The 144,179-nt window shown below is 41.9% G+C and overlaps 2 protein-coding genes across 2 annotated transcripts; one reads left to right on the forward strand and one right to left on the reverse strand.

Moving 5' to 3' along the window:
- Positions 1 to 17,963: 17,963 nt before the first annotated feature.
- chmp2ba (charged multivesicular body protein 2Ba) lies at positions 17,964 to 25,885 on the forward strand. Its single transcript, XM_079531064.1, has 4 exons — positions 17,964 to 18,153; positions 22,550 to 22,652; positions 22,884 to 22,990; positions 25,606 to 25,885. Exons 1-4 carry the CDS (start codon positions 17,977 to 17,979, stop codon positions 25,726 to 25,728), a joined length of 510 nt encoding a protein of 169 aa, XP_079387190.1. The 5' UTR covers positions 17,964 to 17,976; the 3' UTR covers positions 25,729 to 25,885.
- A 9,386-nt stretch (positions 25,886 to 35,271) lies between these two features.
- Positions 35,272 to 60,992, reverse strand: pou1f1 (POU class 1 homeobox 1; the record flags this gene model as incomplete). The annotated part of the gene is made up of 7 exons (XM_079531066.1): positions 35,272 to 35,479; positions 35,874 to 35,934; positions 45,203 to 45,367; positions 45,459 to 45,746; positions 50,034 to 50,132; positions 54,904 to 55,050; positions 60,851 to 60,992. The coding sequence occupies 7 exons, from the start codon at positions 60,990 to 60,992 to the stop codon at positions 35,272 to 35,274; spliced, it is 1,110 nt and encodes a 369-aa protein (XP_079387192.1).
- Positions 60,993 to 144,179: the final 83,187 nt, after the last annotated feature.

Here is a 144,179-nt window from a genome sequence, read left to right on the forward strand (position 1 = left end):
AATGTAATGTGATGTGATGTATTCTCCCTCCCCCCTCCCTCTCTGTCAACACCCCCACCCCAACTCTGCCCCCCCCAGTAGTATTAGAGGGAAGAAGTATCATATTCTTTTGTTCTATATATCTTTTGTTCTATTGTGTGTAATTATTAGACATAATGGACATAATTTCTATAGATTTCTATACATGCTTTGTGTGCTGTTGTCTATAGTATGTACAAAAGAAATCTATTCAGACTCATGTATAAACAAGACTCTTTAGAAATCTTTAGAGAACAGGGGCTTTCTTTTGTGTGTATTTGTGTGGTTTTGTTCACTGTTTGTGCATGTGTTTATGGTGTACACTTTCTGTTAATGTGTGACCCTCTCCTGCAGAGAGTGGGATGCTAGAACCGTCTCATGCCTTTTTGTCTCTATTGACAAAAGGCACTAATTAGGACATAATTGAATGGTAATGTCTGTCTGGCTGAGTGAGTGTGTGCGTTAGTGAGTGATCCTATGGAAAGAGGGTCTTTTCTTTTGTGTTATTATTGTGTACACTTTCTGTTAAAGTGTAACCATGTCATGCCTTTTTTTGTCTCTATTGACAAAAGCCACTCATTTGGACTCATTGGACTTGTGACGACTCAAAGCCATTGAATTGTAATGTCTGTCTGGCTGAGTGAGTGAGTGTGCGTGCGTGCATTAATTGCATGGACTGTTCCCCATGGATTCAGTCTGTCTGCCCGTGTGTGAGAGATGTAAAGGAGCCATAAGCCTTTGGAAGTAGGGTCTTTCTTTTGTGTTATTAGCAATAATAGCCAAGTACAGGTTTTTGTGTTCACTTTCTGTTAATGTGTGACCCTCTCCTGCAGAGAGTGGGATGCTAGAACAGTCTCGTGCCTTTTTGTCTCTATTGACAAAAAAGCCACTCATCTGGACTTGTGACAACTCAAAGCCATTTAATTGTAATGGATAGGTCTGGCTGAGTGTGCGTGCTTGCGTGCGTGCATTGTAAGGACAGTTCCCCACTTTAGGGGCTCAGTCTGTCTGCCTGTGTCTCACTCGTAAAAACTTTGGGTACAGTGAGTGTGTGTGTGTGTGTGTGTGGGTGTGTGGGTGTGTGGGTGTGTGGGTGTGTGGGTGTGTGTGTGTGTGTGTGTGTGTGTGTGTGTGTGTGTGTGAGAGATGTAAAGGCCAATCTATAGAAAAAGGGGGGCTTTCATTGTAATTCATGAACAAAAGCCTTTTGTTATGGATAGGTGACTGCTAGAACTAATGGACTAATTACTTAATTAGATCTCTCACTGTGAGCATGTGTTGCGTGCGTGCATGCATGTTTTAGGGTGGTTGGTTTATCCAATAACTTTAGAAATATAATATATATAATATAATATTATATAGTGAATCCATGATTGGGCAACAGTGTTAAAACGGTGTTCACCCCATAACTGAGACATCCTGTGACATAACAGCTGTAACTAGTACTAAAAGTAAAACATTTCGTAAAATACATGCCGGTATAGGGCATGCATGTTTAAAAGTATAATTGACATGATTATGGGCATGTCTTTTAGACCACTAGATTTTAGTTAAACAGAACTGTCAAACATTCATGTTTTGACAGACTGCAAATAATTACAGTAACTGATGGTCTGCTAACATTTACACATTTTAACCAAATACATGCGTACATGCGTACATACATTTACACATTTTAACCAAATACATGCGTACATGCGTACATACATTTACACATTTTAACCAAATACATGCGTACATGCGTACGTACATACATACGTGCATACGTACATACATACATGCATACATACACGTGTATGCTATTATTATGCTATTTGCTTGATTTTATATGACTGGACATGACTATATTCTATACCAAGCACCAACATGATGTTTGTTACATTTATTCAGTACATAAGTCTAACCATTAATCACTGATACCATTTTTTCTTGTGTTTTAAAGTTACTAACGTATGTAGAAGTATGAAGAAAATGTGTTAGACACACTTTTAAAAATTATACGAAAGTATCAGATCTACAATCTCCCAATGCATCACAATTCACTGCCATTGTTTTATAGAATGCAATGGCAAATTATATTGAATACACACAAATTATATTGAATATATTGAATACGCTGTATTCTACAGCAATAAGCATGAGCAGAGACCTCTAGTTCTCTAGTTTCTCAGCGACTTGCAAGAGTCACCGAGTCAAGTTTTTAAAACTGTAGTGTTTATGATAAGTTTATGATATAAATATATATATTGTTAATCATTCATGGGTTTTGCTACAGAGGATCTGAGCATTTCATCGGTGTAATACCGGTTAACACCACTACATCCCCATGCACTGGGGTTACACCCCCCTATGGGTTGTAAGGATCTTGGATCATTTAATTTTTGGGTCTAGAGTATGGGTTATGTGGTTCACAGTCCGCTAAAATCATGGAGAGCAGGCAAACAAATGGAATCTTAATGAAGCTAGGTTTTATGATTATAGGGGGATAATGATCAGGCATGTTGGGGGTAGCCAGTATGGGGATCATGAGTTATGTTTTGCTAGTAAATGTAGCATGTTTATAATTGTATCGACTATTCTCTAGACTAGTATTTTAGACTTTTTAGACTAATTCAGGTTTTCATTGCTCAATGCTATTGGTGATATGGTAACCAAATGCCCCACTGTATAGGGACCTGACTGTATAGAAGTATATAGTATAGTCTGGCTATTTATATGGCTTTCTATGGGGATGGTTTACTGTCTAACTGATTTTCTATCACTATGTCTACAACCTAGGTCTATTATCGACAGGTGGTGGACAAATGGAACCCATTAGATCTCTAACTCTTCTATCTATTTGGCTGCCTTGTGCGTGTGCGGAACCACAAAGGGTGTAATACCATTTTTTTACTGCACATAGGCAGTGAATTTAAGTATTGTATGGAGCAATTCCGCTTATCACCAGTGTTTCACCACTACAAATCTGATGTGATTCTAGCCCCTAATGCATTTTTTTTTAAACCCCCGGAGGCCACCAGAGGGTGTTGAGTGGGTAAGGTGGCCTAGTGTCAGTATAGTGGTTAACCAAAACCCTTATTATAACCTTTATTATATCTCTAACTCTTGAGAGTTTGTAAAATGCCAAGCCAAATACAAATGCAACAATTACACAGCATACAGAATAGTATGAGAACCATAGGTGTTTACGATTTTTTGTAAGTAGTAGCGGTCAGAATCTATGATATTACAAGGAGTCTAATATTTTTTCTGCTATTATTTGGTATCCTTCAGACATGATGAGGCTCTTACATGTAACATATCTGTCCTCTCTAATTATATTACAATATGGTTATGTTATGCTCATAGGGAACAGTGGTTCAAGCAGTAATTATTGTCTTCAGACATTGTATGATCAGGTTATTAACCAAAACATTACAGGTAGTACATCATAACCCCATATGGTCTAGTGGTTCGACTCTCGGTGTGGGAAATATGTTTTAAATTATGGTGAAAGTTAATGATATCCACCTAGTGGGCAATTTCTAAAGATGTTGATCAACCAGTCATGCAAACGATTTCAGTACCATAGATAGCAATATGTCCAATATTGTTAGGACTGTAGGACATCTTATGTAGACACAGAACTCTATAGTGCATATGTATTGGTTAATCATACAGATATTCCACTGATGGATTGATGGTAGGTTACTAGTTAGCATATGTTTCATGTTGATAATCTTTTTATGATTGTGATTTTACGGGAATTCATATGGTAAAATGCCTAAAATTGTATTCTATTCTATCTATCTTCAGCAGCACATACACAAAAAATTATACAAAAGCAAACAACAACCATACAACAGCAGAAAAACCTGACAAAAATGTACACAAACGTAAACAAAACACACCAGACAAAACAATACATGACAAACAAAAACATGAACCATAAAAGACATTGACAATACATGACAAACAAAAACATGAACCATAAAAGACATTGACAAGATACAACAAACAAAAAATACGAAACAAAATAAATAAACTACACAGCAGACAAAGCACAACACCACAAAAAAAAACTGGACAAAACACAACAAAACAAAAACAAAACACACATTAAACAAACATCATGACACAAAAACAAAACAACAATTATACAACAGCAGAAAAACAAGACAAAAATGACACAAAAGCAAACAACAACCATACAACAGCAGAAAAAACAAGACAAAAATTACACAAAAGTAAACAAAACAAGTAAAATGACAACAACAATACGATACAAAATAAAAAAAAGCTACACACCAGACAAAACAATACATGACAAACAAAAACGCGAACCATAAAAGACATTGACAAGACACAACAAACAAAAAAAAATACTTGACAAAACACAACACGACAACAAAAAATAACTTGACATTGAAGTATATGACTAAACGTGTAGCTAGATGGAATAGGTGGATGTACACAGACGTGACCCCGCTACTCATACATTTCCAGATCATGCGGTCATAGTGTCACCAACAGGTGGTTTTTGCTAAAACCCATTTTATTTTGGGACCAAAATAGTTCAAATCATCAGCTGCCCTCCACGACTGAGAAGAAAGGGTCTATAATGTAGCACATTATAGTGCTATCACGAGACCCACAACATGGCATGGTTTTGTTTTTTATCTAGTATCTAGTCTAGTTTCCATCTATATAGTTGTATCCAGTAGACAAGATCTTGCTCAATATTACAAATTATTTACAATTTTTATTTTTATTTGTAATGATAAGACGTTTTTAGGGGGAAAACGTGTATTTCCTACACATGCAGCCCATACTTCACCAGTTCCCCACCTGGTGGGTAGATAATTATAGAACCAACAACATCCCAACAGTATTCTAACAGTATCCTACAGCTGATATCAGACAATGGTCTATAGTCTGTATCAGAGATACAGGACCCTGATCATGGTATAGTGTTACCATGAGACCCACAACCTGACAGGGCCTATTTTTATGACAGGGGTCTAGTTCCATCTATACAGTTGTATCTAGTAAACAAATTAACCTTTGGGGCATATCCATCACTTTACAGACCATTACATTTATTACTAAATCACTTTATTTGATCTTTTGCTGATAAACATACACCCTTGAAAAAACATGAGAAACCATGGTTTACCTATCCCCTATCATCTCACTAAATTTGGGGACTAGGGACATTGTATGGAAAAAGCATACATCTATGGCATGAAATCTGATGTGGAACATCGTATCTTAACATCTTAGCCAAAATAATAGGCTTACTATGATTAGGAAGACCAAATCGTCATAATAGTTCTCAATCATGGCTGAGGGTAGTAGGTAAAACAGGGGTCGCTAGATCATTTGTTCACCCAAAGTTGCTGTGAAACTTACAATATGCAATAAATATATATATATATATGTCAGGGCCTCAGTAAAATATAGTGTAAGGGAAAGGGATGCGATGGGCTAAATAAATAGGCATTTTCGGTAGATATTCGGTAAGATATTGTATTCATTGTTAAAAAACATGTATAATATAGATAGAAGTGGTAACTACTACAGTGGTAACTACCACTATTTGTGACTTTTTGACAGCATGATATTTGACTTGGGTACTCTCTGTCACAACTGGGAGGGCAATACAATTCAATTATCAATTCAATTATTTACAGATTTTTGGTGTCTCTGCATCTTTACACAAAAATATTATGGAATATGGTGTTAGGCGTGATGAATTCTATCATATATCATGATCATATTCTAATTCTATTTCAAAAGAGTCAACAAGTTGGCACATTCAACTTGAAAATACTATATTCAAGTTGTTTATGTTTGGGCAAGGGTCAGATTTTCAAACAAAATTAAAAACCATCACTGGGGATACAGTCATGTGGACACAGTCACTGTATATATGTTTACATACATAAACTATGTTGTTCATGGTGTACATACAAATATTATACATTGAGTCACTAATATGACTCAATATGATACCCCTTCTGACTAGACCCAATCATGCACTAACAAAATGACAACAAAATATACACATTTTTATGATTACATATTTTTATTATGATGGCATATTTAGGAAATATTCACCGTAGTCACTGTAGATGGTACACAATATCAGACCAATATATGTCTCAATACAGTACATACAATATACAATGTGTTACAATGTAATAATATGAGGGCAGAAAAACTGTATGCAATTGATATATCTTAGATTTTTGCGTGTATATAGGGTAAATCCTTCAACTCATTTAGGTGTGATTCACAGATTTTATGGATTTTTGACACTGGTACTACAACTCCGTGAGTTTCCAGTACCCGCACGAGTCCAGGTAGAAATTCATCATTCCATAGCTTGTTCGTTAAATCTTTAAAATGATTGTAGAAGTAATATCTAGGTGTAACACCCAAGCACGTGTGTTCGGTTTGGCTAGAATGGTTTATTTGGCAGCCGTTGCAACCTTCTCTCATCTGTTCAGTTATAGCATTTTGGAGTAGTTTAACAACACGTATTCTGATAATGTCTAAAAGTTTTGTACTGATCAACCCATCAGTATGGTCAAGGGGTAAATTCACTATGGATGGTGGTGGTGAAGGTATTGCAGTTGAAGTGTCATCATTGACATCAATGTTATGGGATTCAGGTGAATGTATGGGTGATGGCCATACAGAGTGTGAGTCGCGTGTATCATAGGAAAACATAGGTGATGATGGAGGTGAGCTACAGGGTGACATCTCATCATATCCATCATCGACAGGGTCAGCCATGAACCGGGGTGGATTGATGTACAACCAGGGATCCTCATCCATGGCCATCATGCTCTCATGGGTCCTCCAACAGGGGTTGTCTCCTTCACTTGAGCTGTCTTCCCCCATAGAAAAAGTAGAGTACTCCATAATTCTTACAGGGTAGTACTATGCTTTGTAACTATTGCAACTAGTGGTCCTTCGGATGTTTCTAGCTGCGAGGTGTATCTGCTGCCTCTAGTGGTCCTTTGGGGTTTCTAGATGAGGGGGTGGGTTGTAATAGCTCCCTCTAGTGGTCCTGCGGGCTCTCTAGCTAGTTAGAAAGCATAGCCTCATGGGGCCACGGTCTTGAATACAGGGTGGGTATGCTGTAAGTAGGAAAAGTAAGTCTAGAAAAACTCATCACACCATTGGGTTATTTTTTAAATATTGAAATATAGAGACAATTTTCAGACATTTCTGAATTGTAGCATTCTATTTCACTACTGATCAATGTTTTGAGAAATGGTATTGTTGCTGTTACTTCATCAGATTTAAGGATATTCACGAAGGCATGAGAACACTGTTCACTATTTTTATGGATTAAAATGTCCAGTAGGGTGATTGTAGGATCATCCAAGAATAAAAGGCTATATTCATCACGTTTTGTAAATAATCTTGCATTACAAACAATCTCAATTAGAAAATCAATATGTTTTCTTATGATTTCATAAAGATTCATCTTATTTCTCCGTATCATATTAGTAACAGTTGGTTTTGAGGTCACAAACATGATTATAACACAACCTATGTAGTGCAGACAATCTGGTATTCGTAGAAATATCCACAGAAATGTCTGAATATAACCCATATATTTCAGAAAACGTTTGAATATCTCCCACTTTCAATATTTCAAAAATCCAAATGCACATTTTGCAATTAATTTCACATTACACACAATCTCAAATAGAAAAATCTATATTTTTCTTAGGATTTCATAAAGATTCATCTTATTTTAGCATAGCATATATTAGTAACAGTTGGTTTTGAGATCACAAACATGATTATATTACCCTCTATATAGTACAGAAAATCCGGTATTCGTAGAAATATCCACAGAAATGTCTGAAAATTGTCTCTATATTTCAATATTTAAAAAATAACCCAATGGTGTGATGAGTTTTTCTAGACTTACTTTTCCTACTTACAGCATACCCACCCTGTATTCAAGACCGTGGCCCCATGAGGCTATGCTTTCTAACTAGCTAGAGAGCCCGCAGGACCACTAGAGGGAGCTATTACAACCCACCCCCTCATCTAGAAACCCCAAAGGACCACTAGAGGCAGCAGATACACCTCGCAGCTAGAAACATCCGAAGGACCACTAGTTGCAATAGTTACAAAGCATAGTACTACCCTGTAAGAATTATGGAGTACTCTACTTTTTCTATGGGGGAAGACAGCTCAAGTGAAGGAGACAACCCCTGTTGGAGGACCCATGAGAGCATGATGGCCATGGATGAGGATCCCTGGTTGTACATCAATCCACCCCGGTTCATGGCTGACCCTGTCGATGATGGATATGATGAGATGTCACCCTGTAGCTCACCTCCATCATCACCTATGTTTTCCTATGATACACGCGACTCACACTCTGTATGGCCATCACCCATACATTCACCTGAATCCCATAACATTGATGTCAATGATGACACTTCAACTGCAATACCTTCACCACCACCATCCATAGTGAATTTACCCCTTGACCATACTGATGGGTTGATCAGTACAAAACTTTTAGACATTATCAGAATACGTGTTGTTAAACTACTCCAAAATGCTATAACTGAACAGATGAGAGAAGGTTGCAACGGCTGCCAAATAAACCATTCTAGCCAAACCGAACACACGTGCTTGGGTGTTACACCTAGATATTACTTCTACAATCATTTTAAAGATTTAACGAACAAGCTATGGAATGATGAATTTCTACCTGGACTCGTGCGGGTACTGGAAACTCACGGAGTTGTAGTACCAGTGTCAAAAATCCATAAAATCTGTGAATCACACCTAAATGAGTTGAAGGATTTACCCTATATACACGCAAAAATCTAAGATATATCAATTGCATACAGTTTTTCTGCCCTCATATTATTACATTGTAACACATTGTATATTGTATGTACTGTATTGAGACATATATTGGTCTGATATTGTGTACCATCTACAGTGACTACGGTGAATATTTCCTAAATATGCCATCATAATAAAAATATGTAATCATAAAAATGTGTATATTTTGTTGTCATTTTGTTAGTGCATGATTGGGTCTAGTCAGAAGGGGTATCATATTGAGTCATATTAGTGACTCAATGTATAATATTTGTATGTACACCATGAACAACATAGTTTATGTATGTAAACATATATACAGTGACTGTGTCCACATGACTGTATCCCCAGTGATGGTTTTTAATTTTGTTTGAAAATCTGACCCTTGCCCAAACATAAACAACTTGAATATAGTATTTTCAAGTTGAATGTGCCAACTTGTTGACTCTTTTGAAATAGAATTAGAATATGATCATGATATATGATAGAATTCATCACGCCTAACACCATATTCCATAATATTTTTGTGTAAAGATGCAGAGACACCAAAAATCTGTAAATAATTGAATTGATAATTGAATTGTATTGCCCTCCCAGTTGTGACAGAGAGTACCCAAGTCAAATATCATGCTGTCAAAAAGTCACAAATAGTGGTAGTTACCACTGTAGTAGTTACCACTTCTATCTATATTATACATGTTTTTTAACAATGAATACAATATCTTACCGAATATCTACCGAAAATGCCTATTTATTTAGCCCATCGCATCCCTTTCCCTTACACTATATTTTACTGAGGCCCTGACATATATATATATATATTTATTGCATATTGTAAGTTTCACAGCAACTTTGGGTGAACAAATGATCTAGCGACCCCTGTTTTACCTACTACCCTCAGCCATGATTGAGAACTATTATGACGATTTGGTCTTCCTAATCATAGTAAGCCTATTATTTTGGCTAAGATGTTAAGATACGATGTTCCACATCAGATTTCATGCCATAGATGTATGCTTTTTCCATACAATGTCCCTAGTCCCCAAATTTAGTGAGATGATAGGGGATAGGTAAACCATGGTTTCTCATGTTTTTTCAAGGGTGTATGTTTATCAGCAAAAGATCAAATAAAGTGATTTAGTAATAAATGTAATGGTCTGTAAAGTGATGGATATGCCCCAAAGGTTAATTTGTTTACTAGATACAACTGTATAGATGGAACTAGACCCCTGTCATAAAAATAGGCCCTGTCAGGTTGTGGGTCTCATGGTAACACTATACCATGATCAGGGTCCTGTATCTCTGATACAGACTATAGACCATTGTCTGATATCAGCTGTAGGATACTGTTAGAATACTGTTGGGATGTTGTTGGTTCTATAATTATCTACCCACCAGGTGGGGAACTGGTGAAGTATGGGCTGCATGTGTAGGAAATACACGTTTTCCCCCTAAAAACGTCTTATCATTACAAATAAAAATAAAAATTGTAAATAATTTGTAATATTGAGCAAGATCTTGTCTACTGGATACAACTATATAGATGGAAACTAGACTAGATACTAGATAAAAAACAAAACCATGCCATGTTGTGGGTCTCGTGATAGCACTATAATGTGCTACATTATAGACCCTTTCTTCTCAGTCGTGGAGGGCAGCTGATGATTTGAACTATTTTGGTCCCAAAATAAAATGGGTTTTAGCAAAAACCACCTGTTGGTGACACTATGACCGCATGATCTGGAAATGTATGAGTAGCGGGGTCACGTCTGTGTACATCCACCTATTCCATCTAGCTACACGTTTAGTCATATACTTCAATGTCAAGTTATTTTTTGTTGTCGTGTTGTGTTTTGTCAAGTATTTTTTTTTGTTTGTTGTGTCTTGTCAATGTCTTTTATGGTTCGCGTTTTTGTTTGTCATGTATTGTTTTGTCTGGTGTGTAGCTTTTTTTGATTTTGTATCGTATTGTTGTTGTCATTTTACTTGTTTTGTTTACTTTTGTGTAATTTTTGTCTTGTTTTTTCTGCTGTTGTATGGTTGTTGTTTGCTTTTGTGTCATTTTTGTCTTGTTTTTCTGCTGTTGTATAATTGTTGTTTTGTTTTTGTGTCATGATGTTTGTTTAATGTGTGTTTTGTTTTTGTTTTGTTGTGTTTTGTCCAGTTTTTTTTTGTGGTGTTGTGCTTTGTCTGCTGTGTAGTTTATTTATTTTGTTTCGTATTTTTTGTTTGTTGTATCTTGTCAATGTCTTTTATGGTTCATGTTTTTGTTTGTCATGTATTGTCAATGTCTTTTATGGTTCATGTTTTTGTTTGTCATGTATTGTTTTGTCTGGTGTGTTTTGTTTACGTTTGTGTACATTTTTGTCAGGTTTTTCTGCTGTTGTATGGTTGTTGTTTGCTTTTGTATCATTTTTTGTGTATGTGCTGCTGAAGATAGATAGAATAGAATACAATTTTAGGCATTTTACCATATGAATTCCCGTAAAATCACAATCATAAAAAGATTATCAACATGAAACATATGCTAACTAGTAACCTACCATCAATCCATCAGTGGAATATCTGTATGATTAACCAATACATATGCACTATAGAGTTCTGTGTCTACATAAGATGTCCTACAGTCCTAACAATATGGGACATATTGCTATCTATGGTACTGAAATCGTTTGCATGACTGGTTGATCAACATCTTTAGAAATTGCCCACTAGGTGGATATCATTAACTTTCACCATAATTTAAAACATATTTCCCACACCGAGAGTCGAACCACTAGACCATATGGGGTTATGATGTACTACCTGTAATGTTTTGGTTAATAACCTGATCATACAATGTCTGAAGACAATAATTACTGCTTGAACCACTGTTCCCTATGAGCATAACATAACCATATTGTAATATAATTAGAGAGGACAGATATGTTACATGTAAGAGCCTCATCATGTCTGAAGGATACCAAATAATAGCAGAAAAAATATTAGACTCCTTGTAATATCATAGATTCTGACCGCTACTACTTACAAAAAATCGTAAACACCTATGGTTCTCATACTATTCTGTATGCTGTGTAATTGTTGCATTTGTATTTGGCTTGGCATTTTACAAACTCTCAAGAGTTAGATATATAATAAAGGTTATAATAAGGGTTTTGGTTAACCACTATACTGACACTAGGCCACCTTACCCACTCAACACCCTCTGGTGGCCTCCGGGGGTTTAAAAAAAAATGCATTAGGGGCTAGAATCACATCAGATTTGTAGTGGTGAAACACTGGTGATAAGCGGAATTGCTCCATACAATACTTAAATTCACTGCCTATGTGCAGTAAAAAAATGGTATTACACCCTTTGTGGTTCCGCACACGCACAAGGCAGCCAAATAGATAGAAGAGTTAGAGATCTAATGGGTTCCATTTGTCCACCACCTGTCGATAATAGACCTAGGTTGTAGACATAGTGATAGAAAATCAGTTAGACAGTAAACCATCCCCATAGAAAGCCATATAAATAGCCAGACTATACTATATACTTCTATACAGTCAGGTCCCTATACAGTGGGGCATTTGGTTACCATATCACCAATAGCATTGAGCAATGAAAACCTGAATTAGTCTAAAAAGTCTAAAATACTAGTCTAGAGAATAGTCGATACAATTATAAACATGCTACATTTACTAGCAAAACATAACTCATGATCCCCATACTGGCTACCCCCAACATGCCTGATCATTATCCCCCTATAATCATAAAACCTAGCTTCATTAAGATTCCATTTGTTTGCCTGCTCTCCATGATTTTAGCGGACTGTGAACCACATAACCCATACTCTAGACCCAAAAATTAAATGATCCAAGATCCTTACAACCCATAGGGGGGTGTAACCCCAGTGCATGGGGATGTAGTGGTGTTAACCGGTATTACACCGATGAAATGCTCAGATCCTCTGTAGCAAAACCCTTGTAGGACCCATGAATGATTAACAATATATATATTTATATCATAAACTTATCATAAACACTACAGTTTTAAAAACTTGACTCGGTGACTCTTGCAAGTCGCTGAGAAACTAGAGAACTAGAGGTCTCTGCTCATGCTTATTGCTGTAGAATACAGCGTATTCAATATATTCAATATAATTTGTGTGTATTCAATATAATTTGCCATTGCATTCTATAAAACAATGGCAGTGAATTGTGATGCATTGGGAGATTGTAGATCTGATACTTTCGTATAATTTTTAAAAGTGTGTCTAACACATTTTCTTCATACTTCTACATACGTTAGTAACTTTAAAACACAAGAAAAAATGGTATCAGTGATTAATGGTTAGACTTATGTACTGAATAAATGTAACAAACATCATGTTGGTGCTTGGTATAGAATATAGTCATGTCCAGTCATATAAAATCAAGCAAAAAGCATAATAATAGCATACACGTGTATGTATGCATGTATGTATGTACGTATGCACGTATGTATGTACGTACGCATGTACGCATGTATTTGGTTAAAATGTGTAAATGTATGTACGCATGTACGCATGTATTTGGTTAAAATGTGTAAATGTATGTACGCATGTATTTGGTTAAAATGTGTAAATGTTAGCAGACCATCAGTTACTGTAATTATTTGCAGTCTGTCAAAACATGAATGTTTGACAGTTCTGTTTAACTAAAATCTAGTGGTCTAAAAGACATGCCCATAATCATTTTTCATAATCATAATCACAATTATACTTTTAAACATGCATGCCCTATACCGGCATGTATTTTACGAAATGTTTTACTTTTAGTACTAGTTACAGCTCTTATGTCACAGGATGTCTCAGAGTTATGGGTGAACACCGTTTTAACACTGTTGCCCAATCATGGATTCAATATATAATATTATATTATATATATTATATTTCTAAAGTTATTGGATAAACCAACCACCCTAAAACATGCATGCACGCATGCAACACATGCTCACAGAGAGAGATCTAATTAAGTAATTAGTCCATTAGTTCTAGCAGTCACCTATCCATAACAAAAGGCTTTTGTTCATGAATTACAATGAAAGCCCCCTTTTTCTATAGATTGGCCTTTACATCACACACACACACACACACACACACACACACACACACACACACACACACCCACACCCACACCCACACACACACACACACACACACACTCACTGTACCCAAAGTTTTTACGAGTGAGACACAGGCAGACAGACTGAGCCCCTAAAGTGGGGAACTGTCCTTACAATAATGCACGCACGCAAGCACGCACACTCAGCCAGACCTATCCATTACAACCACTCCAATGGCTTTGAGTTGTCACAAGTCCAAATGAGTGGCTTTTTTGTCAATAGAGACAAAAAGGCACGGGACTGTTAAAGTGTAACAGAAAGTGATCACAAAAACCTGTACTTGGCTATTATTGCTAATAACACAAAAGAAAGACCCTACTTCCAAAGGCTTATGGCTCCTTTACATCTCTCACACACAGACAGACAGACTGAATCCATGGGGAACAGTCCATGCAATTAATGCACGCACGCACGCACACTCACTCACTCACTCAGCCAGACAGACATTACAATTCAATGGCTTTGAGTCGTCACAAGTCCAATGAGTCCAAATGAGTGGCTTTTGTCAATAGAGACAAAAAGGCATGACATGGTTACACTTTAACAGAAAGTGTACACAATAATAACACAAAAGAAATCCCTCTTTCCAAAGGATCACTCACTAACGCACACACTCACTCAGCCAGACAGACATTACAATTCAATTATGTCCTAATGAGTGACTTTTGTCAATAGAGACAAAAAGGCATGAGACGGTTCTAGCATCCCACTCTCTGCAGGAGAGGGTCACACATTAACAGAAAGCACAAGTCCAAATGAGTGGCTTTTGTCAATAGAGCCAAAAAAGGCATGCCATGGTTACACTTTAACAGAAAGTGTACACAATAATAACACAAAAGAAATCCCTCTTTCCAAAGGATCACTCACTAACGCACACACTCACTCAGCCAGACAGACATTACAATTCAATTATGTCCTAATGAGTGACTTTTGTCAATAGAGACAAAAAGGCATGAGACGGTTCTAGCATCCCACTCTCTGCAGGAGAGGGTCACACATTAACAGAAAGTGTACACCATAAACACATGCACAAACAGTGCACAAAAAACACACAAATACACACAAAAGGAACCCCCTGTTCTCTAAAGATTTCTAAAGAGTCTTGTTTATACATGAGTCTGAATAGATTTCTTTTGTACATACTATAGACAACAGCACACAAAGCATGTATAGAAATCTATAGAAATTATGTCCATTATGTCTAATAATTACACACAATAGAACAAAAGATATATAGAACAAAAGAATATGTTCCAACATCCCTATCTAACTACTGACAGCATGCCATAGGGTCAGTTATAGGTGACAGCATGCCATAGGGTCAGTTATAGGTGACAGCATGCCATAGGGTCAGTTATCCTGTGTCTCCAATGTACAGACAGTGGACTTGTGGTTAGAGTGTCCGCCCTGTAACTGGGAGGTCGGGGGTTCGATCCCCGGCCGGGTCATACCAAAGACTGTAAAAATGGGACCCAATGCCTCCCTGCTTGGCACTCAGCATCAAAGGGTTGGATTGGGGGGTCAAATCTACTAATCAAATGATTCCCGAGCGCGGCGCACGCTGCAGCTCACCGCTCCTTGGCTGCGGCTCACCGCTCCAAGAGATGGGTCAAATGCAGAGAATAAATTTCACTGCGATAACGTGTGTGACAAATCGTATGACTTTGACTTTGACTACAGTGAGTACAGTATAGTGATGCACCGAATATTCGGCCGCAGAAAATATTCGGCAGAAAATGGCTAAAAATGCATTTTCGGCCTATTCGGTTTCGGCCCGAATAGGCAGAAAATATATCACCGGTGAATAGTGTATGCAATTAATGCATTCAAAAGAGCTGAATAAATGTTTTATGGACCCATAGTAGTGATTATTATTTAAGGTAAGTTTTGCCATAGCCATTTCTTTTGCCATAAATCAGGTAGCTTTAAAGTACGGCCATGACAGCAATGATAGGAAAAAAGATATATAATATTAATCATATTCGGATATTCGGTATTCGGTTTCGGCCAAGAATGTCCCTTTTTGGTGCATCCCTAGTACAGTATCTATGCTTCTCTTGCACAAGTTTGAAATTTAGTAATTTACAGATGCCCCGCCCCCTGTTCTGCTTAGCGGGCAAACTCACCGTTGACCTGATGCACTGTGTGTGTGTGTGTGTGTGTGTGTGTGTGTGTGTGTGTGTGTGTGTGTGTGTGTGTGTGTGTGTGTGTGTGTGTGTGTGTGTGTGTGTGTGTACGCGCGTACGCGCGTCACATGCATTTTAATGAGCCTGCTCAGCTCTTAAAGTGTGTGAGTACGTGCATGTATGTTGTGTGTGTGTGTGTGCTCAAGATGCAAACAGCAAGAGCACTTCTGCTGAGTGGAACATCAATGAGACGCTAATGACGGTGTTAGCCTTTCCCAGCACACATGTCACACACACACACACACACACACACACACACACACACACACACACACACACACACACACACACACACACACACACACACACACAGAGCACAGTGGGGGAAGGGGACTACAATTGTATGTTGTGCAGATTACAGAACATTAATACATTATTGCTTGTGTGCTGCGTCTCAGGCAAAGCACACACACACACACACACACACACACACACACACACACATACCTCCTCCTGTAAGTGTTGGAGCTTAGAGACACGCACGCACGCACGCGCACACCAGGTTTTTACAGCAGTGCTCAAAGGCCTGGTTCGCTTGTAGTAACCGGGAGCAGTCTAGTCTCAGGAGACACACACACACACACACACACACACACATAAACAGCGCGAGCATTACATACAGCGTGTGCATTACGTACGGCCCCCATGGGCAAGCAGCGCATTTTATATGTTTACCAAAGTTAAAAGGGTATATTTGCTTGCAGGTGTCTAAAGACCAAACCCAACGACTATTAACTCTCCAAGTGCATAAACCCACCCCTCTGGGGAGCACGGTGCATATGGGGAGCACGGTGCATATTTGTTTGTTTATCAATCTGTCGACAGAGCATGTTGCGTACCGGTGTTGTTTGTGTGTTTTCTAATGACCACTTTGTAGATCAATTTGTAACTCTTGAGACTGAGTATAGAAATGGAACATCCATTAGGTTCCATTTGTATTAGAGTTAACTTAACACTGCTGAGGACTTATTGTGTCCTTCAGGGATTCAGAAAGCCAGGAACTCACAGCACATCTTTACATCCCTGTCTCCTCTCTCTCTCTCTCTCTCTCTATCTCTATCTCTATCTCTATCTCTTTTTCTCTCTCTCTCTCTCTCTCTCTCTCTCTCTCTCTATCTCTATCTCTATCTCTATCTCTTTTTCTCTCTCTCTCTCTCTATCTCTATCTCTATCTCTATCTCTATCTCTATCTCTATCTCTATCTCTATCTCTCTCTCTCTCTCTCTCTCTCTCTCTCTCTCTCTCTCTCTCTCTCTCTCTCTCCATAACTATAGTCTCTCTCTCTCTCTCTCTCTCTCTCTCTCTCTCTCTCTCTCTCTCTCTCTCTCTCTCTCTACCATCTCCTCCTCCCGCCTCCTCTGTCGCTCCTCGTCTCCTCCTCGCAGAGATTAAAATAGGGTGCATTTTGCATCCCAAAACGCAGTTTATAGTTAAGGGACGCAATAAAACAACGACCTCTGCATCCACGGGATGTAGGCCTACTACTGTACTGTTTTTATTATTTTAGTTTATTTTGCTAGCTTTCGTTATAATAATTTCTTCTGTTTTCTACATGAATATAACCACATTATAACCATATAAAATGAAAAGAGAGTTAAATGCTGCAATTTGTAAAAATGGCAAAAATAATGACTCCTTGAAAGTGGGACTCATAAAATGTCCCTGGGACTCATTTCTAAAAGACCATCCCTGCATCCTGGGACTCATTACATTGAAAACCTATTTATTTACATCACTGTCCTCGTCTCTCTCCTCCAGGAGGCGGAGATCAAGAAGATGGCTAAGAGTGGCAACCGGGAGGCGTGTAAGATCCTGGCCAAGCAGCTGGTCCAGCTCCGGAAGCAGAAGAACCGCACGTACGCCGTCAGCTCCAAGGTCACCTCCATGTCCACGCAGGCCAAGGTCATGAACTCCCAGATGAAGATGGCCGGAGCCATGTCCACCACCGCCAAGGTGAGCCATGTCCACCACCGCCAAGGTGAGCCATGTCCACCACCGCCAAGGTGAGCCATGTCCACCACCGCCAAGGTGAGCCATGTCCACCACCGCCAAGGTGAGCCATGTCCACCACCGCCAAGGTGAGCCATGTCCACCACCGCCAAGGTGAGTGGGGAGTGGGTCCAGTCCTTAGAGTATATATTAATAGAGACGTCACCTAGAGGAAACCCTGAGGCGAAATGGACATAGAGGCCGAATTTGACAATGACACGTGAACGCTATGTTTCATATGTGAACGCTATGTTTCATATGTGAACGCGCGCAAATGGCGCAATGATAGTCAACGGCCAGCGCGTTCATGTGTTTGGGCCCAATCCATCCCAGAATGCACTCTGTTCCTACCCGGAAGGAGGAGTGAAATCGCCTCATGCGCTTTAGAGCAACTTAATGTAAGTGGATGAGAGGAGGAATCCGGTGCCGTCTCTATTAATATATACTCTTAAGGCAGAGGTTCCCAACCACCGGTCCGCGGACAAGATAGGTCGACGACGACCCATCTTGTCTGCCCAAAATGTAATTCCTAGAAACTGGGAAACTGTTTGGAAAATCAGCGTGAAAAGTTGCCTCTTCTCCTCCTTTGATCTTCACCCGTTCATATGTGTGCTCAGCCGCGGAACAACAGCTGCAGCCTATTTTATCACGATCGCGCTAATGAAACAAAACGCTACACGGTGACGGTACAGGATTATCATTTCATGTCAAGTATGTACCAGAAGTTGATGTTATAAAGTAGGCTAATGCGTCACTCACGCATGTTTAACGTTTTCCAGATGTCCAAAAGTAATTCATGTAAAAGACATGAGCCTAACCTTTTTTTCATTGTTGATATAACACCATTTAGGTCAATGATATTTGATATAGGCTAACATTATGTTGTGATATAATAATATAGCAGCGGGTATTTAAGGGCCTGTCAACGGTCATACGTGAGAACGTGTTTTGGTACGATGATGCGCACTCCTTTGGTCGAGCGAGCCTTTCCTTTTGAAGTGAGTTGTCCGAGGAATTAACCCATTTTGGGCGGGAACCCCTTTTGGTGTTCATAGCATTATGTTATACTTTAGCTATTGAAAAATAGCAGATCTACAAGCTCATAGCGCGGCACCGAGTGCCGCGCTATGAACTTGTAGGTCTGCAATCTTTGAAAAATCGTGAAAATGTGGCCCAAATCTTTGAACGTTTTTAACTCAAATCTTTGCGTAACTGGAACAACATATTTTCAGATGGGGTGTCAGCGGCCAAATTCAGATAATTCTGGGGGTCTTTGACATGCAAAAGGCTGAGAACCACTAACATAGAAACATGAGTTTTTGAAGAAAACTGTCAGGATTTAGAAGAGATTTGTAGAATCGTCCTCAGGTCAAAATGGGTTAACACATTTTGTCATTTGACTTCTGGGCGAGAGTCTATCGGTGACGTGCAAGAGGGCATTAATGACTACTGTACGTAACCTTATAGAGTCCCAATTAGTCAGACCTCCTCCAGGGTTAGTCCAGATGATCTGTAATGGATCTGTTTACCCCCCTGTTACCCCCCTGTTACCCCCCTGTTACCCCCCTGTTACCCCCCTCTTACCCCCCTGTTACCCCCCTCTTACCCCCCTGTTACCCCCCTGTTACCCCCCTGTTACCCCCCTCTTACCCCCCTGTTACCCCCCTCTTACCCCCCTGTTACCCCCCTGTTACCCCCCTGTTACCCCCCTGTTACCCCCCTCTTACCCCCCTGTTACCCCCCTGTTACCCCCCTGTTACCCCCCTCTTACCCCCCTGTTACCCCCCTCTTACCCCCCTGTTACCCCCCTCTTACCCCCCTGTTACCCCCCTGTTACCCCCCTGTTACCCCCCTGTTACCCCCCTCTTACCCCCCTGTTACCCCCCTGTTACCCCCCTGTTACCCCCCTCTTACCCCCCTGTTACCCCCCTCTTACCCCCCTGTTACCCCCCTGTTACCCCCCTGTTACCCCCCTCTTACCCCCCTGTTACCCCCCTGTTACCCCCCTGTTACCCCCCTGTTACCCCTGCGTGCCTCACTGGAGGAATCCTAAAACGAACCCTTAATAAGGCTGTGTTTGTCTCACATCAAAGTGTCACTGAACCCCTTCCTTCCCTCAGCAACACATCCTCAGCCTGACAACCCACAGTAACTGAGGGCAGAGCAGACCTACTAACCTAGTTTAAGAAATAACATCCTACCAAACAGCAGTCTCAAACTCCCCCACAAAAACACCCATCTCTAGAATGACTTTAATGTCTCTGGTGTCCACACACACACACACACACACACACACACACACACACACACACACACACACACACACACACACACACCGTGATAACCACTTACGACTAATGGGCAAAATAGACCTCCAATAGATATCCAAGCCCACAACAAAGCACTTGTAGATCTGCTATTTTCCCTTTTTCAAAATAAAGATGTATTTGACGTGACGTGAGGAAGGTGTTTATTCATCAAAACGTGTCACCTATTCCACTCTGTCCAATGGAAACCCCGTATGTCTTAAAACGTATTCAAAACGTGAATTAAACAATGAAAACATAACTTGTGTAATTCGTTATTGGGAGGGAAGCTGTTCTACGGTCAATTAAGTCGTGTTGGGGAGGGAGAGTGTTAACCCATTTTGGGCGGGAACCCCTTTTGGTGTTTCATTATGTTATACTTTAGCTGTTGAAAAATAGCAGATCTACAAGCTCATAGCGCGCTATTTTTGAAAAATCGTGAAAATGTAGTGCAAATCTTTGAATCAAAGCGATCGTTTTTAACTCAAATCTTTTGAAGAATCGTTCCCAGGTCAAAATGGGTTAAACAGTGAGAGTTGGGTGAACTAGTTTAGTTTCTGTGTTTTACCCACATATCACTATTTCAGTGTCACTGATGAATGTATTCACGTGGGATTGGTTGCCGGTTAAATCATGACTCGTGGCGTCGTCACCGGTTAATGAAGTGTGATCAGGACGGGATGGAAATGAGAAAGCTTAACATCCACAGGTCATAATGTAATTAGGCTTCCAGTTAATGAGCTATGAAGAGATTTAAAAACAAATGTTGTTTGTGTGCATTCAACCCATATTTAGACATACTAGCATCCCTACTCTGGGGCCGAACATTAAGAGGAAAGAGCAGATCTACCAGCGTGCGACGTGTTGTAAGTGTGGGTGGGGGGGGGGGATGCACACCCAGATCCCACACACCAAAGGTCCGGCATTCGGAAACAACGGTCGAACATGCGCTGCTCCCGTGCTTGCGGTTAGGTTTCTGGTTTAAGGACTTCAGTGTTTTGTACCATACTATTGTAGGAGTATCGAACAAAGAATGTTTGCTTTCGCCATCCTTGTTGAAGAAGAGTCTGGGCAATTAAGGTTTGAATCTAAATGGCTTTGTGTTTCTGCTATTGTCCTGGCTCTGCTCTGTTAGGTTAGGGTTTGAGGTAGGTCGTCGGACCAATAGTATGTCGGAACTAAAGCCATGTACCCGTAAGTGTGTAGATGACAGTGGTGGAAACTAAAGTAACTACTCAGTACATTTACCTAAGTATTGTACTTGAGTACAATTTTGAGGTTACTTTACTTGAGTTGAGTATGTCAAATTTTCAGTACTTTTACTTCTACTCCACTACATTTCGGAGGCGAATATTGTGGTTAATGCAAAATAGAGAAGTCACCGTGCACACAACACTCCAGAATGAAGATGCTTCAATTACATTTCCAGAAGATGAACCCGGCTCACAATAATGTCCACTAACTTTCTCAATTTATTTTCCTCAACTGGGTAACACAAAACGTACACGTTTCAGCTTTCGTCAGCGTTTATTGTGATGTAAAATAGCACAGCGTGTTTTCAGACACACAAAGGACGCTTCAAAGCTCGCATTCACGTTCGTCTGTTGGTTAGATTTAGGTTTTTTTTCTCTTACTGATGTATAGAGTTGTTGTCTAGACAGTTGTGGAACAGTTTTCTGACAGTCGATTTGTTGGAGCGGAATAGAGCTGACATGCTGCCTTACACTCAACTGAGGGAAAAGTAGGCCACGCTGGTGTCAGTGAGAGCCTCACACTGTGGGAGTCTCACACTGTGAGAGCCTCACTGAGCACCGGAAGGAAGCATAATGCATAATTTGTGTGTGTGTGTGCGCACACAAAAACAGGCTTCCTGTTTTTTTTTCCCAACACAAAGTAAATTGATATTGTGCACTACTAATCTATAACGAGGGGAATTCAGTTGGTCTAAGATGCTTGTGTGTGTGTGTGTGTGTGTGTGTGTGTGTGTGTGTGTGTGTGTGTGTGTGTGTGTGTGTGTGTGTGTGTGTGTGGTGTGTGTGTGTGTGTGTGTGTAGACAATGCAGGCTGTAAATAAGAAGATGGATCCACAGAAGACCCTGAAGACCATGCAGGACTTCCAGAAGGAGAACATGAAGATGGGCATGACTGAGGAGATGAGTAAGGCTGGACACACACACACACACACACATACACACACGCACGCACACACACACACACACACGCACACACCGATTCGAATGATGCTCTACTACTGCATTTTTCAAATGTTGCCAACCGCTACATCGCTCCAAAGTACACTGTTGTTGTAACAGAAAAATCAATGTATTTGGTTCACTGTAATCTTTGACCTCCCTCTCCGTGTGCTGCCCCCCCTCTCCCCCCCTTCAGTCAATGACACTCTGGATGACATCTTTGACGAGTCTGGTGACGAGGAGGAATCTCAGGACATCGTCAACCAGGTGCTGGACGAGATCGGCATCGAGGTCTCGGGAAAGGTGAGAGAGAGAGAGAGAGACGAGAGAGAGAGAGAGACGCCTCTTGGCTGCCTGGTCACTTAAAACACATACTGTACAGCACACCTAACTTGCTTTGTACAGTACCTTTAGTACAGACACAAGCCTGTCCACCTCATCCCAATCCTATGTTCATAGAACACACATTAACTCCATGGCCCAGTAATGGTGACATTTACAAAAAACATGCACAGGCTTGTGTCTCTCACGCAGGAGACTGGGGTTGGAATCCCAGGTAAGATTATGGATTGCACTTTAAATTAATAAGTAGGATTTTACTATCCATACACGTAAGGGCAGAATTCCCTGTAGCTGGATTCCAATTCAAAAATAGCAAAAAAAAATAGCTGATCTGAGCTTGTAGATCGTCTATTTTTGCTACGACAGTAATATGCAATGTGGCCCGTCTTAGTGATTGTGAAACTACAGTGGCCACTCTCCATCGTCAAAGTTTGCACCACCCCAGCTTTAGTTTCAAGTTCCGTTTAAAAAGAGCCAGAATCAGTGCCAGGAGGAGCCAGGATGCCACCACATGGTGGTAGGGACCAGGAGGAGCCAGGATGCCACCACATGGTGGTAGGGACCAGGAGGAGCCAGGATGCCACCACATGGTGGTAGGGACCGATTCGCCTTCAGCTCATTCTCCACATTTACTATCACCATTATGTATGTGTGGAACCAGCCACTAGCTTGTCCCATCTGCTGAGCGTCTGGCGCCCCCTGGCGGTCTTCATGGGTTATTACCCCTTCTTCATGACTTCATGATTTTTTCCCTATAAACCAGAACAGCAGGAGGAGAGCAAATAAAAGTAGAAAGACAGACGGTTCCACAGAACAATCCCAACGTCTGTTAACGGGACGTTTCACCCGTAATAAAACGTTTAGAACTTTGGATAATAATTTGCACCAGCCTTGCCTTCGCTTCAAGCCAGAGAGATGTTCACTATAGTCGACCATATGTTAGATATTTGTTCTGAGTTTAATACTTTCCCGCCCATTCTGGGCAGGGAACCCCTTTTGGTGTTTTAAGCATTATGTTATGCTTTAGCTATTGAAAAATAGCAGATGGTGCCACGCTACGAGGTTGTAGGTCAGCTATTTTTGAAAAACCCTGAAAATGTGGTGCAAATCTTTGAATATTTATCATTTTCTTTATTTTTTTTTAACCTTTATTCAATGACAGCATCAATATGACATCAGAGATTCACTGCAGAAGTTATTTCTATCTTTTCACAGCTGCCTTTAGCACTACGTGATAAAAGTGTGGGCGCTACATAAAGTCCAGGTATCAACTCTCCCCTCAAATGTAGGAGGAACAAAGCACAACAGAATACGCTCCCTTCATGTTAACTTACTGTTCTCAAAACACATTATAAAACCCTATTTGACCAACTCTTGCAGCTGAACCCCCTTCTACCACCAGCAGGGAGAGTGGTTTCACCAGCAGATCGTTTTTTTTTTAGAAACTATTAAAAAGAATCCACTTAAATATCCGCTAAGGGATTCAAGATTTTGGTCCAACTGGGGCTGAAAGTCTTCCAACACACACACCACGACTTTAACCTGTTTAGACCTGAGATTTATTCTACAAATATAGTATTTGGTCGCCGACCCCCATCTGATAATGTTGTTCCAGGGAGACCCCCCCCCCCCCAGAAGCAAAGATTTGAGTTAAAAACGTTCACTCTGAAAGAATGTTTTCAAATATTTCGGCCACAATTTCACGATTTTTCAAAAACGGCAGACCTACAAGCTCGTAGCGCGGCACCAAAGTGCCGCACTACGAGCTTGTAGGTCTAACATAATGATTAAAACACCAAAAGGGGGTTCCCGCCCAGAACGGGTTAATGTGTTGTGTGTGGTGTTATTGTTGGGTTCTGATGGTTGTACTGAGTGTTAATTAGTCCAGTAATAATGTAATTTGACCTCTAACTAATTGCAAAAAAACCAAACTCAACTGATTTTGCATCTTCAATATATCCTGAATAACAGAAAGAAAGTTGCCTGGAATTGTCTGAGGGGAAAGTGTTGAAAATGGCCTGTACAGTCTGGCCACCATTGACATCCTATTATAAGGCAATATTTTCTAAATTTCCTTATGCTTTAAGTAGCATGTGACATATCAAACTAGGTTGTTGTCATGATGCTGAAGCCATTCCAAGCATTAGTTTTGCATAAAACACTCATTGGGCTAAATTTGGCCATAGCAACTTGCCAAAATGTAATGAGGTCAGCACATTTGGGCAAGTTGCTATGGCCAAATTTAGCCCAATGAGTGTTTTTATGCAAAACTAATGCTTGGAATGGCTTCAGCATCATGACAACAACCTAGTTTGATATGTCACATGCTACTTAAAGCATAAGGAAATTTAGAAAATATTGCCTTATAATAGGATGTCAATGGTGGCCAGACTGTACAGGCTATTTTCAACACTTTCCCCTCAGACAATTCCAGGCAACTTTTTTTCTGTTATTCAGGATATATTGAAGATGCAAAATCAGCTGAGTTCGGTTTTTTTGCAATTAGTTAGAGGTTGATCCTGTATTTTCCATAGATTTCCTGTACTAAATGGGGGGTTGTTCCATGTGTGTTCCAGATGGTGAGAGCCCCGGCCGCAGGAAGGAGTCTCCCCGGAGCTGCTGCTGCGTCCTCCTCCAAACAGGCAACCATCTCAGACGACGAGATCGAGAGACAGCTCAGAGCGTTGGGGGTGGACTAACACACACGCACTCGCGCTGTCCACTCCACACACACACACACACACACACACACACACACACACACACACACACACACACACACACACACACACACACACACACACACACACACACACACACACACACACACACACACACACACACACACACACACACACACACACACTCAGTCTGACAGACAGACGCATTCATACAGTACACGCACTTGCACACGAACGTCTCAGACACAAAGTACAGTTTATAGAAGATGAATATCTGATCTATTCTTGAGAATTAAAAAAAGCAATCGGCACCTCTGTCTCTGAAAGGGCTACACTTTTGTTGTGAGCTTTCGATTTTCTACTTCATAGCACGATGACGTTAACAACCGAATGTCGTACGATGAAGTATAAATTAGGCTTGAAGGTTCCACCTGGCGTTTGTGAGGTCCTTTTAGGTACACGTGGCTGAGGCTTTGGTTTCTGACCGTTTCAGTGGGTCAAACATGTTCTAACAGAACATGTTCTGTAGTTCTGAATGGTTCAGGGGTTGAATTCCTAACGTAACCTTTTATCGCTGCCAATCTATACGGTAGGCCGCCAGACGCCAGGACTAAACCAGGGTCTATACGGTAGGCCGCCAGACGCCAGGACTAAACCAGGGTCTATACGGTAGGCCGCCAGACGCCAGGACTAAACCAGGGTCTATACGGTAGGCCGCCAGACGCCAAAAGACCAGGGTCTTTTCAATGTAAAAATCCATCTGGTTCATTCCGTCTGAACTAAACGGACGGTTTACATCCTCTGCATGTTTTTTTCCATCACTCAAACATCTGCAAGCCTTTTATTCGATGCCTTTTTCCGTCATCCTGGGGGAATAGTTACTAATCATTACTATGTTGTCATATCCTTTAGGTACATCGGCATCCCCATGGTTATTGGTCATGATCGGACACATACTGTACTCTCAATGTTAACCAGTGTAGTGTCTAGCTGACTCTTAACCCCCCGGGCCGCAGGGTAAGTCCTTGTCCTCCAGGGCAAGTCCTTGTCCCTCAGGGCAAGTCCTTGTCCCTCAGGGTAAGTCCTTGTCCCTCAGGGCAAGTCCTTGTCCCTCAGGGCAAGTCCTTGTCCCTCAGGGCAAGTCCTTGTCCCTCAGGGCAAGTCCTTGTCCCTCAGGGTAAGTCCTTGTCCCTCAGGGCAAGTCCTTGTCCCTCAGGGTAAGTCCTTGTCCCTCAGGGTAAGTCCTTGTCCCTCAGGGTAAGTCCTTGTCCCTCAGGGTAAGTCCTTGTCCCTCAGGGTAAGTCCTTGTCCCTCAGGGTAAGTCCTTGTCCCTCCAGGGTAAGTCCTTGTCCCTCAGGGTAAGTCCTTGTCCCTCAGGGTAAGTCCTTGTCCCTCCAGGGTAAGTCCTTGTCCCTCAGCGTAAGTCCTTGTCCCTCAGGGTAAGTCCTTGTCCCTCAGCGTAAGTCCTTGTCCTCCAGGGTAAGTCCTTGTCCCTTCTAGTTCTACTTCACGTAAAGATGCATGAGAATCCACGCTGTGATCGATCGTACGCGAGCAAGCATGAGCTGGACAGCAACTAATTGGCATCACCGGCCCGCTGCTGTTGTGATACTGTGTCCAGTTTGTGCGATGAAGCACTAATTAATACTAATTAAAACGTTTTGACTGGCATATCAAATACATTTTGAATGGACGTTTTAATGCTACTGAATATGTAAGATGTAGGTAATCCTCTTTTTTTTTTTAAAGGTTTTTTGTCTTGGTTGAGCTTTGCATTCTATTTAGCTCCTACGAGACGTGGCTCTGACCTTAGCTGCTGTGCAGTTACCCTTGTTGTTTTATGGCTGGCACACACGCACACACACACACACACACACACACAACGGTTAATGTTCTGATGGAAGTGTGCATACTGACACTGTGATCCAGGCGGTGCTGAGACTTCTGTAGCATCATCGCTCAATGTCAATCTGGCAGCGGATTCGACCGTTATCTCTGTATTGAATAGGCGAAATCATCCGTTATCAGCACCTTCGAATAGGGCCAATATGGCGATACTGGCATAGGTACTCACCCTTGGCTGAACATAGCCTGGTCAAGGTTTCCCCCTGGTGGACGTGTCATTTCCAACTATTTTCGGCGCATGGAAACTAGGGGCTACTAATATATACAATTCTCTGCCTATCGGGACGTAACTCGGACGGCGCTGAGTCGTGTCTGGTGGCCGTCGCAACGCTCGGCACTGCGACTTGCTCGGCTAGCGCCTCGCTCGGCGGTGCCTCACGTGGCTCAAGGCCACCAGACACGGCGCGCCTCCGTCAGGACATCAGTGATAATGACATACTGAAACAGTGAGTATGCCAGTATGGCCATCTTGGGCCTATTCGAAGGTGCTGATAACGGATGATTTCGCCTATTCAATAGAGAGATAACGGTCGAATGGGGTGATTCTGGAGGCGCTACCAACAAACGCACGCCTCCTCATATTGGATGCAATCCTTAGTCTTCCTCCAGCTCTGGGATTTATTTCCTTATTTATTGTCATTTGCCAAAACAAAAAAGAGAAAAGTATGAGACTGTCCTTTCTCTGATATATGTATGTAATGTATACAATGCATAATACTGCTATATGTATGTATGTATATGTATGTATACAATGCATAATACTGAATGTGTTTATGCATCACAACAAAACAACTTCCTTGTCTATCTTCTTTTTATGGTCATGGCTGGAAATGCTGGGTTATGCAATTTGGGTCTTGGTTTTAGTGCAATTGTCCAGTTGGGAAATGAAGATGGTTTCCATACTTAAAGGACCACTTCACCACTTATCAACTTCTCTTCCTATAATTGGTCCTAACTAATGTTCATGATAAAATACCACCATTTTTTCCTACTCAGTTTGTGTCTCATAGGAAGGCTGTGGGCAGTTCAGAAACCCGTCCACCAGTGACATCATCGATGGTGAATCCAAGCTAATACAAACGGCAGGCTTTCTTTTCCTGAAAAGTTGCAATGCAAAAGTTGAAGCCATCGTTCTCACGACAATAAAAAATCTGCCTAATGATGTCACTGGTGGACGGGTGTCCGAACTGCCCAAAGCCCTCCTATGAGACACAGAATGGTGGTGTTTTATCATGAACATTAGTGAGGACCAATTATATGAAGAGATGTTGAAAAGTGGTGAAGTGGTCCTTTAAACATGTAATGTATGTATGCTTCTGTACGTACGTATGTATATCCTTTCATCATTGTACAGTGACCCATTTTGGGGTGGGTGGCTTTTATAATGAATAAAAACTCCTTCTGGTACAATTAGTTTATTGTTCTCTGCTTTTGTCTTTTAGCCTCTGAGCCAATTTTACGTAACAAAGTCTGTCAATAATTTGTGTCAGACGATCACATTACAGCAGGATTCTTGGCAAGTGAAAGGTGTTGAGGAAATAAATTAGTAACACACGCCTGAGCAACACAAACATCTGCTGAGCGTTTGTGTATTCTGTGCAAAACGATGACTGTTTATTTTAACTGGTCTAAAGAGCCAAGGGTTTATGAAATCAATTAAACACCATTTCCAGAATTCAAGTAAAAGAAAAACCTCTCAAAATTATACTGACTAAAGGGTCTTGCAAACGTGAAGCTATAAAACTCATTTTTAATGAGACCTGCGTTTTTGCTCGGAGAAGTATTTACGTGAGCGAGGTCCCGTGAATGTGTTGCGCACGTGCTCGGTACGTACACACGCCCTGCGACTCACCAGACCTGGATTCTGTTTCGGGTTTTTTTTACGCTTGCGTTGTTGCGCCCCTCTTCAACAGACCTGGAGGAGACCTGTGTTGATCCAGACCTGGAGCAGACCTGTGTTGATCCAGACCTGGAGGAGACCTGTGTTGATCCAGACCTGGAGCAGACCTGTGTTGATCCAGACCCTCTTCAACAGACCTGGAGCAGACCTGTAGTTGATCCAGACCTGGAGGAGACCTGTGTTGATCCAGACCCTCTTCAACAGACCTGGAGGAGACCTGTGTTGATCCAGACCCTCTTCAACAGACCTGGAGGAGACCTGTGTTGATCCAGACCCTCTTCAACAGACCTGGAGGAGACCTGTGTTGATCCAGACCCTCTTCAACAGACCTGGAGGAGACCTGTGTTGATCCAGGCAACAACGCCTGCGTTCCTCGCTTCACGTTTGCAAGGCCCTTAACTCAAATTACTGTTTGCTGCACTGCTTTGAACTGCTGTGTGCTTTTGCACACCATTTCTACCATGCCGGTTTCTACCTAGCAACCTCATGAACTTACCTCGGAGCCTAGTATAGGTGCTGCAGTAGATACTGATGTGTTTATTTCCCCAAATATCCCCTCGACAGCACTGTAGACAGTGGATTGAGTGGAGCCTGTCTGCCGTACAAGCCACTAGACAGTGGATTGAGTGGAGCCTGTCTGCCGTACAATCCACTGTAGACACAGTGGATTGAGTGGAGCCTGTCTGCCGTACAAGCCACTAGACAGTGGATTGAGTGGAGCCTGTCTGCCGTACAAGCCACTCGCTCTGATGGGACACATTCCATGGTCTTTATTTATGATGCCTCAGTGACACGCCTCTGATGACGGGTATAAATTGCAAGGGAAACTGGGCTGGCTGCCTGTTGTCATGTATTATTTATTAGTGGAACAACATGGAGAGACATGTGTAATCATGAAAGATGGTGCAGGATGCAACAGGGATTTATATAGTCATAAATAAATTCGAATTAAGACATACATGAACAAAGCTGTGGCATTTCACATCGCAGAGCTTGTTTGATACAAGAGACCTCTTAATTCACCAGAGTAAAAGTAATAGTGCAATTGGGTATTAAGGCTAAAGCCAGACAGACTGATATGTTGACCATTAATTCATTCTCATTTTTAAAAACTTTTAAAAAATATCAGTAATCTGTGGTCTATAGCAGGGGTTCTCAACGTTTTTGGCCGGGGACCCCCGGAAATGCTTTGGCAATGTCTCGGGACCCCCGCCCCGCCCCCTCCCGACCCCCAATATAAATTGACTGCTACAATAACCTTAACCCATTTTGGGCGGGAACCCCTTTTGGTGTTTTAAGCATTGTTATAATTTAGCTATTGAAAAATAGCAGATCTACAAGCTCATAGCGCGCCACCGAGTGGCGCGCTACGAGCTTGTAGGTCTGCTATTTTTGAAAAATCGTGAAAATAAAATATATATATATATATATATATATATATATATTTTTTTTTTAAATAATTTGGGAACCCCCCAAAATAATTTGGCGACCCCCCGAGGGGTCGCGACCCACGGGTTGAGAACCCCTGGTCTATAGGATTCCAAAATCAGAATCTGGCATCAGTCGGGCTCTAAGGCGTCATAAGTTTGGCATAGTTTGGTATTCTGTCGAGTCTCTGAAGAAATTGTACATTCATCTATCCCTCTGTGTATTGTCACGGTACTAATCTGGCCTGAATCTGTTTTTACAAGATTCTGTTGAACATCATCAGACTGATGGTGAAGGCCCAGATTTTGGGTCAGATAATGTGTTTGTTCACATGTATGTAGAGAGCATCAGTCATCTTATGTGAAACAGGTCAGGGTGCTGGTGGAGGACTGACTGACTGACTGACTGACTGCTGTTCTAGTTACACAGCCCCCCCCCCCCCCCCCGCACACTGCTGTGCATCACAGCATCAACAACCATGACAAATGAAATGTCCAATAGCACAGGGGTTCTCAACGTTTTTGGCCGGGGACCCCCGAAAATGCTTTGGCAACGTCTCGGGACCCCCGCCCTGCCCCCTCCCGACCCCCAATATAAATTGACTGCTACAATAACCTTAAACCATTTTGGGCGGGAACCCCTTTTGGTGTTTTAAGCATTGTTATAATTTAGCTATTTAAAAATAGCAGATCTACAAGTTCATAGTGCGCCACCGAGTGGCGCACTATGAACTTGTAGGTCTGCTATTTTTTTTTTAATCGTGAAAATAACATTTATTTATTTTTTTATTTATTTTTTGAAAATATTTTGGGGACCCCCTAAAATAATTTGGCGACCCCCCGAGGGGTCGCGACCCACGGGTTGAGAACCCCTGCAATAGCAGACGGTATACGTTCTGTCCAATAGCAGACGGTATTATACGTTCTGATCCATTCATTGAGAAAATCTGTCTGAAGTTTCGACTTCAAACACGCAATCAATAAATAAAAGGTAGGTGTGTGTGTGTGTGTGTGTGTGTGTGTGTGTGTGTGTGTGTGTGTGTGTGTGTGTGTGTGTGTGTGTGTGTGTGTGTGTGTGTGTGTGTGTGTGTGTGTGAATAATTAATAAACAATTTCAATATAATACCATAATATTTTTCAAACTAATTTTGAATTGCAGCATGTGGACAAGAAATGTAACAGCCCATTCAATTGCAGTTAATATATTATAATCTTATAATATCAAGATTTCTCCCGTGTGTGCATTATTAGGAACATTAGGCACAATAAGATCCGGTATTCTTATTGTCGGGATTGCAGTCTCTCCATCTCTGCCTCAGACTGGAAGCTGACCTCTGACCTCATCCCTTCATCAACCCGTTGGTTGACAGACCGTTGGTTCATATGGTGCTGTGGTCTTGGAGATCTCCCCTCTTTGTGTCACTGTGGCATCTGGGTTCATGGTGCTGTGGTCTTGGAGATCTCCCCTCTTTGCGTCACTGTGGCATCTGGGTTCATGGTGCTGTGGTCTTGGAGATCTCCCCTCTTTGCGTCACTGTGGCATCTGCTAAATACCTAAATTGAATTTTCTGTGTAGAGAGACAAGAAGCCAAGGGCAGAGTGGAGAGACGTGAGCTATTCACTGCAGTAACTAACAGGCTCGAGCCACTATACTACAGCTCCATCTATAGCCACTATACTACAGCTCCATCTATACTACAGCTCCATCTATACTACAGCTCCATCTCAACCACTATACTACAGCTCCATCTATACTACAGCTCCATCTCAACCACTATACTACAGCTCCATCTATACTACAGCTCCATCTCAACCACTATACTACAGCTCCATCTATAGCCACTATACTACAGCTCCATCTCAACCACTATACTACAGCTCCATCTATACTACAGCTCCATCTATAGCCACTATACTACAGCTCCATCTATACTACAGCTCCATCTCAACCACTATACTACAGCTCCATCTATACTACAGCTCCATCTATAGCCACTATACTACAGCTCCATCTATACTACAGCTCCATCTATACTACAGCTCCATCTCAACCAATTAGAATATTGTGTAAAAGTTCCATTTTCTTCTGTAATATAATTCAAAGAGTGAAACTTGCATATATTCTCAATTCATTGTGCATAAAGTGAAGTATTTAAAACCTTGTTTTGTACATGGTACCATGTACCATGGTTGGTATTACTGTGCTTAACTGACCAGCCAACTGGCCTGACCTGAACCCCACAGAGAATCCAGGTTGTATTGTCAAGAGGAAGGTGTGAGACTGAACAATACAAATTAATTTACGGCTGTTATCAAAGAAAACCTGGGCTTCCATAACACCTAAAAAATGCCACAGGCTGATCACCTCCATGCCACGCCCCATTGATGACATAATTTGTTCAAAAGTAGCCCAGACCAAGTATTAACTGCATACATTACTTTTCAGATGGTCGACATTTCGTCCTCACATTTCTCAATTCATTGAGATAGGATTTTTTGATTTTCATGAGCTGTATGCCATAATCATCAAGATTAAAACAAAAAAATATGTTTTAAATAGCCTACTTCACTTGATGCACAATGAATTGCGAATATATGAAAGTTTCTCTTTTTGAATTATATTACAGAAGAAAATTAACTTTTACAAAATATTCTAATTCATTGAGATGGAGCCGTATATTAGGCTGTTCTTTTATCTTTCACCCACAGAAAACCAATTTGATGTAGCATTATGCACCGCTTCACTCTAGGACACTACAGCATGCAAATTCTGGTATAAATTGTGTCAGATTAGCATAATGTTAAGGAAAGTAAGCATTAGCAAATACATCACTGGTGTATACTGTTTAACCCATTCGACCTGAAAACGATTTAAAAAATGTCTTCCAATGTCTTCAGTTTTTATGTTTCTATGTCAGTGGAACTCAACTTTTTTCACGTCAGGGACTCCCAGAATTATCTGTATTTGGCCGCCGACCCCCATCTGAAAATGTGTTGTTCCAGGGACCCCCCAGTAGCAAAGAAAGAATATATGTTCAAAGATTTGCGCTATATTTTCAAGATTTTTCGAAAATAGCAGACCTACAGGCTTTTCAATAGCTAAAGTATAACGTAATGCTTAAAACACCAAAAGGGGTTCCTGCCCAGATGCTGCTATGGGTGCTTGTCTGAAATAGACCTTTTTTCACAGCATCTAAAGGTAATTATAATTACCGTGGGTAACGGTCATGGCTTTATCTAAATAATACAAATGCCGTATAATGTGCAGTTATGGTTCAGTACTTAACTAAGGCACTACTTGGGAACCAAAGCTAAATCTTTGTATTAAATAGAAACTAAATAGAAACCTAAAGCAAATATGGTAACTGTGCTATTTTAAGTAGAGTGCCAGGTTTTTACATGATGACAAAAACGGTCTAATACGTCTGTAGTCGACGAAAGATGTTCGTCGACTACCTTTTTTCACTGACGAAAACTAAATGGAAACTAAATGAAAACTAAGCTATGATGAGTAAAACTAAGACTAAATATATTGACAATTTCGTCAACAAATAAAAAACTAGACTAAAATGTTAGGAAGGGACTAGTGGACAAGAGATCCAGAATAAGTCATTTTACACTTGGTTGCATACTGAAAATAGTACAAATACCTAAACAAATTACTTAAAGGACAACTTTAGTTTTTTTCAACCAAGGTTCATGTTTTAGGTTGTTATTAGAGAAAGTAAAAGATGAGTGTTATTTTTTTTTCATTTTCTGCTTTCTTTCGTTTTAGGGATTTTAGCTGTTTTTTACAGGGGGGCGGGGGCATTCGAGCATGGTGCTTAATATGTATTTTTTTACAAAATATTATGGAGATTTCTTTTTTTTATTATTTACTATAGTCCTAATAAACCCCAGGAAATGACATCTGGCCACAAATAAATCACAGGATCTACTGAATGTGAAGGTAGCCTACTGGGGGGAAGCCACACTGTGTCATAGGCTCAATGTCAGTTTGACACATTCAGTAGATCTCGTGATGTTTTGTGGCCAGATGAAATTTCCTGGGGTTTATTAGGACTATAGTAAACAATTAAAAAATAAATCTCTATAAAATGTTGTAAAAAAATACATATTTAGCCCCATGCTCGAATGCCCCTGCCCCCTGTCAAAAACAGCTAAAATCCCTAAAACGAAAGAAAGCAGCAAATGAAAAAAAAATAACACTCATCTTTTAGTTTCTTTAATAACAACCTAAAACATGAACCTTGGTTAAAAAAAACTAAAGTTGTCCTTTAAGTAAAAGTACTTAGTTACTTTCCACCACTGGTCACTCTGGGGGCGGGGCTACCTGCAGCTGGTGATCTCCTTGGACATGTAGGAGCTGAGATGGAGGCTGGTCTTGACCCGTTTCTCCCGTTGCCGGCGGTTGCAGAACCAGACCCGGACCACCTCCTTCTCCAGGTGGAGGCCCTCTGCCATCCGCACGATCTCCTGGGAGGACGGCTTGCTCTTCTCCATGAAGCTCCGCTCCAGGGCCTCCTTGGCACCCAGACTGCAGGAGACGGAATTAAACCGGGAGGAGAGGAGAGGACAGGGGAGGGGAGAGGAGAGGAGAGGGTATTTAAGACGATTCTACAAATGCGTTTTGGCCTTCTTAACCCCCCCCAAGAAGCAAAGATTTGAGTTAAAAACGTTCGCTCTGAAAGAATATATATTCAAAGATTTGCGCCACATTTTAGCAGACCTACAAGTTGATAGCGCGGCACTCGCTGCCGCGCTATGAGCTTGTAGATCTGCTATTTTTCAACAGCTAAAGCATAACATAATGCTTAAAACACCAAAAGGGGTTCCCGCCCAAAATGGGTTAAGCGGTTAAACATTATAACATTATATTAGACAGTATACTGTATCATATACACTACTGCATTCTTCATTTTCATCGTTACCTGATGGTGGTTCTTCGTTTCCTCTTGCGTTCATTCATGCCCATTTTCTCGTTGTACAAAGCTGAGACAAAGGATATATTGTTACTTTACCGTATATGCACCGTAATGAATGGGATATTATACAAAACGACACAATATTAAAGAAATAAGGCTGATGCATATTGATCATTGAGTCTTTAGACTTTAGACTTAGATAGCATTTGATACAGACTTATAGCATGTTATGTAGACAGCACAATAAATGCATTGTATGTAGTCATAGCACTTCATAGTATATATGTACAGCATAGTATAGTATATATGTATAGTTTATATGTACAGTGTCATTATATAGATATATGTTCTAGCTACGTTCTTAGCTTACGCATGTTTCTTGATAAATGCTTTTTATATATGTGATGTATTCCCATGCTTTTGTTCTTGCTAAATGTAAGTCGCTCTGGATTAAGAGCGTCTGCTAAATGCCTAAATTGTAAATTGTAAATTGAGTCAAAATTGAACCATCCAAGCCTGCCTGACTGACTGACTGCCTGCCTGCCTGCCTGCCTGCCTGCCTGACTGACTGACTGACTGACTGCCTTGCTGCCTCATTGTCTAAGCACTTGAACCCATGGTGTCCCTATTCTGGTGCAAAATATCTGCAAAATTAGCAGATCTACAAGTTAACGTGTTGCAGCATCAGCGTGACATGTGAGCTTTAAATGCCACCATTATAATGCCACGGAAGAATGCCTGGGTCAACCTCAACAGAACGCCTGGGTCAACCTCAACAGAATGCCTGGGTCAACCTCAACAGAATGCCTGGGTCAACCTCAACAGAACGCCTGGGTCAACCTCAACAGAATGCCTGGGTCAACCTCAACAGAATGCCTGGGTCAACCTCAACAGAATGCCTGGGTCAACCTCAACAGAATGCCTGGGTCAACCTCAACAGAATGCCTGGGTCAACCTCAACAGAATGCCTGGGTCAACCTCAACAGAATGCCTGGGTCAACCTCAACAGAATGCCTGGGTCAACCTCAACATAACGCCTGGGTCAACCTCAACAGAATGCCTGGGTCAACCTCAACAGAATGCCTGGGTCAACCTCAACAGAATGCCTGGGTCAGCCTCAACAGAACGCCTGGGTCAGCCTCAACAGAACGCCTGGGTCAGCCTCAACAGAACGCCTGGGTCAGCCTCAACAGAATGCCTGGGTCAACCTCAACAGAATGCCTGGGTCAGCCTCAACAGAACGCCTGGGTCAGCCTCAACAGAACGCCTGGGTCAACCTCAACAGAACGCCTGGGTCAACCTCAACAGGATGCCTGGGTCAACCTCAACAGAATGCCTGGGTCAACCTCAACAGAATGCCTGGGTCAACCTCAACAGAATGCCTGGGTCAACCTCAACAGAATGCCTGGGTCAACCTCAACATAACGCCTGGGTCAACCTCAACAGAATGCCTGGGTCAACCTCAACAGAATGCCTGGGTCAACCTCAACAGAACGCCTGGGTCAACCTCAACAGAACGCCTGGGTCAACCTCAACAGGACCCCTGGGTCAACCTCAACAGAATGCCTGGGTCAACCTCTACAGAACGCCTGGGTCAACCTCTACAGAACACCTGGGTCAACCTCAACAGAATGCCTGGGTCAACCTCAACAGACTTCTCTGGAGTAGCTAAGACCGAACTCTACCTGCACATGATTGGAGTGTCTGCCACTGATCTCTGTGAATGCGGAAAACCTGTTGCGAATGCGAAAAGACTGTTGAACACATCATGGATGAATCTTCAAGTCACCACATGGAGTCAGCGGCCTAATTGAACTGGACGATGATACCACTTGTTGGCTGATGTCCAGATTGCCTGTGTAGCCCTACAGTGTAGGGCTACACAGGCAAATAAGAACATTATGGTAGTTCATTTGTTCCTTCGTGTAGGGCCTACACGAAGGAACAAATGAACTACCATAATGTTCTTATTTGTACCATGATGTTTTACACCATTATAATGTTCTTATGTTTATGCTTTACTGAACTGTCTCCAGGTCGGCGGCGGTTAACATTAGTGTTTTCTCGCCGTCAGTCGATTCTTCATAGAATTCAGAACGGGGTAAAAAAAAAAAAAAAAAAAAACATACAAAGTCCATAGACTTAGCCAGTATAGCCACACACATGACGTCACAGGCCGAACACACAAAGCCAGCATAGGAGAGGCCGGCACCCCTCACCCCAAAAAAATGCAATTCAGGTAGGATGTGTAAATTACGTCAAAGTTCAGCGCTCTATTTACAATCTTTTGCAATCTTTTCTCGGTCCAAATTAAACCGTATATTTTATTGATCATAATTCAGATGAAAGAACGTGACTGGAGGATGAAAGACGCAGATGGAGATGACTGGCGTCATAGTGGTGATGTCATACTGCACATGAGTGACGTCATCGACTGGTCACATGGGGTCTGGTTTAGTTGACTCAATGTTTTCTGTGTTTCCTTCTTTTAGTGACCTTGTTGGCAGTGAGCACACTGTTGGTTGTCATGGCTACCAGTTCACACCTGATGTCGTGTGGGAGTTCGGTCTGGTCCAGATCGTACTGGATAACTGCTAGCTTACATAACGTCTTAAGAGTAGGACTCAAGTCTAAGATGAACAGCTCATCAAGTTTGGAGTAACCTCCAAAGAGGATGATACGATCTCCCACCATGCAACAGCACATACCATACATTGGACTCGGGCGTTTCCCTTTGGGCCCAACCTTCTTCCAGGAGAAGGTCTCTGGGTTGAATTTCCATAGATTATTTAAGGTCCGATTCTGGTTACGGCCGCCAAATATGTACAGCTCTCCATTGTAGGTAAAGGCTGAATGACCACAGCGTCCTTCTGGAAGAAGCTGTGCAGAAGGTGTGCTCATCCAGAGGTTGGTCTCTGTGTCAAACACTCTGATAATGTTGAAAGGCACCACCTGGTCCCGTTCGCCCCCAAATACAAACATCTTTGTCCCAATGATGGTAGCAGAGTGACACCATGAAGCAGGAGGTGGAGTTCCTCTGGTGTTAATTAAAGACCAGACCATTGTGCTGGTGTCCAACTTGTACATGTCATTAGTGAATCCAGTCAGCTGGGTGTCTCCTCCATAGATATACATGACCTTCCCCAAGACACAGGCTGAGTGGCACCACCTCGCCTCTGGAACAGCTCCAAAAACCCTGCGGGGTTTCAACCACATGTGGGCGTCCACATCAAATGCATGAAGCTCATTGTAGTACTCCACTCCCCAGTAGGCTCACCAGATGTAGACTGTATCTTCTACCAGCACAGCTGTGTGGCCGTAGCGCCTGGATGGAACCTCAAGGTGACCGTCTCCTCTTCCAGGACTCACTGGAGGTAACTTCTTCCAGCATAAAGACATTGTGTTGAAGACATGGACATCCATCTGTTCCATGTTGTTGTAGGTCAATGCTTTATAGTCCCCTCCAAAGGAATAAAGTTTGTTCCTCACTGCTACAGACGCATAGGATCGCTTTGGTCCTCCTGCTTTGGAAACGGTCCAACACAACATCTGTCTGTCTGTCTGTCTGTCTGTCTGTCTGTCTGTCTGTCTGTCTGTATCAACACAACACATCATCTTATATATCCTGGTGTGAAATCACATTGCACAGCAGTTCTCATCTGCACCCTTTTTTATTCTGGCCATAAAATGGTTTTAAGATCCAATAATGAGTCCATGAGATCCAAAAAATCCCTAAAAGGGCACTTTTGACCAAGCATATCGAAAAATAGCTGATCTACAAGGACTCAACGCATCGCGTTAGAACGGGGTAAAAAATAATCACACTCGTGTGAAGTGAGAGGCGCTTTTTATCATGATGAGCATGCATGCATGTCCTACAGAGGTCAGGGGTCACCAACATGTCCTACAGAGGTCAGGGGTCACCAGCATGTCCTACAGAGGTCAGGGGTCACCAGCATGTCCTACAGAGGTCAGGGGTCACCAACATGTCCTACAGAGGTCAGGGGTCACCAGCATGTCCTACAGAGGTCAGGGGTCACCAGCATGTCCTACAGAGGTCAGGGGTCACCAGCATGTCCGTACACGCACAAAATGTGTCCGTGGCAAGTTTTAGATTGTTTTACACCATTATACTGACATGATACTAGCCATGCCACTGACAGGATACTGACCACGCTACTGACATGATACTGACATGATACTGACCATGAAACTGACCATGATACTGACATGATACTGACCATGCTACTGACATGATACTGACCATGATACTGACATGATACTGACCATGCTACTGACATGATACTGACCATGATACTGACATGATACTGACCATGCTACTGACATGATACTGACCATGCTACTGACAGAATACTGACCATAATACTGACATGATACTGACCATGCTACTGACATGATACTGACATGATACTGACCATGATACTGACCATGATACTGACATGATACTGACATGATACTGACATGATACTGACCATGCTACTGACATGATACTGACCATGATACTGACATGATACTGACATGATACTGACCATGACACTCACCATGCTACTGACCATGCTACTGACATGATACTGACCATGATACTGACATGATACTGACCATGATACTGGCCATGATACTGACTATGCTACTGACCATGCTACTGACCATGATACTGACCATGATACTGACCATGATACTGGCCACGATACTGGCCATGCTACTGACCATGCTACTGACCATGCTACTGGCCATGATACTGACCATGCTACTGACCATGCTACTGACCATGATACTGACCATGATACTGACCATGCTACTGACCATGATACTGACCATGATACTGACCATGACACTCCCACAGCACCACCTAGTGTCCACAACATCTACACCACACGCTGTAAGAGACCACAGCACCACCTAGTGTCCACAACATCTACACCACACGCTGTAAGAGACCACAGCACCACCTAGTGTCCACAACATCTACACCACACGCTGTAAGAGACCACAGCACCACCTAGTGTCCACAACATCTACACCACACGCTGTAAGAGACCACAGCACCACCTAGTGTCCACAACATCTACACCACACGCTGTAAGAGACCACAGCACCACCTAGTGTCCACAACATCTACACCACACGCTGTAAGAGACCACAGCACCACCTAGTGTCCACAACATCTACACCACACGCTGTAAGAGACCACAGCACCACCTAGTGTCCACAACATCTACACCACACGCTGTAAGAGACCACAGCACCACCTAGTGTCCACAACATCTACACCACACGCTGTAAGAGACCACAGCACCACCTAGTGTCCACAACATCTACACCACACGCTGTAAGAGACCACAGCACCACCTAGTGTCCACAACATCTACACCACACGCTGTAAGAGACCACAGCACCACCTAGTGTCCACAACATCTACACCACACGCTGTAAGAGACCACAGCACCACCTAGTGCCCACAACATCTACACCACACGCTGTAAGAGACCACAGCACCACCTAGTGTCCACAACATCTACACCACACGCTGTAAGAGACCACAGCACCACCTAGTGTCCACAACATCTACACCACACGCTGTAAGAGACCACAGCACCACCTAGTGTCCACAACATCTACACCACACGCTGTAAGAGACCACAGCGCCACGCTCCACCTAGTGTCCACAACATCTACACCACACGCTGTAAGAGACCACAGCACCACCTAGTGTCCACACCATCTACACCACACGCTGTAAGAGACCACAGCACCACCTAGTGTCCACAACATCTACACCACACGCTGTAAGAGACCACAGCACCACCTAGTGTCCACAACATCTACACCACACGCTGTAAGAGACCACAGCACCACCTAGTGCCCACAACATCTACACCACACGCTGTAAGAGACCACAGCGCCACCTAGTGTCCACAACATCTACACCACACGCTGTAAGAGACCACAGCGCCACCTAGTGTCCACAACATCTACACCACACGCTGTAAGAGACCACAGCGCCACCTAGTGTCCACAACATCTACACCACACGCTGTAAGAGACCACAGCGCCACCTAGTGTCCACAACATCTACACCACACGCTGTAAGAGACCACAGCGCCACCTAGTGTCCACAACATCTACACCACACGCTGTAAGAGACCACAGCACCACCTAGTGTCCACAACATCTACACCACACGCTGTAAGAGACCACAGCACCACCTAGTGTCCACAACATCTACACCACACGCTGTAAGAGACCACAGCACCACCTAGTGTCCACAACATCTACACCACACGCTGTAAGAGACCACAGCACCACCTAGTGTCCACAACATCTACACCACACGCTGTAAGAGACCACAGCACCACCTAGTGTCCACAACATCTACACCACACGCTGTAAGAGACCACAGCACCACCTAGTGTCCACAACATCTACACCACACGCTGTAAGAGACCACAGCACCACCTAGTGTCCACAACATCTACACCACACGCTGTAAGAGACCACAGCACCACCTAGTGTCCACTACATCTACACCACACGCTGTAAGAGACCACAGCACCACCTAGTGTCCACTACATCTACACCACACGCTGTAAGAGACCACAGCACCACCTAGTGTCCACAACATCTACACCACACGCTGTAAGAGACCACAGCACCACCTAGTGTCCACAACATCTACACCACACGCTGTGAGAGACCACAGCACCACCTAGTGTCCACAACATCTACACCACACGCTGTGAGAGACCACAGCACCACCTAGTGTCCACAACATCTACACCACACGCTGTAAGAGACCACAGCACCACCTAGTGTCCACAACATCTACACCACACGCTGTGAGAGACCACAGCACCACCTAGTGTCCACAACATCTACACCACACGCTGTGAGAGACCACAGCACCACCTAGTGTCCACAACATCTACACCACACGCTGTAAGAGACCACAGCTCCGCCTAGTGTCCACAACATCTACACCACACACTGTAAGAGACCACAGCACCACCTAGTGTCCACAACATCTACACCACACGCTGTGAGAGACCACAGCACCACCTAGTGTCCACAACATCTACACCACACGCTGTGAGAGACCACAGCACCACCTAGTGTCCACAACATCTACACCACACGCTGTAAGAGACCACAGCACCACCTAGTGTCCACAACATCTACACCACACACTGTAAGAGACCACAGCACCACCTAGTGTCCACAACATCTACACCACACGCTGTGAGAGACCACAGCACCACCTAGTGTCCACAACATCTACACCACACGCTGTGAGAGACCACAGCACCACCTAGTGTCCACAACATCTACACCACACGCTGTAAGAGACCACAGCACCACCTAGTGTCCACATTATCTACACCACACGCTGTAAGAGAAAAGCCCACAACATCATTAAAGACACCAGCCACCCCACGGCCCACACCCTGCTCCAACTACTCTGTTCCAACTACTCTGTTCCAACTAACTACTCCCTTCAAAAAACACCCTACCAGAGCATCAAATCTCCTCCACCCGTCTCAGTAACAGTTTCTTCCCCCAGGCAGTCAGTCTCAGTAACAGTTTCTTCCCCCAGGCAGTCAGGCTCCCCCAGGCAGTCAGTCTCAGTAACAGTTCCTTCCCCCAGGGGGCAGTCAGGCTCAGTAACACTTTCTTCCCCCAGGGGGCAGTCAGTCTCAGTAACACTTTCTTCCCCCAGGGGGCAGTCAGTCTCAGTAACAGTTCCTTCCCCCAGGCAGTCAGTCTCAGTAACAGGTTCTTCCCCCAGGCAGTCAGTCTCAGTAACAGGTTCTTCCCCCAGGCTCCCCCAGGCTCCCCCAGGCTTCCCCCAGGCAGTCAGTCTCAGTAACAGTTCCTTCCCCCAGGCAGTCAGTCTCAGTAACAGGTTCTTCCCCCAGGCAGTCAGTCTCAGTAACAGGTTCTTCCCCCAGGCTCCCCCAGGCTCCCCCAGGCTTCCCCCAGGCAGTCAGTCTCAGTAACAGTTTCTTCCCCCAGGCAGTCAGGCTCAGTAACAGTTTCTTCCCCCAGGCAGTCAGGCTCCCCCAGGCTCCCCCAGGCTTCCCCCAGGCAGTCAGGCTCCCCCAGGCTCCCCCAGGCTTCCCCCAGGCAGTCAGGCTCCCCCAGGCTCCCCCAGGCTTCCCCCAGGCAGTCAGGCTCAGTAACAGGTTCTTCCCCCAGGCAGTCAGTAACAGTTTCTTCCCCCAGGCAGTCAGTACCAGTTTCTTCCCCCAGGCAGTCAGTAACAGTTTCTTCCCCCAGGGGGCAGTCAGTCTCTGCTGAAAAGCTTTAGTTTACTTTACACTTTTGTTTTTGTGTTCTTTCTTTTGCCCTATAGTTTTTTTTTGTCCTGTTGTAACACTGGTGTGTTTCTGTCTGTAAGACTGTTGAGAGACCACAGCGCCACCTAGTGTCCACAACATCTACACCACATGCTGTAAGACTGATGAGAGGCTCGGAGCACCACAGCGCCACCTAGTGTCCACAACATCTAGACTGATGAGAGGCTCGGAGCAAAAATAATTTAATTGTGTTGCTGTCGGGAGGAAACCTCATAACTCCATTTTTGATTTTCTTTTGGCTTAAATCAGTGCTACTGAACACCCTTTACGTCTGTGTATTGAACCAATGGAAAGTAGTGAAAAGTGCTTTGGACAAAACCTCTTAACTCCATTGGACCCTCAAAATGTCTGCTAAAGCAACTAACTCCAACACCTCTCCCCCTCTCATGGAAGTAATTGCCAATATATAAAGTTACAACACCAACTTTGATGAGGCTGTATTGCTTTGTTTTAAACATATATGGTTGTCTTAATTTCCTGAAAAATGTATATTTTTCATTTCCTGAAAAATGATGGTTTCCTCCCGACTGTGTGTGTGTGTGTGTGTGTGTGGGGGTGTGTGTGTGTGTGTGTGTGTGTGTGTGTGTGTGTGTGTGTGTGTGTGTGTGTGTGTGTGTGTGTGTGTGTTTTGACCCAACGACGTGCTACCAGTGCCGGCCCTGAGCAATGTGGTGCCCTAGGCAGGATTTTTCGTGATGCCCCCTTGAAAAATGACCATGGCCCCCTTGTGTTCTAAAGCACTGTGGGTTTTTTTTTTGCTTGGTGGATGCCCCCCTCCCCTCATGAAGTCATGATGCCCTAGGCAACTGCCTGTTCTGCCTGATGGGAGGGCCGGCCCTGCGTGCTGCAGTGTGTGTGTGTGTGAGACCCACCTCCAGCCTGCAGTGTGTGTGTGTGTGTGTGTGTGTGTGTGAGACCCACCTCCAGCCTGCAGTGTGTGTGTGTGTGTGTGAGACCCACCTCCAGCCTGCTCGGCCTCTTCCAGCCACTTGGCCAGGATGGCTTTGAGTTTGCAGGCGTTCTTGAAGCTCAGCTGCAGGTTCTCGAAGCGACAGATGGTGGTCTGACTGAACTCTGAGCCGTGCACGGCGGCCAGCGCCTCGCCCACATTGGTCTGGGTGTACCCTGCAGGTACACATACATACACACCTACAGTATTAGCACAGACAGGTGCACACACCGACGAAACTAACACTGCATGGCTTGTATAACTTACCGAGTTTGATCCTGCGTAGCTTGAAGTCATTAGCAAACCTCTCCAGTTCTCGTATCTGGGGGGAGTCCATGGCGGGGGTCTCGTCCAGGGGCCTGCTGCCGCCGCCGCTGCCCCTCCTGTGGGGGTCTGCCTTGACCAGCTCCCCCAGCCCGGGGAGGAGGACCCCCCCCGGGACCTCGTCAGACTGCAGGAGGGCCGGCGGCAGCGAGGAGAAACCGTGGCTTAGACTGCAAGAGCCTCCGCCGAGGCCGTGGTCTGGAAACTTATACAGGCAGGGAGGTAGAGAACCTGGGAGGGAGGGAGGGAAGGAAGGATAGAGGGAGGGAGGGAGGGATGGAGGGAGGGAGGGAGGGAGGGAGGGAGGGAGAGAGGGAGGGATGGAGGGAGGGAGGGATGGAGGGAGAGAGGGAGGGAGGGAGGGAGAGAGGGATGGATGGATGGATGGATCGATGGATGGATGGATGGATGGATGGAGGGAGGGAGGGAGGGTGAGAGGGAGGGAGGGATGGATGGATGGGTGGATGGAGGGAGGGAGGGAGGGAGGGAGGGAGGGAGGGAGGGAAGGATAGAGGGAGGGAGGGAGGGAGGGAAGGATAGAGGGAGGGATGGAGGGAGAGAGAAGCTTAGGCATATAAAACATGTAACAAGGAGACAGGTGGGATACATCATCATTACATCATCATTATCATTATGGGGTTAGAGTCTATAGGGTGTCTATAGGGTGTCTATAGGGTGTTAGAGTCTATAGGGTGTATATAGGGTGTCTATAGGGTGTCTATAGGGTGTTAGAGTCTATAGGGTGTCTATAGGGTGTCTATAGGGTGTCTATAGGGTGTTAGAGTCTATAGGGTGTATATAGGGTGTCTATATGGTGTCTATAGGGTGTTAGAGTCTATAGGGTGTCTATAGGGTGTCTATAGGGTGTTAGAGTCTATAGGGTGTATATAGGGTGTCTATAGGGTGTCTATAGGGTGTCTATAGGGTGTTAGAGTCTATGGGGTGTCTATAGGGTGTCTATAGGGTGTTAGAGTCTATAGGGTGTCTAGGGTGTCTATAGGGTGTTAGAGTCTATAGGGTGTCTATAGGGTGTCTATAGGGTGTCTATAGGGTGTTAGAGTCTATGGGGTGTCTATAGGGTGTCTATAGGGTGTTAGAGTCTATAGGGTGTCTATAGGGTGTCTATAGGGTGTTAGAGTCTATAGGGTGTCTATAGGGTGTCTATAGGGTGTCTATAGGGTGTTAGAGTCTACAGGGTGTCTATAGGGTGTCTATAGGGTGTCTATAGGGTGTTAGAGTCTATAGGGTGTCTATAGGGTGTCTATAGGGTGTCTATAGGGTGTTAGAGTCTATAGGGTGTCTATAGGGTCTCTATAGGGTGTCTATAGGGTGTTAGAGTCTATAGGGTGTCTATAGGGTGTCTATAGGGTGTTAGAGTCTATAGGGTGTCTATAGGGTCTCTATAGGGTGTCTATAGGGTGCCTATAGGGTGTTAGAGTCCATGGGGTGTTAGAGTCTATGGGGTAGGGTGTCTATAGGGTGTCTATAGGGTGTCTATAGGGTGTCTATAGGGTGTTAGAGTCTATAGGGTGTCTATAGGGTGTCTATAGGGTGTCTATAGGGTGTTAGAGTCTATAGGGTGTCTATAGGGTGTCTATAGGGTGTCTATAGGGTGTTAGAGTCTATATGCAGAGACTTCATTCCATGGCACAAGAACACCTGCCATGCCAATTAAAACATGCAGAAACGGTTGAAACTCTGATAATCCTGTCACTAATAACTATCGTGCTGTTAATTACCTTCATTGGCGCACGCACGCACGCACGCACGCACGCACGCACGCACGCACGCACGCACGCACGCACGCACACACACGCGCTCACACTCACACACACACACACACACACACACACACACACACACACACACACACACACACACACACACACAGAGCATTGGCATATTTGTTTGTGGGTGATGTTATACTCCCCTCTTGTGGTGGATAGAATGCAGTACATTTACATATTTTTTATTTATTTGTCTCTCCAGTGTGCGCACACACTCCCTGGATGCCAACGATGAACCTCTGCCCCAAAGGCCTGTTACTAGGCTGAGGAAGCAATGCCACTTGACTTATTTTCAAATCAGCCTCATGGTGGCGCTATAACAGGCCAAGTCATGTCTTTTCATGCACCGATCTGCATACAACTTTGTATGCACAAAACATTGTGTGCACAAAACATTGTGTGCAGTCTGCACACTCCCTAAAGACCAAGGCCTGCACTTTTCAATTCTGCCTTTTCGAGCTATTATTTTTTTAGAATTATTTCGGCAGGTTTTATACTTCATTTACATGTGGATAATGAGAGTGTTGAGACCCGAGGACTTCAGTCAGAAGTCAGATTTGAACTCGGAGCATTTGGCATTGATCGGGGAGCATTCATTCAATGACTGTGTAAGAGCCATAGTGGGGGTTAACGAGTCCTATCCAATGCACCTGTGTGATATTAGGAGGTTAACATGACCTGTAGAATGCAGCTCTGTGGGTTCTGAGTTAATTGTATTAATGAGCCTTAGCCAATGGGATGCTCCTTGCCATGTTGATTAGCAACTCATATTGTCTGGGGGGTTTGCTGGCATTGTGAAGTGAAGCAGCTTTGGAGCAACACAGTTTTTGACCACACACACACACACACACAGAAAGGAAATACGTTTTGTATTGTTTTTTGATCAAAGTAAAGAACCTTTTTTTTTGTACAATACTGTGAACTCCTTTTGTGCGTCAAGCTTTTGCCCTAGCCATAGACTGCTACATTTAAGTGTGCAAACTTAAAGAAGAGGAAGTTTGCCACTACAGACGGTATGTGAATGATAGCCACTACAGACGGTATGTGAATGATAGCCCACTACAGACAGTATGTGAATGATAGCCCATCATATGCTAGTGGTCTCTGCTGTCGTTAGTAAAATAAACATACAGTCTAAAGATGCTACACCTGGCCGGCTTACTATACAGTATCAGACCCTTTCAATACGAGACAGGCAAATAATTTACATCTCCCAAAGTTCCGAACTGGTCTGTGTCAGTTCTCCATCAGATACAAGGGGGCCCAGCTATGGAACACCTATACAGCAATCTCATCGAATTCTACTTCATTGAAAAACTTCAAACATAAATTTAGGACCCACTTAATTGACCAGATTACTTAATTACTTAATTATATCTCTTTGTATCATCTCTTCTTTTCTCTAATCATGTAGATAACCTATAATTCTAATCATGTTCTTGTTGTTTTTTTGTTTTGTATTGTTCTTGTTTTATATACTGCAACTATGTCTTCTGGATGTTCTATATTTCTTGTACAATGTTTCATTTACATAGGTAGAGGCCTCGTATAAGCCCCTTGGGTTTTTTTGCCTCAGCCTAGCACTTTACCACTCTTATATTTATATGCTCACTGTGTTGTTTTTTATATTGTGCTGAATAAATAAATACAAAATACAAAAATACCCACAGGGCAGTGGTTTTCAACCCGTTTCATATCCAGGCCTATTATTTATTGTGTATTTGAGCCATGGACCACCATTTGAGGAGATTTAGCCCCTCAGACCCAAAACTTAAAATATTGTGTTGTCGATGGAAAAGATTTTGTTCACAATTCCATGCTGTATTGATGTTGGTACCACATAGGAGAGATAACAGGCTGTATTGATGTTGGTACCACATAGGAGAGATAACAGGCTGTATTGATGTTGGTACCACATAGGAGAGATAACAGGCTGTATTGATGTTGGTACCACATATAGGAGAGATAACAGGCTGTATTGATGTTGGTACCACATAGGAGAGATAACAGGCTGTATTGATGTTGGTACCACATATAGGAGAGATAACAGGCTGTATTGATGTTGGTACCACATAGGAGAGATAACGGGCTGTATTGATGTTGGTACCACATATAGGAGAGATAACAGGCTGTATTGATGTTGGTACCACATAGGAGAGATAACAGGCTGTATTGATGTTGGTACCAGTAGGAGAGATAACAGGCTGTATTGATGTTGGTACCAGTAGGAGAGATAACAGGCTGTATTGATGTTGGTACCAGTAGGAGAGATAACAGGCTGTATTGATGTTGGTACCAGTAGGAGAGATAACAGGCTGTATTGATGTTGGTACCACATAGGAGAGATAACAGGCTGTATTGATGTTGGTACCACATAGGAGAGATAACAGGCTGTATTGATGTTGGTACCACATAGGAGAGATAACAGGCTGTATTGATGTTGGTACCACATAGGAGAGATAACAGGCTGTATTGATGTTGGTACCACATAGGAGAGATAACAGGCTGTATTGATGTTGGTACCACATAGGAGAGATAACAGGCTGTATTGATGTTGGTACCACATAGGAGAGATAACAGGCTGTATTGATGTTGGTACCACATAGGAGAGATAACAGGCTGTATTGATGTTGGTACCACATAGGAGAGATAACAGGCTGTATTGATGTTGGTACCACATAGGAGAGATAACAGGCTGTATTGATGTGTGTGTGTGTGTTTTTCAGGCTACCTTGCAGGGTGTTGGCTCCGCCCACCATGTTAGGGTGTGGCACGCTGCAGGTCTGCAGGATGCGAGTCTGTGAGATGCTGGCAGACAGCATCTCTTGAGCTGGAGAGAAGCACAAAACACACGTCAACACTGTCACAAATCATCAATCTATTTACACAATGACACACACACTGTGCGTGCGGTGCAGATTTAAGACTGGGTGACATGACATGTTCGTTGTATCTTGACTGAGGACATATGCCTTGATTTTGTGGATGCAAACTTTGCTGCACCTGAGTGTTTTTTTGTGCAAAACTAATGCTTGGAATGGATGCGGAATCATGAAAACCCCCAGTTTGACATGTCACAATTGTCACATGCTACTTGGAGCATAATGAAATTTAGAACATTTTGCCTAATATTGGTTGTTGATGGAACCTTTCAGCAGCTGTCAAACATTCCCGTAGGGTGGTTGAATAGAAACCATTGTGGGATATGTTAGTAGACACCTTTACAAACACATTGGTGACTATAGATATGTTAGTAGACACCTTTACAAACACATTGGTGACTATAGATATGTTAGTAGACACCTTTACAAACACATTGGTGACTATAGATATGTTAGTAGACACCTTTACAAACACATTGGTGACTATAGATATGTTAGTAGACACCTTTACAAACACATTGGTGACTATAGATATGTTAGCAGACACCTTTACAAACACATTGGTGACTATAGATATGTTAGTAGACACCTTTACAAACACATTGGTGACTATAGATATGTTAGTAGACACCTTTACAAACACATTGGTGACTATAGATATGTTAGTAGACACCTTTACAAACACATTGGTGACTATAGATATGTTAGTAGACACCTTTACAAACACATTGGTGACTATAGATATGTTAGTAGACACCTTTACAAACACATTGGTGACTATAGATATGTTAGTAGACACCTTTACAAACACATTGGTGACTATAGATATGTTAGTAGACACCTTTACAAACACATTGGTGACTATAGATATGTTAGTAGACACCTTTACAAACACATTGGTGACTATAGATATGTTAGTAGACACCTTTACAAACACATTGGTGACTATAGATATGTTAGTAGACACCTTTACAAACACATTGGTGACTATAGATATGTTAGTAGACACCTTTACAAACACATTGGTGAAGACAATTCTTGGTATAAGAAATGTATTCCCAGATTTGACATTATACTCATAATATTCCCTGACTAACAAGACATGATCATAAGAATTTGTACTTTGCACTGGACAGCGAGATTATTTGAACACATGAATTTCAGTTCAATACTACACTATCCTGTGCTGGTGGAGGACAGCCAAGAAAACAGAAAGGGGTGTGAGTGTTCTCTGTGCCAAGGGCAATTCTCCTGATACACAGACTCATCAAGTTGTATTTTAAACACAAGATATTTTAGGATAACCATCTACATTCTGTTTAGTTTCCCAGGCTGAGGTGAGCGTCCTTTCCCCTTTTTGACCCCAGAGAATGCCGTAGTCTTCCATCAGTTGTTGTGTTGTTGACAAGTTGGTGCAATGTGGGCAAACAATCTCTGCCTTCACATTCTGTTCCAGGTCTGTGAGGTAGCTGCATATTCACTTCTGCAACTGCTCCTTGCTACTGACAAGTACACATACAGTACTGTAGGTGTTTTGAATGCCTTGGCAGAGGAGAAGGGGTCATTCAATGTCATGTACGTGTTGGGTACATGTGCCTTTACACTGCAGTTTGAGTTGAAATACAAATTTATAAATAATTATAATAAAATAATGGATCCCTATTTTGGGCATGTCATTGCATTGTAAATGTTTATTTAACTCTGAAAGTGTACTGTATAGTATCGTGTACACATCATGATGGGTGCATTTGGTTCCATTTGAATTAAATTGACTAAGATTTTTCTTTTTTTTTTTACTGTTCATTCATAAATTACAGACTAAATGGAAACCAATCAAATCAATGTGATAATGAAACACAATCTTTGAACAGAGTCTCACACCCAGTTGGTTTTCCGCTAGAGAGGCTCCGATAATCGATCGGTGATCGGCCATATCGGCCGATATTCACTCTGATCGGTAATCGGCCATATCGGCCGATATTCACTCTGATCGGTAATCGGCCATATCGGCCGATATTCACTCTGATCGGTAATCGGCATTTACCCTATCTGGAGAAACTGATAATGTACACCATTTAAGTGGTATAAATGTCAATCAGATATAGAGTATAATATCATTTATCATCTTCGTGACAGGCCTAAACCTTCCCTCCCCTTCCTCCCCCCCAACACACAGGAACAGTTTTGACGTTATCATTTTGGAAATATTAAAATTTGCAACATTTCACAAGATCGTATCGGACCTATCGTTATCGGCTGCAATTACGTCATTAGAAACCCTTCTGCATCCGATACTTCACACGTACAGACATGTGCGCTCCGTATCCGCTCTAGAGTCTAGATCTAGAGCGGATCAGCAGCCTGCATCGTATCCGTATCCGCTCTAGAGTCTAGAGCAGATCAGCAGCCTGCATCGTATCCGTATCCGCTCTAGAGTCTAGATCTAGAGCGGATCAGCAGCCTGCATCGTATCCGTATCCGCTCTAGAGTCTAGATCTGGAGCAGATCAGCAGCCTGCATCGTATCCGTATCCGCTCTAGAGTCTAGATCTAGAGCGGATCTTGCAAGGTAGACGAAATGAAAGCCTGGGTATCGAGGCTACCTGCAAGGCAACTCCCAACCCGGTCTACCATTACAAACACTCAACTCCCAACCCGGTCTACCATTACAAACACTCAACTCCCAACCCGGTCTACCATTACAAACACTCAACTCCCAACCCGGTCTACCATTACAAACACTCAACTCCCAACCCGGTCTACCATTACAAACACTCAACTCCCAACCCGGTCTACCATTACAAACACTCAACTCCCAACCCGGTCTACCATTACAAACACTCAACTCCCAACCCGGTCTACCATTACAAACACTCAACTCCCAACCCGGTCTACCATTACAAACACTCAACTCCCAACCCGGTCTACCATTACAAACACTCAACTCCCAACCCGGTCTACCATTACAAACACTCAACTCCCAACCCGGTCTACCATTACAAACACTCAACTCCCAACCCGGTCTACCATTACAAACACTCAACTCCCAACCCGGTCTACCATTACAAACACTCAACTCCCAACCCGGTCTACCATTACAAACACTCAACTCCCAACCCGGTCTACCATTACAAACACTCAACTCCCAACCCGGTCTACCATTACAAAGACTCAACTCCCAACCCGGTCTACCATTACAAACACTCAACTCCCAACCCGGTCTACCATTACAAACACTCAACTCCCAACGCGGTCTACCATTACAAACACTCAAGCCCACAGTACCACCAAGTAGAGATGCTCCGATCACGTTTTTTGGGGGCCGATACCGATAAGCAATTTTTATTTCTTCTTGATCGGCCGATATGTTAGTTTTTGTTTTCAACTGCGGTCGGTCATTTTCATGTAGACAGTTGCAGTGACGTAGACTCCGTGGGGGCGGCGGGGCTCGAGCCCCCATGAGGAATTAGACCGGACAGCGTGGGCGGGCCCCCATGACGATTATAAAAACATTTCGTCTCTGGACAGTTGCTAGGCAACCTGCATTGCTCTGCATTCCACACGACAGCCTTGCTGCTGGTAGAGTTTGGAACAGTGTTTTTAGTTCTGGAAAAGGTTATCGGTCAAATATTTACTCGCAACATAATCGGAGGTCGAAGGCATGCAGGCATGCATCCCCCAGTAGGCCTGCTTGGGGACCAGACCACCACCACCACCACCACCCAAGACCCCAGTAGGCCTTCTTGGGGCCCAGACCACCACCACCCACCCTAGACCCCAGTAGGCCTGCTTGGGGACCAGACCACCACCACCACCACCACCCTAGACCCCAGTAGGCCTTCTTGGGGCCCAGACCACCACCACCACCCTAGACCCCAGTAGGCCTGCTTGGGGACCAGACCACCACCACCACCACCACCCTAGACCCCAGTAGGCCTGCTTGGGGACCAGACCACCACCACCACCACCACCCTAGACCCCAGTAGGCCTGCTTGGGGACCAGACCACCACCACCACCACCACCCTAGACCCCAGTAGGCCTGCTTGGGGACCAGACCACCACCACCACCACCCTAGACCCCAGTAGGCCTGCTTGGGGACCAGACCACCACCACCCTAGACCCCAGTAGGCCTGCTTGGGGACCAGACCACCACCACCACCCTAGACCCCAGTAGGCCTGCTTGGGGACCAGACCACCACCACTACCACCACCCTAGACCCCAGTAGGCCTGCTTGGGGACCAGACCACCACCACCACCACCACCCTAGACCCCAGTAGGCCTGCTTGGGGACCAGACCACCACCACCACCACCACCCTAGACCCCAGTAGGCCTGCTTGGGGACCAGACCACCACCACCACCACCACCCTAGACCCCAGTAGGCCTGCTTGGGGACCAGACCACCACCACCACCACCCTAGACCCCAGTAGGCCTGCTTGGGGACCAGACCACCACCACCACCCTAGACCCCAGTAGGCCTGCTTGGGGACCAGACCACCACCACTACCACCACCCTAGACCCCAGTAGGCCTGCTTGGGGACCAGACCACCACCACTACCACCACCCTAGACCCCAGTAGGCCTGCTTGGGGACCAGACCACCACCACTACCACCACCCTAGACCCCAGTAGGCCTGCTTGGGGACCAGACCACCACCACCACCACTACCACCACCACCCTAGACCCCAGTATCAGTACCCCAGTACCACCACCCACCTGCCATCATGCCGTAGGTGGCCTGCTGGTTGCTGTAGTGACAGGGGGTGACGGGGTAGTGCAGACCGGGGCCGTTGCCCAGGGAGGAGGAGGTCAGGTGCATGTGGGAGCGCTTGGACGACTGCATGAGAGACAGGCCCGAGGGCACTGGGGGGGGAGGGGGAGAGACACAGAGAGAGAGAGAGAGAGATGAACAGTTAGTTAATCAGTTAGACAGACAGACAGCCAACTCCACAAGTTTAAAAAGCAGTGGTTTTGAAAGTAGTTCAATATAACTCAATTCATAATTAATAAACCTGCGAAAGTGATTCTTCTAACATATTTCAATATATTTTTTTATCACCACAATGAATGTATTTAAATTAATTCAAAGTTCCAACTACGACATTTGACACCCCAAAATGTATGAATTTGATCCAGAGTTTCAGGTATACGGGTTGCAAACATTCAGTTTGTTGGCTTTGAAATATTCTATCTATTCTATTGATTAATTGACCGTTTAAGCCCTTTTATTGTCATACAATGGTACAATGGAGTCTATTAGAGTCTATTAGTAGAATTGCCATTCTCATGCTGGTTTTTAATTGGTCTATTGAATAGACCAATTAAAAACCAGCATGAGAATGGCCCAATGTCATTTTGACAAAAATGCCTACCACAAGCAAGCATGACGATCGATGACCCCTGTGTCGAAGTGTCCTTGAGCAAGACACAGCTCCTGATGGAGACTAAATGAAAACTAATGATATGATGACTAAGACTATATAGTGACAATTTCGTTGTCAAATAAAAACTAGACTAAAATGTTACGAAAGGGACTAGTGGACAAGAGACCCACTATAAGTAAAAGACACATGTCATTTTACACTTGGTTGCATGCTGAAAACAGCAGATCTCCAAGCTACGAGCTTGGAGATCTGCTGTTTTCAGCAAGTGTAAAATCAGTAATTTCGACGGCATCAAGGCCCGCCAAAATACATTTTAGTCGACTAAATCGCCTGTAGATTTAGTCGGCTAAAATCGTATGATATTTAGTCGACTAAAACTAGACCCTCACATTCCCGGTGACTCACTAAAACTAAATGAAAACTATTCAAGAGACTATAATTATGACTACAACTAAATGAAAACTATTCAAGAGACTATAATTATGACTAAAACTAAATGAACTATTCAAGAGACTATAATTATGACTAAAACTAAATGAAAACTATTCAAGAGACTATAATTATGACTAAAACTAAATGAAAACTATTCAAGAGACTATAATTATGACTAAAACTAAATGAACTATTCAAGAGACTATAATTATGACTAAAACTAAATGAAAACTATTCAAGAGACTATAATTATGACTAAAACTAAATGAAAACTATTCAAGAGACTATAATTATGACTAAAACTAAATGAAAACTATTCAAGAGACTATAATTATGACTAAAACTAAATGAACTATTCAAGAGACTATAATTATGACTAAAACTAAATAAACTATTCAAGAGACTATAATTATGACTAAAACTAAATAAACTATTCAAGAGACTATAATTATGACTAAAACTAAATAAACTATTCAAGAGACTATAATTATGACTAAAACTAAATGAAAACTATTCAATAGACTATAATTATGACTAAAACTAAATGAACTATTCAAGAGACTATAATTATGACTAAAACTAAATGAACTATTCAAGAGACTATAATTATGACTAAAACTAAAATAGAAATTTGCTGCCAAAAACAACACTGGTGTGAATGCCCATATTGCAATAAGGCATCATATATAAATGCACCATTTAATTAATTTAGGTACAGTATACTGTATACCCCATGAGCAGGCATAAAATTAAATGACTATAGAAATCTGATAACACATTTGACAGCAGCGATGCATTTTGAGGCACCGTCTCCGTATCTTCTAGATAGGACAGCCTAATGTGCTGCCTCATATAATTCTGCCTTTATCCCATTCTGTACGGAAACCCCTTTCGGTGTTTTAAGTATTATGTTATACTTTTAGCTATTGAAAAATAGCAGATCTACAAGAAAAATCGTGAAAATTAAACATTCTTTCAGAGTGAACGTTTTTAACTCAAATCTTTGCTTCTGGGGGAGTCCCTGGAACAACATATTTTAAGATGGGGGTCGGCGGCCAAATACAGATAATTGTGCGGGTCCTGGGCAGAACGAAACATGAGGTTACAAGACATTAGTCCTCAGATCTAATTGGGTTATTCTGAGCTGTGGCCAATCAGGGGGATCGTTTGATTTGATTTGAAACAGAAACTAACCGTACTGCATCCTGAAAGACACATTTTGTGTCACCCTGCTAGAAACATCTACAGCAATTATCCCACATGCGTCGATCAGGAGACACAGCTGGGCCAAATTAACTCATTAGAAACATTTACATATAGTTTAGATTGGAATTGAACAAAGTATTAACGGTATTATTGAGTACTGTTGTCCTTACTTAAGTAATATTTTGGCACTATTGAAGTTTTTTTTTTTAATGCCAGGAGTGTCTTTGTCTCACTTTGTCCATCAACTGTTTCTGTTTATGGTAACATAACCACACAGTAAAACATTACTTTGTTAATTGTGAACTGCTATTTCAATTCTAACTGTGATGCTGTTGTAATTGATAATTGATAATTGATGATTGTTAAGTAAGGACCTCCCCCCCCCTACACAGGTGGGGATGATCAAATGTTGGCTTTAACCATAGACTATTAAAAGGATAGAGACTGATCTGGCGCGAAGCTCCGCCCCCTCCGCTATTCATGTCAGTGGAAGTTGCTCAGTGGCGTTTTGAAGCACCCGGAAGACTGCCGGAAGTCCCGTCTCAGAACGTCTACTTCCGCATTTGACCATCGAATTTTGGTGGTCAAATGCGGAAGTGCAACCGAGCGCTCAATGTTAAAGCCCAGCTGCACGGGGTTTCCCGGTCATTAATCCACGGGTCCGCCTGTAGTCCCTCCTCCTACCACTAGGGCCCAGTGCTTCAACGTTGAATAGCCTCACTGGCCCCTTGGCTTTAACCCATTTAGACCTGAGGACGATTATACAAATGCCTACAAGGGACCTCCCCCCTACACCTAAGGAGGAAGGGACCTCCCCCCTACACCTAAGGAGGAAGGGACCTCCCCCCCTACACCTAAGGAGGAAGGGACCTCCCCCCCTACACCTAACACCAGGGCTCCACCGGACGCGTTGCGTCTCCGTCGCGTCGCGTCAAAAAACGCACCGGTTCAATTTTAATGCACGCGTCGCGTCTCCGTCAACGCGGGCAGTGGAGCCACCCTTCATTGATTAAAAAGGGAACATTCCCTGACGGTGACGGAGACGCGACGCTGACGCGCCCGGTGGAGCCCGGCCGTAAGGAGGAAGGGACCTCCCCAGAAACCCTAAGGAGAAAGGGACCCCCCCAGAAACACAGATTTGAGTTAAAAACTTTCACTCTGAAAGAGTATATTCAAAGATTTGCAGCACATTTTCACGATCTTTCAAAAATAGCAGACCTACAAGGTCGTAGCGCGGCACTCTGTGAGCGCTATGAGCTTGTAGATCTGCTATTTTTCAATAGCTAAAGTAGAACATAATGCTTAAAACACCAAAAGGGTTTTCCGCCCAGAATTAAGAGGGACCTACATCCCCAGTATCATGTTTTAGTCTGCACTCTGCTCTGGAGAAGGCTACTGCCGAAACACGTCAGCGTTCTCAAATAAACATGAGAAATTGCATCTGAGCCAGACTTGCATCTTTTATTTTGGAGTGCTGCTTTTTCATCTTTTATTTTGGAGTGCCGCTTTTTTCCATTTAGTTGGTTTTTGAGTTAAAATGAGTGTGTAAAGAGCAGTCATGGTTCTCAAAACACATAAATCCAGTGTTATAAATCCAGTCATCCCAGAAGGATCACCTTAATCCAGTCATCCCAGAAGGATCACCTAAATCCAGTCATCCCAGAAGGATCACCTTAATCCACAGCAATACAAAGTGCTGTCAAGATGTCTTTTTTATGGTTACACAAGGTTAGAGTGGAAGGAGAGGCATGTCTCTCTGCAATGTGTATTTATCCATCATGACAGCTTATGGTCAATATTATTGAGTCACTGTACGACAAGGGGCAGATACATCTTCGTTTCATTCTTTAGCCCCACAGTCAGTCAGTGAAACCCTAACCCTAACAGTCAGTCAGTCAGTGAAAGCATCTCCAGTGGATCACACTGCACCTGTAGCAGAGAGGAGAGAGGAGAGGAGAGGATGCACCTGTAGCAGAGAGGAGAGGAGAGGAGAGGAGAGGAGAGGAGAGGAGAGGAGAGGAGAGGAGAGGAGAGGAGAGGATGCACCTGTAGCAGAGAGGAGAGGAGAGGATGCACCTGTAGCAGAGAGGAGAGAGGAGAGGAGAGGAGAGGATGCACCTGTAGCAGAGAGGAGAGGAGAGGAGAGGATGCACCTGTAGCAGAGAGGAGAGAGGAGAGGAGAGGAGAGGATGCACCTGTAGCAGAGAGGAGAGGAGAGGAGAGGATGCACCTGTAGCAGAGAGGAGAGAGGAGAGGAGAGGATGCACCTGTAGCAGAGAGGAGAGAGGAGAGGAGAGAGGAGAGGATGCAGGGAAAGGAAAGGAAAGGAAAGGAAATCCATGAACCATTCCAGCCAAACGGTTAATTTACTGTAACTGCTCATTAACCCATTTTGGACTGAGGTCGATAAAAAAAAAGGCTTCAAAATCCTAACATTTTTCTGAAAAACCCATGTTTCTATGTCAGTGGTGCTCAACCTTTTTCATGTCAAGGACTCCCAGAATTATCTCTATTGGGCCACGGACCCCCATCTCAAAATATGTAGTTCCTGGGACCCCCCCAGAAGCAAATATTTTAGTTAAAAATGTTCGCTCTAAAATATATATTCAAAGATTTACGCCACAATTTCACGACTTTTCAAAAATAGCAGATCTACAAGCTCATAGCGCGCCACCGAGTGGCGCGCTACGAGCTTGTAGATCTGCTATTTTTCAATAGCTAGAGCATACAATAATGCTTAAAACACCAACAGGGGTTCCTGCCCAGAATGGGTTAAAACACCTGCAGAGATAAAAGGGTGTAAAGGTACCACCTTTAGAAAAGGTACCTGAAAGGTACCACCTTTAGAAAAGGTACCTGAAAGGTACCACCTTTCCACCCTTTGATCTCTGCAGATAGAAGCTGCGGCTGCAGAAAGCAGCACAGTAAAAAAACATCCTCATGGATAATAATAATAATCATGTGTCCATGTGTTACTACGGGGGTGTACAGTACATACAAGTGTAACCAAAAGGACTATCGGCGGTGGAGCGGTGTGTGTGTACCTGCAGACACCATGCTGTGAGCGGTGGAGCGGTGTGTGTGTACCTGCAGACACCATGCTGTGAGCGGTGGAGCGGTGTGTGTGTACCTGCAGACACCATGCTGTGAGCGTGGAGCGGTGTGTGTGTACCTGCAGACACCATGCTGTGAGCGTGTGGAGCGGTGTGTGTGTACCTGCAGACACCATGCTGTGAGTGTGGAGCGGTGTGTGTGTACCTGCAGACACCATGCTGTGAGTGTGGAGCGGTGTGTGTGTACCTGCAGACACCATGCTGTGAGCGTGGAGCGGTGTGTGTGTACCTGCAGACACCATGCTGTGAGCGTGGAGCGGTGTGTGTGTACCTGCAGACACCATGCTGTGAGCGGTGTGTGTGTACCTGCAGACACCATGCTGTGAGCGGTGTGTGTGTACCTGCAGACACCATGCTGTGAGCGGTGTGTGTGTACCTGCAGACACCATGCTGTGAGCGTGTGAGGTGTGTGTGTACCTGCAGACACCATGCTGTGAGCGTGTGAGGTGTGTGTGTACCTGCAGACACCATGCTGTGAGCGGTGTGTGTGTACCTGCAGACACCATGCTGTGAGCGGTGTGTGTGTACCTGCAGACACCATGCTGTGAGCGTGCGAGGCGACCAACGGCAGGCAGTCGCCGGCGGAGGCCGCGTGGTGCATGAGGATCGGCAGGGCAGAGTCTCCTGCCAGGGTGAAGGAGTCTGTGCTGAAGGCCTGGTGGCACGCCATTCTCCCCCCCGACAGCCCCCAGCCCCCACTCCTCCCCACGGGTTGTTCTCCTTGGGATGGTCGGTCACCTCCTTTGTTGTGGTGTCTGTCTGTCTGTCTGTCTGTCTGTCTGTCTGTCTGTCTGTCTGTCTGTCTGTCTGTCTGTCTGTCTGTCTGTCTGTCTGTCTGTCTGTCTGTCTGTCTGTCTGTCGACCCTCTTATGGCGTCTCCTCTGGTGTGGCTAGTGCTGCTGTATATATTAATTGTAACGCTTCTCTCCCCCGGTCAACGTCCTTTTCCTGTCTACGTATAGTTCCGTCTATAAGGCTAATAAACGGTATTGTCAAGCTGTGGTTGTCCTGAGTCCTGGCAAACATCTGTAGAACAATAGCATGTCCTGGTTTTCGGGCATCACAAAGGTGCTGTCACGTGTGGTTAAAACCTAAAATAAATATAGCCTATGCTGCTTAAAAAAAATAGTATGCAGAAATGTAAGAAACAAATCTTTTTTTCTCTTTTATGTATATATATATAGCTCTCACACTTTGAAACCCAAAGTTGTTCCACTTATCAGAAGGTTGAATGTCTCTTTTCGCCTAACGGTCAGTGGCATCCGGCCACATGTTTTTCTCTCTGCTGGCCAGTCGTCTCCCTCCCCACAGTGCAATAAGTCCCTCTGTATTATCTCTGTCTGTCTCTTAAGATGGTGTACCAGCAACCCGGCAGCACCAGTCAGTCAGTCAGTCATCCCTTCTGCTGTCCTGCCCCCTCCCGTCTCCTAGCCTACAGGTATTTATACCCCACCCACCTTCGTCTGACCACCCCTACCTCGTCGATGCCCCCCACCCCACCCCACCCCACCCCACCCCACCCTCTAGGTAACCCCTGTGTCCGCACCGCCTCCAGCCCCCCGTGACCCTGCAGCCCGCTCAGGGCCTGTCCCTTCCTGCTGTTCATCCCATTGCTTTTCCGAAGCCTACAGGATTAGGGTACAGAGAGATGGAGAAACACGATATCCCCCCAGCCCTCCTGAACGGTACGCCTCACCCCACCCCACCCCACCTCGCGCCACCCCTCCGCCGCGTCGACCCTGCAGGTCTCTCTCTCTCTCTCTCTCTCTCTCTCTCTCTCGTCTGTCTCTCCGGCTCCTGTCTGTATCTATTTGTTTCCATGCGCCTCTGGTCTCCCTCTCCCTCTCCCTCTCACTCTCTCTCTCTCTCTCCCTCTTTTGTCAATTTCCCGATTACAGGGTTGAATTCTTCCAACAATGTTTAAGCAAAAAAAACGAAACGGCTCCTCATTAAAATGACAAAGATTCATTATGTGATTTGCACGTGTACCCCGAGCCAATGCAGCGAGACAATAAGAGCTGGTATAGCCTGGGCTCTGCAGAACTCATTAACACTCTCAGCACTAGGCTACTGGGCCGAGGCTTTGAGGTATGAAACAGCTAGTTATTTTCAACAAAACTCGACCTGATTTGACCGCTTTCAACTTCATGGTGAATGGCCATTTTATTTTATTTTTTAAAACTAGCTGAGATTGTACATTAGATGGTCTATTTTCACTATCCATCGTCGTACAACAAACTGTATTCTTTGAGACACACATGAGTGCGTGGGGGTTTCTTGGGGGTGCAATCAACACGAGTATCTCCTGCGTAATGCCAGGATAATCTTTTTTTCCGTCCTATGGCACAAAACAATGTAGTTACGCTTCGTAGCGTTGCTGTAGAGTGGCAATTTTCTGCGAAGGGCATAGGCGGCTAAAAGAGCAGTGATGGATGAAGCCCATGACGCTATAAATCTACAGTATGAAATCTTATCTATGGAAAAGTTTAATCTGCCACACATTTTTCCCTGCTTCATCCCTATAAGGGGTCCTTATTGGCATGAAAAATGTGGAAGACCCCCTGGTTTAAGTGGCTGAACATGGAGGATGTTAGTAAGACCCTTCACCACTGGCACTGCACAGCACCTGCCTACACGTCCGTGAGAGAGAGAGAGAGAGAGAGAGAGAGAGAGAGGATGAAGAGGCTGTTATTGTTTCAGTGTTAGCAGCACATTGTGTCAGAGTCCAAGGGGCTCTCCTTTAAGACAGCAGACCTGATGGTGGGGGAGGTAAAGGTTAATCTGATGAGTATGGCCACGGCCAGGCTGCCTCTCTTTTGTTTCTGAACGTGTTTGTGTTTATTCTGGGCTCTGCGCTCCAGTGTTGTTGTTGTTGGTGGTGATGATGTGGTACTAAGCAGCCTGCAGGTGGCAGCGTGTGTGTTGTTGGTGGTGATGATGTGGTACTAAGCAGCCTGCAGGTGGCAGCGTGTGTGTGGGCAGCACTGCAGGCACGATCAGACTTGTTTATGCACGTCATTTGCATACTGCTTTATGCAAAGCCTCAACCTTTGTAACTTAGATACCACTTTAATGCACTTTAATGCACTTTAATGCAGACTTAGCTAGCATTTTATACAGAATTCTAGCGTTTTATGTAAACGGCACTAGAATAGCATTTTATTATATTAAATTGTAACTTGCTTGCTTGCAAACCAGCACTTTGACAGTGTCATTCATTTGAATGTTTTAATTTTTTTCAAGTTACTGAATATTAACATTATATATATATTGACATCAATAGCTACATTTCGGCATTACTTAAAGGTGGTTTTAAATTTAAAGTGTTTCCATTTTTTTCACGTTTTGTTAAAATATTGTGTTGATATATATTCGGCAGTGACAGGTCTCTCGAACTCTATTTTATAAACCTAAAACACTTTTTTCAAGTTGTGTGATTTTCCAAATTTTTCCCCTGTTCAGGAGAGAGAACTCATACAGTGAAATTGAAAGGGATGAAACTAAATAATGAGCAGAAAAAATTGTAAGTGAGACCTTTTATTTTTATTATTGATTGAAGCTAATTGATCGTTGTGGGTTTGGAGTACGATGTATTATATTAGTATCCTGACCTGAACAGATATGTTCTGGTTACTAAAGAGCTGCTGGGGAGACGGAGAGATCCCCCTTACTGAACAAACACTCTCCCAGTGTCTCCCTTTAAAACACATTCTGACCTGAGATCAGATTCTAAAAATGTCTCCTACATCCTGACAGTTTTCTGAAAAAGCTATGTTTCTATGTCAGTCGATTTTTCAAAAATAGCAGACCTACAAGCTCATAGCGCGCCACTCGGTGGCGCGCTATGAGCTTGTAGATCTGCTATTTTTCAATAGCTAAAGCATAACATAATGCTAACACCAAAAGGGGTTCCCGCCCAAAATGGGTTAAACCCCATTTTGGACTGTGGTCCATTAAGGAAATGTCTTCTAAATCCAGACAGTTTTCTGAAAAAACAATGTTTCTATGTGGTGCTCAGTGGTGCTCATCCTTTCTCACGTCAAGGACTCCCAGAATTATCTGCATTTGGCCGCGGACCCCCCCCCCCCCCCCCCCCATCTGAACATGTTGTTCCAGGGACCCCCCTAGAAGCAAAGATTTGAGTTTAAAACGTTCGCTGTGAAAGAGCGCCACTTGGGCTTCGCTTTCAACCAATCAGATTGCTTCCTCGAAACGACCCGTTGTAGCCTATAATTAAGCAATATTTCACGAGAGGAGGTGGTTTAATGGCAGTAATGCACGCCTGAAGAGAGGGGGTGGTTTAATGGCAGTAATGCACGCCTGTATAGAGGGGGTGGTTTAATGGCAGTAATGCACGCCTGAAGAGAGGGGGTGGTTTAATGGCAGTAATGCACGCCTGAAGAGGGGGTGGTTTAATGGCAGTAATGCACGCCTGAAGAGAGGGGGTGGTTTAATGGCAGTAATGCACACCTGAAGAGAGGGGGTGGTTTAATGGCAGTAATGCACGCCTGAAGAGAGGGGGTGGTTTAATGGCAGTAATGCACGCCTGAAGAGAGGGGGTGGTTTAATGGCAGTAATGCACGCCTGAAGAGAGGGGGTGGTTTAATGGCAGTAATGCACGCCTGAAGAGAGGGGGTGGTTTAATGGCAGTAATGCACGCCTGAAGAGAGGGGGTGGTTTAATGGCAGTAATGCACGCCTGAAGAGAGGGGGTGGTTTAATGGCAGTAATGCACGCCTGAAGAGAGGGGGTGGTTTAATGGCAGTAATGCACGCCTGAAGAGAGGGGGTGGTTTAATGGCAGTAATGCACGCCTGAAGAGAGGGGGTGGTTTAATGGCAGTAATGCACGCCTGAAGAGAGGGGGTGGTTTAATGGCAGTAATGCACACCTGAAGAGAGGGGGTGGTTTAATGGCAGTAATGCACGCCTGAAGAGAGGGGGTGGTTTAATGGCAGTAATGCACGCCTGAAGAGAGGGGGTGGTTTAATGGCAGTAATGCACGCCTGAAGAGGGGGTGGTTTAATGGCAGTAATGCACGCCTGAAGAGAGGGGGTGGTTTAATGGCAGTAATGCACGCCTGAAGAGGGGGTGGTTTAATGGCAGTAATGCACGCCTGAAGAGAGGGGGTGGTTTAATGGCAGTAATGCACACCTGAAGAGAGGGGGTGGTTTAATGGCAGTAATGCACGCCTGAAGAGAGGGGGTGGTTTAATGGCAGTAATGCACGCCTGAAGAGAGGGGGTGGTTTAATGGCAGTAATGCACGCCTGAAGAGGGGGTGGTTTAATGGCAGTAATGCACACCTGCGATGCTGCAGGAACTCGCCCGCAGAAAGCAACGCAGAAGTGCATTAAAGGACCACTTCACCACTTTTCAACCTATCTTCATATAATAGGTCCTCACTAATAATCATGAAAATATTGTGCAATTTTTTTCTACTAGGTCTGTGTCTCATATGAGGGCTGTGGGCAGTTCAGAAACCGTCTTCCAGTGACATCATCGATGGGGAATACAAGCTAATAGAAACTGCAGGCTTTCTAGTCCTGAAAAGTTGCAATGCGAAAATGGAAGCCATCGTTCTCACGATAATGCAAATCTAAATATCTTTGTAAAAAAAATCTGGTTTAAAAAAAAATCTGCCTAATGATGATGTTTTCTAAACTGTCCCCACAGCCCTCCTATGAGACACAGACTGAGTAGAAAAAAATCGTGCCATTTGATTTGATTTGACATCGTGACAATGACGTTAAACCACCTCGGGTGTAATATTGCAATTATACAGTTACCCTTAAAACGAAGAAAATTGCTGAAAAAACTCCTCTCCAAATTTTTTTTTAATGACAGCCACTTTAATGTAGCCACTACGACCACAAATGTCTCAAGAAACTAGCTAGCGTATAGCCAAGCCACCGAATATGCTGCGCTCTGGGAGAACAGAGAGCAGCTGAATTATTTGTTTTGATTAGCCGTTCCATGATGCTGGTTTGAAGCACGGCTAGAAGGCTGTTTCAACCGGATTGCTTCCTCGAAACGACCCGTTGTATAATGGCAATTTTCAGACGGACGATGAAGTACATCACTCCCAATCTTCCGCCCGAAGTCTGAAAACCCACCTTTTCAGACTCCATCATGGCCCATAGCACTTACCCTACCCCCTTAGATAGCATTTCTGTAGACTTAGATATCATTTGATACAGACTTATAGCATGTTATGTAGACAGCACTATAATTGCATTGTATGTAGTCATAGCACATCATAGTACATATGTATAGCATAGTATAGTATATATGTATAGTTTATATGTATAGTTTCATTATATAGATATTCCACTGTTACGTTCTTAGCTTACGGTACGCATGTTTCATGATAAATGCTTTTTATGTGATGTATTCCCATGCTTTTTTTGTTCTTGCTTAATGTAAATCGCTCTGGATTAAGAGCGTCTGCTAAATGCCTAAATTGTAAATTGTACAGTATATTAGGCGGCCCACCCACATACAGTATAATATTAATATCCATTTTATTCATATAGTGCAGAGGTGACAAAACAAGCAGAAACAACAACCGCACAGAAGGAAGAAGAATCGTGAACATCGTGTTGGAGGTGATAACAGAAACTCTTGCCAGCAGTGACATCATGAGAGTTTAAAACACTTCTCCAGCCCTCTTTGTTTTGAGCCAAGAACTCCCACTCAGGCCACGGCACAGTCCATCTTAATTCCCAGCGGCTGGTTTATTTTTGAACATATATATATATATATACTATGTACACATCTGACGGGCAGTGGCGTGCACAGACATTTAGAGGGGCAGGTGCTCAAGTTAAAAAAGGGCACCTTGTGCAGCGCGTGGAACCGGCCGGTTGCCTTAATCTATTTTGGGCGGGAACCCCTTTTGGTGTTAGCATTATGTTATGCTTTAGCTATTGAAAAATAGCAGATCTACAAGTTCATAGCGCGCCACCGAGTGGCGCGCTATGAACTTGTAGGTCTGCTATTTTTGAAAAATCAAAAAAAAGAAAGAAAAAAAAATGTTTTTTTCTTTTTTTTTTTTTTTTTCAAAAGGGCACATTGCCAAAAGGGCAGGGGGTGCTCTAGCACCCCCTAGTGTCTATCTGTGCACGCCACTGCTGACGGGCAAAGAACAGCCACTGGCCATTAGCAACCCTGCATGCTGTTGTACGAAGCAGTGGTTCCCAAAGGTGCGGTCCGGGGCCTCCCAGTGTGTCACATTCCGTGACTTGTTATGCATGTGTTCCTTCATGGTTTTTCGTTAATTTTCCTGTGATTTTGTAGTATTGTGTTTCCCCATGTTTTAGTTGCTGTTAAGAGTTTTACTTTTCACTTCATGTACCTTTTATTGTGTAGTATTGTTTTGTGCCTTCCTGTCTGCCCCTGTAGTTCTGTCTCACCAGTACTCCTTTTAGTCTTAGCCTATCCCTGTGTTGATTGTCAGTTAGTTTCACCTGTGTCGCTGTGTCCTGTTAGTATAGAGGGTAAACGCTGTGTCCTGTTAGTATAGAGGGTAAACGCTGTGTCCTGTTAGTATAGAGGGTCCTGTGTCCTGTTAGTATAGAGGGTAAACGCTGTGTCCTGTTAGTATAGAGGGTAAACGCTGTGTCCTGTTAGTATAGAGGGTCCTGTGTCCTGTTAGTATAGAGGGTCCTGTGTCCTGTTAGTATAGAGGGTAAACGCTGTGTCCTGTTAGTATAGAGGGTCCTGTGTCCTGTTAGTATAGAGGGTCCTGTGTCCTGTTAGTATAGAGGGTAAACGCTGTGTCCTGTTAGTATAGAGGGTCCTGTGTCCTGTTAGTATAGAGGGTAAACGCTGTGTCCTGTTAGTATAGAGGGTCCTGTGTCCTGTTAGTATAGAGGGTAAACGCTGTGTCCTGTTAGTATAGAGGGTCCTGTGTCCTGTTAGTATAGAGGGGAAACGCTGTGTCCTGTTAGTATAGAGGGTAAACGCTGTGTCCTGTTAGTATAGAGGGTCCTGTGTCCTGTTAGTATAGAGGGTCCTGTGTCCTGTTAGTATAGAGGGTAAACGCTGTGTCCTGTTAGTATAGAGGGTAAACGCTGTGTCCTGTTAGTATAGAGGGTAAACGCTGTGTCCTGTTAGTATAGAGGGTAAACGCTGTGTCCTGTTAGTATAGAGGGTAAACGCTGTGTCCTGTTAGTATAGAGGGTAAACGCTGTGTCCTGTTAGTATAGAGGGTAAACGCTGTGTCCTGTTAGTATAGAGGGTAAACGCTGTGTCCTGTTAGTATAGAGGGTCCTGTGTCCTGTTAGTATAGAGGGTAAACGCTGTGTCCTGTTAGTATAGAGGGTCCTGTGTCCTGTTAGTATAGAGGGTAAACGCTGTGTCCTGTTAGTATAGAGGGTCCTGTGTCCTGTTAGTATAGAGGGTAAACGCTGTGTCCTGTTAGTATAGAGGGTCCTGTGTCCTGTTAGTATAGAGGGTAAACGCTGTGTCCTGTTAGTATAGAGGGTCCTGTGTCCTGTTAGTATAGAGGGTCCTGTGTCCTGTTAGTATAGAGGGTCCTGTGTCCTGTTAGTATAGAGGGTAAACGCTGTGTCCTGTTAGTATAGAGGGTAAACGCTGTGTCCTGTTAGTATAGAGGGTAAACGCTGTGTCCTGTTAGTATAGAGGGTCCTGTGTCCTGTTAGTATAGAGGGTCCTGTGTCCTGTTAGTATAGAGGGTCCTGTGTCCTGTTAGTATAGAGGGTAAACGCTGTGTCCTGTTAGTATAGAGGGTCCTGTGTCCTGTTAGTATAGAGGGTAAACGCTGTGTCCTGTTAGTATAGAGGGTCCTGTGTCCTGTTAGTATAGAGGGTAAACGCTGTGTCCTGTTAGTATAGAGGGTCCTGTGTCCTGTTAGTATAGAGGGTCCTGTGTCCTGTTAGTATAGAGGGTCCTGTGTCCTGTTAGTATAGAGGGTAAACGCTGTGTCCTGTTAGTATAGAGGGTAAACGCTGTGTCCTGTTAGTATAGAGGGTAAACGCTGTGTCCTGTTAGTATAGAGGGTCCTGTGTCCTGTTAGTATAGAGGGTCCTGTGTCCTGTTAGTATAGAGGGTCCTGTGTCCTGTTAGTATAGAGGGTAAACGCTGTGTCCTGTTAGTATAGAGGGTCCTGTGTCCTGTTAGTATAGAGGGTAAACGCTGTGTCCTGTTAGTATAGAGGGTCCTGTGTCCTGTTAGTATAGAGGGGAAACGCTGTGTCCTGTTAGTATAGAGGGTAAACGCTGTGTCCTGTTAGTATAGAGGGTCCTGTGTCCTGTTAGTATAGAGGGTCCTGTGTCCTGTTAGTATAGAGGGTAAACGCTGTGTCCTGTTAGTATAGAGGGTAAACGCTGTGTCCTGTTAGTATAGAGGGTAAACGCTGTGTCCTGTTAGTATAGAGGGTAAACGCTGTGTCCTGTTAGTATAGAGGGTAAACGCTGTGTCCTGTTAGTATAGAGGGTAAACGCTGTGTCCTGTTAGTATAGAGGGTAAACGCTGTGTCCTGTTAGTATAGAGGGTAAACGCTGTGTCCTGTTAGTATAGAGGGTCCTGTGTCCTGTTAGTATAGAGGGTCCTGTGTCCTGTTAGTATAGAGGGTCCTGTGTCCTGTTAGTATAGAGGGTCCTGTGTCCTGTTAGTATAGAGGGTAAACGCTGTGTCCTGTTAGTATAGAGGGTCCTGTGTCCTGTTAGTATAGAGGGTAAACGCTGTGTCCTGTTAGTATAGAGGGTCCTGTGTCCTGTTAGTATAGAGGGTAAACGCTGTGTCCTGTTAGTATAGAGGGTCCTGTGTCCTGTTAGTATAGAGGGTCCTGTGTCCTGTTAGTATAGAGGGTCCTGTGTCCTGTTAGTATAGAGGGTAAACGCTGTGTCCTGTTAGTATAGAGGGTAAACGCTGTGTCCTGTTAGTATAGAGGGTAAACGCTGTGTCCTGTTAGTATAGAGGGTCCTGTGTCCTGTTAGTATAGAGGGTCCTGTGTCCTGTTAGTATAGAGGGTCCTGTGTCCTGTTAGTATAGAGGGTAAACGCTGTGTCCTGTTAGTATAGAGGGTCCTGTGTCCTGTTAGTATAGAGGGGAAACGCTGTGTCCTGTTAGTATAGAGGGGAAACGCTGTGTCCTGTTAGTATAGAGGGTCCTGTGTCCTGTTAGTATAGAGGGTCCTGTGTCCTGTTAGTATAGAGGGTCCTGTGTCCTGTTAGTATAGAGGGTAAACGCTGTGTCCTGTTAGTATAGAGGGTCCTGTGTCCTGTTAGTATAGAGGGGAAACGCTGTGTCCTGTTAGTATAGAGGGTCCTGTGTCCTGTTAGTATAGAGGGGAAACGCTGTGTCCTGTTAGTATAGAGGGTAAACGCTGTGTCCTGTTAGTATAGAGGGTAAACGCTGTGTCCTGTTAGTATAGAGGGTCCTGTGTCCTGTTAGTATAGAGGGGAAACGCTGTGTCCTGTTAGTATAGAGGGGAAACGCTGTGTCCTGTTAGTATAGAGGGGAAACGCTGTGTCCTGTTAGTATAGAGGGTAAATGCTGTGTCCTGTTAGTATAGAGGGTCCTGTGTCCTGTTAGTATAGAGGGGAAACGCTGTGTCCTGTTAGTATAGAGGGTAAACGCTGTGTCCTGTTAGTATAGAGGGTAAACGCTGTGTCCTGTTAGTATAGAGGGTCCTGTGTCCTGTTAGTATAGAGGGGAAACGCTGTGTCCTGTTAGTATAGAGGGGAAACGCTGTGTCCTGTTAGTATAGAGGGGAAACGCTGTGTCCTGTTAGTATAGAGGGTAAACGCTGTGTCCTGTTAGTATAGAGGGGAAACGCTGTGTCCTGTTAGTATAGAGGGGAAACGCTGTGTCCTGTTAGTATAGAGGGTAAACGCTGTGTCCTGTTAGTATAGAGGGGAAACGCTGTGTCCTGTTAGTATAGAGGGTCCTGTGTCCTGTTAGTATAGAGGGTAAACGCTGTGTCCTGTTAGTATAGAGGGTAAACGCTGTGTCCTGTTAGTATAGAGGGTCCTGTGTCCTGTTAGTATAGAGGGTCCTGTGTCCTGTTAGTATAGAGGGGAAACGCTGTGTCCTGTTAGTATAGAGGGTAAACGCTGTGTCCTGTTAGTATAGAGGGGAAACGCTGTGTCCTGTTAGTATAGAGGGTAAACGCTGTGTCCTGTTAGTATAGAGGGTAAACGCTGTGTCCTGTTAGTATAGAGGGTAAACGCTGTGTCCTGTTAGTATAGAGGGTAAACGCTGTGTCCTGTTAGTATAGAGGGTCCTGTGTCCTGTTAGTATAGAGGGTAAACGCTGTGTCCTGTTAGTATAGAGGGTAAACGCTGTGTCCTGTTAGTATAGAGGGTAAACGCTGTGCCCTGTTAGTATAGAGGGTCCTGTGTCCTGTTAGTATAGAGGGTAAACGCTGTGTCCTGTTAGTATAGAGGGTAAACGCTGTGTCCTGTTAGTATAGAGGGGAAACGCTGTGTCCTGTTAGTATAGAGGGTAAACGCTGTGTCCTGTTAGTATAGAGGGTAAACGCTGTGTCCTGTTAGTATAGAGGGTAAACGCTGTGTCCTGTTAGTATAGAGGGTAAACGCTGTGTCCTGTTAGTATAGAGGGTAAACGCTGTGTCCTGTTAGTATAGAGGGTAAACGCTGTGTCCTGTTAGTATAGAGGGTAAACGCTGTGTCCTGTTAGTATAGAGGGTCCTGTGTCCTGTTAGTATAGAGGGTAAACGCTGTGTCCTGTTAGTATAGAGGGTAAACGCTGTGTCCTGTTAGTATAGAGGGGAAACGCTGTGTCCTGTTAGTATAGAGGGGAAACGCTGTGTCCTGTTAGTATAGAGGGGAAACGCTGTGTCCTGTTAGTATAGAGGGTCCTGTGTCCTGTTAGTATAGAGGGTAAACGCTGTGTCCTGTTAGTATAGAGGGGAAACGCTGTGTCCTGTTAGTATAGAGGGTAAACGCTGTGTCCTGTTAGTATAGAGGGTAAACGCTGTGTCCTGTTAGTATAGAGGGTAAACGCTGTGTCCTGTTAGTATAGAGGGTCCTGTGTCCTGTTAGTATAGAGGGTAAACGCTGTGTCCTGTTAGTATAGAGGGTCCTGTGTCCTGTTAGTATAGAGGGTAAACCCTGTGTCCTGTTAGTATAGAGGGTCCTGTGTCCTGTTAGTATAGAGGGTCCTGTGTCCTGTTAGTATAGAGGGTCCTGTGTCCTGTTAGTATAGAGGGTAAACGCTGTGTCCTGTTAGTATAGAGGGTCCTGTGTCCTGTTAGTATAGAGGGTAAACGCTGTGTCCTGTTAGTATAGAGGGTCCTGTGTCCTGTTAGTATAGAGGGGAAACGCTGTGTCCTGTTAGTATAGAGGGTCCTGTGTCCTGTTAGTATAGAGGGTCCTGTGTCCTGTTAGTATAGAGGGTAAACGCTGTGTCCTGTTAGTATAGAGGGTCCTGTGTCCTGTTAGTATAGAGGGTAAACGCTGTGTCCTGTTAGTATAGAGGGTAAACGCTGTGTCCTGTTAGTATAGAGGGTCCTGTGTCCTGTTAGTATAGAGGGTCCTGTGTCCTGTTAGTATAGAGGGTCCTGTGTCCTGTTAGTATAGAGGGTCCTGTGTCCTGTTAGTATAGAGGGTCCTGTGTCCTGTTAGTATAGAGGGTAAACGCTGTGTCCTGTTAGTATAGAGGGTCCTGTGTCCTGTTAGTATAGAGGGTAAACGCTGTGTCCTGTTAGTATAGAGGGTAAACGCTGTGTCCTGTTAGTATAGAGGGGAAACGCTGTGTCCTGTTAGTATAGAGGGTCCTGTGTCCTGTTAGTATAGAGGGTAAACGCTGTGTCCTGTTAGTATAGAGGGTAAACGCTGTGTCCTGTTAGTATAGAGGGGAAACGCTGTGTCCTGTTAGTATAGAGGGTAAACGCTGTGTCCTGTTAGTATAGAGGGTCCTGTGTCCTGTTAGTATAGAGGGTAAACGCTGTGTCCTGTTAGTATAGAGGGTAAACGCTGTGTCCTGTTAGTATAGAGGGGAAACGCTGTGTCCTGTTAGTATAGAGGGGAAACGCTGTGTCCTGTTAGTATAGAGGGTAAACGCTGTGTCCTGTTAGTATAGAGGGTAAACGCTGTGTCCTGTTAGTATAGAGGGTCCTGTGTCCTGTTAGTATAGAGGGTAAACGCTGTGTCCTGTTAGTATAGAGGGTCCTGTGTCCTGTTAGTATAGAGGGTAAACGCTGTGTCCTGTTAGTATAGAGGGTAAACGCTGTGTCCTGTTAGTATAGAGGGGAAACGCTGTGTCCTGTTAGTATAGAGGGGAAACGCTGTGTCCTGTTAGTATAGAGGGTCCTGTGTCCTGTTAGTATAGAGGGTAAACGCTGTGTCCTGTTAGTATAGAGGGTAAACGCTGTGTCCTGTTAGTATAGAGGGTAAACGCTGTGTCCTGTTAGTATAGAGGGTAAACGCTGTGTCCTGTTAGTATAGAGGGTAAACGCTGTGTCCTGTTAGTATAGAGGGTAAACGCTGTGTCCTGTTAGTATAGAGGGGAAACGCTGTGTCCTGTTAGTATAGAGGGTAAACGCTGTGTCCTGTTAGTATAGAGGGTAAACGCTGTGTCCTGTTAGTATAGAGGGTAAATGCTGTGTCCTGTTAGTATAGAGGGTCCTGTGTCCTGTTAGTATAGAGGGTCCTGTGTCCTGTTAGTATAGAGGGTAAACGCTGTGTCCTGTTAGTATAGAGGGTAAACGCTGTGTCCTGTTAGTATAGAGGGGAAACGCTGTGTCCTGTTAGTATAGAGGGGAAACGCTGTGTCCTGTTAGTATAGAGGGTCCTGTGTCCTGTTAGTATAGAGGGTCCTGTGTCCTGTTAGTATAGAGGGTAAACGCTGTGTCCTGTTAGTATAGAGGGTAAACGCTGTGTCCTGTTAGTATAGAGGGTAAACGCTGTGTCCTGTTAGTATAGAGGGTAAACGCTGTGTCCTGTTAGTATAGAGGGTCCTGTGTCCTGTTAGTATAGAGGGTAAACGCTGTGTCCTGTTAGTATAGAGGGTAAACGCTGTGTCCTGTTAGTATAGAGGGTAAACGCTGTGTCCTGTTAGTATAGAGGGTCCTGTGTCCTGTTAGTATAGAGGGTCCTGTGTCCTGTTAGTATAGAGGGTCCTGTGTCCTGTTAGTATAGAGGGTAAACGCTGTGTCCTGTTAGTATAGAGGGTCCTGTGTCCTGTTAGTATAGAGGGTCCTGTGTCCTGTTAGTATAGAGGGTCCTGTGTCCTGTTAGTATAGAGGGTAAACGCTGTGTCCTGTTAGTATAGAGGGTCCTGTGTCCTGTTAGTATAGAGGGTCCTGTGTCCTGTTAGTATAGAGGGTCCTGTGTCCTGTTAGTATAGAGGGTAAACGCTGTGTCCTGTTAGTATAGAGGGTAAACGCTGTGTCCTGTTAGTATAGAGGGTAAACGCTGTGTCCTGTTAGTATAGAGGGTAAACGCTGTGTCCTGTTAGTATAGAGGGTAAACGCTGTGTCCTGTTAGTATAGAGGGTCCTGTGTCCTGTTAGTATAGAGGGTCCTGTGTCCTGTTAGTATAGAGGGTAAACGCTGTGTCCTGTTAGTATAGAGGGGAAACGCTGTGTCCTGTTAGTATAGAGGGTCCTGTGTCCTGTTAGTATAGAGGGGAAACGCTGTGTCCTGTTAGTATAGAGGGTCCTGTGTCCTGTTAGTATAGAGGGTCCTGTGTCCTGTTAGTATAGAGGGTAAACGCTGTGTCCTGTTAGTATAGAGGGGAAACGCTGTGTCCTGTTAGTATAGAGGGTCCTGTGTCCTGTTAGTATAGAGGGTAAACGCTGTGTCCTGTTAGTATAGAGGGTAAACGCTGTGTCCTGTTAGTATAGAGGGGAAACGCTGTGTCCTGTTAGTATAGAGGGTCCTGTGTCCTGTTAGTATAGAGGGTCCTGTGTCCTGTTAGTATAGAGGGTAAACGCTGTGTCCTGTTAGTATAGAGGGGAAACGCTGTGTCCTGTTAGTATAGAGGGTCCTGTGTCCTGTTAGTATAGAGGGTCCTGTGTCCTGTTAGTATAGAGGGTAAACGCTGTGTCCTGTTAGTATAGAGGGGAAACGCTGTGTCCTGTTAGTATAGAGGGTCCTGTGTCCTGTTAGTATAGAGGGTAAACGCTGTGTCCTGTTAGTATAGAGGGTAAACGCTGTGTCCTGTTAGTATAGAGGGTAAACGCTGTGTCCTGTTAGTATAGAGGGTCCTGTGTCCTGTTAGTATAGAGGGTAAACGCTGTGTCCTGTTAGTATAGAGGGGAAACGCTGTGTCCTGTTAGTATAGAGGGTAAACGCTGTGTCCTGTTAGTATAGAGGGTCCTGTGTCCTGTTAGTATAGAGGGTAAACGCTGTGTCCTGTTAGTATAGAGGGTAAACGCTGTGTCCTGTTAGTATAGAGGGGAAACGCTGTGTCCTGTTAGTATAGAGGGTAAACGCTGTGTCCTGTTAGTATAGAGGGTAAACGCTGTGTCCTGTTAGTATAGAGGGGAAACGCTGTGTCCTGTTAGTATAGAGGGTAAACGCTGTGTCCTGTTAGTATAGAGGGTAAACGCTGTGTCCTGTTAGTATAGAGGGTCCTGTGTCCTGTTAGTATAGAGGGTCCTGTGTCCTGTTAGTATAGAGGGTCCTGTGTCCTGTTAGTATAGAGGGTCCTGTGTCCTGTTAGTATAGAGGGGAAACGCTGTGTCCTGTTAGTATAGAGGGGAAACGCTGTGTCCTGTTAGTATAGAGGGTAAACGCTGTGTCCTGTTAGTATAGAGGGTCCTGTGTCCTGTTAGTATAGAGGGGAAACGCTGTGTCCTGTTAGTATAGAGGGTCCTGTGTCCTGTTAGTATAGAGGGTCCTGTGTCCTGTTAGTATAGAGGGTCCTGTGTCCTGTTAGTATAGAGGGTCCTGTGTCCTGTTAGTATAGAGGGTCCTGTGTCCTGTTAGTATAGAGGGTCCTGTGTCCTGTTAGTATAGAGGGTCCTGTGTCCTGTTAGTATAGAGGGTAAACGCTGTGTCCTGTTAGTATAGAGGGTCCTGTGTCCTGTTAGTATAGAGGGTAAACGCTGTGTCCTGTTAGTATAGAGGATAAACGCTGTGTCCTGTTAGTATAGAGGGTAAACGCTGTGTCCTGTTAGTATAGAGGGTCCTGTGTCCTGTTAGTATAGAGGGTCCTGTGTCCTGTTAGTATAGAGGGTAAACGCTGTGTCCTGTTAGTATAGAGGGTAAACGCTGTGTCCTGTTAGTATAGAGGGTCCTGTGTCCTGTTAGTATAGAGGGTAAACGCTGTGTCCTGTTAGTATAGAGGGTAAACGCTGTGTCCTGTTAGTATAGAGGGTCCTGTGTCCTGTTAGTATAGAGGGTAAACGCTGTGTCCTGTTAGTATAGAGGGTAAACGCTGTGTCCTGTTAGTATAGAGGGTAAACGCTGTGTCCTGTTAGTATAGAGGGTAAACGCTGTGTCCTGTTAGTATAGAGGGGAAACGCTGTGTCCTGTTAGTATAGAGGGTCCTGTGTCCTGTTAGTATAGAGGGTAAACGCTGTGTCCTGTTAGTATAGAGGGTCCTGTGTCCTGTTAGTATAGAGGGTAAACGCTGTGTCCTGTTAGTATAGAGGGTAAACGCTGTGTCCTGTTAGTATAGAGGGTCCTGTGTCCTGTTAGTATAGAGGGTAAACGCTGTGTCCTGTTAGTATAGAGGGTAAACGCTGTGTCCTGTTAGTATAGAGGGTCCTGTGTCCTGTTAGTATAGAGGGTAAACGCTGTGTCCTGTTAGTATAGAGGGTCCTGTGTCCTGTTAGTATAGAGGGTAAACGCTGTGTCCTGTTAGTATAGAGGGTAAACGCTGTGTCCTGTTAGTATAGAGGGTAAACGCTGTGTCCTGTTAGTATAGAGGGTAAACGCTGTGTCCTGTTAGTATAGAGGGTAAACGCTGTGTCCTGTTAGTATAGAGGGTCCTGTGTCCTGTTAGTATAGAGGGTCCTGTGTCCTGTTAGTATAGAGGGTCCTGTGTCCTGTTAGTATAGAGGGTCCTGTGTCCTGTTAGTATAGAGGGTCCTGTGTCCTGTTAGTATAGAGCAGGGGTTCTCAACCCGTGGGTCGCGACCCCTCGGGGGGGTCGCCAAATTGTTGCGTCGTCGTTGTTGTCACACGTCTAATTAATTAGACGTGCGACAACAACAACAACGGAACAATAGACTCTAACGACCATATAGAGGGTCTTGTGTCCTGTTAGTATAGAGGGTCCTGTGTCCTGTTAGTATAGAGGGTCCTGTGCCCTGTTAATATAGAGGGTAAACGCCATGATTCGCGTTTTTCATCGCTAGAAAGGTCAAAACGCCACGATGCACGTTTTTCATCGCTAGAAAGGTCAAAACGCCACGATGCGCTTTTTTCATCGCTAGAAAGGTCAAAACGCCACGATGCGCTTTTTTCATCGCTAGAAAGGTCAAAACGCGACGATGCGCTTTTTTAATCGCTAGAAAGGTGAAAGGTCAAAGGTCAAAACGCTAGAAAGGTCAAAGGTCAAAAGGTCAAAGGTCAAAAGGTCAAATCGCTAGAAAGGTCAAAATGCCACGATGCGTTTTTTCAAAACGCCACGATGCGCTTTTTTCATCGCTAGAAAGGTCAAAGGTCAAAACGCTAGAAAGTTCAAAGGTCAAAAGGTCAAAGGTCAAAGGTCAAAAGGTCAAAAGGTCAAATCGCTAGAAAGGTCAAAACGCGACGATGCGCTTTTTTCGTCGCTAGAAATGTCAAAGGTCAAAAGGTCAGGTCAAAGGGTCAAAAGGTCAAAAGGTCAAATCGCTAGAAAGGTCAAAATGCCACGATGCGTTTTTTTCAAAACGCCACGATGCGCTTTTTTCATCGCTAGAAAGGTCAAAACGCGACGATGCGCCTTTTTCGTCGCTAGAAATGTCAAAGGTCAAAGGTCAAATCGCTAGAAAGGTCAAAATGCCACGATGCGTTTTTTTCAAAACGCCACGATGCGCTTTTTTCATCGCTAGAAAGGTCAAAACGCGACGATGCGCTTTTTTCATCGCTAGAAATGTCAAAGGTCAAAATGTCAAAAGGTCAAATCACTAGAAAGGTCAAAATGCCACGATGCGCTTTTTTCAAAACGCCACGATGTGCTTTTTTCATCGCTAGAAAGGTCAAAACGCGACGATGCGCTTTTTTCATCGCTAGAAATGTCAAAGATCAAAAGGTCAAAGGTCAAAAGGTCAAAAGGTCAAATCGCTAGAAAGGTCAAAATGCCACGATGCGTTTTTTTCAAAACGCCACGATGCGCTTTTTTCATCGGTAGAAAGGTCAAAACGCGACGATGCGCTTTTTTCATCGCTAGAAATGTCAAAGGTCAAAAGGTCAAATCGCTAGAAAGGTCAAAATGCCACGATGCGTTTTTTTCAAAACGCCACGATGCGCTTTTTTCATCGCTAGAAAGGTCAAAACGCGACGATGCGCTTTTTTCATCGCTAGAAATGTCAAAGGTCAAAAGGTCAAAGGTCAAAAGGTCAAATCGCTGAAAAAGCGCATCGTGGCATTTTGACCTTTCTAGCGATTTGACCTTTGACCTTTTGACCTTTGACCTTTGACCTTTCTAGCGTTTTGACCTTTGACGTTTTGATTTTTGACCTTTCTAGCGATTTGACCTTTGACCTTTTGACCTTTGACCTTTTGACCTTTGACCTTTTGCCCTTTGACCTTTCTAGCGTTTTGGCCAAAAAAAAGCAGTTTTCTATGCATTTCAGGGGTACTGTGGGGTTTTTTGAACCCCCAATTTTTTTATTGGCTGTGCCAAAAAAAAGCAGTTTTCTATGCATTTCAGGGGTACTGTGGGGTTTTTTGAACCCCCAATTTTTGTATTGGCTGTGCCAAAAAAAAGCAGTTTTCTATGCATTTCAGGGGTACTGTGGGGTTTTTTGAACCCCCAATTTTTGTATTGGCTGTGCCAAAAAAAAGCAGTTTTCTATGCATTTCAGGGGTACTGTGGGGTTTTTTGAACACCCAATTTTTTTATTGGCTGTGCCAAAAAAAAGCAGTTTTCTATGCATTTCAGGGGTACTGTGGGGTTTTTTGAACCCCCAATTTTTTTATTGGCTGTGCCAAAAAAAGCAGTTTTCTATGCATTTCAGGGGTTTTGACCTTTGACCTTTCTAGTGTTTTGACCTTTGACCTTTCTAGCGATGAAAAAAGCGCATCGTGACATTTTGACCTTTCTAGCGATTTGACCTTTGACCTTTTGACCTTTTGACCTTTGACCTTTCTAGCGTTTTGACCTTTGGCGTTTTGATTTTTGACCTTTCTAGCGATTTGACCTTTGACCTTTTGACCTTTGACCTTTTGACCTATGACCTTTCTAGCGTTTTGACCTTTGACCTTTCTAGCGATGAAAAAGCGCATCGTGACGTTTTGAAAAAACCGCATCGTGGCCTTTCTATCGATTTGACCTTTTGACCTTTGACCTTTTGACCTTTGACCTTTCTAGCGTTTTGGCCAAAGAAAAGCAGTTTTCTATGCATTTCAGGGGTACTGTGGGGTTTTTTGAACCCCCAATTTTTTTATTGGCTGTGCCAAAAAAAAGCAGTTTTCTATGCATTTCAGGGGTACTGTGGGGTTTTTTGAACCCCCAATTTTTTTATTGGCTGTGCCAAAAAAAAAGCAGTTTTCTATGCATTTCAGGGGTACTGTGGGGTTTTTTGAACCCCCAATTTTTTTATTGGCTGTGCCAAAAAAAAGCAGTTTTCTATGCATTTCAGGGGTACTGTGGGGTTTTTTGAACCCCCAATTTTTTTATTGGCTGTGCCAAAAAAAAGCAGTTTTCTATGCATTTCAGGGGTACTGTGGGGTTTTTTGAACCCCCAATTTTTGTATTGGCTGTGCCAAAAAAAGCAGTTTTCTATGCATTTCAGGGGTACTGTGGGGTTTTTTGAACCCCCAATTTTTGTATTGGCTGTGCCAAAAAAAAGCAGTTTTCTATGCATTTCAGGGGTACTGTGGGGTTTTTTGAACCCCCAATTTTTGTATTGGCTGTGCCAAAAAAAGCAGTTTTCTATGCATTTCAGGGGTACTGTGGGGTTTTTTGAACCCCCAATTTTTTTATTGGCTGTGCCAAAAAAAAGCAGTTTTCTATGCATTTCAGGGGTACTGTGGGGTTTTTTGAACCCCCAATTTTTTTATTGGCTGTGCCAAAAAAAGCAGTTTTCTATGCATTTCAGGGGTTTTGACCTTTGACCTTTCTAGTGTTTTGACCTTTCTAGCGATGAAAAAAGCGCATCGTGGCATCTAGCGATTTTACCTTTGACCTTTTGACCTTTGACCTTTTGACCTTTGACCTTTGACCTTTCTAGCGATGAAAAAGCGCATCGTGACGTTTTGAAAAAAACGCATCGTGGCATTTTGACCTTTCTATCGATTTGACCTTTTGACCTTTGACCTTTTGACCTTTGACCTTTCTAGCGTTTTGGCCAAAAAAAAGCAGTTTTCTATGCATTTCAGGGGTACTGTGGGTTTTTTTTAACCCCCAATTTTTTTATTGGCTGTGCCAAAAAAAAGCAGTTTTCTATGCATTTCAGGGGTACTGTGGGGTTTTTTGAACCCCCAATTTTTGTATTGGCTGTGCCAAAAAAAAGCAGTTTTCTATGCATTTCAGGGGTACTGTGGGGTTTTTTGAACCCCCAATTTTTTTATTGGCTGTGCCAAAAAAAGCAGTTTTCTATGCATTTCAGGGGTTTTGACCTTTGACCTTTCTAATGTTTTGACCTTTGACCTTTCTAGCGATGAAAAAAGCGCATCGTGGCATTTTGACCTTTCTAGCGATTTGACCTTTGACCTTTTGACCTTTGACCTTTTGACCTTTGACCTTTCTAGCGTTTTGACCTTTGACGTTTTGATTTTTGACCTTTCTAGCGATTTGACCTTTGACCTTTTGACCTTTGACCTTTTGACCTTTGACCTTTCTAGCGTTTTGACCTTTGACCTTTCTAGCGATGAAAAAGCGCATCGTGACGTTTTGAAAAAAACGCATCGTGGCATTTTGACCTTTCTATCGATTTGACCTTTTGACCTTTGACCTTTTGACCTTTGACCTTTCTAGCGTTTTGGCCAAAAAAAAGCAGTTTTCTATGCATTTCAGGGGTACTGTGGGGTTTTTTGAACCCCCAATTTTTGTATTGGCTGTGCCAAAAAAAAGCAGTTTTCTATGCATTTCAGGGGTACTGTGGGGTTTTTTGAACCCCCAATTTTTTTATTGGCTGTGCCAAAAAAAAGCAGTTTTCTATGCATTTCAGGGGTACTGTGGGGTTTTTTGAACCCCCAATTTTTTTATTGGCTGTGCCAAAAAAAAGCAGTTTTCTATGCATTTCAGGGGTACTGTGGGGTTTTTTGAACCCCCAATTTTTTTATTGGCTGTGCCAAAAAAAAGCAGTTTTCTATGCATTTCAGGGGTACTGTGGGGTTTTTTGAACCCCCAATTTTTTTATTGGCTGTGCCAAAAAAAGCAGTTTTCTATGCATTTCAGGGGTATTGTGGGGTTTTTTGAACCCCCAATTTTTTTATTGGCTGTGCCAAAAAAAAGCAGTTTTCTATGCATTTCAGGGGTACTGTGGGGTTTTTTGAACCCCCAATTTTTTTATTGGCTGTGCCAAAAAAAAGCAGTTTTCTATGCATTTCAGGGGTACTGTGGGGTTTTTTGAACCCCCAATTTTTTTATTGGCTGTGCCAAAAAAAGCAGTTTTCTATGCATTTCAGGGGTATTGTGGGGTTTTTTGAACCCCCAATTTTTTTATTGGCTGTGCCAAAAAAAAGCAGTTTTCTATGCATTTCAGGGGTACTGTGGGGTTTTTTGAACCCCCAATTTTTTTATTGGCTGTGCCAAAAAAAAGCAGTTTTCTATGCATTTCAGGGGTACTGTGGGGTTTTTTGAACCCCCAATTTTTTTATTGGCTGTGCCAAAAAAAAGCAGTTTTCTATGCATTTCAGGGGTACTGTGGGGTTTTTTGAACCCCCAATTTTTTTATTGGCTGTGCCAAAAAAAAAGCAGTTTTCTATGCATTTCAGGGGTACTGTGGGGTTTTTTGAACCCCCAATTTTTTTATTGGCTGTGCCAAAAAAAGCAGTTTTCTATGCATTTCAGGGGTTTTGACCTTTGACCTTTCTAGTGTTTTGACCTTTGACCTTTCTAGCGATGAAAAAAGCGCATCGTGGCATCTAGCGATTTGACCTTTGACCTTTTGACCTTTGACCTTTTGACCTTTGACCTTTCTAGCGTTTTGACCTTTGACCTTTCTAGCGATGAAAAAGCGCATCGTGACGTTTTGAAAAAACCGCATCGTGGCATTTTGACCTTTCTATCGATTTGACCTTTTGACCTTTGACCTTTTGACCTTTGACCTTTCTAGCGTTTTGGCCAAAAAAAAGCAGTTTTCTATGCATTTCAGGGGTACTGTGGGGTTTTTTGAACCCCCAATTTTTTTATTGGCTGTGCCAAAAAAAGCAGTTTTCTATGCATTTCAGGGGTTTTGACCTTTGACCTTTCTAGTGTTTTGACCTTTGACCTTTCTAGCGATGAAAAAAGCGCATCGTGGCATCTAGCGATTTGACCTTTGACCTTTTGACCTTTGACCTTTTGACCTTTGACCTTTCTAGCGTTTTGACCTTTGACCTTTCTAGCGATGAAAAAGCGCATCGTGACGTTTTGAAAAAACCGCATCGTGGCATTTTGACCTTTCTATCGATTTGACCTTTTGACCTTTGACCTTTTGACCTTTGACCTTTCTAGCGTTTTGGCCAAAAAAAAGCAGTTTTCTATGCATTTCAGGGGTACTGTGGGGTTTTTTGAACCCCCAATTTTTGTATTGGCTGTGCCAAAGAAAAGCAGTTTTCTATGCATTTCAGGGGTACTGTGGGGTTTTTTGAACCCCCAATTTTTTTATTGGCTGTGCCAAAAAAAAGCAGTTTTCTATGCATTTCAGGGGTACTGTGGGGTTTTTTGAACCCCCAATTTATTTATTGGCTGTGCCAAAAAAAAACAGTTTTCTATGCATTTCAGGGGTACTGTGGGGTTTTTTGAACCCCCAATTTTTTTATTGGCTGTGCCAAAAAAAAGCAGTTTTCTATGCATTTCAGGGGTACTGTGGGGTTTTTTGAACCCCCAATTTTTTTATTGGCTGTGCCAAAAAAAAGCAGTTTTCTATGCATTTCAGGGGTACTGTGGGGTTTTTTGAACCCCCAATTTTTGTATTGGCTGTGCCAAAAAAAAGCAGTTTTCTATGCATTTCAGGGGTACTGTGGGGTTTTTTGAACCCCCAATTGTTTTGACCTTTCCAGCGATTTGACCTTTGACCTTTTGACCTTTGACCTTTTGACCTTTGACCTTTTGACCTTTGACCTTTCTAGCGTTTTGGCCAAAAAAAGCAGTTTTCTATGCATTTCAGGGGTACTGTGGGGTTTTTTGAACCCCCAATTTTTTTATTGGCTGTGCCAAAAAAAAGCAGTTTTCTATGCATTTCAGGGGTACTGTGGGGTTTTTTGAACCCCCAATTTTTTTTATTGGCTGTGCCAAAAAAAGCAGTTTTCTATGCATTTCAGGGGTACTGTGGGGTTTTTTGAACCCCCAATTTTTTTATTGGCTGTGCCAAAAAAAAAGCAGTTTTCTATGCATTTCAGGGGTACTGTGGGGTTTTTTGAACCCCCAATTTTTGTATTGGCTGTGCCAAAAAAAAGCAGTTTTCTATGCATTTCAGGGGTACTGTGGGGTTTTTTGAACCCCCAATTTTTTTATTGGCTGTGCCAAAAAAAGCAGTTTTCTATGCATTTCAGGGGTACTGTGGGGTTTTTTGAACCCCCAATTTTTTTATTGGCTGTGCCAAAAAAGCAGTTTTCTATGCATTTCAGGGGTACTGTGGGGTTTTTTGAACCCCCAATTTTTGTATTGGCTGTGCCAAAAAAAAGCAGTTTTCTATGCATTTCAGGGGTACTGTGGGGTTTTTTGAACCCCCAATTTTTTTAGTGGCTGTGCCAAAAAAAAGCAGTTTTCTATGCATTTCAGGGGTACTGTGGGGTTTTTTGAACCCCCAATTTTTTTATTGGCTGTGCCAAAAAAAGCAGTTTTCTATGCATTTCAGGGGTACTGTGGGGTTTTTTGAACCCCCAATTTTTTTATTGGCTGTGCCAAAAAAAAGCAGTTTTCTATGCATTTCAGGGGTACTGTGGGGTTTTTTGAACCCCCAATTTTTTTATTGGCTGTGCCAAAAAAAGCAGTTTTCTATGCATTTCAGGGGTACTGCGGGGTTTTTTGAACCCCCAATTTTTTTATTGGCTGTGCCAAAAAAAAGCAGTTTTCTATGCATTTCAGGGGTACTGTGGGGTTTTTTGAACCCCCAATTTTTTTGACCTTTCTAGCGATTTGACCTTTGACCTTTTGACCTTTGACCTTTTGACCTTTGACCTTTTGACCTTTGACCTTTCTAGCGTTTTGGCCAAAAAAAAGCAGTTTTCTATGCATTTCAGGGGTACTGTGGGGTTTTTTGAACCCCCAATTTTTTTATTGGCTGTGCAAAAAAAAAGCAGTTTTCTATGCATTTCAGGGGTACTGTGGGGTTTTTTGAACCCCCAATTTTTTTATTGGCTGTGCCAAAAAAAGCAGTTTTCTATGCATTTCAGGGGTACTGTGGGGTTTTTTGAACCCCCAATTTTTTTATTGGCTGTGCCAAAAAAAGCAGTTTTCTATGCATTTCAGGGGTACTGTGGGGTTTTTTGAACCCCCAATTTTTGTATTGGCTGTGCCAAAAAAAGCAGTTTTCTATGCATTTCAGGGGTACTGTGGGGTGTTTTGAACCCCCAATTTTTTTATTGGCTGTGCAAAAAAAAAGCAGTTTTCTATGCATTTCAGGGGTACTGTGGGGTTTTTTGAACCCCCAATTTTTTTATTGGCTGTGCCAAAAAAAGCAGTTTTCTATGCATTTCAGGGGTACTGTGGGGTTTTTTGAACCCCCAATTTTTTTATTGGCTGTGCCAAAAAAAAGCAGTTTTCTATGCATTTCAGGGGTACTGTGGGGTTTTTTGAACCCCCAATTTTTTTATTGGCTGTGCCAAAAAAAGCAGTTTTCTATGCATTTCAGGGGTTTTGACCTTTGACCTTTCTAGTGTTTTGACCTTTGACCTTTCTAGCGATGAAAAAAGCGCATCGTGACATTTTGACCTTTCTAGCGATTTGACCTTTGACCTTTTGACCTTTTGACCTTTGACCTTTCTAGCGTTTTGACCTTTGGCGTTTTGATTTTTGACCTTTCTAGCGATTTGACCTTTGACCTTTTGACCTTTGACCTTTTGACCTTTGACCTTTTGACCTATGACCTTTCTAGCGTTTTGACCTTTGACCTTTCTAGCGATGAAAAAGCGCATCGTGACGTTTTGAAAAAAAACGCATCGTGACCTTTCTATCGATTTGACCTTTTGACCTTTGACCTTTTGACCTTTGACCTTTCTAGCGTTTTGGCCAAAGAAAAGCAGTTTTCTATGCATTTCAGGGGTACTGTGGGGTTTTTTGAACCCCCAATTTTTTTATTGGCTGTGCCAAAAAAAAGCAGTTTTCTATGCATTTCAGGGGTACTGTGGGGTTTTTTGAACCCCCAATTTTTTTATTGGCTGTGCCAAAAAAAAGCAGTTTTCTATGCATTTCAGGGGTACTGTGGGGTTTTTTGAACCCCCAATTTTTTTATTGGCTGTGCCAAAAAAAAGCAGTTTTCTATGCATTTCAGGGGTACTGTGGGGTTTTTTGAACCCCCAATTTTTTTATTGGCTGTGCCAAAAAAAAGCAGTTTTCTATGCATTTCAGGGGTACTGTGGGGTTTTTTGAACCCCCAATTTTTTTATTGGCTGTGCCAAAAAAAAGCAGTTTTCTATGCATTTCAGGGGTACTGTGGGGTTTTTTGAACCCCCAATTTTTGTATTGGCTGTGCCAAAAAAAAGCAGTTTTCTATGCATTTCAGGGGTACTGTGGGGTTTTTTGAACCCCCAATTTTTTTGACCTTTCTAGCGATTTGACCTTTGACCTTTTGACCTTTGACCTTTTGACCTTTGACCTTTTGACCTTTGACCTTTCTAGCGTTTTGGCCAAAAAAAAGCAGTTTTCTATGCATTTCAGGGGTACTGTGGGGTTTTTTGAACCCCCAATTTTTTTATTGGCTGTGCAAAAAAAAAGCAGTTTTCTATGCATTTCAGGGGTACTGTGGGGTTTTTTGAACCCCCAATTTTTTTATTGGCTGTGCCAAAAAAAGCAGTTTTCTATGCATTTCAGGGGTACTGTGGGGTTTTTTGAACCCCCAATTTTTTTATTGGCTGTGCCAAAAAAAGCAGTTTTCTATGCATTTCAGGGGTACTGTGGGGTTTTTTGAACCCCCAATTTTTGTATTGGCTGTGCCAAAAAAAGCAGTTTTCTATGCATTTCAGGGGTTTTGACCTTTGACCTTTCTAGTGTTTTGACCTTTGACCTTTCTAGCGATGAAAAAAGCGCATCGTGGCATTTTGACCTTTTTAGCGATTTGACCTTTGACCTTTTGACCTTTGACCTTTTGACCTTTGACCTTTCTAGCGTTTTGACCTTTGACCTTTCTAGCGATGAAAAAGCGCATCGTGACGTTTTGAAAAAAACGCATCGTGGCATTTTGACCTTTCTATCGATTTGACCTTTTGACCTTTGACCTTTTGACCTTTGACCTTTCTAGCGTTTTGGCCAAAAAAAAGCAGTTTTCTATGCATTTCAGGGGTACTGTGGGGTTTTTTGAACCCCCAATTTTTTTATTGGCTGTGCCAAAAAAAAGCAGTTTTCTATGCATTTCAGGGGTACTGTGGGGTTTTTTGAACCCCCAATTTTTTTATTGGCTGTGCCAAAAAAAAGCAGTTTTCTATGCATTTCAGGGGTACTGTGGGGTTTTTTGAACCCCCAATTTTTTTGACCTTCTAGCGATTTGACCTTTGACCTTTTGACCTTTGACCTTTTGACCTTTGACCTTTTGACCTTTGACCTTTCTAGCGTTTTGGCCAAAAAAAGCAGTTTTCTATGCATTTCAGGGGTACTGTGGGGTTTTTTGAACCCCCAATTTTTTTATTGGCTGTGCCAAAAAAAGCAGTTTTCTATGCATTTCAGGGGTACTGTGGGGTTTTTTGAACCCCCAATTTTTGTATTGGCTGTGCCAAAAAAAAGCAGTTTTCTATGCATTTCAGGGGTTTTGACCTTTGACCTTTCTAGTGTTTTGACCTTTGACCTTTCTAGCGATGAAAAAAGCGCATCGTGGCATTTTGACCTTTTTAGCGATTTGACCTTTGACCTTTTGACCTTTGACCTTTTGACCTTTGACCTTTCTAGCGTTTTGACCTTTGACCTTTCTAGCGATGAAAAAGCGCATCGTGACGTTTTGAAAAAAACGCATCGTGGCATTTTGACCTTTCTATCGATTTGACCTTTTGACCTTTGACCTTTTGACCTTTGACCTTTCTAGCGTTTTGGCCAAAAAAAAGCAGTTTTCTATGCATTTCAGGGGTACTGTGGGGTTTTTTGAACCCCCAATTTTTTTATTGGCTGTGCCAAAAAAAAGCAGTTTTCTATGCATTTCAGGGGTACTGTGGGGTTTTTTGAACCCCCAATTTTTTTATTGGCTGTGCCAAAAAAAAGCAGTTTTCTATGCATTTCAGGGGTACTGTGGGGTTTTTTGAACCCCCAATTTTTTTGACCTTCTAGCGATTTGACCTTTGACCTTTTGACCTTTGACCTTTTGACCTTTGACCTTTTGACCTTTGACCTTTCTAGCGTTTTGGCCAAAAAAAGCAGTTTTCTATGCATTTCAGGGGTACTGTGGGGTTTTTTGAACCCCCAATTTTTTTATTGGCTGTGCCAAAAAAAGCAGTTTTCTATGCATTTCAGGGGTACTGTGGGGTTTTTTGAACCCCCAATTTTTGTATTGGCTGTGCCAAAAAAAAGCAGTTTTCTATGCATTTCAGGGGTTTTGACCTTTGACCTTTCTAGTGTTTTGACCTTTGACCTTTCTAGCGATGAAAAAAGCGCATCGTGGCATTTTGACCTTTTTAGCGATTTGACCTTTGACCTTTTGACCTTTGACCTTTTGACCTTTGACCTTTCTAGCGTTTTGACCTTTGACCTTTCTAGCGATGAAAAAGCGCATCGTGACGTTTTGAAAAAAACGCATCGTGGCATTTTGACCTTTCTATCGATTTGACCTTTTGACCTTTGACCTTTTGACCTTTGACCTTTCTAGCGTTTTGGCCAAAAAAAAGCAGTTTTCTATGCATTTCAGGGGTACTGTGGGGTTTTTTGAACCCCCAATTTTTTTATTGGCTGTGCCAAAAAAAAGCAGTTTTCTATGCATTTCAGGGGTACTGTGGGGTTTTTTGAACCCCCAATTTTTGTATTGGCTGTGCCAAAAAAAAGCAGTTTTCTATGCATTTCAGGGGTACTGTGGGGTTTTTTGAACCCCCAATTTTTGTATTGGCTGTGCCAAAAAAAGCAGTTTTCTATGCATTTCAGGGGTACTGTGGGGTTTTTTGAACCCCCAATTTTTTTATTGGCTGTGCCAAAAAAAAGCAGTTTTCTATGCATTTCAGGGGTACTGTGGGGTTTTTTGAACCCCCAATTTTTTTTATTGGCTGTGCCAAAAAAAGCAGTTTTCTATGCATTTCAGGGGTTTTGACCTTTGACCTTTCTAGTGTTTTGACCTTTCTAGCGATGAAAAAAGCGCATCGTGGCATCTAGCGATTTTACCTTTGACCTTTTGACCTTTGACCTTTTGACCTTTGACCTTTGACCTTTCTAGCGATGAAAAAGCGCATCGTGACGTTTTGAAAAAAACGCATCGTGGCATTTTGACCTTTCTATCGATTTGACCTTTTGACCTTTGACCTTTTGACCTTTGACCTTTCTAGCGTTTTGGCCAAAAAAAAGCAGTTTTCTATGCATTTCAGGGGTACTGTGGGTTTTTTTTAACCCCCAATTTTTGTATTGGCTGTGCCAAAAAAAAGCAGTTTTCTATGCATTTCAGGGGTACTGTGGGGTTTTTTGAACCCCCAATTTTTGTATTGGCTGTGCCAAAAAAAAGCAGTTTTCTATGCATTTCAGGGGTACTGTGGGGTTTTTTGAACCCCCAATTTTTTTATTGGCTGTGCCAAAAAAAGCAGTTTTCTATGCATTTCAGGGGTACTGTGGGGTTTTTTGAACCCCCAATTTTTTTATTGGCTGTGCCAAAAAAAAGCAGTTTTCTATGCATTTCAGGGGTACTGTGGGGTTTTTTGAACCCCCAATTTTTTTATTGGCTGTGCCAAAAAAAGCAGTTTTCTATGCATTTCAGGGGTACTGTGGGGTTTTTTGAACCCCCAATTTTTTTATTGGCTGTGCCAAAAAAAAGCAGTTTTCTATGCATTTCAGGGGTACTGTGGGGTTTTTTGAACCCCCAATTTTTTTATTGGCTGTGCCAAAAAAAGCAGTTTTCTATGCATTTCAGGGGTATTGTGGGGTTTTTTGAACCCCCAATTTTTTTATTGGCTGTGCCAAAAAAAAGCAGTTTTCTATGCATTTCAGGGGTACTGTGGGGTTTTTTGAACCCCCAATTTTTTTATTGGCTGTGCCAAAAAAAAGCAGTTTTCTATGCATTTCAGGGGTACTGTGGGGTTTTTTGAACCCCCAATTTTTTTATTGGCTGTGCCAAAAAAAAGCAGTTTTCTATGCATTTCAGGGGTACTGTGGGGTTTTTTGAACCCCCAATTTTTTTATTGGCTGTGCCAAAAAAAAAGCAGTTTTCTATGCATTTCAGGGGTACTGTGGGGTTTTTTGAACCCCCAATTTTTTTATTGGCTGTGCCAAAAAAAGCAGTTTTCTATGCATTTCAGGGGTTTTGACCTTTGACCTTTCTAGTGTTTTGACCTTTGACCTTTCTAGCGATGAAAAAAGCGCATCGTGGCATCTAGCGATTTGACCTTTGACCTTTTGACCTTTGACCTTTTGACCTTTGACCTTTCTAGCGTTTTGACCTTTGACCTTTCTAGCGATGAAAAAGCGCATCGTGACGTTTTGAAAAAACCGCATCGTGGCATTTTGACCTTTCTATCGATTTGACCTTTTGACCTTTGACCTTTTGACCTTTGACCTTTCTAGCGTTTTGGCCAAAAAAAAGCAGTTTTCTATGCATTTCAGGGGTACTGTGGGGTTTTTTGAACCCCCAATTTATTTATTGGCTGTGCCAAAAAAAAGCAGTTTTCTATGCATTTCAGGGGTACTGTGGGGTTTTTTGAACCCCCAATTTTTTTATTGGCTGTGCCAAAAAAAAGCAGTTTTCTATGCATTTCAGGGGTACTGTGGGGTTTTTTGAACCCCCAATTTATTTATTGGCTGTGCCAAAAAAAAGCAGTTTTCTATGCATTTCAGGGGTACTGTGGGGTTTTTTGAACCCCCAATTTTTTTATTGGCTGTGCCAAAAAAAAGCAGTTTTCTATGCATTTCAGGGGTACTGCGGGGTTTTTTGAACCCCCAATTTTTTTATTGGCTGTGCCAAAAAAAAGCAGTTTTCTATGCATTTCAGGGGTACTGTGGGGTTTTTTGAACCCCCAATTTTTGTATTGGCTGTGCCAAAAAAAAGCAGTTTTCTATGCATTTCAGGGGTACTGTGGGGTTTTTTGAACCCCCAATTTTTTTTGACCTTTCTAGCGATTTGACCTTTGACCTTTTGACCTTTGACCTTTTCACCTTTTTACCTTTGACCTTTTGACCTTTGACCTTTCTAGCGTTTTGGCCAAAAAAAGCAGTTTTCTATGCATTTCAGGGGTACTGTGGGGTTTTTTGAACCCCCAATTTTTTTGACCTTTCTAGCGATTTGACCTTTGACCTTTTGACCTTTGACCTTTTGACCTTTTGACCTTTTGACCTTTTGACCTTTGACCTTTTGACCTTTGACCTTTTGACCTTTGACCTTTCTAGCGTTTTGGCCCAAAAAAAAGCAGTTTTCTATGCATTTCAGGGGTACTGTGGGGTTTTTTGAACCCCCAATTTTTTTATTGGCTGTGCCAAAAAAAAGCAGTTTTCTATGCATTTCAGGGGTACTGCGGGGTTTTTTGAACCCCCAATTTTTTTATTGGCTGTGCCAAAAAAAAGCAGTTTTCTATGCATTTCAGGGGTACTGTGGGGTTTTTTGAACCCCCAATTTTTGTATTGGCTGTGCCAAAAAAAAGCAGTTTTCTATGCATTTCAGGGGTACTGTGGGGTTTTTTGAACCCCCAATTTTTTTGACCTTTCTAGCGATTTGACCTTTGACCTTTTGACCTTTGACCTTTTGACCTTTGACCTTTTGACCTTTGACCTTTCTAGCGTTTTGGCCAAAAAAAAGCAGTTTTCTATGCATTTCAGGGGTACTGTGGGTTTTTTTGAACCCCCAATTTTTGTATTGGCTGTGCCAAAAAAAGCAGTTTTCTATGCATTTCAGGGGTACTGTGGGGTTTTTTGAACCCCCAATTTTTGTATTGGCTGTGCAAAAAAAAAGCAGTTTTCTATGCATTTCAGGGGTACTGTGGGGTTTTTTGAACCCCCAATTTTTGTATTGGCTGTGCCAAAAAAAGCAGTTTTCTATGCATTTCAGGGGTACTGTGGGGTTTTTTGAACCCCCAATTTTTTTATTGGCTGTGCCAAAAAAAAGCAGTTTTCTATGCATTTCAGGGGTACTGTGGGGTTTTTTGAACCCCCAATTTTTTTATTGGCTGTGCCAAAAAAAGCAGTTTTCTATGCATTTCAGGGGTTTTGACCTTTGACCTTTCTAGTGTTTTGACCTTTCTAGCGATGAAAAAAGCGCATCGTGGCATCTAGCGATTTTACCTTTGACCTTTGACCTTTTGACCTTTGACCTTTGACCTTTCTAGCGATGAAAAAGCGCATCGTGACGTTTTGAAAAAACGCATCGTGGCATTTTGACCTTTCTATCGATTTGACCTTTTGACCTTTGACCTTTTGACCTTTGACCTTTCTAGCGTTTTGGCCAAAAAAAAGCAGTTTTCTATGCATTTCAGGGGTACTGTGGGTTTTTTTTAACCCCCAATTTTTTTATTGGCTGTGCCAAAAAAAAGCAGTTTTCTATGCATTTCAGGGGTACTGTGGGGTTTTTTGAACCCCCAATTTTTGTATTGGCTGTGCCAAAAAAAAGCAGTTTTCTATGCATTTCAGGGGTACTGTGGGGTTTTTTGAACCCCCAATTTTTTTATTGGCTGTGCCAAAAAAAAGCAGTTTTCTATGCATTTCAGGGGTACTGTGGGGTTTTTTGAACCCCCAATTTTTTTATTGGCTGTGCCAAAAAAAAGCAGTTTTCTATGCATTTCAGGGGTACTGTGGGGTTTTTTGAACCCCCAATTTTTTTATTGGCTGTGCCAAAAAAAGCAGTTTTCTATGCATTTCAGGGGTTTTGACCTTTGACCTTTCTAGTGTTTTGACCTTTGACCTTTCTAGCGATGAAAAAAGCGCATCGTGGCATCTAGCGATTTGACCTTTGACCTTTTGACCTTTGACCTTTTGACCTTTGACCTTTCTAGCGTTTTGACCTTTGACCTTTCTAGCGATGAAAAAGCGCATCGTGACGTTTTGAAAAAACCGCATCGTGGCATTTTGACCTTTCTATCGATTTGACCTTTTGACCTTTGACCTTTTGACCTTTCTAGCGTTTTGGCCAAAAAAAAGCAGTTTTCTATGCATTTCAGGGGTACTGTGGGGTTTTTTGAACCCCCAATTTATTTATTGGCTGTGCCAAAAAAAAGCAGTTTTCTATGCATTTCAGGGGTACTGTGGGGTTTTTTGAACCCCCAATTTTTTTATTGGCTGTGCCAAAAAAAAGCAGTTTTCTATGCATTTCAGGGGTACTGTGGGGTTTTTTGAACCCCCAATTTATTTATTGGCTGTGCCAAAAAAAAGCAGTTTTCTATGCATTTCAGGGGTACTGTGGGGTTTTTTGAACCCCCAATTTTTTTATTGGCTGTGCCAAAAAAAAGCAGTTTTCTATGCATTTCAGGGGTACTGCGGGTTTTTTTGAACCCCCAATTTTTTTATTGGCTGTGCCAAAAAAAAGCAGTTTTCTATGCATTTCAGGGGTACTGTGGGGTTTTTTGAACCCCCAATTTTTGTATTGGCTGTGCCAAAAAAAAGCAGTTTTCTATGCATTTCAGGGGTACTGTGGGGTTTTTTGAACCCCCAATTTTTTTGACCTTTCTAGCGATTTGACCTTTGACCTTTTGACCTTTGACCTTTTGACCTTTGACCTTTTGACCTTTGACCTTTCTAGCGTTTTGGCCAAAAAAAAGCAGTTTTCTATGCATTTCAGGGGTACTGTGGGGTTTTTTGAACCCCCAATTTTTTTATTGGCTGTGCAAAAAAAAAGCAGTTTTCTATGCATTTCAGGGGTACTGTGGGGTTTTTTGAACCCCCAATTTTTTTATTGGCTGTGCCAAAAAAAGCAGTTTTCTATGCATTTCAGGGGTACTGTGGGGTTTTTTGAACCCCCAATTTTTTTATTGGCTGTGCCAAAAAAAGCAGTTTTCTATGCATTTCAGGGGTACTGTGGGGTTTTTTGAACCCCCAATTTTTGTATTGGCTGTGCCAAAAAAAGCAGTTTTCTATGCATTTCAGGGGTTTTGACCTTTGACCTTTCTAGTGTTTTGACCTTTGACCTTTCTAGCGATGAAAAAAGCGCATCGTGGCATTTTGACCTTTTTAGCGATTTGACCTTTGACCTTTTGACCTTTGACCTTTTGACCTTTGACCTTTCTAGCGTTTTGACCTTTGACCTTTCTAGCGATGAAAAAGCGCATCGTGACGTTTTGAAAAAAACGCATCGTGGCATTTTGACCTTTCTATCGATTTGACCTTTTGACCTTTGACCTTTTGACCTTTGACCTTTCTAGCGTTTTGGCCAAAAAAAAGCAGTTTTCTATGCATTTCAGGGGTACTGTGGGGTTTTTTGAACCCCCAATTTTTTTATTGGCTGTGCCAAAAAAAAGCAGTTTTCTATGCATTTCAGGGGTACTGTGGGGTTTTTTGAACCCCCAATTTTTTTATTGGCTGTGCCAAAAAAAAGCAGTTTTCTATGCATTTCAGGGGTACTGTGGGGTTTTTTGAACCCCCAATTTTTTTGACCTTCTAGCGATTTGACCTTTGACCTTTTGACCTTTGACCTTTTGACCTTTGACCTTTTGACCTTTGACCTTTCTAGCGTTTTGGCCAAAAAAAGCAGTTTTCTATGCATTTCAGGGGTACTGTGGGGTTTTTTGAACCCCCAATTTTTTTATTGGCTGTGCCAAAAAAAGCAGTTTTCTATGCATTTCAGGGGTACTGTGGGGTTTTTTGAACCCCCAATTTTTGTATTGGCTGTGCCAAAAAAAAGCAGTTTTCTATGCATTTCAGGGGTTTTGACCTTTGACCTTTCTAGTGTTTTGACCTTTGACCTTTCTAGCGATGAAAAAAGCGCATCGTGGCATTTTGACCTTTTTAGCGATTTGACCTTTGACCTTTTGACCTTTGACCTTTTGACCTTTGACCTTTCTAGCGTTTTGACCTTTGACCTTTCTAGCGATGAAAAAGCGCATCGTGACGTTTTGAAAAAAACGCATCGTGGCATTTTGACCTTTCTATCGATTTGACCTTTTGACCTTTGACCTTTTGACCTTTGACCTTTCTAGCGTTTTGGCCAAAAAAAAGCAGTTTTCTATGCATTTCAGGGGTACTGTGGGGTTTTTTGAACCCCCAATTTTTTTATTGGCTGTGCCAAAAAAAAGCAGTTTTCTATGCATTTCAGGGGTACTGTGGGGTTTTTTGAACCCCCAATTTTTTTATTGGCTGTGCCAAAAAAAAGCAGTTTTCTATGCATTTCAGGGGTACTGTGGGGTTTTTTGAACCCCCAATTTTTTTGACCTTCTAGCGATTTGACCTTTGACCTTTTGACCTTTGACCTTTTGACCTTTGACCTTTTGACCTTTGACCTTTCTAGCGTTTTGGCCAAAAAAAGCAGTTTTCTATGCATTTCAGGGGTACTGTGGGGATTTTGAACCCCCAATTTTTTGACCTTTCTAGCGATTTGACCTTTGACCTTTTGACCTTTGACCTTTTGACCTTTGACCTTTGACCTTTTGACCTTTGACCTTTCTAGCGTTTTGGCCAAAAAAAAAAAGCAGTTTTCTATGCATTTCAGGGGTACTGTGGGGTTTTTTGAACCCCCAATTTTTGTATTGGCTGTGCCAAAAAAAAGCAGTTTTCTATGCATTTCAGGGGTACTGTGGGTTTTTTTGAACCCCCAATTTTTTTATTGGCTGTGCCAAAAAAAAGCAGTTTTCTATGCATTTCAGGGGTACTGTGGGGTTTTTTGAACCCCCAATTTTTTTTGACCTTTCTAGCGATTTGACCTTTGACCTTTTGACCTTTGACCTTTTGACCTTTTTACCTTTGACCTTTTGACCTTTGACCTTTCTAGCGTTTTGGCCAAAAAAAGCAGTTTTCTATGCATTTCAGGGGTACTGTGGGGTTTTTTGAACCCCCAATTTTTTTGACCTTTCTAGCGATTTGACCTTTGACCTTTTGACCTTTGACCTTTTGACCTTTTGACCTTTTGACCTTTGACCTTTTGACCTTTGACCTTTCTAGCGTTTTGGCCCAAAAAAAAGCAGTTTTCTATGCATTTCAGGGGTACTGTGGGGTTTTTTGAACCCCCAATTTTTTTATTGGCTGTGCCAAAAAAAAGCAGTTTTCTATGCATTTCAGGGGTACTGCGGGGTTTTTTGAACCCCCAATTTTTTTATTGGCTGTGCCAAAAAAAAGCAGTTTTCTATGCATTTCAGGGGTACTGTGGGGTTTTTTGAACCCCCAATTTTTTTATTGGCTGTGCCAAAAAAAGCAGTTTTCTATGCATTTCAGGGGTACTGTGGGGTTTTTTGAACCCCCAATTTTTGTATTGGCTGTGCCAAAAAAAGCAGTTTTCTATGCATTTCAGGGGTACTGTGGGGTTTTTTGAACCCCCATTTTTTTTAGTGGCTGTGCCAAAAAAAAGCAGTTTTCTATGCATTTCAGGGGTACTGTGGGGTGTTTTGAACCCCCAATTTTTTTATTGGCTGTGCCAAAAAAAAGCAGTTTTCTATGCATTTCAGGGGTACTGTGGGGTTTTTTGAACCCCCAATTTTTTTATTGGCTGTGCCAAAAAAAGCAGTTTTCTATGCATTTCAGGGGTACTGTGGGGTTTTTTGAACCCCCAATTTTTTTATTGGCTGTGCCAAAAAAAAGCAGTTTTCTATGCATTTCAGGGGTACTGTGGGTTTTTTTTAACCCCCAATTTTTTTAGTGGCTGTGCCAAAAAAAAGCAGTTTTCTATGCATTTCAGGGGTACTGTGGGGTTTTTTGAACCCCCAATTTTTTTATTGGCTGTGCCAAAAAAAAGCAGTTTTCTATGCATTTCAGGGGTACTGTGGGGTTTTTTGAACCCCCAATTTTTTTATTGGCTGTGCCAAAAAAAGCAGTTTTCTATGCATTTCAGGGGTACTGTGGGGTTTTTTGAACCCCCAATTTTTTTATTGGCTGTGCCAAAAAAAAGCAGTTTTCTATGCATTTCAGGGGTACTGTGGGGTTTTTTGAACCCCCAATTTTTTTATTGGCTGTGCCAAAAAAAGCAGTTTTCTATGCATTTCAGGGGTACTGTGGGGTTTTTTGAACCCCCAATTTTTTTATTGGCTGTGCCAAAAAAAAGCAGTTTTCTATGCATTTCAGGGGTACTGTGGGGTTTTTTGAACCCCCAATTTTTTTATTGGCTGTGCCAAAAAAAAGCAGTTTTCTATGCATTTCAGGGGTACTGTGGGGTTTTTTGAACCCCCAATTTTTTTATTGGCTGTGCCAAAAAAAGCAGTTTTCTATGCATTTCAGGGGTTTTGACCTTTGACCTTTCTAGTGTTTTGACCTTTCTAGCGATGAAAAAAGCGCATCGTGGCATCTAGCGATTTTACCTTTGACCTTTTGACCTTTGACCTTTTGACCTTTGACCTTTGACCTTTCTAGCGATGAAAAAGCGCATCGTGACGTTTTGAAAAAAACGCATCGTGGCATTTTGACCTTTCTATCGATTTGACCTTTTGACCTTTGACCTTTTGACCTTTGACCTTTCTAGCGTTTTGGCCAAAAAAAAGCAGTTTTCTATGCATTTCAGGGGTACTGTGGGGTTTTTTGAACCCCCAATTTTTGTATTGGCTGTGCCAAAAAAAAGCAGTTTTCTATGCATTTCAGGGGTACTGTGGGGTTTTTTGAACCCCCAATTTTTGTATTGGCTGTGCCAAAAAAAAGCAGTTTTCTATGCATTTCAGGGGTACTGTGGGGTTTTTTGAACCCCCAATTTTTTTGACCTTTCTAGCGATTTGACCTTTGACCTTTTGACCTTTGACCTTTTGACCTTTTTACCTTTGACCTTTGACCTTTCTAGCGTTTTGGCCAAAAAAAGCAGTTTTCTATGCATTCCAGGGGTACTGTGGGGTTTTTTGAACCCCCAATTTTTTTGACCTTTCTAGCGATTTGACCTTTGACCTTTTGACCTTTGACCTTTTGACCTTTGACCTTTTGACCTTTGACCTTTTGACCTTTGACCTTGCTAGCGTTTTGGCCCAAAAAAAAGCAGTTTTCTATGCATTTCAGGGGTACTGTGGGGTTTTTTGAACCCCCACTTTTTTTATTGGCTGTGCCAAAAAAAGCAGTTTTCTATGCATTTCAGGGGTACTGTGGGGTTTTTTGAACCCCCAATTTTTTTATTGGCTGTGCCAAAAAAAAGCAGTTTTCTATGCATTTCAGGGGTACTGTGGGGTTTTTTTAACCCCCAATTTTTGTATTGGCTGTGCCAAAAAAAAGCAGTTTTCTATGCATTTCAGGGGTACTGTGGGGTTTTTTGAACCCCCAATTTTTTTATTGGCTGTGCCAAAAAAAAGCAGTTTTCTATGCATTTCAGGGGTACTGTGGGGTTTTTTGAACCCCCAATTTTTTTAGTGGCTGTGCCAAAAAAAACAGTTTTCTATGCATTTCAGGGGTACTGTGGGGTTTTTTGAACCCCCAATTTTTTTATTGGCTGTGCCAAAAAAAAAAGCAGTTTTCTATGCATTTCAGGGGTACTGTGGGGTTTTTTGAACCCCCAATTTTTTTATTGGCTGTGCCAAAAAAAGCAGTTTTCTATGCATTTCAGGGGTACTGTGGGGTTTTTTGAACCCCCAATTTTTGTATTGGCTGTGCCAAAAAAAAGAAGTTTTCTATGCATTTCAGGGGTACTGTGGGGTTTTTTGAACCCCCACTTTTTTTATTGGCTGTGCCAAAAAAAAGCAGTTTTCTATGCATTTCAGGGGTACTGTGGGGTTTTTTGAACCCCCAATTTTTTTGACCTTTCTAGCGATTTGACCTTTGACCTTTTGACCTTTGACCTTTTGACCTTTGACCTTTTGACCTTTGACCTTTCTAGCGTTTTGGCCAAAAAAAAGCAGTTTTCTATGCATTTCAGGGGTACTGTGGGGTTTTTTGAACCCCCAATTTTTGTATTGGCTGTGCCAAAAAAAAGAAGTTTTCTATGCATTTCAGGGGTACTGTGGGGTTTTTTGAACCCCCACTTTTTTTATTGGCTGTGCCAAAAAAAAGCAGTTTTCTATGCATTTCAGGGGTACTGTGGGGTTTTTTGAACCCCCAATTTTTTTGACCTTTCTAGCGATTTGACCTTTGACCTTTGACCTTTTGACCTTTGACCTTTTGACCTTTGACCTTTTGACCTTTGACCTTTCTAGCGTTTTGGCCAAAAAAAAGCAGTTTTCTATGCATTTCAGGGGTACTGTGGGGTTTTTTGAACCCCCAATTTTTTTAAACTGTGCCAAAAAAAAGCAGTTTTCTATGCATTTCAGGGGTACTGTGGGGTTTTTTGAACCCCCAATTTTTGTATTGGCTGTGCAAAAAAAAAGCAGTTTTCTATGCATTTCAGGGGTACTGTGGGGTTTTTTGAACCCCCAATTTTTTTATTGGCTGTGCCAAAAAAAGCAGTTTTCTATGCATTTCAGGGGTACTGTGGGGTTTTTTGAACCCCCAATTTTGTTATTGGCTGTGCCAAAAAAAAGCAGTTTTCTATGCATTTCAGGGGTACTGTGGGGTTTTTTGAACCCCCAATTTTTTTATTGGCTGTCCCAAAAAAAGCAGTTTTCTATGCATTTCAGGGGTACTGTGGGGTTTTTTGAACCCCCAATTTTTGTATTGGCTGTGCCAAAAAAAAGCAGTTTTCTATGCATTTCAGGGGTACTGTGGGGTTTTTTGAACCCCCAATTTTTTGACCTTTCTAGCGATTTGACCTTTGACCTTTTGACCTTTGACCTTTTGACCTTTGACCTTTGACCTTTTGACCTTTGACCTTTCTAGCGTTTTGGCCAAAAAAAAGCAGTTTTCTATGCATTTCAGGGGTACTGTGGGGTTTTTTGAACCCCCAATTTTTTTATTGGCTGTGCCAAAAAAAAAGCAGTTTTCTATGCATTTCAGGGGTACTGTGGGGTTTTTTGAACCCCCAATTTTTTTATTGGCTGTGCCAAAAAAAGCAGTTTTCTATGCATTTCAGGGGTACTGTGGGGTTTTTTGAACCCCCAATTTTTTTTTTGGCTGTGCCAAAAAAAGCAGTTTTCTATGCATTTCAGGGGTACTGTGGGGTTTTTTGAACCCCCAATTTTTTTAGTGGCTGTGCCAAAAAAAAGCAGTTTTCTATGCATTTCAGGGGTACTGTGGGGTTTTTTGAACCCCCAATTTTTTTATTGGCTGTGCCAAAAAAAAGCAGTTTTCTATGCATTTCAGGGGTACTGTGGGGTTTTTTGAACCCCCAATTTTTTTATTGGCTGTGCCAAAAAAAAGCAGTTTTCTATGCATTTCAGGGGTACTGTGGGGTTTTTTGAACCCCCAATTTTTTTATTGGCTGTGCCAAAAAAAGCAGTTTTCTATGCATTTCAGGGGTACTGTGGGGTTTTTTGAACCCCCAATTTTTTTTATTGGCTGTGCCAAAAAAAAGCAGTTTTCTATGCATTTCAGGGGTACTGTGGGGTTTTTTGAACCCCCAATTTTTTTATTGGCTGTGCCAAAAAAAGCAGTTTTCTATGCATTTCAGGGGTACTGTGGGGTTTTTTGAACCCCCAATTTTTGTATTGGCTGTGCCAAAAAAAAGCAGTTTTCTATGCATTTCAGGGGTACTGTGGGGTTTTTTGAACCCCCAATTTTTTTATTGGCTGTGCCAAAAAAAAGCAGTTTTCTATGCATTTCAGGGGTACTGTGGGGTTTTTTGAACCCCCAATTTTTTTATTGGCTGTGCCAAAAAAAGCAGTTTTCTATGCATTTCAGGGGTACTGTGGGGTTTTTTGAACCCCCAATTTTTTTATTGGCTGTGCCAAAAAAAAGCAGTTTTCTATGCATTTCAGGGGTACTGTGGGTTTTTTTTAACCCCCAATTTATTTTTTGGCTGTGCCAAAAAAAGCAGTTTTCTATGCATTTCAGGGGTACTGTGGGGTTTTTTGAACCCCCAATTTTTGTATTGGCTGTGCCAAAAAAAAGCAGTTTTCTATGCATTTCAGGGGTACTGTGGGGTTTTTTGAACCCCCAATTTTTGTATTGGCTGTGCCAAAAAAAAGCAGTTTTCTATGCATTTCAGGGGTACTGTGGGGTTTTTTGAACCCCCAATTTTTTTAGTGGCTGTGCCAAAAAAAAGCAGTTTTCTATGCATTTCAGGGGTACTGTGGGGTTTTTTGAACCCCCAATTTTTTTATTGGCTGTGCCAAAAAAAAGCAGTTTTCTATGCATTTCAGGGGTACTGTGGGGTTTTTTGAACCCCCAATTTTTGTATTGGCTGTGCCAAAAAAAGCAGCTTTCTATGCATTTCAGGGGTACTTTGGGGTTTTTTGAACCCCCAATTTTTGTATTGGCTGTGCCAAAAAAAAGCAGTTTTCTATGCATTTCAGGGGTACTGTGGGGTTTTTTTAACCCCCAATTTTTTTATTGGCTGTGCCAAAAAAAGCAGTTTTCTATGCATTTCAGGGGTACTGTGGGGTTTTTTGAACCCCCAATTTTTTTATTGGCTGTGCCAAAAAAAAGCAGTTTTCTATGCATTTCAGGGGTACTGTGGGGTTTTTTGAACCCCCAATTTTTTTATTGGCTGTGCCAAAAAAAGCAGTTTTCTATGCATTTCAGGGGTACTGTGGGGTTTTTTGAACCCCCAATTTTTTTATTGGCTGTGCCAAAAAAAAGCAGTTTTCTATGCATTTCAGGGGTACTGTGGGGTTTTTTGAACCCCCAATTTTTTTATTGGCTGTGCCAAAAAAAGCAGTTTTCTATGCATTTCATGGGTACTGTGGGGTTTTTTGAACCCCCAATTTTTTTGACCTTTCTAGCGATTTGACCTTTGACCTTTTGACCTTTGACCTTTTGTCCTTTGACCTTTTGACCTTTGACCTTTTGACCTTTGACCTTTCTAGCGTTTTGGCCAAAAAAAAGCAGTTTTCTATGCATTTCAGGGGTACTGTGGGGTTTTTTGAACCCCCACTTTTTTTATTGGCTGTGCCAAAAAAAAGCAGTTTTCTATGCATTTCAGGGGTACTGTGGGGTTTTTTGAACCCCCAATTTTTTTTGACCTTTCTAGCGATTTGACCTTTGACCTTTGACCTTTTGACCTTTGACCTTTGACCTTTGACCTTTTGACCTTTTGACCTTTGACCTTTCTAGCGTTTTGGCCAAAAAAAAGCAGTTTTCTATGCATTTCAGGGGTACTGTGGGGTTTTTTGAACCCCCAATTTATTTAAACTGTGCCAAAAAAAAGCAGTTTTCTATGCATTTCAGGGGTACTGTGGGGTTTTTTGAACCCCCAATTTTTTTATTGGCTGTGCCAAAAAAAGCAGTTTTCTATGCATTTCAGGGGTACTGTGGGGTTTTTTGAACCCCCAATTTTTTTATTGGCTGTGCCAAAAAAAGCAGTTTTCTATGCATTTCAGGGGTACTGTGGGGTTTTTTGAACCCCCAATTTTTTTATTGGCTGTGCCAAAAAAAGCAGTTTTCTATGCATTTCAGGGGTACTGTGGGGTTTTTTGAACCCCCAATTTTTTGACCTTTCTAGCGATTTGACCTTTGACCTTTTGACCTTTGACCTTTTGTCCTTTGACCTTTTGACCTTTGACCTTTTGACCTTTGACCTTTCTAGCGTTTTGGCCAAAAAAAAGCAGTTTTCTATGCATTTCAGGGGTACTGTGGGGTTTTTTGAACCCCCACTTTTTTTATTGGCTGTGCCAAAAAAAAGCAGTTTTCTATGCATTTCAGGGGTACTGTGGGGTTTTTTGAACCCCCAATTTTTGTTGACCTTTCTAGCGATTTGACCTTTGACCTTTGACCTTTGACCTTTTGACCTTTGACCTTTTGACCTTTTGACCTTTGACCTTTCTAGCGTTTTGGCCAAAAAAAAGCAGTTTTCTATGCATTTCAGGGGTACTGTGGGGTTTTTTGAACCCCCAATTTTTTTAAACTGTGCCAAAAAAAAGCAGTTTTCTATGCATTTCAGGGGTACTGTGGGGTTTTTTGAACCCCCAATTTTTTTATTGGCTGTGCCAAAAAAAGCAGTTTTCTATGCATTTCAGGGGTACTGTGGGGTTTTTTGAACCCCCAATTTTTTTATTGGCTGTGCCAAAAAAAAGCAGTTTTCTATGCATTTCAGGGGTACTGTGGGTTTTTTTTAACCCCCAATTTATTTTTTGGCTGTGCCAAAAAAAGCAGTTTTCTATGCATTTCAGGGGTACTGTGGGGTTTTTTGAACCCCCAATTTTTGTATTGGCTGTGCCAAAAAAAAGCAGTTTTCTATGCATTTCAGGGGTACTGTGGGGTTTTTTGAACCCCCAATTTTTGTATTGGCTGTGCCAAAAAAAAGCAGTTTTCTATGCATTTCAGGGGTACTGTGGGGTTTTTTGAACCCCCAATTTTTTTAGTGGCTGTGCCAAAAAAAAGCAGTTTTCTATGCATTTCAGGGGTACTGTGGGGTTTTTTGAACCCCCAATTTTTTTATTGGCTGTGCCAAAAAAAAGCAGTTTTCTATGCATTTCAGGGGTACTGTGGGGTTTTTTGAACCCCCAATTTTTGTATTGGCTGTGCCAAAAAAAGCAGCTTTCTATGCATTTCAGGGGTACTTTGGGGTTTTTTGAACCCCCAATTTTTGTATTGGCTGTGCCAAAAAAAAGCAGTTTTCTATGCATTTCAGGGGTACTGTGGGGTTTTTTTAACCCCCAATTTTTTTATTGGCTGTGCCAAAAAAAGCAGTTTTCTATGCATTTCAGGGGTACTGTGGGGTTTTTTGAACCCCCAATTTTTTTATTGGCTGTGCCAAAAAAAAGCAGTTTTCTATGCATTTCAGGGGTACTGTGGGGTTTTTTGAACCCCCAATTTTTTTATTGGCTGTGCCAAAAAAAGCAGTTTTCTATGCATTTCAGGGGTACTGTGGGGTTTTTTGAACCCCCAATTTTTTTATTGGCTGTGCCAAAAAAAAGCAGTTTTCTATGCATTTCAGGGGTACTGTGGGGTTTTTTGAACCCCCAATTTTTTTATTGGCTGTGCCAAAAAAAGCAGTTTTCTATGCATTTCATGGGTACTGTGGGGTTTTTTGAACCCCCAATTTTTTTGACCTTTCTAGCGATTTGACCTTTGACCTTTGACCTTTTGACCTTTGACCTTTGACCTTTGACCTTTTGACCTTTTGACCTTTGACCTTTCTAGCGTTTTGGCCAAAAAAAAGCAGTTTTCTATGCATTTCAGGGGTACTGTGGGGTTTTTTGAACCCCCAATTTATTTAAACTGTGCCAAAAAAAAGCAGTTTTCTATGCATTTCAGGGGTACTGTGGGGTTTTTTGAACCCCCAATTTTTTTATTGGCTATGCCAAAAAAAGCAGTTTTCTATGCATTTCAGGGGTACTGTGGGTTTTTTTGAACCCCCAATTTTTTTATTGGCTGTGCCAAAAAAAGCAGTTTTCTATGCATTTCAGGGGTACTGTGGGTTTTTTTTAACCCCCAATTTTTTTGACCTTTCTAGCGATTTGACCTTTGACCTTTTGACCTTTGACCTTTTGACCTTTGACCTTTTGACCTTTGACCTTTTGACCTTTGACCTTTCTAGCGTTTTGGCCAAAAAAGCAGTTTTCTATGCATTTCAGGGGTACTGTGGGGTTTTTTGAACCCCCACTTTTTTTATTGGCTGTGCCAAAAAAAAGCAGTTTTCTATGCATTTCAGGGGTACTGTGGGGTTTTTTGAACCCCCAATTTTTTTTTACCTTTCTAGCGATTTGACCTTTGACCTTTTGACCTTTGACCTTTTGACCTTTGACCTTTTGACCTTTGACCTTTCTAGCGTTTTGGCCAAAAAAAAGCAGTTTTCTATGCATTTCAGGGGTACTGTGGGGTTTTTTGAACCCCCAATTTTTTTAAACTGTGCCAAAAAAAAGCAGTTTTCTATGCATTTCAGGGGTACTGTGGGGTTTTTTGAACCCCCAATTTTTTTATTGGCTGTGCCAAAAAAAGCAGTTTTCTATGCATTTCAGGGGTACTTTGGGGTTTTTTGAACCCCCAATTTTTTTATTGGCTGTGCCAAAAAAAAGCAGTTTTCTATGCATTTCAGGGGTACTGTGGGGTTTTTTTAACCCCCAATTTTTTTATTGGCTGTGCCAAAAAAAGCAGTTTTCTATGCATTTCAGGGGTACTGTGGGGTTTTTTGAACCCCCAATTTTTTTATTGGCTGTGCCAAAAAAAAGCAGTTTTCTATGCATTTCAGGGGTACTGTGGGGTTTTTTGAACCCCCAATTTTTTTATTGGCTGTGCCAAAAAAAGCAGTTTTCTATGCATTTCAGGGGTACTGTGGGGTTTTTTGAACCCCCAATTTTTTTATTGGCTGTGCCAAAAAAAGCAGTTTTCTATGCATTTCAGGGGTACTGTGGGGTTTTTTGAACCCCCAATTTTTTTATTGGCTGTGCCAAAAAAAGCAGTTTTCTATGCATTTCAGGGGTACTGTGGGGTTTTTTGAACCCCCAATTTTTTGACCTTTCTAGCGATTTGACCTTTGACCTTTTGACCTTTGACCTTTTGTCCTTTGACCTTTTGACCTTTGACCTTTTGACCTTTGACCTTTCTAGCGTTTTGGCCAAAAAAAAGCAGTTTTCTATGCATTTCAGGGGTACTGTGGGGTTTTTTGAACCCCCACTTTTTTTATTGGCTGTGCCAAAAAAAAGCAGTTTTCTATGCATTTCAGGGGTACTGTGGGGTTTTTTGAACCCCCAATTTTTGTTGACCTTTCTAGCGATTTGACCTTTGACCTTTGACCTTTGACCTTTTGACCTTTGACCTTTTGACCTTTTGACCTTTGACCTTTCTAGCGTTTTGGCCAAAAAAAAGCAGTTTTCTATGCATTTCAGGGGTACTGTGGGGTTTTTTGAACCCCCAATTTTTTTAAACTGTGCCAAAAAAAAGCAGTTTTCTATGCATTTCAGGGGTACTGTGGGGTTTTTTGAACCCCCAATTTTTTTATTGGCTGTGCCAAAAAAAGCAGTTTTCTATGCATTTCAGGGGTACTGTGGGGTTTTTTGAACCCCCAATTTTTTTATTGGCTGTGCCAAAAAAAGCAGTTTTCTATGCATTTCAGGGGTACTGTGGGGTTTTTTTTAACCCCCAATTTGTTTGACCTTTCTAGCGATTTGACCTTTGACCTTTTGACCTTTGACCTTTTGACCTTTGACCTTTTGACCTTTGACCTTTCTAGCGTTTTGGCCAAAAAAAGCAGTTTTCTATGCATTTCAGGGGTACTGTGGGGTTTTTTGAACCCCCACTTTTTTTATTGGCTGTGCAAAAAAAAAGCAGTTTTCTATGCATTTCAGGGGTACTGTGGGGTTTTTTGAACCCCCAATTTTTTTTACCTTTCTAGCGATTTGACCTTTGACCTTTTGACCTTTGACCTTTTGACCTTTGACCTTTTGACCTTTGACCTTTCTAGCGTTTTGGCCAAAAAAAAGCAGTTTTCTATGCATTTCAGGGGTACTGTGGGGTTTTTTGAACCCCCAATTTTTTTAAACTGTGCCAAAAAAAAAGCAGTTTTCTATGCATTTCAGGGGTACTGTGGGGTTTTTTGAACCCCCAATTTTTGTATTGGCTGTGCCAAAAAAAAGCAGTTTTCTATGCATTTCAGGGGTACTGTGGGGTTTTTTGAACCCCCAATTTTTTTATTGGCTGTGCCAAAAAAAGCAGTTTTCTATGCATTTCAGGGGTACTGTGGGGTTTTTTGAACCCCCAATTTTTTTATTGGCTGTGCCAAAAAAAAGCAGTTTTCTATGCATTTCAGGGGTACTGTGGGGTTTTTTGAACCCCCAATTTTTTTATTGGCTGTGCCAAAAAAAGCAGTTTTCTATGCATTTCAGGGGTACTGTGGGGTTTTTTGAACCCCCAATTTTTTTATTGGCTGTGCCAAAAAAAAGCAGTTTTCTATGCATTTCAGGGGTACTGTGGGGTTTTTTGAACCCCCCATTTTTTTATTGGCTGTGCCAAAAAAAGCAGTTTTCTATGCATTTCAGGGGTACTGTGGGGTTTTTTGAACCCCCAATTTTTTTATTGGCTGTGCCAAAAAAAAGCAGTTTTCTATGCATTTCAGGGGTACTGTGGGGTTTTTTGAACCCCCAATTTTTTTATTGGCTATGCCAAAAAAAGCAGTTTTCTATGCATTTCAGGGGTACTGTGGGGTTTTTTGAACCCCCAATTTTTTTGACCTTTCTAGCGATTTGACCTTTGACCTTTTGACCTTTGACCTTTTGTCCTTTGACCTTTTGACCTTTGACCTTTTGACCTTTGACCTTTCTAGCGTTTTGGCCAAAAAAAAGCAGTTTTCTATGCATTTCAGGGGTACTGTGGGGTTTTTTGAACCCCCACTTTTTTTATTGGCTGTGCCAAAAAAAAGCAGTTTTCTATGCATTTCAGGGGTACTGTGGGGGTTTTTGAACCCCCAATTTTTTTTGACCTTTCTAGCGATTTGACCTTTGACCTTTGACCTTTGACCTTTGACCTTTTGACCTTTTGACCTTTGACCTTTTGACCTTTGACCTTTCTAGCGTTTTGGCTAGCGTTCTATGCATTTCAGGGGTACTGTGGGGTTTTTTGAACCCCCACTTTTTTTATTGGCTGTGCCAAAAAAAAGCAGTTTTCTATGCATTTCAGGGGTACTGTGGGGTTTTTTGAACCCCCAATTTTTTTTACCTTTCTAGCGATTTGACCTTTGACCTTTTGACCTTTGACCTTTTGACCTTTGACCTTTTGACCTTTGACCTTTCTAGCGTTTTGGCCAAAAAAAAGCAGTTTTCTATGCATTTCAGGGGTACTGTGGGGTTTTTTGAACCCCCAATTTTTTTAAACTGTGCCAAAAAAAAGCAATTTTCTATGCATTTCAGGGGTACTGTGGGGTTTTTTGAACCCCCAATTTTTGTATTGGCTGTGCCAAAAAAAAGCAGTTTTCTATGCATTTCAGGGGTACTGTGGGGTTTTTTGAACCCCCAATTTTTTTATTGGCTGTGCCAAAAAAAAGCAGTTTTCTATGCATTTCAGGGGTACTGTGGGGTTTTTTGAACCCCCAATTTTTTTATTGGCTGTGCCAAAAAAAGCAGTTTTCTATGCATTTCAGGGGTACTGTGGGGTTTTTTGAACCCCCAATTTTTTTATTGGCTGTGCCAAAAAAAAGCAGTTTTCTATGCATTTCAGGGGTACTGTGGGTTTTTTTTAACCCCCAATTTTTTTTTTTGGCTGTGCCAAAAAAAGCAGTTTTCTATGCATTTCAGGGGTACTGTGGGGTTTTTTTAACCCCCAATTTTTGTATTGGCTGTGCCAAAAAAAAGGAGTTTTCTATGCATTTCAGGGGTACTGTGGGGTTTTTTGAACCCCCAATTTTTGTATTGGCTGTGCCAAAAAAAAGCAGTTTTCTATGCATTTCAGGGGTACTGTGGGGTTTTTTGAACCCCCAATTTTTTTAGTGGCTGTGCCAAAAAAAAGCAGTTTTCTATGCATTTCAGGGGTACTGTGGGGTTTTTTGAACCCCCAATTTTTGTATTGGCTGTGCCAAAAAAAAGCAGTTTTCTATGCATTTCAGGGGTACTGTGGGGTTTTTTGAACCCCCAATTTTTGTATTGGCTGTGCCAAAAAAAAGCAGTTTTCTATGCATTTCAGGGGTACTGTGGGGTTTTTTGAACCCCCAATTTTTTTAGTGGCTGTGCCAAAAAAAAGCAGTTTTCTATGCATTTCAGGGGTACTGTGGGGTTTTTTGAACCCCCAATTTTTTTATTGGCTGTGCCAAAAAAAATGCAGTTTTCTATGCATTTCAGGGGTACTGTGGGGTTTTTTGAACCCCCAATTTTTGTATTGGCTGTGCCAAAAAACGCAGTTTTCTATGCATTTCAGGGGTACTGTGGGGTTTTTTGAACCCCCAATTTTTGTATTGGCTGTGCCAAAAAAAAGCAGTTTTCTATGCATTTCAGGGGTACTGTGGGGTTTTTTGAACCCCCAATTCTTTTATTGGCTGTGCCAAAAAAAGCAGTTTTCTATGCATTTCAGGGGTACTGTGGGGTTTTTTGAACCCCCAATTTTTTTATTGGCTGTGCCAAAAAAAGCAGTTTTCTATGCATTTCAGGGGTACTGTGGGGTTTTTTGAACCCCCAATTTTTTTATTGGCTGTGCCAAAAAAAAGCAGTTTTCTATGCATTTCAGGGGTACTGTGGGGTTTTTTGAACCCCCAATTTTTTTATTGGCTGTGCCAAAAAAAAGCAGTTTTCTATGCATTTCAGGGGTACTGTGGGGTTTTTTGAACCCCCAATTTTTTTATTGGCTGTGCCAAAAAAAGCAGTTTTCTATGCATTTCAGGGGTACTGTGGGGTTTTTTGAACCCCCAATTTTTTTGACCTTTCTAGCGATTTGACCTTTGACCTTTTGACCTTTGACCTTTTGACCTTTGACCTTTCTAGCGTTTTGGCCAAAAAAAAGCAGTTTTCTATGCATTTCAGGGGTACTGTGGGGTTTTTTGAACCCCCACTTTTTTTATTGGCTGTGCCAAAAAAAAGCAGTTTTCTATGCATTTCAGGGGTACTGTGGGGTTTTTTGAACCCCCAATTTTTTGACCTTTCTAGCGATTTGACCTTTGACCTTTGACCTTTTGACCTTTGCCCTTTTGACCTTTTGACCTTTGACCTTTCTAGCGTTTTGGCCAAAAAAAAGCAGTTTTCTATGCATTTCAGGGGTACTGTGGGGTTTTTTGAACCCCCAATTTTTTTAAACTGTGCCAAAAAAAAGCAGTTTTCTATGCATTTCAGGGGTACTGTGGGGTTTTTTGAACCCCCAATTTTTGTATTGGCTGTGCCAAAAAAAAGCAGTTTTCTATGCATTTCAGGGGTACTGTGGGGTTTTTTGAACCCCCAATTTTTTTATTGGCTGTGCCAAAAAAAGCAGTTTTCTATGCATTTCAGGGGTACTGTGGGGTTTTTTGAACCCCCAATTTTTTTATTGGCTGTGCCAAAAAAAGCAGTTTTCTATGCATTTCAGGGGTACTGTGGGGTTTTTTGAACCCCCAATTTTTTTGACCTTTCTAGCGATTTGACCTTTGACCTTTTGACCTTTGACCTTTTGACCTTTGACCTTTTGACCTTTGACCTTTTGACCTTTGACCTTTCTAGCGTTTTGGCCAAAAAAAAGCAGTTTTCTATGCATTTCAGGGGTACTGTGGGGTTTTTTGAACCCCCACTTTTTTTATTGGCTGTGCCAAAAAAAAGCAGTTTTCTATGCATTTCAGGGGTACTGTGGGGTTTTTTGAACCCCCAATTTTTTTGACCTTTCTAGCGATTTGACCTTTGACCTTTGACCTTTGACCTTTTGACCTTTGACCTTTTGACCTTTGACCTTTCTAGCGTTTTGGCCAAAAAAAAAGCTGTTTTCTATGCATTTCAGGGGTACTGTGGGGTTTTTTGAACCCCCAATTTTTTTAAACTGTGCCAAAAAAAAGCAGTTTTCTATGCATTTCAGGGGTACTGTGGGGTTTTTTGAACCCCCAATTTTTGTATTGGCTGTGCCAAAAAAAAGCAGTTTTCTATGCATTTCAGGGGTACTGTGGGGTTTTTTGAACCCCCAATTTTTTTATTGGCTGTGCCAAAAAAAGCAGTTTTCTATGCATTTCAGGGGTACTGTGGGGTTTTTTGAACCCCCAATTTTTTTATTGGCTGTGCCAAAAAAAAGCAGTTTTCTATGCATTTCAGGGGTACTGTGGGGTTTTTTGAACCCCCAATTTTTTTATTGGCTGTGCCAAAAAAAGCAGTTTTCTATGCATTTCAGGGGTACTGTGGGGTTTTTTGAACCCCCAATTTTTGTATTGGCTGTGCCAAAAAAAAGCAGTTTTCTATGCATTTCAGGGGTACTGTGGGTTTTTTTTAACCCCCAATTTTTTTAAACTGTGCCAAAAAAAAGCAGTTTTCTATGCATTTCAGGGGTACTGTGGGGTTTTTTGAACCCCCAATTTTTGTATTGGCTGTGCCAAAAAAAAGCAGTTTTCTATGCATTTCAGGGGTACTGTGGGGTTTTTTGAACCCCCAATTTTTTTATTGGCTGTGCCAAAAAAAGCAGTTTTCTATGCATTTCAGGGGTACTGTGGGGTTTTTTGAACCCCCAATTTTTTTGACCTTTCTAGCGATTTGACCTTTGACCTTTGACCTTTTGACCTTTGACTTTTTGACCTTTGACCTTTTGACCTTTGACCTTTCTAGCGTTTTGGCCAAAAAAAAGCAGTTTTCTATGCATTTCAGGGGTACTGTGGGGTTTTTTGAACCCCCAATTTTTTTAAACTGTGCCAAAAAAAAGCAGTTTTCTATGCATTTCAGGGGTACTGTGGGGTTTTTTGAACCCCCAATTTTTGTATTGGCTGTGCCAAAAAAAAGCAGTTTTCTATGCATTTCAGGGGTACTGTGGGGTTTTTTGAACCCCCAATTTTTTTATTGGCTGTGCCAAAAAAAAGCAGTTTTCTATGCATTTCAGGGGTACTGTGGGGTTTTTTGAACCCCCAATTTTTTTATTGGCTGTGCCAAAAAAAGCAGTTTTCTATGCATTTCAGGGGTACTGTGGGGTTTTTTGAACCCCCAATTTTTGTATTGGCTGTGCCAAAAAAAAGCAGTTTTCTATGCATTTCAGGGGTACTGTCGGTTTTTTTTAACCCCCAATTTTTTTTTTGGCTGTGCCAAAAAAAGCAGTTTTCTATGCATTTCAGGGGTACTGTGGGTTTTTTTTAACCCCCAATTTTTGTATTGGCTGTGCCAAAAAAAAGCAGTTTTCTATGCATTTCAGGGGTACTGTGGGGTTTTTTGAACCCCCAATTTTTTTATTGGCTGTGCCAAAAAAAGCAGTTTTCTATGCATTTCAGGGGTACTGTGGGGTTTTTTGAACCCCCAATTTTTTTAGTGGCTGTGCCAAAAAAAAGCAGTTTTCTATGCATTTCAGGGGTACTGTGGGGTTTTTTGAACCCCCAAATTTTGTATTGGCTGTGCCAAAAAAAAGCAGTTTTCTATGCATTGCAGGGGTACTGTGGGGTTTTTTGAACCCCCAATTTTTGTATTGGCTGTGCCAAAAAAAGCAGTTTTCTATGCATTTCAGGGGTACTGTGGGGTTTTTTGAACCCCCAATTTTTTTATTGGCTGTGCCAAAAAAAAGCAGTTTTCTATGCATTTCAGGGGTACTGTGGGGTTTTTTGAACCCCCAATTTTTTTATTGGCTGTGCCAAAAAAAAGCAGTTTTCTATGCATTTCAGGGGTACTGTGGGGTTTTTTGAACCCCCAATTTTTTTATTGGCTGTGCCAAAAAAAAGCAGTTTTCTATGCATTTCAGGGGTACTGTGGGGTTTTTTGAACCCCCAATTTTTGTATTGGCTGTGCCAAAAAAAAGCAGTTTTCTATGCATTTCAGGGGTACTGTGGGGTTTTTTGAACCCCCAATTTTTTTGACCTTTCTAGCGATTTGACCTTTGACCTTTTGACCTTTGACCTTTTGACCTTTTGACCTTTGACCTTTTGACCTTTGACCTTTCTAGCGTTTTGGCCAAAAAAAAGCAGTTTTCTATGCATTTCAGGGGTACTGTGGGGTTTTTTGAACCCCCAATTTTTTTATTGGCTGTGCCAAAAAAAAGCTGTTTTCTATGCATTTCAGGGGTACTGTGGGGTTTTTTGAACCCCCAATTTTTTTATTGGCTGTGCCAAAAAAAGCAGTTTTCTATGCATTTCAGGGGTACTGTGGGGTTTTTTTAACCCCCAATTTTTTTTGACCTTTCTAGCGATTTGACCTTTGACCTTTTGACCTTTGACCTTTTGACCTTTGACCTTTTGACCTTTGACCTTTTGACCTTTGACCTTTCTAGCGTTTTGGCCAAAAAAAGCAGTTTTCTATGCATTTCAGGGGTACTGTGGGGTTTTTTGAACCCCCAATTTTTTTATTGGCTGTGCCAAAAAAAAGCAGTTTTCTATGCATTTCAGGGGTACTGTGGGGTTTTTTGAACCCCCAATTTTTTTATTGGCTGTGCCAAAAAAAGCAGTTTTCTATGCATTTCAGGGGTACTGTGGGGTTTTTTGAACCCCCAATTTTTTTATTGGCTGTGCCAAAAAAAAGCAGTTTTCTATGCATTTCAGGGGTACTGTGGGGTTTTTTGAACCCCCAATTTTTTTATTGGCTGTGCCAAAAAAAGCAGTTTTCTATGCATTTCAGGGGTACTGTGGGGTTTTTTGAACCCCCAATTTTTGTATTGGCTGTGCCAAAAAAAGCAGTTTTCTATGCATTTCAGGGGTACTGTGGGGTTTTTTGAACCCCCAATTTTTTTATTGGCTGTGCCAAAAAAAGCAGTTTTCTATGCATTTCAGGGGTACTGTGGGGTTTTTTGAACCCCCAATTTTTTTATTGGCTGTGCCAAAAAAAAGCAGTTTTCTATGCATTTCAGGGGTACTGTGGGGTTTTTTGAACCCCCAATTTTTTTATTGGCTGTGCCAAAAAAAGCAGTTTTCTATGCATTTCAGGGGTACTGTGGGGTTTTTTGAACCCCCAATTTTTGTATTGGCTGTGCCAAAAAAAAGCAGTTTTCTATGCATTTCAGGGGTACTGTGGGTTTTTTTTAACCCCCAATTTTTTTAAACTGTGCCAAAAAAAAGCAGTTTTCTATGCATTTCAGGGGTACTGTGGGGTTTTTTGAACCCCCAATTTTTGTATTGGCTGTGCCAAAAAAAAGCAGTTTTCTATGCATTTCAGGGGTACTGTGGGGTTTTTTGAACCCCCAATTTTTTTATTGGCTGTGCCAAAAAAAGCAGTTTTCTATGCATTTCAGGGGTACTGTGGGGTTTTTTGAACCCCCAATTTTTTTGACCTTTCTAGCGATTTGACCTTTGACCTTTGACCTTTTGACCTTTGACCTTTTGACCTTTGACCTTTTGACCTTTGACCTTTCTAGCGTTTTGGCCAAAAAAAAGCAGTTTTCTATGCATTTCAGGGGTACTGTGGGGTTTTTTGAACCCCCACTTTTTTTATTGGCTGTGCCAAAAAAAAGCAGTTTTCTATGCATTTCAGGGGTACTGTGGGGTTTTTTGAACCCCCAATTTTTTTGACCTTTCTAGCGATTTGACCTTTGACCTTTGACCTTTTGACCTTTGACCTTTTGACCTTTGACCTTTTGACCTTTGACCTTTCTAGCGTTTTGGCCAAAAAAAAAAGCTGTTTTCTATGCATTTCAGGGGTACTGTGGGGTTTTTTGAACCCCCAATTTTTTTAAACTGTGCCAAAAAAAAGCAGTTTTCTATGCATTTCAGGGGTACTGTGGGGTTTTTTGAACCCCCAATTTTTGTATTGGCTGTGCCAAAAAAAAGCAGTTTTCTATGCATTTCAGGGGTACTGTGGGGTTTTTTGAACCCCCAATTTTTTTATTGGCTGTGCCAAAAAAAAGCAGTTTTCTATGCATTTCAGGGGTACTGTGGGGTTTTTTGAACCCCCAATTTTTTTATTGGCTGTGCCAAAAAAAGCAGTTTTCTATGCATTTCAGGGGTACTGTGGGGTTTTTTGAACCCCCAATTTTTGTATTGGCTGTGCCAAAAAAAAGCAGTTTTCTATGCATTTCAGGGGTACTGTGGGTTTTTTTTAACCCCCAATTTTTTTTTTTGGCTGTGCCAAAAAAAGCAGTTTTCTATGCATTTCAGGGGTACTGTGGGTTTTTTTTAACCCCCAATTTTTGTATTGGCTGTGCCAAAAAAAAGCAGTTTTCTATGCATTTCAGGGGTACTGTGGGGTTTTTTGAACCCCCAATTTTTTTATTGGCTGTGCCAAAAAAAGCAGTTTTCTATGCATTTCAGGGGTACTGTGGGGTTTTTTGAACCCCCAATTTTTTTAGTGGCTGTGCCAAAAAAAAGCAGTTTTCTATGCATTTCAGGGGTACTGTGGGGTTTTTTGAACCCCCAAATTTTGTATTGGCTGTGCCAAAAAAAAGCAGTTTTCTATGCATTGCAGGGGTACTGTGGGGTTTTTTGAACCCCCAATTTTTGTATTGGCTGTGCCAAAAAAAGCAGTTTTCTATGCATTTCAGGGGTACTGTGGGGTTTTTTGAACCCCCAATTTTTTTATTGGCTGTGCCAAAAAAAAGCAGTTTTCTATGCATTTCAGGGGTACTGTGGGGTTTTTTGAACCCCCAATTTTTGTATTGGCTGTGCCAAAAAAAAGCAGTTTTCTATGCATTTCAGGGGTACTGTGGGGTTTTTTGAACCCCCAATTTTTTTATTGGCTGTGCCAAAAAAAAGCAGTTTTCTATGCATTTCAGGGGTACTGTGGGGTTTTTTGAACCCCCAATTTTTTTATTGGCTGTGCCAAAAAAAGCAGTTTTCTATGCATTTCAGGGGTACTGTGGGGTTTTTTGAACCCCCAATTTTTGTATTGGCTGTGCCAAAAAAAAGCAGTTTTCTATGCATTTCAGGGGTACTGTGGGTTTTTTTTAACCCCCAATTTTTTTTTTTGGCTGTGCCAAAAAAAGCAGTTTTCTATGCATTTCAGGGGTACTGTGGGTTTTTTTTAACCCCCAATTTTTGTATTGGCTGTGCAAAAAAAAAGCAGTTTTCTATGCATTTCAGGGGTACTGTGGGGTTTTTTGAACCCCCAATTTTTTTATTGGCTGTGCCAAAAAAAGCAGTTTTCTATGCATTTCAGGGGTACTGTGGGGTTTTTTGAACCCCCAATTTTTTTAGTGGCTGTGCCAAAAAAAAGCAGTTTTCTATGCATTTCAGGGGTACTGTGGGGTTTTTTGAACCCCCAAATTTTGTATTGGCTGTGCCAAAAAAAAGCAGTTTTCTATGCATTGCAGGGGTACTGTGGGGTTTTTTGAACCCCCAATTTTTGTATTGGCTGTGCCAAAAAAAGCAGTTTTCTATGCATTTCAGGGGTACTGTGGGGTTTTTTGAACCCCCAATTTTTTTATTGGCTGTGCCAAAAAAAAGCAGTTTTCTATGCATTTCAGGGGTACTGTGGGGTTTTTTGAACCCCCAATTTTTTTATTGGCTGTGCCAAAAAAAAGCAGTTTTCTATGCATTTCAGGGGTACTGTGGGGTTTTTTGAACCCCCAATTTTTTTATTGGCTGTGCCAAAAAAAAGCAGTTTTCTATGCATTTCAGGGGTACTGTGGGGTTTTTTGAACCCCCAATTTTTTTATTGGCTGTGCCAAAAAAAAGCAGTTTTCTATGCATTTCAGGGGTACTGTGGGGTTTTTTGAACCCCCAATTTTTTTGACCTTTCTAGCGATTTGACCTTTGACCTTTTGACCTTTGACCTTTTGACCTTTTGACCTTTGACCTTTTGACCTTTGACCTTTCTAGCGTTTTGGCCAAAAAAAAGCAGTTTTCTATGCATTTCAGGGGTACTGTGGGGTTTTTTGAACCCCCAATTTTTTTATTGGCTGTGCCAAAAAAAAGCTGTTTTCTATGCATTTCAGGGGTACTGTGGGGTTTTTTGAACCCCCAATTTTTTTATTGGCTGTGCCAAAAAAAGCAGTTTTCTATGCATTTCAGGGGTACTGTGGGGTTTTTTTAACCCCCAATTTTTTTTGACCTTTCTAGCGATTTGACCTTTGACCTTTTGACCTTTGACCTTTTGACCTTTGACCTTTTGACCTTTGACCTTTCTAGCGTTTTGGCCAAAAAAAGCAGTTTTCTATGCATTTCAGGGGTACTGTGGGGTTTTTTGAACCCCCAATTTTTTTATTGGCTGTGCCAAAAAAAAGCAGTTTTCTATGCATTTCAGGGGTACTGTGGGGTTTTTTGAACCCCCAATTTTTTTATTGGCTGTGCCAAAAAAAGCAGTTTTCTATGCATTTCAGGGGTACTGTGGGGTTTTTTGAACCCCCAATTTTTTTATTGGCTGTGCCAAAAAAAAGCAGTTTTCTATGCATTTCAGGGGTACTGTGGGGTTTTTTGAACCCCCAATTTTTTTATTGGCTGTGCCAAAAAAAGCAGTTTTCTATGCATTTCAGGGGTACTGTGGGGTTTTTTGAACCCCCAATTTTTTTATTGGCTGTGCCAAAAAAAAGCAGTTTTCTATGCATTTCAGGGGTACTGTGGGGTTTTTTGAACCCCCAATTTTTTTATTGGCTGTGCCAAAAAAAGCAGTTTTCTATGCATTTCAGGGGTACTGTGGGGTTTTTTGAACCCCCAATTTTTGTATTGGCTGTGCCAAAAAAAGCAGTTTTCTATGCATTTCAGGGGTACTGTGGGGTTTTTTGAACCCCCAATTTTTTTATTGGCTGTGCCAAAAAAAGCAGTTTTCTATGCATTTCAGGGGTACTGTGGGGTTTTTTGAACCCCCAATTTTTTTATTGGCTGTGCCAAAAAAAAGCAGTTTTCTATGCATTTCAGGGGTACTGTGGGGTTTTTTGAACCCCCAATTTTTTTATTGGCTGTGCCAAAAAAAGCAGTTTTCTATGCATTTCAGGGGTACTGTGGGGTTTTTTGAACCCCCAATTTTTGTATTGGCTGTGCCAAAAAAAAGCAGTTTTCTATGCATTTCAGGGGTACTGTGGGTTTTTTTTAACCCCCAATTTTTTTAAACTGTGCCAAAAAAAAGCAGTTTTCTATGCATTTCAGGGGTACTGTGGGGTTTTTTGAACCCCCAATTTTTGTATTGGCTGTGCCAAAAAAAAGCAGTTTTCTATGCATTTCAGGGGTACTGTGGGGTTTTTTGAACCCCCAATTTTTTTATTGGCTGTGCCAAAAAAAGCAGTTTTCTATGCATTTCAGGGGTACTGTGGGGTTTTTTGAACCCCCAATTTTTTTGACCTTTCTAGCGATTTGACCTTTGACCTTTGACCTTTTGACCTTTGACCTTTTGACCTTTGACCTTTTGACCTTTGACCTTTCTAGCGTTTTGGCCAAAAAAAAGCAGTTTTCTATGCATTTCAGGGGTACTGTGGGGTTTTTTGAACCCCCACTTTTTTTATTGGCTGTGCCAAAAAAAAGCAGTTTTCTATGCATTTCAGGGGTACTGTGGGGTTTTTTGAACCCCCAATTTTTTTGACCTTTCTAGCGATTTGACCTTTGACCTTTGACCTTTTGACCTTTGACCTTTTGACCTTTGACCTTTTGACCTTTGACCTTTCTAGCGTTTTGGCCAAAAAAAAAAGCTGTTTTCTATGCATTTCAGGGGTACTGTGGGGTTTTTTGAACCCCCAATTTTTTTAAACTGTGCCAAAAAAAAGCAGTTTTCTATGCATTTCAGGGGTACTGTGGGGTTTTTTGAACCCCCAATTTTTGTATTGGCTGTGCCAAAAAAAAGCAGTTTTCTATGCATTTCAGGGGTACTGTGGGGTTTTTTGAACCCCCAATTTTTTTATTGGCTGTGCCAAAAAAAAGCAGTTTTCTATGCATTTCAGGGGTACTGTGGGGTTTTTTGAACCCCCAATTTTTTTATTGGCTGTGCCAAAAAAAGCAGTTTTCTATGCATTTCAGGGGTACTGTGGGGTTTTTTGAACCCCCAATTTTTGTATTGGCTGTGCCAAAAAAAAGCAGTTTTCTATGCATTTCAGGGGTACTGTGGGTTTTTTTTAACCCCCAATTTTTTTTTTTGGCTGTGCCAAAAAAAGCAGTTTTCTATGCATTTCAGGGGTACTGTGGGTTTTTTTTAACCCCCAATTTTTGTATTGGCTGTGCCAAAAAAAAGCAGTTTTCTATGCATTTCAGGGGTACTGTGGGGTTTTTTGAACCCCCAATTTTTTTATTGGCTGTGCCAAAAAAAGCAGTTTTCTATGCATTTCAGGGGTACTGTGGGGTTTTTTGAACCCCCAATTTTTTTAGTGGCTGTGCCAAAAAAAAGCAGTTTTCTATGCATTTCAGGGGTACTGTGGGGTTTTTTGAACCCCCAAATTTTGTATTGGCTGTGCCAAAAAAAAGCAGTTTTCTATGCATTGCAGGGGTACTGTGGGGTTTTTTGAACCCCCAATTTTTGTATTGGCTGTGCCAAAAAAAGCAGTTTTCTATGCATTTCAGGGGTACTGTGGGGTTTTTTGAACCCCCAATTTTTTTATTGGCTGTGCCAAAAAAAAGCAGTTTTCTATGCATTTCAGGGGTACTGTGGGGTTTTTTGAACCCCCAATTTTTGTATTGGCTGTGCCAAAAAAAAGCAGTTTTCTATGCATTTCAGGGGTACTGTGGGGTTTTTTGAACCCCCAATTTTTTTATTGGCTGTGCCAAAAAAAAGCAGTTTTCTATGCATTTCAGGGGTACTGTGGGGTTTTTTGAACCCCCAATTTTTTTATTGGCTGTGCCAAAAAAAGCAGTTTTCTATGCATTTCAGGGGTACTGTGGGGTTTTTTGAACCCCCAATTTTTGTATTGGCTGTGCCAAAAAAAAGCAGTTTTCTATGCATTTCAGGGGTACTGTGGGTTTTTTTTAACCCCCAATTTTTTTTTTTGGCTGTGCCAAAAAAAGCAGTTTTCTATGCATTTCAGGGGTACTGTGGGTTTTTTTTAACCCCCAATTTTTGTATTGGCTGTGCAAAAAAAAAGCAGTTTTCTATGCATTTCAGGGGTACTGTGGGGTTTTTTGAACCCCCAATTTTTTTATTGGCTGTGCCAAAAAAAGCAGTTTTCTATGCATTTCAGGGGTACTGTGGGGTTTTTTGAACCCCCAATTTTTTTAGTGGCTGTGCCAAAAAAAAGCAGTTTTCTATGCATTTCAGGGGTACTGTGGGGTTTTTTGAACCCCCAAATTTTGTATTGGCTGTGCCAAAAAAAAGCAGTTTTCTATGCATTGCAGGGGTACTGTGGGGTTTTTTGAACCCCCAATTTTTGTATTGGCTGTGCCAAAAAAAGCAGTTTTCTATGCATTTCAGGGGTACTGTGGGGTTTTTTGAACCCCCAATTTTTTTATTGGCTGTGCCAAAAAAAAGCAGTTTTCTATGCATTTCAGGGGTACTGTGGGGTTTTTTGAACCCCCAATTTTTTTATTGGCTGTGCCAAAAAAAAGCAGTTTTCTATGCATTTCAGGGGTACTGTGGGGTTTTTTGAACCCCCAATTTTTTTATTGGCTGTGCCAAAAAAAAGCAGTTTTCTATGCATTTCAGGGGTACTGTGGGGTTTTTTGAACCCCCAATTTTTTTATTGGCTGTGCCAAAAAAAAGCAGTTTTCTATGCATTTCAGGGGTACTGTGGGGTTTTTTGAACCCCCAATTTTTTTGACCTTTCTAGCGATTTGACCTTTGACCTTTTGACCTTTGACCTTTTGACCTTTTGACCTTTGACCTTTTGACCTTTGACCTTTCTAGCGTTTTGGCCAAAAAAAAGCAGTTTTCTATGCATTTCAGGGGTACTGTGGGGTTTTTTGAACCCCCAATTTTTTTATTGGCTGTGCCAAAAAAAAGCTGTTTTCTATGCATTTCAGGGGTACTGTGGGGTTTTTTGAACCCCCAATTTTTTTATTGGCTGTGCCAAAAAAAGCAGTTTTCTATGCATTTCAGGGGTACTGTGGGGTTTTTTTAACCCCCAATTTTTTTTGACCTTTCTAGCGATTTGACCTTTGACCTTTTGACCTTTGACCTTTTGACCTTTGACCTTTTGACCTTTGACCTTTCTAGCGTTTTGGCCAAAAAAAGCAGTTTTCTATGCATTTCAGGGGTACTGTGGGGTTTTTTGAACCCCCAATTTTTTTATTGGCTGTGCCAAAAAAAAGCAGTTTTCTATGCATTTCAGGGGTACTGTGGGGTTTTTTGAACCCCCAATTTTTTTATTGGCTGTGCCAAAAAAAGCAGTTTTCTATGCATTTCAGGGGTACTGTGGGGTTTTTTGAACCCCCAATTTTTTTATTGGCTGTGCCAAAAAAAAGCAGTTTTCTATGCATTTCAGGGGTACTGTGGGGTTTTTTGAACCCCCAATTTTTTTATTGGCTGTGCCAAAAAAAGCAGTTTTCTATGCATTTCAGGGGTACTGTGGGGTTTTTTGAACCCCCAATTTTTGTATTGGCTGTGCCAAAAAAAGCAGTTTTCTATGCATTTCAGGGGTACTGTGGGGTTTTTTGAACCCCCAATTTTTTTATTGGCTGTGCCAAAAAAAGCAGTTTTCTATGCATTTCAGGGGTACTGTGGGGTTTTTTGAACCCCCAATTTTTTTATTGGCTGTGCCAAAAAAAAGCAGTTTTCTATGCATTTCAGGGGTACTGTGGGGTTTTTTGAACCCCCAATTTTTTTATTGGCTGTGCCAAAAAAAGCAGTTTTCTATGCATTTCAGGGGTACTGTGGGGTTTTTTGAACCCCCAATTTTTGTATTGGCTGTGCCAAAAAAAAGCAGTTTTCTATGCATTTCAGGGGTACTGTGGGTTTTTTTTAACCCCCAATTTTTTTAAACTGTGCCAAAAAAAAAGCAGTTTTCTATGCATTTCAGGGGTACTGTGGGGTTTTTTGAACCCCCAATTTTTGTATTGGCTGTGCCAAAAAAAAGCAGTTTTCTATGCATTTCAGGGGTACTGTGGGGTTTTTTGAACCCCCAATTTTTTTATTGGCTGTGCCAAAAAAAGCAGTTTTCTATGCATTTCAGGGGTACTGTGGGGTTTTTTGAACCCCCAATTTTTTTGACCTTTCTAGCGATTTGACCTTTGACCTTTGACCTTTTGACCTTTGACCTTTTGACCTTTGACCTTTTGACCTTTGACCTTTCTAGCGTTTTGGCCAAAAAAAAGCAGTTTTCTATGCATTTCAGGGGTACTGTGGGGTTTTTTGAACCCCCACTTTTTTTATTGGCTGTGCCAAAAAAAAGCAGTTTTCTATGCATTTCAGGGGTACTGTGGGGTTTTTTGAACCCCCAATTTTTTTGACCTTTCTAGCGATTTGACCTTTGACCTTTGACCTTTTGACCTTTGACCTTTTGACCTTTGACCTTTTGACCTTTGACCTTTCTAGCGTTTTGGCCAAAAAAAAAAGCTGTTTTCTATGCATTTCAGGGGTACTGTGGGGTTTTTTGAACCCCCAATTTTTTTAAACTGTGCCAAAAAAAAGCAGTTTTCTATGCATTTCAGGGGTACTGTGGGGTTTTTTGAACCCCCAATTTTTGTATTGGCTGTGCCAAAAAAAAGCAGTTTTCTATGCATTTCAGGGGTACTGTGGGGTTTTTTGAACCCCCAATTTTTTTATTGGCTGTGCCAAAAAAAAGCAGTTTTCTATGCATTTCAGGGGTACTGTGGGGTTTTTTGAACCCCCAATTTTTTTATTGGCTGTGCCAAAAAAAGCAGTTTTCTATGCATTTCAGGGGTACTGTGGGGTTTTTTGAACCCCCAATTTTTGTATTGGCTGTGCCAAAAAAAAGCAGTTTTCTATGCATTTCAGGGGTACTGTGGGTTTTTTTTAACCCCCAATTTTTTTTTTTGGCTGTGCCAAAAAAAGCAGTTTTCTATGCATTTCAGGGGTACTGTGGGTTTTTTTTAACCCCCAATTTTTGTATTGGCTGTGCCAAAAAAAAGCAGTTTTCTATGCATTTCAGGGGTACTGTGGGGTTTTTTGAACCCCCAATTTTTTTATTGGCTGTGCCAAAAAAAGCAGTTTTCTATGCATTTCAGGGGTACTGTGGGGTTTTTTGAACCCCCAATTTTTTTAGTGGCTGTGCCAAAAAAAAGCAGTTTTCTATGCATTTCAGGGGTACTGTGGGGTTTTTTGAACCCCCAAATTTTGTATTGGCTGTGCCAAAAAAAAGCAGTTTTCTATGCATTGCAGGGGTACTGTGGGGTTTTTTGAACCCCCAATTTTTGTATTGGCTGTGCCAAAAAAAGCAGTTTTCTATGCATTTCAGGGGTACTGTGGGGTTTTTTGAACCCCCAATTTTTTTATTGGCTGTGCCAAAAAAAAGCAGTTTTCTATGCATTTCAGGGGTACTGTGGGGTTTTTTGAACCCCCAATTTTTGTATTGGCTGTGCCAAAAAAAAGCAGTTTTCTATGCATTTCAGGGGTACTGTGGGGTTTTTTGAACCCCCAATTTTTTTATTGGCTGTGCCAAAAAAAAGCAGTTTTCTATGCATTTCAGGGGTACTGTGGGGTTTTTTGAACCCCCAATTGTTTTGACCTTTCTAGCGATTTGACCTTTGACCTTTTGACCTTTGACCTTTTGACCTTTTGACCTTTGACCTTTTGACCTTTGACCTTTCTAGCGTTTTGGCCAAAAAAAAGCAGTTTTCTATGCATTTCAGGGGTACTGTGGGGTTTTTTGAACCCCCAATTTTTTTATTGGCTGTGCCAAAAAAAAGCTGTTTTCTATGCATTTCAGGGGTACTGTGGGGTTTTTTGAACCCCCAATTTTTTTATTGGCTGTGCCAAAAAAAGCAGTTTTCTATGCATTTCAGGGGTACTGTGGGGTTTTTTTAACCCCCAATTTTTTTTTGACCTTTCTAGCGATTTGACCTTTGACCTTTTGACCTTTGACCTTTTGACCTTTGACCTTTGACCTTTGACCTTTTGACCTTTGACCTTTCTAGCGTTTTGGCCAAAAAAAGCAGTATTCTATGCATTTCAGGGGTACTGTGGGGTTTTTTGAACCCCCAATTTTTTTATTGGCTGTGCCAAAAAAAAGCAGTTTTCTATGCATTTCAGGGGTACTGTGGGGTTTTTTGAACCCCCAATTTTTTTATTGGCTGTGCCAAAAAAAGCAGTTTTCTATGCATTTCAGGGGTACTGTGGGGTTTTTTGAACCCCCAATTTTTTTATTGGCTGTGCCAAAAAAAAGCAGTTTTCTATGCATTTCAGGGGTACTGTGGGGTTTTTTGAACCCCCAATTTTTTTATTGGCTGTGCCAAAAAAAGCAGTTTTCTATGCATTTCAGGGGTACTGTGGGGTTTTTTGAACCCCCAATTTTTGTATTGGCTGTGCCAAAAAAAAGCAGTTTTCTATGCATTTCAGGGGTACTGTGGGTTTTTTTTAACCCCCAATTTTTTTTTTGGGCTGTGCCAAAAAAAGCAGTTTTCTATGCATTTCAGGGGTACTGTGGGGTTTTTTTAACCCCCAATTTTTGTATTGGCTGTGCCAAAAAAAAGCAGTTTTCTATGCATTTCAGGGGTACTGTGGGGTTTTTTGAACCCCCAATTCTTTTATTGGCTGTGCCAAAAAAAGCAGTTTTCTATGCATTTCAGGGGTACTGTGGGGTTTTTTGAACCCCCAATTTTTTTAGTGGCTGTGCCAAAAAAAAGCAGTTTTCTATGCATTTCAGGGGTACTGTGGGGTTTTTTGAACCCCCAAATTTTGTATTGGCTGTGCCAAAAAAAAGCAGTTTTCTATGCATTGCAGGGGTACTGTGGGGTTTTTTGAACCCCCAATTTTTGTATTGGCTGTGCCAAAAAAAGCAGTTTTCTATGCATTTCAGGGGTACTGTGGGGTTTTTTGAACCCCCAATTTTTTTATTGGCTGTGCCAAAAAAAAGCAGTTTTCTATGCATTTCAGGGGTACTGTGGGGTTTTTTGAACCCCCAATTTTTTTATTGGCTGTGCCAAAAAAAAGCAGTTTTCTATGCATTTCAGGGGTACTGTGGGGTTTTTTGAACCCCCAATTTTTTTATTGGCTGTGCCAAAAAAAAGCAGTTTTCTATGCATTTCAGGGGTACTGTGGGGTTTTTTGAACCCCCAATTTTTTTGACCTTTCTAGCGATTTGACCTTTGACCTTTTGACCTTTGACCTTTTGACCTTTGACCTTTTGACCTTTGACCTTTCTAGCGTTTTGGCCAAAAAAAAGCAGTTTTCTATGCATTTCAGGGGTACTGTGGGGTTTTTTGAACCCCCAATTTTTTTATTGGCTGTGCCAAAAAAAAGCAGTTTTCTATGCATTTCAGGGGTACTGTGGGGTTTTTTGAACCCCCAATTTTGTTATTGGCTGTGCCAAAAAAAGCAGTTTTCTATGCATTTCAGGGGTACTGTGGGGTTTTTTTAACCCCCAATTTTTTTGACCTTTCTAGCGATTTGACCTTTGACCTTTTGACCTTTGACCTTTTGACCTTTGACCTTTTGACCTTTGACCTTTCTAGCGTTTTGGCCAAAAAAAAGCAGTTTTCTATGCATTTCAGGGGTACTGTGGGGTTTTTTGAACCCCCAATTTTTGTATTGGCTGTGCCAAAAAAAAGCAGTTTTCTATGCATTTCAGGGGTACTGTGGGGTTTTTTGAACCCCCAATTTTTTTATTGGCTGTGCCAAAAAAAGCAGTTTTCTATGCATTTCAGGGGTACTGTGGGGTTTTTTGAACCCCCAATTTTTTTATTGGCTGTGCCAAAAAAAAGCAGTTTTCTATGCATTTCAGGGGTACTGTGGGGTTTTTTGAACCCCCAATTTTTTTATTGGCTGTGCCAAAAAAAGCAGTTTTCTATGCATTTCAGGGGTACTGTGGGGTTTTTTGAACCCCCAATTTTTTTATTGGCTGTGCCAAAAAAAAGCAGTTTTCTATGCATTTCAGGGGTACTGTGGGGTTTTTTGAACCCCCAATTTTTTTATTGGCTGTGCCAAAAAAAGCAGTTTTCTATGCATTTCAGGGGTACTGTGGGGTTTTTTGAACCCCCAATTTTTTTATTGGCTGTGCCAAAAAAAAGCAGTTTTCTATGCATTTCAGGGGTACTGTGGGGTTTTTTTAACCCCCAATTTTTTTATTGGCTGTGCCAAAAAAAGCAGTTTTCTATGCATTTCAGGGGTACTGTGGGGTTTTTTGAACCCCCAATTTTTTTGACCTTTCTAGCGATTTGACCTTTGACCTTTTGACCTTTGACCTTTTGTCCTTTGACCTTTTGACCTTTGACCTTTTGACCTTTGACCTTTCTAGCGTTTTGGCCAAAAAAAAGCAGTTTTCTATGCATTTCAGGGGTACTGTGGGGTTTTTTGAACCCCCACTTTTTTTATTGGCTGTGCCAAAAAAAAGCAGTTTTCTATGCATTTCAGGGGTACTGTGGGGTTTTTTGAACCCCCAATTTTTTTTACCTTTCTAGCGATTTGACCTTTGACCTTTTGACCTTTGACCTTTTGACCTTTGACCTTTTGACCTTTGACCTTTCTAGCGTTTTGGCCAAAAAAAAGCATTTCAGGGGTACTGTGGGGTTTTTTGAACCCCCAATTTTTGTATTGGCTGTGCCAAAAAAAAGCAGTTTTCTATGCATTTCAGGGGTACTGTGGGGTTTTTTGAACCCCCAATTTTTGTATTGGCTGTGCCAAAAAAAAGCAGTTTTCTATGCATTTCAGGGGTACTGTGGGGTTTTTTGAACCCCCAATTTTTTTAGTGGCTGTGCCAAAAAAAAGCAGTTTTCTATGCATTTCAGGGGTACTGTGGGGTTTTTTGAACCCCCAATTTTTGTATTGGCTGTGCCAAAAAAAAGCAGTTTTCTATGCATTTCAGGGGTACTGTGGGGTTTTTTGAACCCCCAATTTTTGTATTGGCTGTGCCAAAAAAAAGCAGTTTTCTATGCATTTCAGGGGTACTGTGGGGTTTTTTGAACCCCCAATTTTTTTAGTGGCTGTGCCAAAAAAAAGCAGTTTTCTATGCATTTCAGGGGTACTGTGGGGTTTTTTGAACCCCCAATTTTTTTATTGGCTGTGCCAAAAAAAATGCAGTTTTCTATGCATTTCAGGGGTACTGTGGGGTTTTTTTAACCCCCAATTTTTGTATTGGCTGTGCCAAAAAAAAGCAGTTTTCTATGCATTTCAGGGGTACTGTGGGGTTTTTTGAACCCCCAATTTTTGTATTGGCTGTGCCAAAAAAAAGCAGTTTTCTATGCATTTCAGGGGTACTGTGGGGTTTTTTGAACCCCCAATTTTTTTAGTGGCTGTGCCAAAAAAAAGCAGTTTTCTATGCATTTCAGGGGTACTGTGGGGTTTTTTGAACCCCCAATTTTTGTATTGGCTGTGCCAAAAAAAAGCAGTTTTCTATGCATTTCAGGGGTACTGTGGGGTTTTTTGAACCCCCAATTTTTGTATTGGCTGTGCCAAAAAAAAGCAGTTTTCTATGCATTTCAGGGGTACTGTGGGGTTTTTTGAACCCCCAATTTTTTTAGTGGCTGTGCCAAAAAAAAGCAGTTTTCTATGCATTTCAGGGGTACTGTGGGGTTTTTTGAACCCCCAATTTTTTTATTGGCTGTGCCAAAAAAAATGCAGTTTTCTATGCATTTCAGGGGTACTGTGGGGTTTTTTGAACCCCCAATTTTTGTATTGGCTGTGCCAAAAAACGCAGTTTTCTATGCATTTCAGGGGTACTGTGGGGTTTTTTGAACCCCCAATTTTTTTATTGGCTGTGCCAAAAAAAAGCAGTTTTCTATGCATTTCAGGGGTACTGTGGGGTTTTTTGAACCCCCAATTCTTTTATTGGCTGTGCCAAAAAAAGCAGTTTTCTATGCATTTCAGGGGTACTGTGGGGTTTTTTGAACCCCCAATTTTTTTATTGGCTGTGCCAAAAAAAGCAGTTTTCTATGCATTTCAGGGGTACTGTGGGGTTTTTTGAACCCCCAATTTTTTTATTGGCTGTGCCAAAAAAAAGCAGTTTTCTATGCATTTCAGGGGTACTGTGGGGTTTTTTGAACCCCCAATTTTTTTATTGGCTGTGCCAAAAAAAAGCAGTTTTCTATGCATTTCAGGGGTACTGTGGGGTTTTTTGAACCCCCAATTTTTTTATTGGCTGTGCCAAAAAAAGCAGTTTTCTATGCATTTCAGGGGTACTGTGGGGTTTTTTGAACCCCCAATTTTTTTGACCTTTCTAGCGATTTGACCTTTGACCTTTGACCTTTTGACCTTTGACCTTTTGACCTTTTGACCTTTGACCTTTCTAGCGTTTTGGCCAAAAAAAAGCAGTTTTCTATGCATTTCAGGGGTACTGTGGGGTTTTTTGAACCCCCACTTTTTTTATTGGCTGTGCCAAAAAAAAGCAGTTTTCTATGCATTTCAGGGGTACTGTGGGGTTTTTTGAACCCCCAATTTTTTGACCTTTCTAGCGATTTGACCTTTGACCTTTGACCTTTTGACCTTTGCCCTTTTGACCCTTTGACCTTTGACCTTTCTAGCGTTTTGGCCAAAAAAAAGCAGTTTTCTATGCATTTCAGGGGTACTGTGGGGTTTTTTGAACCCCCAATTTTTTTAAACTGTGCCAAAAAAAAGCAGTTTTCTATGCATTTCAGGGGTACTGTGGGGTTTTTTGAACCCCCAATTTTTGTATTGGCTGTGCCAAAAAAAAGCAGTTTTCTATGCATTTCAGGGGTACTGTGGGGTTTTTTGAACCCCCAATTTTTTTATTGGCTGTGCCAAAAAAAGCAGTTTTCTATGCATTTCAGGGGTACTGTGGGGTTTTTTGAACCCCCAATTTTTTTATTGGCTGTGCCAAAAAAAGCAGTTTTCTATGCATTTCAGGGGTACTGTGGGGTTTTTTGAACCCCCAATTTTTTTGACCTTTCTAGCGATTTGACCTTTGACCTTTTGACCTTTGACCTTTTGACCTTTGACCTTTTGACCTTTGACCTTTTGACCTTTGACCTTTCTAGCGTTTTGGCCAAAAAAAAGCAGTTTTCTATGCATTTCAGGGGTACTGTGGGGTTTTTTGAACCCCCACTTTTTTTATTGGCTGTGCCAAAAAAAAGCAGTTTTCTATGCATTTCAGGGGTACTGTGGGGTTTTTTGAACCCCCAATTTTTTTGACCTTTCTAGCGATTTGACATTTGACCTTTGACCTTTGACCTTTTGACCTTTGACCTTTTGACCTTTGACCTTTCTAGCGTTTTGGCCAAAAAAAAAGCTGTTTTCTATGCATTTCAGGGGTACTGTGGGGTTTTTTGAACCCCCAATTTTTGTATTGGCTGTGCCAAAAAAAAGCAGTTTTCTATGCATTTCAGGGGTACTGTGGGGTTTTTTGAACCCCCAATTTTTTTATTGGCTGTGCCAAAAAAAGCAGTTTTCTATGCATTTCAGGGGTACTGTGGGGTTTTTTGAACCCCCAATTTTTTTGACCTTTCTAGCGATTTGACCTTTGACCTTTGACCTTTTGACCTTTGACCTTTTGACCTTTGACCTTTTGACCTTTGACCTTTCTAGCGTTTTGGCCAAAAAAAAGCAGTTTTCTATGCATTTCAGGGGTACTGTGGGGTTTTTTGAACCCCCACTTTTTTTATTGGCTGTGCCAAAAAAAAGCAGTTTTCTATGCATTTCAGGGGTACTGTGGGGTTTTTTGAACCCCCAATTTTTTTGACCTTTCTAGCGATTTGACCTTTGACCTTTGACCTTTTGACCTTTGACCTTTTGACCTTTGATCTTTTGACCTTTGACCTTTCTAGCGTTTTGGCCAAAAAAAAAAGCTGTTTTCTATGCATTTCAGGGGTACTGTGGGGTTTTTTGAACCCCCAATTTTTTTAAACTGTGCCAAAAAAAAGCAGTTTTCTATGCATTTCAGGGGTACTGTGGGGTTTTTTGAACCCCCAATTTTTGTATTGGCTGTGCCAAAAAAAAGCAGTTTTCTATGCATTTCAGGGGTACTGTGGGGTTTTTTGAACCCCCAATTTTTTTATTGGCTGTGCCAAAAAAAAGCAGTTTTCTATGCATTTCAGGGGTACTGTGGGGTTTTTTGAACCCCCAATTTTTTTATTGGCTGTGCCAAAAAAAGCAGTTTTCTATGCATTTCAGGGGTACTGTGGGGTTTTTTGAACCCCCAATTTTTGTATTGGCTGTGCCAAAAAAAAGCAGTTTTCTATGCATTTCAGGGGTACTGTGGGTTTTTTTTAACCCCCAATTTTTTTTTTTGGCTGTGCCAAAAAAAGCAGTTTTCTATGCATTTCAGGGGTACTGTGGGTTTTTTTTAACCCCCAATTTTTGTATTGGCTGTGCCAAAAAAAAGCAGTTTTCTATGCATTTCAGGGGTACTGTGGGGTTTTTTGAACCCCCAATTTTTTTATTGGCTGTGCCAAAAAAAGCAGTTTTCTATGCATTTCAGGGGTACTGTGGGGTTTTTTGAACCCCCAATTTTTTTAGTGGCTGTGCCAAAAAAAAGCAGTTTTCTATGCATTTCAGGGGTACTGTGGGGTTTTTTGAACCCCCAAATTTTGTATTGGCTGTGCCAAAAAAAAGCAGTTTTCTATGCATTGCAGGGGTACTGTGGGGTTTTTTGAACCCCCAATTTTTGTATTGGCTGTGCCAAAAAAAGCAGTTTTCTATGCATTTCAGGGGTACTGTGGGGTTTTTTGAACCCCCAATTTTTTTATTGGCTGTGCCAAAAAAAAGCAGTTTTCTATGCATTTCAGGGGTACTGTGGGGTTTTTTGAACCCCCAATTTTTTTATTGGCTGTGCCAAAAAAAAGCAGTTTTCTATGCATTTCAGGGGTACTATGGGGTTTTTTGAACCCCCAATTTTTTTATTGGCTGTGCCAAAAAAAAGCAGTTTTCTATGCATTTCAGGGGTACTGTGGGGTTTTTTGAACCCCCAATTTTTTTGACCTTTCTAGCGATTTGACCTTTGACCTTTTGACCTTTGACCTTTTGACCTTTTGACCTTTGACCTTTTGACCTTTGACCTTTCTAGCGTTTTGGCCAAAAAAAAGCAGTTTTCTATGCATTTCAGGGGTACTGTGGGGTTTTTTGAACCCCCAATTTTTTTATTGGCTGTGCCAAAAAAAAGCTGTTTTCTATGCATTTCAGGGGTACTGTGGGGTTTTTTGAACCCCCAATTTTTTTATTGGCTGTGCCAAAAAAAGCAGTTTTCTATGCATTTCAGGGGTACTGTGGGGTTTTTTTAACCCCCAATTTTTTTTGACCTTTCTAGCGATTTGACCTTTGACCTTTTGACCTTTGACCTTTTGACCTTTGACCTTTTGACCTTTGACCTTTTGACCTTTGACCTTTCTAGCGTTTTGGCCAAAAAAAGCAGTTTTCTATGCATTTCAGGGGTACTGTGGGGTTTTTTGAACCCCCAATTTTTTTATTGGCTGTGCCAAAAAAAAGCAGTTTTCTATGCATTTCAGGGGTACTGTGGGGTTTTTTGAACCCCCAATTTTTTTATTGGCTGTGCCAAAAAAAGCAGTTTTCTATGCATTTCAGGGGTACTGTGGGGTTTTTTGAACCCCCAATTTTTTTATTGGCTGTGCCAAAAAAAAGCAGTTTTCTATGCATTTCAGGGGTACTGTGGGGTTTTTTGAACCCCCAATTTTTTTATTGGCTGTGCCAAAAAAAGCAGTTTTCTATGCATTTCAGGGGTACTGTGGGGTTTTTTGAACCCCCAATTTTTGTATTGGCTGTGCCAAAAAAAGCAGTTTTCTATGCATTTCAGGGGTACTGTGGGGTTTTTTGAACCCCCAATTTTTTTATTGGCTGTGCCAAAAAAAGCAGTTTTCTATGCATTTCAGGGGTACTGTGGGGTTTTTTGAACCCCCAATTTTTTTATTGGCTGTGCCAAAAAAAAGCAGTTTTCTATGCATTTCAGGGGTACTGTGGGGTTTTTTGAACCCCCAATTTTTTTATTGGCTGTGCCAAAAAAAGCAGTTTTCTATGCATTTCAGGGGTACTGTGGGGTTTTTTGAACCCCCAATTTTTGTATTGGCTGTGCCAAAAAAAAGCAGTTTTCTATGCATTTCAGGGGTACTGTGGGTTTTTTTTAACCCCCAATTTTTTTAAACTGTGCCAAAAAAAAGCAGTTTTCTATGCATTTCAGGGGTACTGTGGGGTTTTTTGAACCCCCAATTTTTGTATTGGCTGTGCCAAAAAAAAGCAGTTTTCTATGCATTTCAGGGGTACTGTGGGGTTTTTTGAACCCCCAATTTTTTTATTGGCTGTGCCAAAAAAAGCAGTTTTCTATGCATTTCAGGGGTACTGTGGGGTTTTTTGAACCCCCAATTTTTTTGACCTTTCTAGCGATTTGACCTTTGACCTTTGACCTTTTGACCTTTGACCTTTTGACCTTTGACCTTTTGACCTTTGACCTTTCTAGCGTTTTGGCCAAAAAAAAGCAGTTTTCTATGCATTTCAGGGGTACTGTGGGGTTTTTTGAACCCCCACTTTTTTTATTGGCTGTGCCAAAAAAAAGCAGTTTTCTATGCATTTCAGGGGTACTGTGGGGTTTTTTGAACCCCCAATTTTTTTGACCTTTCTAGCGATTTGACCTTTGACCTTTGACCTTTTGACCTTTGACCTTTTGACCTTTGACCTTTTGACCTTTGACCTTTCTAGCGTTTTGGCCAAAAAAAAAAGCTGTTTTCTATGCATTTCAGGGGTACTGTGGGGTTTTTTGAACCCCCAATTTTTTTAAACTGTGCCAAAAAAAAGCAGTTTTCTATGCATTTCAGGGGTACTGTGGGGTTTTTTGAACCCCCAATTTTTGTATTGGCTGTGCCAAAAAAAAGCAGTTTTCTATGCATTTCAGGGGTACTGTGGGGTTTTTTGAACCCCCAATTTTTTTATTGGCTGTGCCAAAAAAAAGCAGTTTTCTATGCATTTCAGGGGTACTGTGGGGTTTTTTGAACCCCCAATTTTTTTATTGGCTGTGCCAAAAAAAGCAGTTTTCTATGCATTTCAGGGGTACTGTGGGGTTTTTTGAACCCCCAATTTTTGTATTGGCTGTGCCAAAAAAAAGCAGTTTTCTATGCATTTCAGGGGTACTGTGGGTTTTTTTTAACCCCCAATTTTTTTTTTTGGCTGTGCCAAAAAAAGCAGTTTTCTATGCATTTCAGGGGTACTGTGGGTTTTTTTTAACCCCCAATTTTTGTATTGGCTGTGCCAAAAAAAAGCAGTTTTCTATGCATTTCAGGGGTACTGTGGGGTTTTTTGAACCCCCAATTTTTTTATTGGCTGTGCCAAAAAAAGCAGTTTTCTATGCATTTCAGGGGTACTGTGGGGTTTTTTGAACCCCCAATTTTTTTAGTGGCTGTGCCAAAAAAAAGCAGTTTTCTATGCATTTCAGGGGTACTGTGGGGTTTTTTGAACCCCCAAATTTTGTATTGGCTGTGCCAAAAAAAAGCAGTTTTCTATGCATTGCAGGGGTACTGTGGGGTTTTTTGAACCCCCAATTTTTGTATTGGCTGTGCCAAAAAAAGCAGTTTTCTATGCATTTCAGGGGTACTGTGGGGTTTTTTGAACCCCCAATTTTTTTATTGGCTGTGCCAAAAAAAAGCAGTTTTCTATGCATTTCAGGGGTACTGTGGGGTTTTTTGAACCCCCAATTTTTTTATTGGCTGTGCCAAAAAAAAGCAGTTTTCTATGCATTTCAGGGGTACTGTGGGGTTTTTTGAACCCCCAATTTTTTTATTGGCTGTGCCAAAAAAAAGCAGTTTTCTATGCATTTCAGGGGTACTGTGGGGTTTTTTGAACCCCCAATTTTTTTGACCTTTCTAGCGATTTGACCTTTGACCTTTTGACCTTTGACCTTTTGACCTTTTGACCTTTGACCTTTTGACCTTTGACCTTTCTAGCGTTTTGGCCAAAAAAAAGCAGTTTTCTATGCATTTCAGGGGTACTGTGGGGTTTTTTGAACCCCCAATTTTTGTATTGGCTGTGCCAAAAAAAAGCAGTTTTCTATGCATTTCAGGGGTACTGTGGGGTTTTTTGAACCCCCAATTTTTTTATTGGCTGTGCCAAAAAAAGCAGTTTTCTATGCATTTCAGGGGTACTGTGGGTTTTTTTTAACCCCCAATTTTTTTTGACCTTTCTAGCGATTTGACCTTTGACCTTTTGACCTTTGACCTTTTGACCTTTGACCTTTTGACCTTTGACCTTTTGACCTTTGACCTTTCTAGCGTTTTGGCCAAAAAAAGCAGTTTTCTATGCATTTCAGGGGTACTGTGGGGTTTTTTGAACCCCCAATTTTTTTATTGGCTGTGCCAAAAAAAAGCAGTTTTCTATGCATTTCAGGGGTACTGTGGGGTTTTTTGAACCCCCAATTTTTTTATTGGCTGTGCCAAAAAAAGCAGTTTTCTATGCATTTCAGGGGTACTGTGGGGTTTTTTGAACCCCCAATTTTTTTATTGGCTGTGCCAAAAAAAAGCAGTTTTCTATGCATTTCAGGGGTACTGTGGGGTTTTTTGAACCCCCAATTTTTTTATTGGCTGTGCCAAAAAAAGCAGTTTTCTATGCATTTCAGGGGTACTGTGGGGTTTTTTGAACCCCCAATTTTTGTATTGGCTGTGCCAAAAAAAAGCAGTTTTCTATGCATTTCAGGGGTACTGTGGGTTTTTTTTAACCCCCAATTTTTTTTTTGGGCTGTGCCAAAAAAAGCAGTTTTCTATGCATTTCAGGGGTACTGTGGGGTTTTTTTAACCCCCAATTTTTGTATTGGCTGTGCCAAAAAAAAGCAGTTTTCTATGCATTTCAGGGGTACTGTGGGGTTTTTTGAACCCCCAATTTTTTTATTGGCTGTGCCAAAAAAAGCAGTTTTCTATGCATTTCAGGGGTACTGTGGGGTTTTTTGAACCCCCAATTTTTTTATTGGCTGTGCCAAAAAAAAGCAGTTTTCTATGCATTTCAGGGGTACTGTGGGGTTTTTTGAACCCCCAATTTTTTTATTGGCTGTGCCAAAAAAAGCAGTTTTCTATGCATTTCAGGGGTACTGTGGGGTTTTTTGAACCCCCAATTTTTTTATTGGCTGTGCCAAAAAAAAGCAGTTTTCTATGCATTTCAGGGGTACTGTGGGGTTTTTTGAACCCCCAATTTTTTTATTGGCTGTGCCAAAAAAAGCAGTTTTCTATGCATTTCAGGGGTACTGTGGGGTTTTTTGAACCCCCAATTTTTGTATTGGCTGTGCCAAAAAAAAGCAGTTTTCTATGCATTTCAGGGGTACTGTGGGTTTTTTTTAACCCCCAATTTTTTTTTTGGGCTGTGCCAAAAAAAGCAGTTTTCTATGCATTTCAGGGGTACTGTGGGGTTTTTTTAACCCCCAATTTTTGTATTGGCTGTGCCAAAAAAAAGCAGTTTTCTATGCATTTCAGGGGTACTGTGGGGTTTTTTGAACCCCCAATTTTTTTATTGGCTGTGCCAAAAAAAGCAGTTTTCTATGCATTTCAGGGGTACTGTGGGGTTTTTTGAACCCCCAATTTTTTTAGTGGCTGTGCCAAAAAAAAGCAGTTTTCTATGCATTTCAGGGGTACTGTGGGGTTTTTTGAACCCCCAAATTTTGTATTGGCTGTGCCAAAAAAAAGCAGTTTTCTATGCATTTCAGGGGTACTGTGGGGTTTTTTGAACCCCCAATTTTTTTATTGGCTGTGCCAAAAAAAAGCAGTTTTCTATGCATTTCAGGGGTACTGTGGGGTTTTTTGAACCCCCAATTTTTTTATTGGCTGTGCCAAAAAAAAGCAGTTTTCTATGCATTTCAGGGGTACTGTGGGGTTTTTTGAACCCCCAATTTTTTTGACCTTTCTAGCGATTTGACCTTTGACCTTTTGACCTTTGACCTTTTGACCTTTGACCTTTTGACCTTTGACCTTTCTAGCGTTTTGGCCAAAAAAAAGCAGTTTTCTATGCATTTCAGGGGTACTGTGGGGTTTTTTGAACCCCCAATTTTTTTATTGGCTGTGCCAAAAAAAAGCAGTTTTCTATGCATTTCAGGGGTACTGTGGGGTTTTTTGAACCCCCAATTTTGTTATTGGCTGTGCCAAAAAAAGCAGTTTTCTATGCATTTCAGGGGTACTGTGGGGTTTTTTTAACCCCCAATTTTTTTGACCTTTCTAGCGATTTGACCTTTGACCTTTTGACCTTTGACCTTTTGACCTTTGACCTTTTGACCTTTGACCTTTCTAGCGTTTTGGCCAAAAAAAAGCAGTTTTCTATGCATTTCAGGGGTACTGTGGGGTTTTTTGAACCCCCAATTTTTGTATTGGCTGTGCCAAAAAAAAGCAGTTTTCTATGCATTTCAGGGGTACTGTGGGGTTTTTTGAACCCCCAATTTTTTTATTGGCTGTGCCAAAAAAAGCAGTTTTCTATGCATTTCAGGGGTACTGTGGGGTTTTTTGAACCCCCAATTTTTTTATTGGCTGTGCCAAAAAAAAGCAGTTTTCTATGCATTTCAGGGGTACTGTGGGGTATTTTGAACCCCCAATTTTTTTATTGGCTGTGCCAAAAAAAGCAGTTTTCTATGCATTTCAGGGGTACTGTGGGGTTTTTTGAACCCCCAATTTTTTTATTGGCTGTGCCAAAAAAAAGCAGTTTTCTATGCATTTCAGGGGTACTGTGGGGTTTTTTGAACCCCCAATTTTTTTTACCTTTCTAGCGATTTGACCTTTGACCTTTTGACCTTTGACCTTTTGACCTTTGACCTTTTGACCTTTGACCTTTCTAGCGTTTTGGCCAAAAAAAAGCAGTTTTCTATGCATTTCAGGGGTACTGTGGGGTTTTTTGAACCCCCACTTTTTTTATTGGCTGTGCCAAAAAAAAGCAGTTTTCTATGCATTTCAGGGGTACTGTGGGGTTTTTTGAACCCCCAATTTTTTTTACCTTTCTAGCGATTTGACCTTTGACCTTTTGACCTTTGACCTTTTGACCTTTGACCTTTTGACCTTTGACCTTTCTAGCGTTTTGGCCAAAAAAAAGCATTTCAGGGGTACTGTGGGGTTTTTTGAACCCCCAATTTTTTTAAACTGTGCCAAAAAAAAGCAGTTTTCTATGCATTTCAGGGGTACTGTGGGGTTTTTTGAACCCCCAATTTTTGTATTGGCTGTGCCAAAAAAAAGCAGTTTTCTATGCATTTCAGGGGTACTGTGGGGTTTTTTGAACCCCCAATTTTTGTATTGGCTGTGCCAAAAAAAAGCAGTTTTCTATGCATTTCAGGGGTACTGTGGGGTTTTTTGAACCCCCAATTTTTTTATTGGCTGTGCCAAAAAAAGCAGTTTTCTATGCATTTCAGGGGTACTGTGGGGTTTTTTGAACCCCCAATTTTTTTAGTGGCTGTGCCAAAAAAAAGCAGTTTTCTATGCATTTCAGGGGTACTGTGGGGTTTTTTGAACCCCCAAATTTTGTATTGGCTGTGCCAAAAAAAAGCAGTTTTCTATGCATTGCAGGGGTACTGTGGGGTTTTTTGAACCCCCAATTTTTGTATTGGCTGTGCCAAAAAAAGCAGTTTTCTATGCATTTCAGGGGTACTGTGGGGTTTTTTGAACCCCCAATTTTTGTATTGGCTGTGCCAAAAAAAAGCAGTTTTCTATGCATTTCAGGGGTACTGTGGGGTTTTTTGAACCCCCAATTTTTTTATTGGCTGTGCCAAAAAAAAGCAGTTTTCTATGCATTTCAGGGGTACTGTGGGGTTTTTTGAACCCCCAATTTTTTTATTGGCTGTGCCAAAAAAAAGCAGTTTTCTATGCATTTCAGGGGTACTGTGGGGTTTTTTGAACCCCCAATTTTTTTGACCTTTCTAGCGATTTGACCTTTGACCTTTTGACCTTTGACCTTTTGACCTTTTGACCTTTGACCTTTTGACCTTTGACCTTTCTAGCGTTTTGGCCAAAAAAAAGCAGTTTTCTATGCATTTCAGGGGTACTGTGGGGTTTTTTGAACCCCCAATTTTTTTATTGGCTGTGCCAAAAAAAAGCTGTTTTCTATGCATTTCAGGGGTACTGTGGGGTTTTTTGAACCCCCAATTTTTTTATTGGCTGTGCCAAAAAAAGCAGTTTTCTATGCATTTCAGGGGTACTGTGGGGTTTTTTTAACCCCCAATTTTTTTTGACCTTTCTAGCGATTTGACCTTTGACCTTTTGACCTTTGACCTTTTGACCTTTGACCTTTTGACCTTTGACCTTTTGACCTTTGACCTTTCTAGCGTTTTGGCCAAAAAAAGCAGTTTTCTATGCATTTCAGGGGTACTGTGGGGTTTTTTGAACCCCCAATTTTTTTATTGGCTGTGCCAAAAAAAAGCAGTTTTCTATGCATTTCAGGGGTACTGTGGGGTTTTTTGAACCCCCAATTTTTTTATTGGCTGTGCCAAAAAAAGCAGTTTTCTATGCATTTCAGGGGTACTGTGGGGTTTTTTGAACCCCCAATTTTTTTATTGGCTGTGCCAAAAAAAAGCAGTTTTCTATGCATTTCAGGGGTACTGTGGGGTTTTTTGAACCCCCAATTTTTTTATTGGCTGTGCCAAAAAAAGCAGTTTTCTATGCATTTCAGGGGTACTGTGGGGTTTTTTGAACCCCCAATTTTTGTATTGGCTGTGCCAAAAAAAAGCAGTTTTCTATGCATTTCAGGGGTACTGTGGGTTTTTTTTAACCACCAATTTTTTTTTTGGGCTGTGCCAAAAAAAGCAGTTTTCTATGCATTTCAGGGGTACTGTGGGGTTTTTTTAACCCCCAATTTTTGTATTGGCTGTGCCAAAAAAAAGCAGTTTTCTATGCATTTCAGGGGTACTGTGGGGTTTTTTGAACCCCCAATTTTTTTATTGGCTGTGCCAAAAAAAGCAGTTTTCTATGCATTTCAGGGGTACTGTGGGGTTTTTTGAACCCCCAATTTTTTTAGTGGCTGTGCCAAAAAAAAGCAGTTTTCTATGCATTTCAGGGGTACTGTGGGGTTTTTTGAACCCCCAAATTTTGTATTGGCTGTGCCAAAAAAAAGCAGTTTTCTATGCATTGCAGGGGTACTGTGGGGTTTTTTGAACCCCCAATTTTTGTATTGGCTGTGCCAAAAAAAGCAGTTTTCTATGCATTTCAGGGGTACTGTGGGGTTTTTTGAACCCCCAATTTTTTTATTGGCTGTGCCAAAAAAAAGCAGTTTTCTATGCATTTCAGGGGTACTGTGGGGTTTTTTGAACCCCCAATTTTTTTATTGGCTGTGCCAAAAAAAAGCAGTTTTCTATGCATTTCAGGGGTACTGTGGGGTTTTTTGAACCCCCAATTTTTTTATTGGCTGTGCCAAAAAAAAGCAGTTTTCTATGCATTTCAGGGGTACTGTGGGGTTTTTTGAACCCCCAATTTTTTTGACCTTTCTAGCGATTTGACCTTTGACCTTTTGACCTTTGACCTTTTGACCTTTGACCTTTTGACCTTTGACCTTTCTAGCGTTTTGGCCAAAAAAAAGCAGTTTTCTATGCATTTCAGGGGTACTGTGGGGTTTTTTGAACCCCCAATTTTTTTATTGGCTGTGCCAAAAAAAAGCAGTTTTCTATGCATTTCAGGGGTACTGTGGGGTTTTTTGAACCCCCAATTTTGTTATTGGCTGTGCCAAAAAAAGCAGTTTTCTATGCATTTCAGGGGTACTGTGGGGTTTTTTTAACCCCCAATTTTTTTGACCTTTCTAGCGATTTGACCTTTGACCTTTTGACCTTTGACCTTTTGACCTTTGACCTTTTGACCTTTGACCTTTCTAGCGTTTTGGCCAAAAAAAAGCAGTTTTCTATGCATTTCAGGGGTACTGTGGGGTTTTTTGAACCCCCAATTTTTGTATTGGCTGTGCCAAAAAAAAGCAGTTTTCTATGCATTTCAGGGGTACTGTGGGGTTTTTTGAACCCCCAATTTTTGTATTGGCTGTGCCAAAAAAAGCAGTTTTCTATGCATTTCAGGGGTACTGTGGGGTTTTTTGAACCCCCAATTTTTTTATTGGCTGTGCCAAAAAAAAGCAGTTTTCTATGCATTTCAGGGGTACTGTGGGGTTTTTTGAACCCCCAATTTTTTTATTGGCTGTGCCAAAAAAAGCAGTTTTCTATGCATTTCAGGGGTACTGTGGGGTTTTTTGAACCCCCAATTTTTTTATTGGCTGTGCCAAAAAAAAGCAGTTTTCTATGCATTTCAGGGGTACTGTGGGGTTTTTTGAACCCCCAATTTTTTTATTGGCTGTGCCAAAAAAAGCAGTTTTCTATGCATTTCAGGGGTACTGTGGGGTTTTTTGAACCCCCAATTTTTTTATTGGCTGTGCCAAAAAAAAGCAGTTTTCTATGCATTTCAGGGGTACTGTGGGGTTTTTTGAACCCCCAATTTTTTTATTGGCTGTGCCAAAAAAAGCAGTTTTCTATGCATTTCAGGGGTACTGTGGGGTTTTTTGAACCCCCAATTTTTTTGACCTTTCTAGCGATTTGACCTTTGACCTTTTGACCTTTGACCTTTTGTCCTTTGACCTTTTGACCTTTGACCTTTCTAGCGTTTTGGCCAAAAAAAAAGCAGTTTTCTATGCATTTCAGGGGTACTGTGGGGTTTTTTGAACCCCCACTTTTTTTATTGGCTGTGCCAAAAAAAAGCAGTTTTCTATGCATTTCAGGGGTACTGTGGGGGTTTTTGAACCCCCAATTTTTTTTGACCTTTCTAGCGATTTGACCTTTGACCTTTGACCTTTGACCTTTTGACCTTTGACCTTTGACCTTTGACCTTTTGACCTTTTGACCTTTGGCCTTTCTAGCGTTTTGGCCAAAAAAAAGCAGTTTTCTATGCATTTCAGGGGTACTGTGGGGTTTTTTGAACCCCCAATTTTTTTAAACTGTGCCAAAAAAAAGCAGTTTTCTATGCATTTCAGGGGTACTGTGGGGTTTTTTGAACCCCCAATTTTTTTATTGGCTGTGCCAAAAAAAGCAGTTTTCTATGCATTTCAGGGGTACTGTGGGGTTTTTTGAACCCCCAATTTTTTTATTGGCTGTGCCAAAAAAAGCAGTTTTCTATGCATTTCAGGGGTACTGTGGGGTTTTTTTAACCCCCAATTTTTTTGACCTTTCTAGCGATTTGACCTTTGACCTTTTGACCTTTGACCTTTTGACCTTTGACCTTTTGACCTTTGACCTTTTGACCTTTGACCTTTCTAGCGTTTTGGCCAAAAAAAGCAGTTTTCTATGCATTTCAGGGGTACTGTGGGGTTTTTTTAACCCCCACTTTTTTTATTGGCTGTGCCAAAAAAAGCAGTTTTCTATGCATTTCAGGGGTACTGTGGGGTTTTTTGAACCCCCAATTTTTTTATTGGCTGTGCCAAAAAAAAGCAGTTTTCTATGCATTTCAGGGGTACTGTGGGGTTTTTTGAACCCCCAATTTTTTTATTGGCTGTGCCAAAAAAAGCAGTTTTCTATGCATTTCAGGGGTACTGTGGGGTTTTTTGAACCCCCAATTTTTTTATTGGCTGTGCCAAAAAAAAGCAGTTTTCTATGCATTTCAGGGGTACTGTGGGGTTTTTTGAACCCCCAATTTTTTTATTGGCTGTGCCAAAAAAAGCAGTTTTCTATGCATTTCAGGGGTACTGTGGGGTTTTTTGAACCCCCAATTTTTTTATTGGCTGTGCCAAAAAAAAGCAGTTTTCTATGCATTTCAGGGGTACTGTGGGGTTTTTTGAACCCCCAATTTTTTTATTGGCTGTGCCAAAAAAAGCAGTTTTCTATGCATTTCAGGGGTACTGTGGGGTTTTTTGAACCCCCAATTTTTTTGACCTTTCTAGCGATTTGACCTTTGACCTTTTGACCTTTGACCTTTTGTCCTTTGACCTTTTGACCTTTGACCTTTTGACCTTTGACCTTTCTAGCGTTTTGGCCAAAAAAAAAGCAGTTTTCTATGCATTTCAGGGGTACTGTGGGGTTTTTTGAACCCCCACTTTTTTTATTGGCTGTGCCAAAAAAAAGCAGTTTTCTATGCATTTCAGGGGTACTGTGGGGGTTTTTGAACCCCCAATTTTTTTTGACCTTTCTAGCGATTTGACCTTTGACCTTTGACCTTTGACCTTTGACCTTTGACCTTTGACCTTTGACCTTTTGACCTTTTGACCTTTGGCCTTTCTAGCGTTTTGGCCAAAAAAAAGCAGTTTTCTATGCATTTCAGGGGTACTGTGGGGTTTTTTGAACCCCCAATTTTTTTAAACTGTGCCAAAAAAAAGCAGTTTTCTATGCATTTCAGGGGTACTGTGGGGTTTTTTGAACCCCCAATTTTTTTATTGGCTGTGCCAAAAAAAGCAGTTTTCTATGCATTTCAGGGGTACTGTGGGGTTTTTTGAACCCCCAATTTTTTTATTGGCTGTGCCAAAAAAAGCAGTTTTCTATGCATTTCAGGGGTACTGTGGGGTTTTTTTAACCCCCAATTTTTTTGACCTTTCTAGTGATTTGACCTTTGACCTTTTGACCTTTGACCTTTTGACCTTTGACCTTTTGACCTTTGACCTTTTGACCTTTGACCTTTCTAGCGTTTTGGCCAAAAAAAGCAGTTTTCTATGCATTTCAGGGGTACTGTGGGGTTTTTTTAACCCCCACTTTTTTTATTGGCTGTGCCAAAAAAAAGCAGTTTTCTATGCATTTCAGGGGTACTGTGGGGTTTTTTGAACCCCCAATTTTTTTTACCTTTCTAGCGATTTGACCTTTGACCTTTTGACCTTTGACCTTTTGACCTTTGACCTTTTGACCTTTGACCTTTCTAGCGTTTTGGCCAAAAAAAAGCAGTTTTCTATGCATTTCAGGGGTACTGTGGGGTTTTTTGAACCCCCAATTTTTTTAAACTGTGCCAAAAAAAAGCAGTTTTCTATGCATTTCAGGGGTACTGTGGGGTTTTTTGAACCCCCAATTTTTTTATTGGCTGTGCCAAAAAAAGCAGTTTTCTATGCATTTCAGGGGTACTGTGGGGTTTTTTGAACCCCCAATTTTTTTATTGGCTGTGCCAAAAAAAAGCAGTTTTCTATGCATTTCAGGGGTACTGTGGGGTTTTTTGAACCCCCAATTTTTTTATTGGCTGTGCCAAAAAAAGCAGTTTTCTATGCATTTCAGGGGTACTGTGGGGTTTTTTGAACCCCCAATTTTTTTATTGGCTGTGCCAAAAAAAAGCAGTTTTCTATGCATTTCAGGGGTACTGTGGGTTTTTTTTAACCCCCAATTTTTTTTTTTGGCTGTGCCAAAAAAAGCAGTTTTCTATGCATTTCAGGGGTACTGTGGGGTTTTTTTAACCCCCAATTTTTGTATTGGCTGTGCCAAAAAAAAGCAGTTTTCTATGCATTTCAGGGGTACTGTGGGGTTTTTTGAACCCCCAATTTTTGTATTGGCTGTGCCAAAAAAAAGCAGTTTTCTATGCATTTCAGGGGTACTGTGGGGTTTTTTGAACCCCCAATTTTTTTGACCTTTCTAGCGATTTGACCTTTGACCTTTGACCTTTTGACCTTTGACCTTTTGACCTTTGACCTTTTGACCTTTGACCTTTCTAGCGTTTTGGCCAAAAAAAAAGCTGTTTTCTATGCATTTCAGGGGTACTGTGGGGTTTTTTGAACCCCCAATTTTTTTAAACTGTGCCAAAAAAAAGCAGTTTTCTATGCATTTCAGGGGTACTGTGGGGTTTTTTGAACCCCCAATTTTTGTATTGGCTGTGCCAAAAAAAAGCAGTTTTCTATGCATTTCAGGGGTACTGTGGGGTTTTTTGAACCCCCAATTTTTGTATTGGCTGTGCCAAAAAAAAGCAGTTTTCTATGCATTTCAGGGGTACTGTGGGGTTTTTTGAACCCCCAATTTTTGTATTGGCTGTGCCAAAAAAAAGCAGTTTTCTATGCATTTCAGGGGTACTGTGGGGTTTTTTGAACCCCCAATTTTTTTATTGGCTGTGCCAAAAAAAAGCAGTTTTCTATGCATTTCAGGGGTACTGTGGGGTTTTTTGAACCCCCAATTTTTTTATTGGCTGTGCCAAAAAAAGCAGTTTTCTATGCATTTCAGGGGTACTGTGGGGTTTTTTGAACCCCCAATTTTTGTATTGGCTGTGCCAAAAAAAAGCAGTTTTCTATGCATTTCAGGGGTACTGTGGGGTTTTTTGAACCCCCAATTTTTGTATTGGCTGTGCCAAAAAAAAGCAGTTTTCTATGCATTTCAGGGGTACTGTGGGGTTTTTTGAACCCCCAATTTTTTTATTGGCTGTGCCAAAAAAAGCAGTTTTCTATGCATTTCAGGGGTACTGTGGGGTTTTTTGAACCCCCAATTTTTTTAGTGGCTGTGCCAAAAAAAAGCAGTTTTCTATGCATTTCAGGGGTACTGTGGGGTTTTTTGAACCCCCAAATTTTGTATTGGCTGTGCCAAAAAAAAGCAGTTTTCTATGCATTGCAGGGGTACTGTGGGGTTTTTTGAACCCCCAATTTTTGTATTGGCTGTGCCAAAAAAAGCAGTTTTCTATGCATTTCAGGGGTACTGTGGGGTTTTTTGAACCCCCAATTTTTTTATTGGCTGTGCCAAAAAAAAGCAGTTTTCTATGCATTTCAGGGGTACTGTGGGGTTTTTTGAACCCCCAATTTTTTTATTGGCTGTGCCAAAAAAAAGCAGTTTTCTATGCATTTCAGGGGTACTGTGGGGTTTTTTGAACCCCCAATTTTTTTATTGGCTGTGCCAAAAAAAAAGCAGTTTTCTATGCATTTCAGGGGTACTGTGGGGTTTTTTGAACCCCCAATTTTTTTGACCTTTCTAGCGATTTGACCTTT

Source organism: Electrona antarctica (assembly GCF_951216825.1).
Source record: "Electrona antarctica genome assembly, contig: scaffold_80, whole genome shotgun sequence".
In the NCBI taxonomy this organism is placed as follows: domain Eukaryota; kingdom Metazoa; phylum Chordata; class Actinopteri; order Myctophiformes; family Myctophidae; genus Electrona; species Electrona antarctica.

Excerpts from the sequence above, each read along its gene's own strand:
- chmp2ba (XM_079531064.1), top strand. The coding sequence starts at position 17,977 with ATGGCTAAGAGTGGCAACCGGGAGGCGTGTAAGATCCTGGCCAAGCAG. Across the intron at positions 18,154-22,549 it reads CCATGTCCACCACCGCCAAG|ACAATGCAGGCTGTAAATAA; the intron begins GTGAGCCATGTC and ends GTGTGTGTGTAG. Across the intron at positions 22,653-22,883 it reads GGGCATGACTGAGGAGATGA|TCAATGACACTCTGGATGAC; the intron begins GTAAGGCTGGAC and ends CCCCCCCTTCAG.